At 40.1% G+C, this 101386-nt stretch overlaps 1 protein-coding gene and 1 long non-coding RNA gene across 8 annotated transcripts; one reads left to right on the top strand and one right to left on the bottom strand.

Annotated features, from left to right (window-relative positions):
• Positions 1–4890: 4890 nt before the first annotated feature.
• Gm33950 lies at positions 4891–5342 on the bottom strand. Its single transcript, XR_386613.2, has 2 exons — positions 5245–5342; positions 4891–5026 (listed from the first exon to the last, which is right to left on the bottom strand). It is a non-coding gene; the product is annotated as a predicted gene, 33950 (long non-coding RNA).
• On the top strand, positions 5328–72809 carry Smc5 (structural maintenance of chromosomes 5). 7 transcript variants are annotated; one of them, XR_001782581.2, is made up of 25 exons: positions 5328–5616; positions 10382–10523; positions 13532–13584; positions 15484–15646; positions 17783–17917; positions 19463–19603; positions 21601–21762; positions 24502–24573; positions 35140–35395; positions 36460–36614; positions 40252–40365; positions 43282–43376; positions 45155–45287; positions 47258–47431; positions 47523–47692; positions 50212–50335; positions 50954–51076; positions 60720–60845; positions 64025–64095; positions 64510–64605; positions 65080–65184; positions 65380–65499; positions 68647–68826; positions 68904–68999; positions 70282–72797. XR_001782581.2 is itself a non-coding variant. In XM_006526980.4 (25 exons), exons 1-25 carry the CDS (start codon positions 5432–5434, stop codon positions 70420–70422), a joined length of 3309 nt encoding a protein of 1102 aa, XP_006527043.1. In that variant the 5' UTR covers positions 5328–5431; the 3' UTR covers positions 70423–72799. The 7 variants fall into 7 exon arrangements, 5 of the variants coding, with proteins under 5 accessions (XP_006527043.1, XP_006527044.1, NP_001239613.1 ...); XR_003952782.1 differs by having other exon boundaries at positions 64510–64608; XM_006526980.4 differs by having other exon boundaries at positions 64051–64095; positions 64510–64608; positions 70282–72799.
• The last annotated feature ends 28577 nt before the right edge of the window (positions 72810–101386 follow it).

Genomic DNA, 101386 nt, shown 5'->3' with positions numbered 1-101386 from the left:
GCTGGACAGGTGGAGGCCTCCTTAGGAGAGAATGTACTCATATTCTGTACCTAATATTAAAATGAACATAATGTTAAACAAATCTCCAATGACTTATTATACCCAAAAAATTAGTACATCAACCCTCATACAAAGAAGCTTCCTCATACAAAGAAGATGGCAATCAACTCAGAGACTCACAACTGGCCAAGGTACAATAAATGAGAACCTATGGCATGATTTCTATATGGAACATCTATCTATATCATAAACACTCCTTCCCAAGGATCAGGGCCTTTTTTTTCCCCAACCTGAAAAAAATCATAATCAAAATTTTGTATTTATAACTCTGTGTATCCTCTCTCTCCCTCCCTCCCTCCCTCCCTCCTTCCCTCCCTCCCTCCCTCCCCCCCCCCTCTCTCTTTGGTTTTTCTAGACAGGGTTTCTCTGTGTCCTGGACAGGGTTCCTGGCTGTCCTGGAACTCACTCTACAGACCATACTGGCCTCGAACTCAGAAATCCGCCTGCCTCTGCCTCCCAAGTGCCATGACTAAAGTCACATGCCACCACTGCCTCCTTTTTTAAAAACAAAACAAAACAAAACAAAACAAAACAAAAAACAAAAAACAAAAAAACCCAAAACTTTTTTTATTAAATCTTTGTGAATTTCACTTCATGTATCTCAATCTCACTCATCTTCCTATCCCTTCATATCCACCCTCCACCCTTGCAGCCTTCCACCCAAAAGTCCTGCAGTAGAAGCTATAGTGTGTCACAGTGTGTAACATAGTATACCCTTTTGTCTATACATCTTTACTTGTAAATGTCCATTGCAATGAGTCGCTGGTCTGGTTGGAAGCCTCAGGCTTCTGTTACACTATCAATACCAGAAACTCACCAGGACTCCTCTCAGATATATTGTTGTTGCCCTGTATCATGGAGATCTCACAGCTCTGGTTCTGTAGGACTGGGCTTTTCCTGCACTCCAGCAGTTCAGAGATGGGGTAGATACTGAGTCAACTCAAAGTCCTGGATCTGGGCCTGGAAAATAGCTCAGTTGGTAAAGCCTGCCAGCGCTTTCATGCCCGCCCTCCAGGACAAGCTCTACAGCACTGCCCTAGTTAGCTCACCTGTAAGGTGCAGGGCCAGCTCATCTGACCCATGCCACCAGGGTCTGCTCTACTGTGCTGCCTAGGGGAGGTACAGGGCCAGCTCTCCTGAGAGCTGAAGCTGTCAGGGGTAGGGTGTGTGGGGTCTGGTCTCCAGTTCTCATGACCTTGGGGCCAAACTTCCAGCCTTCTCTGTCGGTAGGGAGGAGTGGGGTGAGAGCATCTCTCCCTTGTCCACACCACCTCAGAGCAGACCAAGGACAGGCCAGCTGAACCTCACTCATGCCCTTGGGTGGGCTCATCTGCTTCCATAATCCAGGGTCAGCTCTACTGTGATACCCAGGAGAGGACACGGCCAGCTCAGCAAAGTGCCTCAGGTAGCAGTTCAGACCGAGGACATCTGCATGGCCTTTGATGGTAACACAGACCCAGACATCCTCCCCCCATCCCCCGTCCCCCGAGAGCAACATGAGCTTAATGTCTTGTGGCCTCAGGTAGTAGCACAGGCCACTCAGATCAGCATGTCCCCCATCGCCATCATGACCCTCAGGCATCCATATGGTCTCTGGTGACATCCACTTAGCATTTGGTGCTAACTCAGGCGACAGACATTGACACAGACCCCAGCCGCAGCAGAACCATGGATACCGAATCCATCAGCAGTGTCTTCTTCTCTCCCATCGCGCCACTGTGTATTCCATCTTCTCCATCTCTTCATCACACATCCACCCATTATAGTGGTGCCCATGGTGGGCACTTGGGTGTCTTTCTTCTGGCTGCCCCAGGCCAGCAGGACAGGGGCAGGTGTTTCTCAAAGTAGTTCTTATCAATGGAATGAAAGACTCCTGATACAGCAAGACAAACGTGTATACTTTCGTGTGTGAGTGAAAAATTTAAAGCATATTTAAGAAGCATATGTTACTAAGTCTACCGGAGCATCTTTGGTTCACGATAATTTTCAATCACACAGAGTCTAACCGAAGATAATTATATAAATCAATAACAATAACAGTATTCAATGAAATTCTAATTACCTAAAATGATTTTATGAAAATGACATGAAAAGTAATATATCAAGTGATGATCAAATACAGTATAGATAATACAATGTCTGTGTGTATTGTATTATTTTTATCTTTGAGAAACAGAAGGAACTCACCATACATGTACAAGAAGACAGATATTAAAACTACACTAAGGCTAGAGAGATGGCTCAGCAGTTAAGTCCACTGACTGTTCTTCTAGAGGTTCTGTGTTCAATTCCCAGCAACCACACGGTAGCTCACAACCATCTGTGATGGGATCTGATGCCCTCTTCTGGTATGTCTGAAGACAGTGACAGTGTACTTACATACATAAAATAAATCTTTTTTTTTTAAACTACACTAAAATCTTAAGAATTAACTTGAATAAAGAAATTACAAGTTTTTTCCCTTTACAATTGTTTTCCTGTGTGCTCCCCAAGTTCCTATGCTTCATGGGAATTGTTTCTATGGTTGGATTTCTTTTTATTGTATGTATGGTGTTGTGTGAGTGAAAGCACACGTGTAAGAGTCAGAGGATACCTTCTAGGAATTGGTTCTCTCTTTCTACTGTGGGACCCCAGATTGCAGCAGATACATTTATGTGCTTCATCATCTTGCTGGTCCAACCTTATCCTTCTTTCAGGATGGTATCTGTTAGCTCTCAGACAGTTCCTATATATAGAAAAGCTCAACCTGGACTATAGAAGGATTCCTGGCATTTAGATAAAAAGCAGCATTCCTCTGGAACTCGTGAAATGCTTTGCTATCTCCCAAGGGAATCATTTCCCTTGCCACTGGCAGAAGGAACCTACGGCTGCACTGACCTGCACATCACAGTCCATGCTGGCCTCCAGGCTCCCCCGCCCCCCCTCACAGATGCTCATTATGCTTTCCCAACCCCCACACTAACATCTTGGCCCCTCTCACCTCCTACTCAGTCTCTTTAAAACCCTCATTCTCCCTGCCCTGCTTTCCTGGAGAGATGGTCTTGGCAGCTTGGAGTAAGCTTTTCCCTTCCAAGCACTGAGCGGCCATTTCAGTGGTTTCTTTACTGTGCTTTCTGATACAGTGGCAACCATGACGAGCCAGTTAAAACCCACAGTATGACTGTCTTTCTGCAGTCATCCAAATTTGGGGATTTGTTCCCAACTTTTAAGTTTAGAAACATAACTTTAACAGCATTCTAAAAGTCTCATCCTGGCACGAAATGGTAACGCTGGTCCCATTAACTCTTTAACTTTAATGGTGAAGCTCTTAAGTCCCACCATTGCTGGTTATATTCTTATTTGTCCATAGAATAAATTCCCTCATAACTAATTACTTGTTCAGAATCTGACTCTCCTCTCCTCCCTCCTTCTCCTTGATAGGATTTGTGATCTTCCTGGCCAGTATACTGAGTGTTGAGACTGCAGGCATACACCACCATGCCTGGCAACCTTTAAGTTCTTGAAGCCAAGAATATACCAGCTATGTGTAGAAGTACTAGCAGCATGGTATCCTAAGCACTGGGTCTTTTTATTTCTTCCTGTTACTTGAACATTTTACAAGGTATTCCTTAATTTTTACACACACACACACAGAGGCACACACACACATCAAGTACCCATAACAAGTTTATATGCTTTCTACAATGATTATGTTTTCTTTCATTTTAACTTTTACTGAGCAGATTCCATTTGTATGAGAGAAAGAAGCAGGGGCCTGCAAAAAGGAGTGTTGGTTCTAGTGGTCAAAAGAGGACTCTACTGCATGGGATTTCTAACTGGCCTCCCCAGGTCTCCTTTCAATGAGTTTTCCACACAGCAAGCAGAATGACTGAAAAGCTTTAATTAGATCACAGGCCTCTCCTACTTAAAACTATTTAATGGTTTATCTTTATTTCCCCATTACCCTAGTCTCTGGCCGGTTATTATTGGTTGGGTGAATGTTGCCTATGGGCTTCAGGGGCATAATCTTTGAAAGGGCTAATGAGATGAACATGGGCACAGGGAGGTAGAGCCATTCCTAAAGAAGCAGGGAATTTAAAGACCCTGAAAGGACCCCTATGGAAGATTTAAAGGAAGGATTGAAGAAAGCGAAGGGGATGGTAACCCCATAGGTAGACCAACAATATCAACTAACCTGAACCCCTAGGAGCTCCCAGAGAATAAGCCACCAACCAAAGAACATACATGGGCTGGTCCAAGGCCACCAGCACATATGTAGCAGAGAGCAGCCTTGTCTGGCCTTAGTGGAAGAGGATGTGCTTAGTCCTGCAGAGACTGGATGCCCCAGGGAGGGGGGATACCAAGGGAGAGGCACCCTCTCAGAGTCAAAGAGGAGGAGCGATGGGGGGGGGGGGGAAGAACTCTGGGGGGGGGAGAGAGACAACATTTGGGTTGTAAATAAGTGAAATGCTTAATTAAATAAAAGAAAGAAAGAAAAGAAAAAAGAAACCCTGAAGGGAGAGGCCATCTGGTGGCTGCACTGGAACTGGTGGCTGCACTAAGGAAGCAGAAGTAGTAAAAGTTCAAGACCAGCCTGGGCTCTCTAGTGAGTAGTAGTCCATCTAGAGCTATATAAAGAGTCTGTCTCAAATAAATAAATAAATGTATGTGCTGGGAGATAGCATGATGGCCCAGTGGTTAAGAGAACGGACTGCTATTCTAGAGGACCTGGGTTCCACTGTCTGTAACTCCGAGATCTGACACCCTCACACAGACATACATACATGCAGGCAAAACATCAATGCACATAAAATAAAAATAAATAAATTATACAATAAAAGGACTAGGAAGTGTGAGTGGGCAAGTAATTAATACACTCTTCACAATCTTGAGAGCATCAGATGGTTGTTAGTGCCATGCTTCCAACAACAGGCACAGTCAACAGGCATCTTTTCTTTGGAGTTCATTTGAGCACCAGGGAAGGAAACTGCAATGTAGAACATAAGACAGATGAAGCCTGGAGTTCTGGGAGGGACCGTTGCAAAGTAGTAACACACACACACACACACACACACACACACACACACACACACACACACACACACACACACACACGAGAAACACACAGAGACACACACAGAGACACACACAGAGACACATACACACACACACACACACACAGACACACACACACACACATCGCACCTCTGAGGCCACCGGGGAGCGTTGGTCGGGGCGTGGCCTCGGGTTTGCGGGGCGGAACCGCGCAAGCGCATCGGGGCCGCGGGGGCGGGGTCAGGCGGGGTCAGTTAGCGCGGGAGCCGGGCGCGGAGGCTCCTGGGCTGCGGCTCGCCGGGAACGGAAGCCGCTGCGGGACGCGGAGGAAGCCAGGATGGCGACTCCGAGCGGGAAGGCTGCTCCCCCCAACCCCCAGGTTTCCAAGCGGTCTCTCCCGAGAGATGCTTCCTCCGAGGTCCCGAGCAAGAGAAAGAACTCGAACCCGTTGCCGACGCTGCCGCGGCCGTCCGGGACCTTCGTCGAGGGCTCAATCGTCCGCATCGCCATGGAGAACTTCTTGTGAGTGGCGGCAGGCCGCGCTGGGCGGGAGCAAGCGGCCCGCAGGCCCGGGGCGGTGGGCTGTGCCCGGCGGTGGGGAACCTGTGCCAGGCTAACCCTGAGGCATTCCCTGCCTAGGCCACGAAGACTGGCCGTGTTGGCTGTAGTAGGCGTGTGGCCTGATGTTTTTATCCACCCAGTGGTTTTGGAAGGCGTCGGCTCTAGGCAGTAGATACGAAGGGGCCGGGTCTCTAGTTTGTTAATCTGCGAATCTCGATCTACCACGGACCTGTGCACTTCACAAAACTCGACAGTTACAGCAGAGTGGCAAATTTTAAAAAGTGTACACGATTTCCAGAATGGGCAGATGACATGGTAATGGTTGTTGATTGGAGATTAGAGTGTACCAAAGAAATTAAAAATCGTGTTCCCAGTTTTTGTACCTCCTTGCAGATTCTTGCCCCGTCCAATCCTCCTTTCTTCCTTGCCCCGACCCCAACTAGTTGAGTAGATTCTAAATGTTACCAGAAATATCATTATCTGTTTATCATCTTAGAGTTATCTTTTCGAGGTATTTTTTCTTAAATGTAGGCTTGCATAATTTATAGACCCTTAATAACAATACCATTTTTTTTTCAAGCAGTTGTGTATCAGGTGTTCGTTTGTTTTATTTACACATCGCTGCGTTTCTACCTGTCTTTGTTGATGACATAAACTCATGGCTATTGTTTTTTTGCCCCGGTCTGTATAGATTCTAATAGCAAAATTGCTAATTTGAATCCTGATCAGGAAAGGTAACTGTACTCAGCATGAGGTTATCTGCTGTAACTTATCTACCCAGGATTTCATGGGAGGCACAGACTGAAAAGGCTAAGTCCATCCCCAACCATCAGAGCTTTGTGAAGAAGATACTAAAGTAGAAAAGGAGGGAAGACGATTACCCAAAGAAGGAACTGCCTGAAAGCCAGTTTGTAATGTTTCGTGAGTGACCTTAGGTAGAATGTAAGAACATAGGTGAATAGAGGTTGGAAACGATTGTTCCGGCTTGTCTGTTACTATACTAAAGAACTCCAGCATCATCCTGCAGGCAGGCGGTCGGGAACCTGTGATTTTGAAAGGGTGCCAGATAGCAAGCAAGAATATTTAAAGTAAGAAAGCAAGAATGCAGAGCTGAAAGGGTTATTTGATAAGATCTGCCTATAGATTGTGAGGCCTGAGAGTGGAGGAGTGTGTCCTAGTTCTTCCCAAGTCTGGCTCTGGCTAACCAATCTGGTTATTCAAGAGAGAGTAGTGGGGGGGTGGAGTGGACGGAGAATAAATGATGAATGCAGTTGAGCGCCTCTGTCTTGAACTTTCCTGTGGGATAGCTAAGAGAGATGTATGCATGGAGTTTCTAAAGGCCTCGACGAGCTCAGAGAGAAAAGAATAAGTCACAGGCTTGGGAGTCCTGTGTATAGGTGGCTATTGATGTTACAGAAATCTTTGAAATTACAAAAAGGAAAATATAAATTGGAGGAATTAAAAAGTGTTTATTGAGGAACTGAAGGGGTCTGCAACCCTATAGGTGGAACAACAATATGAACTAACCAGTAACCCCCAGAGCTCGTGTCTCTAGCTGCATATGTAGCAGAAGATGGCCTAGTCAGCCATCATTGGGAAAAGAGGCCCCTTGGTATTGCAAACTTTATATGTCCCAGTATAGGGGAACACCAGGGCCAAGAAGTGGGAGTGAGTGGGTAGAGGATCAGGGCGGGGAAGGAAAGGGTATAGGGGACTTTCAGGATGGCATTTGAAATGTTAATGAAGAAAATATCTAATAAAAAATTGAAAAAAAAAGTCTTTATTGTAAGAATGAGAGAAGATGAGCGCAGAGATCTCCTGTACTGGAAGGTGAGCTGAGACTCACGGGGGACTCGTCAGAGAGGCTTAGTTAAAATAATCCTTGAAGTAACTGCTCCATTGAACTCGTAATGAGACCGAAGCCTCCTACATTGAGCAATTGGAAAAATGTTTTCCCTTTGATCAAGTAGTACAAAAGAAAACTTTTTAGACCAAGGAAGAAAAGCTTGGACCAAAACAGCAAAAAGAAAAAAAGTAGGTGAAAAATGCAGAGTTGGGTATGGTTTTGTTTATTTTAATAATATAAGATTTTAGATTTGGGGGGGTATATTCAGATTTTCTAGAGGAACAGAACTTATAGAATACATCTATATCCATATACAGAAAGGCTTCTTATTAGAATGGCTTACAGGCTTTGGTTCAGCTTGTCCAACAAAGGCTGTCTACCATTGACAGTGGCTCTAAGAAGCCAGTAGTTATTCTTACTTTGTCCATGACACTGGATGTCTCTGCTGGTCTTCAGAATCCCAGAGGTAGGCTCTTGATGCCAATGAAGAAATGGACTTGTCACTGAGAGCAAGAGGGGAAGCCAGCAGGCAAAGAGAACAAGCTTCCCTCTGTGTCCTTTATAGAGGCTTCCAGCAGAAAGTGTGGCCCGGAGTAAAGGTGGATCTTCACACCTCAGAAGATCTGGATGAAAAGTGGGTCTTCCCACTTCAAGTGGTTTAAGAAAAAAATCCCTCACAGGTCTACCCAGCTGCTTGGGTTTTAATTAATTCTAGATGTATTTAGGTTGACAACCAAGTTGTCACAGAACGAGTCTGAGAGAAGTGAGTCCCAAGCAAGTAGGGGGGCTAGCTAAGCTTAGAGAATTCAGATGGACTAGAGATAGGACAGGAGGTTGCTGTGAGCAAATTAAGTCAGATAGGTTGAGAGTAGAGGGAGAGTTATAAGCTAAAGGAAGCACAGATTAGTCAGGAAACTAGAAGAAATATATAATAGAATTTAGAGTTCTGAGTAGAGATAGAAAAAGGAGATAGGAAAAAGTTGAAACTAGGGCTGAGTTACAAAGCCTTTTTTTTTTTTTTTTTTTTTTTGGTTTTCCGAGACAGGGTTTCTCTGTATAGCCCTGGCTGTCCTGGAGCTCACTTTGTAGACCAGGCTGGCCTGGAACTCAGAAATCCGCCTGCCTCTGCCTCCCGAGTGCTGGGACTAAAGGCGTGCGCCACCACGCCCGGCTACAAAGCCTTTTAAGGTGTGTGTGTGTACAGGTGTACACACACATGCATGCACACACATATATAAAACCAGGAGTGGACATCATATGGCTTGGGGCTCCAGTTACAAGTGGTTGTTAGCTGTACTATGTTGGTTCTGGGAACCAAACTTGAAGCCTCTGGAAGAGGATAAAGCTCTCATCAGTGGACTCATCTCTCCAGCACCACCTCTTTTTTTAACAAGTGATACTAGATTTCCATGTGTATCCATGTAGTTCTTTGTCACATGCATATTTTTGTTGCCACCTGGCTTTTTAACGTTTTAAATGTTAAAGTTGGTATGCTTTGTTAAATTATTTATATATTTAGCATATTAGTAGCACTCTGGCATTTATACTTAGAGATTAGTTAGGTATACCTAAGCACTAAAAACCTAGAGAAGGGATATTTATGGATTCTAATTAAGGATTTTGAAAGGCAAGCTAGAGAAATGTCTAGGTTATAGCTTACTTCATATCTTGCCAAAGCTGCCTTGATAAGTAATGAGAATTAAATACAGATTAAAAATAAGTAATAAAGACAGACATCTTGCTCCGTTAGTCCTTGTCCTTATGAGGCAGAGGTGGGCGGATCTCTGCATCCAAGGCCAGCCTGGTCTACAGAGTAAGTTTCCAGGATAGCCAGGGCTACACAGAAACCTTGTCTCGAAAAACATAAATAAGTAAATAAAAAAACTAAAATTAATCTTAAAAAATATGTAGAATTAAAAAAATCACTTAAATTAAGAGCTCACAGAAGCAGCAGATTTAGAAGCAGATATATAAAACTTATAGGGCCTGAATATAAATTATTTAATTCCTGTAGCTATGGACTAACTGTGCAGGGAGGATGCCATGGTGTGTACAAGGGTTACAGCTCTCTCTGCTTATGCATCCTTGCCTTCTCCTAGAGAAACGGGGATTATCAGAACTAGTCTGTCGTGGATTCTTGTCAAGGCCCTTTTTGAAAAAAAATTTTAATTGATGATAAAATGAAGCTATTGATTTAATGATTATTTTGTCATTTGAATAATTGTTAGATTGCTTTAAATATTAAAATATGAGAAGTAGCTACTGTTTTAATTCAAGAAAAATAGTAAATGTAAGACATTAGGAAAGAAGCCATGACTTCTTGTACCAATTTGTTTTAAAATTGTTTTACAAAAATAGAGGTAAAAATAAGTGCAATAGCTTTGATATAGTCTCCCAAAAGAAGCTAAATGGTTTCAAACTTGGGTTGTCGCTTGACAGAATCTCTCACTATGTAGCCCTGACTGGCCCCAAACTCACAGGTTTATTTTAACCAGGTTTTTAAAGCCCTGCCTCCTGAATGCTAGAATTAAAGCCTTGTGCCACCATGCTGAGCTCCTGTGGTCTTATTTTACATCTGCATTGTTACTTTTCCATTGTAAGAGTTTTCCCTCTAGAAGTTGATTATTTCAAGTTTACAGGGTTGAGTATAGAGTTAGGTGATAAAGCACCTACCTAGCATAGGAAAGACCCTGGCATGGCTCTTCAGTCCTCGTGCTCCTAAATATATGAATAACCTTACATTCATAATGGTAGCTGGCTTTTAAATGAATTATAAAAGGGTTGTGGACACTGATAATGCAAAGTAACAAGAAGATTCATTTACAAAGAAAAGGGTTTTCTCTTACTTCTGCTTAATGATATTGCTCCTTTACAATTCAGAACATATGACATCTGTGAAGTGTCTCCTGGGCCCCATCTGAACATGATCATTGGAGCCAATGGAACAGGGAAGTCAAGCATCGTGTGTGCCATTTGCCTCGGACTCGCAGGCAAACCTGCTTTCATGGGACGTGCAGATAAGGTCAGTTAACAGAGTTTCCTCTTTGCTTTTTGGAATTTCAAGACAGGGTTTCTCTTTGAAGCGGCTCTGACTGTGACTGCCCTGGAACTACATCTGTAGACCAGGCTGGTCTCGAGCTTAGAGATCTGCCTGCCTCTGCCTCCCGAATGCTGGGATTAAAGTTATGTACCACCATGCCTGGTTTATTTAAATTACATAATTTTAAAGAAAATTCAGAACCATTTGTTTCTAGAAACAAGTTAATTTCTGTATTTTAGGTTCTTACGTATACCAAATGAGCTTTCTTTTACCTAAAACTTCTAGACGGGCACTGATAGTCTCGGGAGAAAGTTCTGGTTACTTCTAATATTGCTCTAAAACAAAGAACTGATAACAGCAATCACAGACAGAGAAAGTTTCTTCACTAAAAAAGAATTTTCAAATAATCCTGATGCCTTAATAGGGAAATCTGTCAGGGTTGTTAGATACCTGGTTAGATGAAACTTGGTTGAATGTCTGTCCATTAACAGTAAACAAAATGATGTAGTAAAAAGTACTGCCTTTTGTTGTCGTTGTTGTTGTTGTTGTTGTTTGGGGGGTGGGTTGGTTTTTTAAAGAGCTTGTGTGTCTGTGGAGACTGGAAAAGGGTGTCCTATCCATAGCTGGAGCTAGAGTTACAGTTGTGAGCCATCCATTCATTGTGGGTGCTGGGAACCAGATTTTGCTACTCTGCAGTAGTGCAAAGTATGAGGGAAAGTGAGATAGTTCAGTGGGTAAAAGTGCTTGCTAGCAAGCAGGCAACTGAGTTCCATCCCTGAAGCCCACTGGTTGGGAGGAGACAGCTGATACACACACGGGACATGACATATGTTCTGTTGCAGATAAATATAATTTTAAAAGCTTAAATAAAAAGTATTTTGGTACAGCTTAAAGTGAACTGCTGAGAGCACTGCAGAATTAGAGCTGTATATAAGCATTGTAATATAATGCTACAGAATTGAACCAGTATACCCTAAAATTAAATAAATATTTTTTAAAAGCAAGCTATACCAGAGATATTTGTGGGCTAGAAAAGATGCTTTGCTCTGTTGATAAGTTAGCCTTGTGACCTTTAACAGTCGTCCGGACATCAAACTTTGATTTAGATGATAAAGAGGTTGAAGTAGTTAATTTGCAAAGACTAGCTTGGATTTTTCTATATCCTTTGTCAAGTCATGAGTTCAGTCCCTCCTCATTGGTCTCTTGGGTTGTAGTCTCTAATTCTGTACAATTAGAATGGGTTGTGCTGTAGTAGTTTTTATCGGCCATGCAGTTTTAATTTTAAAGAAACCACATTTCCTTTTGGACTGGTAGGAATCTTACAGGAGGCCCTGGAGTGCAGTGGTTCCTAAATACAGATTGCTGGCCTTCTGTAGCTACAGTATAATATTTAAGTGAGATCTAAAGTCTCAGCAAGAATACTTTATTTCTATTTAAATGTAAGTATAAATTTTTATTACAAGTACAATCTAAATCATCTGTATGGGTACTTTATAATAAATAACTGCTCCCCACTCATTTGTATAAAATATTTTAATTGTTGCAAGACAGTACACAGTCTGCTCCTTTAGAGATGTCATCTTTCTATAAGTAAACAATGTTAAGTGTCCTTGCCAGTCAAAGCCGAATAACCTGTGCGTGTGTAACATGTCGTTGGAACCTATAGTAGAGATTAAAGGTAGTATTCTCAGGTTATAAGAATACCCCTCCCCCCATTTTTTATCTGTAATTTTATCATTTACAAAATTGGTATATAGTTCAGGGTTGGCAACTGAATTTGGACAGTTGCTAGTTTATCTTAGCAGCATATAATAAATGGTAGTTTGTTTACAGTCATTCTCACAAATCATTAACATGATTTAAAAGATTGTTGCAAGGTCTTTTTATATTGTGATTTTAAAGTGTGGGTGTGAGAGGACGAGGGAGACCATGCACGTATGGAGGCCACAGAGGCTGTGACTTTTCTTCACAGCTGGCTTTAGATGATAGTGAGCCATCCAGCATGGGCGCTGGACCCCCAGCACAGGTCCTCTGGAAAGCAGCAACTGCTCTTTCCTCTCCCGCTCTTGTTCTTCGTTTATATATTATGTCATGTTTTGCTTGTCACTACATTCTGATTTAGGTTTTTTTCAATTTATCTCTCAGTACCTTAAACTATATAAACTTTATGATGCTGAACCTACCTTATTTTGTGTTGTTGCCACTTTTCCTTGTTTTTTAAAATGTTTTTATTTATTCTTTAATAATATCATATATTTGACCATATTTGTTTTTCCTTCTCCACTTTTGTTTTGTATTTTGAGGCAGGATCTCATGTAGCACTGGCTGGCTAATACTAGTATGTTGTTGAGGGTGATCTTGAACTTCTGATGTTCCTGGCTCTTTCTACCAAGTGCTGAGGGGTTCTAGCATTTTAATGTTTGTTATTTATGAAGCTCAAACTTAAGATTCAATTTGATGTTTTTAATCCTTCACTCTGTTTTTTGTTCAAACTCATACTTCTAGTTCAGATGTCTTATTTTACTATGTAAATTATCATTCTATTTTTGAAAGGTACTTGATGGCAAGTCTGTCTTAAAAACAGAATAGGCACTATTAGAGTGCTTGTTAATGTCTAGTCTGTGTACATTAAAAAGTCTGCAGCAGTAGTGGATTTGGTATAGAGCTTTGTAGTTGTCGTATGGAACCTGTTCTGAAAGAACATAGTATGAAGGCTTGGGAGCTGGGTTACCCAAGTCCAAATCCTTTCTCTTCCATTTCAGTGCCTTGTTAGCTGCTCTGAAAAAGTCTTAACTGCCTAGCACTGAAGTGACCCATAATCTAACCACTGAGATTTCTGTAGTGCAAGAAGAGTTGAGGGACTTGGCCTGTACATTAATGTGGTTACTGAAAAAGTTTGATTTGGCGAACACTAATGACTCTTCCTAGTGCTCTGACTGTTTACCTGGAAATACCGTTGACACAGCTCACTTATTCTTCTTACACTCTAGGTTGGGTTTTTCGTGAAGAGAGGATGTTCCAAAGGTTTGGTTGAAATTGAACTGTAAGTGTTAAACACTCCTTTTTATTATAATTTTTCAGCTTGTATTTATGCTTTCTTGATGACTTTGGAAAAGAATATTAACGTAATACTGTGGCAAATAATACTTTTTAATGTGTCTCTTAAAAACAAATTTAAAAATTTAGTTTGGAAAGTTCACAAGAAATTACAGTTTAATGAAGTAATAAAAGAATATGACTGATACGCTAATATACACTAAGAAGCTGTAGTTGTGGTACACTTCGTAATTCCAGCACCTAGAAGGTAGAGGCAGGAAAGTAAGGAGTTGGTGCTATTTGGAAGAATCAGGAATTCAAGGTCATTTTCCACTGGATAACAAATTCAAGGTCATCCTGGACTACTTGTCTAAAACAAACATACACCAGAGAGAGGGAGAGAGAAATTGCATTCTTTAACATTTTTAAGTATCTGTTTCTTTTTGCCATTTTGAAATACTTAGGCTAGAGTATAGCAAAGTAGTAGAACTTACCTGATGTACTTAAGTCCTTGACCTTGATCACCTTGTGAAGAAGATGGGGGAACAAATGAGCAGTATGAAGCAAGTACTTCTGAAAGCAAAAGCTAAGTAAACACCCTCTTTCAGGTTCTGTATGTCTTAGGTAGGGTTTCCATTGCTGGGAAGAGACCATGACCAAGGCAACTCTTATAAAGGACAACATTTAATTGGGCCTGGCTTACAGGTTCAGAGATTCATTGTCAAGGCAGGAAGTGTGGCAGCATCCAGGCAGACAAGGTGCTGGAGGAGCTGTGCGTTGTAGATCTTGTTCCAAAAGCAAATAGGAGAAGATTGTTGTCTTGCAAGCAGCTAGAAGGAGGATCTTGAAGCCCACCTTCACAGTGACACGTTTCCTCCAATAATGACACACCTCAGAATAGTGTCGCTTTCTATGGGCCAAGAATATTCAAACCATCACACTGTATTACTTAATGGTTCTGTAGAGGCATATATTATAGTTCTCTCAGGATTCAGAATGACGTAGATGGTTAGCAATCCATGATTTATTCTTTTGGGTAGAGAGTGGAATTCAGTTTTCATTCAAACATTTTTCAAGTAGAGAAATTTCAGTTTTCTATTATGTTAGCCTTTAATGTACTAATGCATTTTGAATTACAGACAAAGGATGTGGTTGAAAAATAGTATAATGATTAAAGGATAAATAAACTTATGTTTTAGAATTAGAATTGGCACAATGATTTAGGTAATTTTGAATGTTAACCAAATAGTAACTGTATTAGTCAGGGTTCTCTAGAGTCACAGAACTTATGGATAGTCTCTAGATAGTAAAGGAATTTATTGATGACTTACAGTCGGCAGCCCAATTCCTTACAATTGTTCAGTCGCAGCTGTGAATGGAAGTCCAAGGATCTAGCAGTTACTCAGTCTCACACGGCAAGCAGGCGAAGGAGCAAGAGCAAGAGCTAGACTCCCTTCTTCCAATGTCCTTATATTGTCTCCAGCAGAAGGTGTAGCCCAGATTAAAGGTGTGTTCCACCACACCTTTAATCCCAGATGAAAGGCGTAGCCCAGATTAAAGGTGTGTTCCTTAAACTCGGAGATTCAATCTTCTGGAATCCATAGCCACTGTGGCTCAAGATCTTCAAACCAAGATCCAGATAAGGATCTCCAAGCCTCCAGATAAGGGTCACTGGTGAGCCTTCCAATTCCGGATTGTAGTTCATTCCAAATATTGTCAAGTTGACAACCAGGAATAGCCACTACAGTAACTGACATGGCCAATTGTGGGATAACAAACAAAAAGCCAATGTTTCCAAGGTGGGAAGGATTCAAAAATACCAGAAAGAATAAAAATTATAGTACTATTTCTTAGACTTTGGGTATAGGAAAAGTAACAGAAATGTTATTCTTTACTCTTTAATTAGGTTCAGGACTTCTGGAAATCTTATAATCACCCGCGAGATTGATGTGATAAAAAATCAGTCCTTTTGGTTCATCAACAAAAAGCCTGTAACCCAGAAGATAGTGGAAGAACAGGTTGCAGCCTTAAACATCCAAGTGGGCAATCTGTGCCAGTTCTTGCCTCAGGTCTGAGAAAAAATATAAGTGAACATGGGGAATTTATTTATTTATTTATTTATTTACTTTACATCCCAATCCTAGGTTTCTCTCCCTCTCTTCCCAGTCCCACCCTGTCACCTTCGTTACCCTCCACCTCCCCTCCGTCTCTCTTAGAGAAGGGGAGACCTCCAAACATGGGAAAATTTTGTGTGTAATGTTTTCACTTTTTGTCATAGAAAATATAAATACTACTCAAGGGATTTGTATCAAAACATCACTCTTAATATTTGTAGCCCTTTGTAAAAGGAAGCATCCAATCACTTAGGTTATTAATTTCAATTAATAGGTATATAATTATTACTCTTTGCATTCAGCACAGCACTCTAATTTTTTAAGATTTTATTTATTATTATACATGAGTACACTGTAGCTGTCTTCAGATGCACCAGAAGAGGGCATCAGATCTCGTTACAGATGGTTGTGAGCCACCATGTGGTTGTGGGATTTGAACTCAGGACCTTCGGAAGAGCAGTCAGTGCTCTTACCCACTGAGCCATCTCACCAGCCCCCAGTACTCTATTTTTATGGGCATGGTGATACATATTTGTAATAGTAGTTCTTAGTAGGCCAGTCTGGGCTACATAGTTCCAGGCCCACTGGACCTCAGTCATCCATATACCGTGTTAATGATTTTATTTAATAAGTTTAAGTACAAAATGTTTTTAAAAACGTATTTTTTCATGTTTGTCTCTATATGGTGTGCATTAGTCGTTGAGTACACGTGTGCACAGTCTTGGAGGCCAGCGGTTAGTTTGATGTCTTTCTCACTCCCTGTCAACCTGATTTACTGAACCGTTGCCTGGCTCTGGAGTTAGGCAGTTTGGCTTGAGGGTTCCCTGTCTCTGCCATACCTGGGACTGTAGGCAGGTTGCCATGCTGGCCTCGCTTTTGTATGGCTACTAGAGATCCACACTTGTCCTCACACTTGGAAGCACACTTCTCCCCAGCCTGGAAGGAAGGAGCTTTAAGTACAGAGGGATTTCAGACTCCCATTTGCATGAGTCAAAGTATTAAAGATATTTTTATTAATTCTTTGATAACATCATACAGTGTGTTTTGACCATATTTACTCTTTATTTCCTCCCCTTAACTCTTTCAAGATATATCCACTTCTACCTCTCCTGTCTTTTCTTTTCCTTGTACTAACCTGGAGGCTCAGATTTGTGCTGTCCATATACTCCTGGGTTTGGGCCATCCACTAGTTTATGTACCCGAAGCCACAGCCTAATTCTAATTCTAAAACTAATTCTCCTCTCTCAAAAGCTAGCAACTTATCTACTGTAGCTCCTCAATTAGGGGTCAGGGCTCATGAACCACTTCCAGTTAGAATGTTAAACTGACTTGATTGTTGTTCAGGTAGCTACAGCTGCCACGTATTCTTGACTGTGAGATCCTGAGAAGCCATAGTTAATGAACCACTTTTTGTAGTTGTTTTGTTTTTCAAGACAGGGTTTCTCTGTAGTTCTGACTGTCCTGGAACTCGCTCTGTAGACCAGGCTGGCTTTAAACTCTCAAGAGATCTACCTACCTCTGCTTCCCAAGTTCTGGGATTAAAGGGGTGGCCCACCATGCCTGCTTTAATTAATGAACAACTTTTAATCAGTGCATTTGTATGTTATATTGGTTAGAATAAACTTCTTTTAAATGTAGGTATACTTTCTAAAGTCTGGTGCTATTTTTATTTTTTCATAATAAAATAACCTGGTCTGAAGAGATGGCTCACTTGTTAAAAGCACTTCCAAAGGACCCAAATTTAATTCACAGCACCCACATATGGCAGTTTACAGCCACCCGAACTCCGCTGCAGAGGGTCTGATGATCTGACGCCTTCTTGACTCCTTAGGCATTGCACTCACATGCACAGCCCAACACGTACATAGGTAATATAAAAGAAAATATTCTAATAATCTACATTTAAAATTGCAGTTCAATATCTTTTATTTTAATGTTGCTTAGTGTCTACACTATGGCTTATTTTCCTCACAAATACAATGATTTGGTTCATATCTCAAAAACTTTTAAGTGAGACCATCTTGGCAAATTTAATAAATTTTAATGGTACTTATGAATGATAGTTGCTAATACTTAATTTTGATGCTGTAGGACAAAGTTGGGGAATTTGCTAAACTCAGCAAAATTGAACTCCTTGAAGCTACTGAGAAGTCAGTTGGTCCTCCAGAGATGCACAGATACCACTGTGAACTCAAAAACTTCAGGGAGAAGGAGAAGCAGCTAGAGGTACTGAGAAACGGACAAGTCATTTCTGTTTTCATTTCCTGAGTCTGTGTTTCAAAGTGTGTCAGAATAACTGGGTGGTGGGACCTTTAGTCCCAGTGCTTGGGAGGCAGAGGGGGTGGGTCTCTCTGGTCTTCAGAGTGAGTTCCAGCTCTGCCAGGGCTAAGCAGAGGAACCCTGTCTTGAGGGAAAAGAAACAAAGACATACTACAAAATGGATAGTATGTCTGTGTTGAGTAAATTCATAATTGTGGTTGATTTTTTTTTTTATCCAAGTTTGTATTTCTAACAGCAACTGGTAACAGAAAGTGAGAATGATTTTAATTATATGAAGTTTGAAAATGTAGACTATTTCAGGAAATACATATTACCAGTTGAGATTTTAAAAAACTCTCATAGGAAGTTCTTTCCTTTGGTACCCATCAAATAATTTGTTGTGTACCGTGCACTGTATAAGGTTTCGAGATTTATAGAAGGTAAGGATGTGGTATTTGAAACACTCCTGTTAATGTCATTTGGTGTATTTTTTCTTAAGTCAAGTGAAGATAGACTTTATACACAAACTATAGAATTTAGCTGAAGTGTTAATTTAAAAAAAAAAACAATTAAAACCTTTTAATCAATAGATACTTAGAAATGTTATATAGAAATGCTATATAACCTACCCAGCTTGGTACGTTTTTATAACTAAGAAAACCAAAACAGATAACCTTCTAAAGAGAAGTTAACTTATAGAAGTTTTAAGTATAACTATATTTGATAAGTATTCCATTATAATAAAACATTAATTTTGGTGTCTTAATTTAGAAGACTTTGTCTAGGAGTTTTGTGATAACTCAGTTCTGGGTCTGGTATCTCGGTCTTGATGAGAATCATCGATTTTGCATCAATGTATATTTACACCTGAAACACATTTCTAGATTACCTTCTATCTGCTGAAGGAAACAAGCATGAATTTTTTTTTTCTAGGCTGTTTAGCACACATTTGTGTTTGTTAATATGCAATAGATTGAATTTTAGCTTTCGGTCATCTCAGAATCCTTAAGTTCCGAGCACTTATGGCATATTAACCCTGATACTCCTTTGTATTTATGTGCCGTTTTTATAGATTTTATTAAGCTTTCATCTGGACAGATAGGGCAAAAATCTAAAATGCATCAAACTCCAAATCATGAGTCATATAGGTGTATACAAAGCTCTTCTGGCGTATCGCTTCACCTGGTTTTGTTGGTGTTGTTGTTGTTATTAGACAGGGTCTTCTGTAGCCCAGGCTGGCCTTTCACTGTTGTGTATAGCTAAGGATGCTCCTCAGCACTGAAGCTACAGTTGTGGTCACTAGCCTGATTATAAGCAGTGCTGAGAATCAACTCCAGAACTTCATGCCTAGCTAGACAAGCATTCTCCCTAGCGTCACTTTTACATAGTTCTAAAGAACCCTGACAGAGTTCTTGTGAAATTTTGCTTATCTTTTGTGTTTCATTGTTCAAAGATTTGACTTGCCGTGTTCTTATTTTCATTTAAACTAATTGTCAACAAATACTATTTTAGACCTCTTGCAAAGAGAAAACTGAATACCTAGAGAAAATGGTTCAGAGAAATGAAAGGTACAAACAAGATGTGGAAAGATTCTATGAACGAAAACGACATTTAGATTTAATTGAGATGCTTGAGGCCAAAAGACCATGGGTGGTAAGTGTTACTTATCTGAGGGAAAATAGGTGACGCTTCAGATGTCTTAGGTGTCTTTCTGTTGCTGTGATACACACTGACCAAAGGGAACCTGGGGAGAAAGTGTTTTTTTGGTTTTTTTGGGTTTTTTTTTTTCATTTGTAATCAGGGTCCATTTTGAAGGGATGTCAGGGGAAGAACTCTATAGACAGGAAGGAACCTGCAGGCAGGAGCTGAGTCAGAGGCTGTGGAGGGATGCTGCTTGCTGCCTTGTTCCCATTTCCTCCTCTGCCTGCTTTCCTGTATTCCCGGAACTTCCTGCCCCAAGCAAGGATAGTATCAACCACAGTGGGCTGGGCCCTGCCATAGCAACCATAATTTTAAAATCTGTGGGCCAGTCTAAAGGAGGCATTTTCTCAGTTGAGGGTCCTTTTCAGATGAAGCCAGCTTGTGTAAAGTTGACTGCCCCCCACCCACCCCCAGAAAACAAAAACAAGCAAAAAGAAATCATCAAAACAAAACTAATTATGACTGAGTACCTACAAAGTATGTCTAGGGACTCATTTTGTATTCAAGTTAGATATTTCTTTTAAAATTTTATATTACATGTATGCATGTATTTTTCTTATTCTTTATTTGATATATGCTAATTATCACATAGCAAATAATTGATTGAGTTACCAACATCAGTTCTTCAGGCTTTAGTCCTTAGCAGTTCTTTACGTTTGCCCCTTAATGTTAATGATCTAAGGTATATGTTCACATTAAAAATTAAATTTGCAAAGCAAGGGCTGTCATTCAGTGCCACTGAAAATATTTGTGTGTGTGTCACTAAGAATTTAGTTGAGGTATGCCATATATAGCTGAAGTATCTTAGCTGTCTTCTCATACTTTATTTTTCTATTTTTTGTCATTGTTGTTTAAAATATGATACATATTTATTACCTATGACCAGCTTGGGCTAAGTAGTGGAGTTCATTGAAAAATTACTCAATAGGTGGAAAGCATTACTTTTTATGTTTATTTTATGGAAATACGTCTTAGTGTGAAAATAATGTATGTCTCTATAGCATTCTTACTTCCTCCAACCAGGTTTTACAATTTCATTAGTCTTAAACTTTGTCCTTTGTATACCTTTTTATTGTATTTTTCTATGTTTATTACTAGTTTTCATTCTATCTTTTGAAGTCTTTTGACCCCTTTTTGAAGAGATTGATTTCAGTCTTTTTAACTTTTTAAATTTAAAGTTTGTAGGTCCCCTCCCCACATACATTATTCACTTTTTCAAAAGATTTTCTGTTTTTAGTTGGAGGGAAAGGCGCGCCCGTAATTGTGGTTTGAACTGCTCTGGGTGTGTGCTGAGTCTTCTGAGCAGAAAGCACTCTTTTTCTTTCTTTCTTTCTTTCTTTCTTTCTTTCTTTCTTTCTTTCTTTCTTTCTTTCTTTCTTTCTTTCTTTCTTTCTTTTTATGGCATGGTGTTTTGCCTGCAAGTGTGTTTGTGTGAGCTGCCATATAGGTGCTGGGAATTGAATCCTGGCCCTGCTCATAACCACTGAGCCATCTCTCTTAGCTCGAAGGGAATAGCCTTTTAACCCCCATTCACTCTTATCATTTCTATTTTAGAATTCCATTTTCTTGTTATTCAGCAAATACTCAGCTAATTCCTGTGGAGTGACATTTTTTTAAAAATATGCATACTGCTATGGGAGGCCGTTAACTCTTCTCATCATGTGCTTCCAAGGATGTAGCTCATGTCAAAACATCAGGTGGGATAGCAGGCGCCTTTGCCCTAAGCCATCTCTCCAGCCCGGACATTGTTTGTATCAAGCTAGCAGCTACATGATTCTTTTAATTTTTCTTTGGCCCATTTTTTACCTTTCAAAATTGAAATTCTTCTGTTTGCCTATTCCTTAATGTTGTCTATTGGTAAATTAAAACCTCTGCTTACATTTTGACTTTAGGATACATTAACTTAAATACCTAATATAGTAACTTCTGTTTCTTGAATTATTTGCAAGGAATATGAGAATGTACGTCAGGAATATGAAGGTGTGAAACTAATTCGTGACCGAGTGAAGGAAGAGGTCAGGAAACTTAAAGAAGGGCAGATTCCTATGACACGGCGGATTGAGGAGATTGACCGGCAGCGTCACACTTTGGAAGTTCGAATCAAAGAAAAGGTACTTTTGTTGTTCAGTTTGGGATTGTCTGAATTTTATTCAACGTAGAAAAATACTTCTTGTGTCTTTAAAAGTATTTTCTAGGTTTCATTTCTTTAAGAATTAATGAGGAATTTCAAAAACTTGTTATGATGGGAGACGTTACCTTAAAGAAATTCCAGGGTGATTGCTGCTGGGCATGCTGGTTCAGGTCTGTTTCTTAGCACTGGGACATTGAGGCTAGAGCATCACTGTGACTTTGAGGCTACAGAATGAGACACGGCTTCAAGAGAAAGTTTTAGCTACAAACTGATATATCATATTTCTTAGAAACACTGAGTTCTTTCTGTGAATGTAGTGTGTATCTCTTATAACTTTAAACTGCTTATGGAGGTGAATTTTAGTTTTCCAGGATACTTAGGGATGAAAGGTGTCTTGCTGAGATTTAACGGCACGACCAAAAGCAACGTGAGACAGAAAGGGCTTCACATGACAGATGGCGTGCGTTACTGAGGGAGGTCCGTGCAGAACCTGGTGGGAAGAGCTGAAGCAGAAACCCTGGAGGGTTCTCAACAGTCAGGACTGGAGGTGGCCCAGCGCCTGCCTCAGTCGGCTGGGCCTCCTCACATCAGTTAGTAATCAAGAGGATGCGCTATAGAATTTATAGAATTGTCTATAGGTAGTATGGGGAGAGGCAGTTCCTCAATTGAGATTCCTCTTCCCCAGTAACTTTACCTTGTGTCAAGTTGGACAAAAACACTAGCCAGTACAAGAGGATAAAATGTCTGCTTGTAGAATCTGGTAGTTTCTTCCTGGCTGGGGGGCACTATATTTCAGAGGATACCTAAAACTGAAGATAATACCAAAACCTAAGTAGTTTGAATATCCTTGTACAAAGTTATTTCATCCTTTAGTGTTTGAGGAATTTACACGGTTTGCAAAGATTTTACCAGATGATCATTCATAGTGTGAAAATCAAAAATGTGAACCTTTTTGACGAAAAAGTTTTGAATTTTGAAATAGGGTAGATACCACATTGTCATACTTGTGTATTGTTCAACTTGTACTTATTTCCCTCCTATGTGTACATATACGTGTACTATATGGTCACATTTTCTTCTAAAGAAAGCACATTATATTGTTTTCTTTAGCATTTTTAAATTGCCAGCATGACGGCTTTTTTTGCTTTGGGACCATTACTATCTAAATAAAGCTTATCTGAATAACAACTGCAGTCAGCCTGAGAACTGAAAACTGCTGAATGACAACCTTAGTTATGGACAGGCTACATACACCCAGTGTGATGTTAAGGACAGGACAGTGGGCAGCTTTTGAGACTTCATAAAGGTGCACAGCTAAAAAATGACACACAAAAACTACAAACAGGCTATTCCTGGGATTTAATTTCCTATTTAATATAAATAGGCTGTAATTGACTACAGATAGACTTGATAATGCAAAACCATGCACGGGGGATTACTGTAATGCGATATAAACAGATCCAGAATTTTGAATGCTGTTTTGGAGATTCAACTAAATGTAGTGAAGTCAAGTGTTGACATCTACTCAGGTACTTTTGATGTGCATTCGATGACTCATATAATTGACCACTCCAAATTTAAAAATGTTTGCATCTACAAGAGATTGTAGATTCTAGTTCTTTAACAGGTTTTCTCGCTTTATGGCTAAGGATCATTAAGTCTCCAAGCTTCATATATATAATAGTTGGCAGTCATGTTAATAGTAATTGGTTATAATCAAGTTGTGGATTTATAGTTGCTTTGTGGCACCTGAAGTTACTGCTAAATTGCTTTAAAACTTGGTTTTCTATGAAGTAGAAAATAATGTCTACAATAAATTAAAGAATTATATATAAAATACTTGTTTTGCTTCTCTGTTCCTAAAAGAAGCAGCTACTAAGGCAGTTTCAAGATAACCCCGAGCTCATGTTTCTATAGAAGTATACATGGTCTAAGATATTTTAGAATTGTTTTCCTCAAGAGGTGCCTATGGCTTCTGAAGAGATACATTGTATTAGTCTATGAGTGTATATCTTAAAATTATTAATCCTCTAAATCATGTAGCAGGAATAAATAGTTAATTATATTTACTATATTCTATTCCTCTCTCTTTCAGCAGAGACCTTTATAACCCTCTGGTTTTTCACCCCTAACATTCCAAAGAGGCCCTGTAATGTGTTATAGAGGCCATTGGCTCCAAATTAATATACATCTGTATTGCAAATGCATACCATCACTTAATAATTGCTTGATCTTATTTTCTTCATATAATAAAACAATATATCTAGTCTATCTCATTAGATTGTTTTTTTTAATTTTTTATTAGTTATTTCTTTACATTTCAAATGCTATCCCCCTTCCTGGTTTCCTCTCCACAAACCCCCTATTCCATCGCCCCCCACTTCCTGCTTCTATGGGGGTGCTCCCTCTCTCATTCTCCCCCCAAATTGTTTTCATAGTCAGACAAAATATCAGGAAAACATACATGGAAACAAGTGTGTACACATGTATTACTCTACACTAAATACACTAAAAAGTGTAATACTCTTAGTAATGATAGCAATACCTTTATAGATTTCCTATACCATGAGTAATTTTGGTGGTAATTATGAACTTGATTTGAATTAAAATGTGGAAAAGTGTTGTTTTGGTTGATTTATAAACTATTTGGATGGATGAATCGTATAATTTGCTTACATGAGTTTTTAATTAACCTTTTCTTTCTGGTTCAATTTTGCAGTCAACCGATATTAAGGAAGCATCTCAGAAATGCAAGCAAAGGCAAGACTTGATTGAACGGAAGGACAGACAGGTAAGACTCCTTCCCAAAAGCTGCTTACCTTAGTTTACGATGGCTTGTTTTCACAAGGGGACAAATGGTTATTGTCATTTTTTAGAAACTATCCCAAATCCTCCTCATTCTGTTACAAATTTTAGTTTCCCTCACATAAACAAAAAACAAAAGAGCTAAGTGTAGTAGCTGCACACAAGAGAAATCTTTCTCAGTTACTCATGTGGCTACATTTCATAGATGGTATGGCTTTTATTTTGGTTTAAAATGCTGTGATTTTTATTTGTTTGTGTGTTTGTTTTTTATCAGGACAGGATTTCTCTTGAGTATCCCTGGCTGTCCTGGAACTTGCTCTGTAGAGCAGCCTGGCCTCAAATGTACAGAGATTCCCCTGCCTCTGCCTCTCACATGCTGGGATTAAGGGTGTGTGCCAACATCCCTGGCGTAAAACGTTATAATTTTTAGTATTGTCCTTCAGTGAATACTTCTTAAAAGATCTTCCTGTGTTATTTGCATAGATAGGAGGTTCTTTAGGGACAGGTGTGGTAGGGAGTGAAGCCAGGGTCCTTGCTGTGTTCCAGGTTCTCGTGTGCAGAATTTGGGCAGTGGAACTAAGATGGTGGTTGTTTCCCACGGCATGCAGAATGCTAGTTATATGGCTGTAAGGTCACTAAGTGTAGGCTTTATGACTAGAACTGCTCTGTAGTGTTAAAAGTTGCCTTTGCTTGTTTGTTTATGTGCCACAGCACATGTGTGGAGGTCAGAGAAAACCTTAGGGACTTGGTTGTTTCCTACCATATGGGTTGTTAAGCACGGTGGCTTTCACCACGGAGCCCTTGGCAGCTCTTGAATTCTGGTTTTCAGTCCAGTTTATTAGTCTCTTGTCTTAGGACTGAGGCACTGACATCATTAGACTCAGTTTTTATTGGAGGCCTGTCCCCCATTTTGTTCTGTGTGGCTGGTGTTTCCCTGGTACTCCTTTCCTTCTCCACTGTTGTACTGGGGCACAGCATTGAGGGTGGGGCGTCTTTCTATAGTCTGAAGGAGGTCTTTAAATACTATCTCTGGAGCAGCTTAGTCGTAAATTCATTTAGCCTTATGTTGTTTTATTTGTTTTGCTGGACACTTGTCTCTTTCCTTAAAACATGACAGGTAGATTATGTTTGTGTTGTAGTGTGGGTTGACATGTGTCTTTCAGAATGAGAAATGCATTGTTCCAAGTCTCCATCTTTTTTTTTTTTTTTTTTTTTTTTGGTTTTTCGAGACAGGGTTTCTCTGTATCGCTCTGGCTGTCCTGGAACTCACTTTGTAGACCAGGCTGGCCTCGAACTCAGAAATCTGCCTGCCTCTGCCTCCCGAGTGCTGGGATTAAAGGCGTGCACCACCACGCCCGGCCCAAGTCTCTATCTTTGTGGGAAATAAATAATGCTGTTTTTCTAGTTGACCTGCCCCAATGTATAATTGGTGTTTCTTTCTTGCAACTGTCAATATAATTTCTTTGATCTACATTTTTAGTATTTTAATAATACGACCAGGTAAGGTTATCTGCTCTTACCTGTTTTGTGTTTTAAATGACTTCTATATTTACATCAGTATCTGAATCTAGATTTGGGGAATTTTCTGTTATGGTTTTGTTGAAAAGTGTCTATGCTTTTTTTTCCGAGACAGGGTTTCTTTGTGTAGCCCTGGCTGTCCTGGAACTCACTCTGTAGACCAGGTTGGCCTCGAACTCAGAAATCCGCCTGCCTCTGCCTCCCAAATGCTGGGATTAAAGGCATTTGCCACCACTGCCCGGCGTTTCTGTGCTTTTGAGATTGTTATTCTATGATCATGATTTGGTCTTAGTCATAATACTCCATAGCTCTTGAATGCTCTGTTTCTACCTTCTGTTTTTAATTTCTGATTGTTCTGACAATTCTAGTTGTCTGAATGTTCCAGTTTCTTCTACTCCATGTTTAGGTCATGATATTCTGTCCTTCCCTTGGGCAATTATGTTGGTAAGGGGTTTTGTGGAGCTTTTTATTTGACTTAATAAATTTACTACTGCTATTGTTTCACATTTATTTATTTAGTGCATATGTATATGTACATAAGTGTGTGTGTGTGTGTGAGAGAGGGGGGGGGAGAGAGAGAGAGAGAGAAAGAGAGAGAGAGAGAGAGAGAGAGAGAGAGAAGAGAGATGCCATGATGTGTATAGAGGTCAGAGAACAACTTTGCAGGAGTCAGTTCTGTCCTACCACGTGGAACTTGGGGATCAAATTCTAGTCTTCACGATGTCTGGCATGCACTTTTACTTTCTGAGCTGTCTCACCTTTGAGGAAGATCTTAATGAGACTATTGGAAATGATTAGTGTTTTTCTTGAACTTACTATGTATATAGTCCAAGATAACCGTGAACTTTAGGTTCTCCTGTCTCTGGTGCTGGGATTATAGGTATTAGCCGCCACTCTTGGTTTATGCAGTGTTTAGGATAGAACACAGGAATTCATGCATGGTAGGCAGTTATGCTGCCAGCAGAGCTACATCCCCAGTTTCTTCATGTCTTCAGTTTTCACATTTGTCTTGTTCTATGTGAGACTCACCTTGAGTCCATCTTCCTTAGAATTCATGAGTTTCTTTGTTCTGTTTAATGATTTTCTTTAAAGTTGGAAAGTTTGGGACTATTTGTTTCTTCAGTAATATTTTTACCGCCTTACCTCTGATAGATATGATTTTCTTACGTTTGCAAAATATAAATAGATATTTTAAATAAGTCTTAGTCTTTTCTAAGTCCACTTATGGTCTTACTTGGATATTTTTCTGTTGACTATTTTTTTCTTTTTTTCCTGTGTCAGTGCCAAACTTTCTTACTACTTAGAGTGAATTAACCAGTTTTGGTTTTTGGTCAAAAGTGCAATTTGAATAAGAAAATGTGGCAAATCTAAAAATGAATTCTCTTCCTTTCGTGAAAGCTTGATGTCTTACTCATTGATGATTAGCGTCTGCTCGTTTCTAGTACTAAGACTTGAACCCAAGGCCTCTTTTTATTGCAGGCAAGTGTTCTACCACTGAGCTATGTCTCCAGCCTCTTTAATTGTATTTGTGATTGTTGTCTAGTAACTTTCCTTAGGTTTGGTTTTTTGAGGTTTTGTTGGGGTTTTGTTTTGTTTGTCAAGACAGAATTTCTCTGTAGCTCTGGTTGTCCTGGAACTCACTCTGTAAGGCCTGGCTCTCCTTAAATTCAGAGATCTGATTGCCTCTGCATCCTGAGTGCTGGGATTAAAGGCGGTGTCACCACTACCTAGCTTCCTTAGTCTTTAAGGAAGATTGGCTTGCAAGTCACTGTCAGGTTAGCTTTCTCACAACTGGGCATACTTGTTTAAACGCCTGGCACTGTTACGCCTGCTAGGCTTTGGAGAGTGGGTATGTTTGGCTATCTCCGCAACACTGAGTCTGGCCAGGTTCTAACTCTTCACTGATTTCCAGACTTTTTCGTTTTTAATAAGTGTTGCCTGAGTGTTAGTAAACATCTGGACATTTCCACTGCAAATATACACATCTGTTCAGCTTTTGCTTCCTGTTTTTATAGACCTCAGGGTAAAGTAGACCTCATATGCGTTTTGTTAGATTTAAACCTTAGTCTGTCCAGTCCTTTTCTTTCTCTCCTCACCGAGATTCTGTGGGTTTTTAAAAATTCTGTGTCACCCAATCAAAGAGTATACATATGGAGGGACCCATGACTCCAGCTGCATTTGTGGCAAAGGATGGCCTTGTTGGGCGTCAATGGGAAGAGAGGCTCTTGGTCCTGTGAAGGCTTGATACCCCAGTGTAGGGTAGGGATGGATGGGTGGGGAACACCCTCATAGAAGCAGGGAGAGGGGAATGGGATAGGGGGATTCTGCAGGGGAAAGTGGAAAAGGGGATAACATTTGAAATGTACATAAAGAAAATATATAAAAAAAAGAAAAAAGAAAGCTAAAATTCTATATGTACATAGATTCTTCTATGTATGTGTAAATTTTTATATATACATGATGTCAGCAATAGACTTAGAAAACTTTATCAAAATGATTAAGTCATTTAGGTATATTTATCTCAATATAACTTTATGTTATTTAAGTTAAATGTCTATAAATACAAAAACCTAGTCACATAATACTTCTATATAAAAATAGTAACTTACAAACCAATGTGAAGAGTATATAATCATTTCATAAAAAGGTGATGCTTGAACCTTACATTTAAACCTAAGTTTTAATGCATGGTTTGTGTCTGTCAGTATGCATATATGTGTGCAGGTACCTGAAGAGATCATAAAAGAATATTGGATCCCCTAGAAATAGAAGTCAGGCAATTGTGGGCTACAGGATACAGGTGCTAGGAACTGAACTTGGGTACTCTGCAAGAACAATAAGTGCTATTCACTTCATGGCCAACTCTACAGTCCCCTTACCTAAAATCTTGTGAGAAATAATATGCAGAACATGGAATAAACATTTGTTCAATCATGACGCTGAAAAAAAAATGCTGAGTCACATGTAAATAGAATTGGCCTTGAGTTCTCTTTTCTGATTTATTTGTGTTTAGTTTCCTTTTCTTGACTTATTCCACTGGTTAGTATTTCTAGCACTGTTGAGTAAAAGTAGTGAGTACAGACTGTCTCATTTATGACCTCAGGAAGCATTGGATTTCCACCATTAAGTATTATATTGTAGGCTTTTATAAGTAGAATGAACCTTATCAGATTTAAGAAGTTTCTCTACAGATGGCTTTGTTTCTGAAACTTTATATTTTGAATGAAGCTAAATTTTTGTCTCTGTCTCTATTAGTATGTATGTGTTACTGTCTTCTTTAGATTATTGATATTTATGTTACATTTATATTAGTTTTTGAATAGCAAATCAACCTTACTTCCCTAACATGAACCCTACTTGATTGTGGTGTATAAATGTGCATTTATCTTTTTCACATGTGAACGAAATCTACTTGCTAATATTTTGTTAATGGGTTTTTCACTCTGTCTGTGAGGGATTGTGTTCTTCTGTAGTTTTCTTTTTCATTTCGTCTGATGAGGGATTTGCATAATAGCAAGCTTCTTAAAGTGAGTTGGAAAGTGATTTTGAAAGGGATTATGTATGAGACTAGTCTTAATTTTTTAAACATTTTACATAATTCTGAAGTAAAACTATTTGGTCGTAAACTTTTATTTTTTACTATTACTGTATACTTATGTGGGAGCAGGGGTGAACACTCCCATATCAAACATGTTTGTAGAAGTCAAAGGATAATTTGTGGGAGTCAGTCCTTTCTCCTCCTATATAGATTCCAGGGATCAAATGAAATCAGGTTAAGGCACCTGGTGGTGGGTACCATTCCCAGCAGAACCATCTTGCTGGCTCCCTAGGAATTTATTTTAGAATTGTGAATTTGATTTCATAAACACAGCTTTCAGGTTGTTCAAATAGTCTGTTTCATATTCTTTTAAGTTTTGGTAATTTGTGTTTAGGAAGCAAATCAGTTTGTTTTGTTCAAAATGTCAGTTTTTATGTAAGTATAATTCTTGTACCGTTCAGTACAGTATGTCTAGAGGCTGTAGTAAAATCCATGTTACTTCATGGGAATGTTGCATTGTACTTGTTCCAGTTTTTCCTCCAGTTCTTTCTTTAGTGTCCTTCCAGAAGTTTGTGAAGTTCACCCATTTCCCCCCTCACTTAGTTTTACTGCTTTCCAGTTTTATTCTTTTTTCCTTCTGCTGCTTGATGTGGTTTCATTTTGCTCCTTTGCAAGGTTCTTGAGCTGGAGCCTGCTGAGCGGGGACAGTTCGTGAACACTGCTCTTCATTCTCCTTCACCACTGAGCGAGCTCCGCCCCACACATTTCCATATGTTGTCATTTTCTTTTCATTCAGTTCAACGTATACAGTTTATTCTGTTTTCCAGTTTCCTTAGGGTTAAAATTTATTTAATCTATTTGCCATTTAATAAAATTAAAATAGTTTCTTTGAGAATGTTAACTAATCTGTAACCACTCTTGTATATCTTTGTGTTTGTGCACGTGTGGGTGCTGACATACATGTGCCACAGTGTGTATGTAGAGGTGAGAAAACATTAGGAGTCTGCCCTCACCTTTTACCTTGTTCAAGACAAGGTGTCTTTTGTGGTTGGCCATTGTATATGCTAAACTGGCTAGCCCATGAACTTGAAGGTTCTTGTGTCTCTGCCTCAGTAGGAACACTGGGATTACAGAAATGCAGGTTTTACATGGGTTCTGGGCTTCTGTCTTGGTTAGATTTCTGTTGTTGTGATAAAGGCCATGACCAAAAGCAAGTTGGGGAATAAAAGGTTTATTATCATTGGGGAGTGAAAGGCCAATACATCACTGAAGCGTCAGGGCAGGATTCAAGACAAGAACCTAAGGGCAGGAACTGAAGCAACCCCATGATGGGCCCTGCTTACTGGCCCGTTCCTCATGGTTTTCTCAGCCTGTAAGATTTCTTATAAATCCCAGAATCACCTGTGCAGGGATGGTGCTGCCCCTCACCTGTGCCCTCCCACATCAGTCGTGCATCAAGGCAAGCAGTACACACTCGTTGTTAGTCCCTGGTAACAAGAAGTCCCTTTGTGTCAAGATGACAAAAACTAATCAGCACAGGCTCTAACTCGGGTCCTCACACTTGCCTGGCAGTGCTTTACCCTCGGAGCCATCGCCCAGCCACTTGTATACTTTTTTTTTTTTTTTATATGGCTATACGCTTTTATTTCTCTTGGGGAATTTTCTAAAGGTGCATTTATCTTAGATTATATTTTCTAAGACATTTGATAATTTATTATAATAGTAATTGATAAAGCATGGCTTGGGATTCTTTCTAAAAGTCTTTCATTATAAATAATTTGAAAAACTCTTCTGGAGTAGTCTTAGGGGTTAGATTTAGTTATTTATAGGAACTGTTTTTACCTTGTGGGATAAGAAGACTACGTGTGTGGTGAGTTTAAAGTACAACAAAAGGAAGTACTCTAATTTGAAATATTTTCTTACAGAGTGTGGGGCAAGGACTTAATAGAGAAAGACAGCCAGAAGGCTTGGCTGTGGTGAAATGAGAGGATCTACATAAAAATTCAAATATGTTAGTGGTAAAAGTTTTGACTGCCATTTTTGTGATAACTGTAAATTTAAAATGAGACCAGCTTTTCAGGATGCCTTACATTATTTCTTTTCTTTTCTTTCTTTCTTTCTTTATTTTTTTTTTTTGTTTTTTTGTTTTTTTGTTTTTTGTTTTTTTGTTTTTCGAGACAGGGTTTCTCTGTGTAGCCCTGGCTGTCCTGGAACTCACTTTGTAGACCAGGCTGGCCTCAAACTCAGAAATCAGCCTGCCTCTGCCTCCCAAGTGCTGGGATTAAAGCCACCACGCCTGGCAGCCTTACATTATTTCAGTTGTTTAGATATAGCAGAAATATGGCTAGAATTAAGGTTATTTTTCAACATGTCATGAGTTAAGGATCGATGGGTCTTAGCAAGGGAGTGAATGACTGGCAGGTTATGGAACACAGTTGGCTAAAGAAATAAAGGAAAAGATGGATTGAGATGATAGAAAGTAGGTCAGTAGACTACAACATCCTGTGGATTTTTTAAGGAATGGGTTAGGAATACAAGGCTGAACATGATGGAAAGAAGGAAGTAATTACCAAGGAATAGGTTTGCAGAAATACAGTTTCAGAAGCTGTGTGATTTTTGGTGATTTACATTGTCTAGAGTAAAAGGAAAATACCTTGGAAGTTAAGAAAAGAAACACAGGAACCAAAAAGATTACTTTCTGTGTTTGGGTTGAAATCACATGACCATAGGCATAATGATGGATTAGAGAAGAGAGTGATTCTGGTGCCAGAGTCATCAGTGTGTAAGTGAGGGAGGACTTTTAGGGAACTAGTTAATTCACAACAGGATATGATGGTAGCAAAGTCTGATCACATGGTATTAAAAGAATCTGAAACAGTGCATTAAAAGAGGAAGGACTCATTGCCATGAGGGGGCCTCTGCCCTTGGCTCTAAACCTGAAATAAAGGTTTATGCCAGTCATTACTGGAGAGAGCTCAGTACAGAAGTATCTTTCAGAAATACCCACGTTTCGGCTAGAGTAACAAAGTACATTCAGAGAGATTGAGCAACACAAGAATGGGATCTAACAAAACCTGAAGAGGTGAGGTTATAAATGTGCTGAAGTTCAGCATCAGCACCAGTCATGGTGGGACTGATGTGGTTATTGATGCTATTGATAGTTTGCTGGATGAGGAACGCAGACGTTTTACAGTTGAGAAAACATACCCAGGAACTGAGGCATCATTGATGCATTTCCTTTTCTTATGGCCCAAGGTAAAGACCATCTTTTGGTAAACTTTTTTGCTAGTCTACTGGATTTTCTTTATTTTCTTTTCTTTTTCGTAATAGCACAATGTTGGAAGTACAAAATACATGTATGATCAGTTTCTGTGGACTTGGGCTTTTTCATGTGTTTGGTGGTAGCTTGTTCTTACACTATGACATGCTCACTTATTCTCCCGATGGCTTAGATTTTGTTTGTTAATGGGAACATTGATTTCTTGTCTATTTTTTTTAATTTTCTCTCTCTCTCTCTCTCTCTCTCTCTCTCTCTCTTTCTCTCTCTCTCTCTGTATACGTAAAAACTCTTGTTTTCTTTTATTTCTCTGTGTTTGATATAGAAGACAGGATTTGGCATATGTTTAATTTCTTGATAGTGCCAAATTTAAATTTTCAGAAAGAAATTTCTAACAATAAGGAATTAAAATGTGGTGCTTCCATATGACAAAATATGATACCAGTGTAAAAGTTTTATTTTGCAGAATATATGGGGAGGGTAGTAAAAATGTCAGTGAAGCTTGAGTGGTCCCACTTAATACAAATGTTTTATAAATAAGATAGAAGTAGGCATTGAAGAAGTATAAAGCTTAAAGACATTCCTTTATAAATTATTTTTATTTGTTCTAAGTATGTATTTTCCATATTCCTTAACATTAATTTATTATAACTTTTATGATGGAGAAGAGGAGGAAATAAATAAAACTCAGAAATAAAACCGGTTAGCAGCATATGAAGTGTGCTTCCTTAATTTAACTCAGTGCAGCATTGTAGTTACAAAAGCAAGTTAGATGTACTATATATTTGTATGTAGCCTTTTTGTAGACTTATTTTTTAATGTGTATGGGTTTTGTTTTGTTTTTTGCCTTTGTATGTCTGTACACCATGATTGTTCCTAATAGTCTCAGAAACTAGAAGCGTGCCCTGAATCCTCCTGAAACTGTTACAGATGCTTGTGAGCTGCCATGTGGGTGCTAGAAATCAAATCCAGGTCCTTCAGAAATGCTCTTAACCACTGAGTCATTCCTGCAGCCCCCTATTTGTGTTGTCTTAAAGAAAATAGTGTTTTTGATAAATTATGATTTTGATTAAATTCTGTTGACAACAGGTGGCCAGCCAATATATTTTATTTTAAAAATAATTTATTTGGATTAAAAGTCAAAAGTTTAAATATAAAGATTCAGTGTTAACTTGAAGTGTTGGTAGAAAATCATTTTGTTGAAAGAAATTTGTTTGGGTTTAAATTTTGGTCGTATGTGTGGTATGTACTTACTGTAAATATTTTACATCTGACTTTGCCTTACATGTTTTCATTCACCCAACATTTTAGTAAGTACTAACCATATGTTAAGTGGCTGTTAAGTGCTTTTGATATACTTGGGGACAAATCAATTACTTGTGGTTGACTGGGTAGGAGTCTGCTAATGCAGCTCTTAAAGAGAGGAGTGAGTGCTCGTGGGATGCGCGTGTGCGTGTGTGTGGGGGTGTGGGTGTGTGTGTGTGTGCGCGCGCGTGCGCACATGTAAGGTTCTGATGTGTTTGAAGATTCTTAGACCCAGCCCCAGGTTTCTTTCTTTTTTTTTTTAATTGACATTTTTATTTTATTTTATTTTCTATTAGATATTTTCTTTATTTACATTTCAAATGCTATCCCAAAAGTCCCCTATATCCTCCCCTCGCCCTGCTCCCCTACCCACCCACTCCCACTTCTTGGCCCTGGTGTTCCCCTGTACTGGGGCATATAAAGTTTGCAAGACCAAGGGGCCTCTTTTCCCAATGATGGCCGAGTAGGCCATCTTCTGCTACATATGCAGCTAGAGACATGAGCTCCGGGGTACTGGTTAGTTCATATTGTTGTTCCACCTATAGGGTTGCAGATCCCCTCAGCTCCTTGGGTAATTTCTCTAGCTCCTCCATTGGGGGCCCTGTGTTCCATCCAATAGCTGACTGTGAGCATCCACTTCTGTGTTTGCCAGGCACTGGCATAGCCTCACAAGAGACAGCTACATCAGGGCTCTTTCATCAAAATCTTGCTGGCATATGCAATAGTGTCTGCGTTTGGTGGCTGATTATGGGATGGACCCCTGGGTGGCAGTCCCAGGTTTCTGTGTGCTAGATTAGTCAGCTCTTCCAGTGAGCGCCATGCCCTTGTCCTAGGCAATATAAACAATAGTTCTGCAAAACCCAAATAGACTAGAAGGAAACCGTCTCAGATGCTAACGTACTTTTGCTTTTTAGATTAAGGAACTTCAGCAGGCATTAACAGTCAAGCAGAATGAAGAGCTGGACCGGCAGAAGAGAATAAGTAACACCCGCAAGATGATAGAGGATCTGCAGAGTGAGCTCAAGACTGCGGAAAACTGCGAGAACCTTCAGCCTCAGATCGACACCGTCACAAATGATCTGAGGCGTGTGCAGGAGGAGAAAGCCTTATGTGAAGGCGAGATCATTGATAAACAGCGAGAAAAGGAAATGCTGGAGAAGCAGAGACGGAGTAAGTTTCCGGGGGGCAAAGAATCGTTTATGAAATGGGGACTTGCTTATTTTTCCTGACTTTCACCCCCCTCATACTGATTTGCCTTTGATCCATTTTAATCTGTTTATCTGAGTTCTGGTACGTACAGTTGAAAGAAGCTCAAGAAGAGTCCCGCTCTTAACTCCTAGCAGTATTAGTAATGCCGGCATCTGCTATTTAATAGCTGTCAGTGTTGAGTAGACACACTAATACAGTATGCTGTCTCTGTTCTGTTTTCAAATCTAAGGTTTTATTGAGGACCAGGATTGTATGTGCTTCCCTAGCAATTAGACTTTTAAACTGATTTACAGCCAGGTTCTTTAGAATTGAGTTACCGCTTAGAGGTTTAAAATACCATTTGTTGTAGTGTATCTTTAAATTAAAAACAAGGTATTATTATCTATGTAGCTGGGCATACAATTAGCACTAGGCACACAGGGAGGTCAGACAATGTTTTGGAGTTGGTTTTGTCTTCTTAACCACTGAGGGATCTGAGGATGAGCCTGCGGTCAGGGCGCTGTGGAGTGAGCACTCTCATCCCACCTTCGCTTTATTTTTCTTAGATTTCTAGATAACTTGCTAAGAAGAGATTAATTTAGAAGATTAATTTCAGTGTTTTTGTGTTACTTAAGAACATTGTAAATTTAGTATCTCTCTTTATTGATTTTGTTATAGATTTAGTTCCATGTTAAAGGTAATTACTTTCTGAAGAAGAAGAAACCTGTCATGCCCCTCGCCACTGTCTTTTCGAGACAGGGTTTCTCTGTATAGCCCTGGCTGTCCTGGAACTCACTTTGTAGACCAGGCTGGCCTCGAACTCAGAAATCCACCTGCCTCTGCCTCCCAAGTGCTGGGATTAAAGGTGTGCGCCACCACGCCCGGCCTCAGGCTACTTTTTATCTTAGGTGTTAAGTCGTTTTAGAAAGACTTTGAAATAGTTGTCCTAAGTGGTATTTTTATAACCTTTTTATTTAAGATACTCTGTATTGTTTATAAGTTGCCGTACTGTCTTCAAAGAAGTGGTACTTTCTTTCCAATTATAGGTGTGAGTGATCATATTACACGGTTTGACAATCTTATGAATCAGAAGGAAGATAAGCTGAGACAGCGGTACCGGGATACGTATGATGCAGTCTTGTGGCTGAGAAATAACAGAGACAGGTTTAAACAAAGAGTCTGTGAACCCATAATGCTCACGGTAAGAAGTGTTACTCATTTTTTGTAACATCTGTTAGTTTTATTATTAAACTTATTGTAGATTTTTGTTCGTGTAAAAATTCTTCTTGCTAAGACCCTGGTTTTCTCTGTTTGTTGGCTTTGTAATCACCATGAGGCTGAATCCATGCATGAGCTTTCTAAAGGGCCCTCGAGCCATAATGGTACACACACTGGATTTTTTTTTCTAGAAAGCAGTTTAAAACTAGGGGGCCAGAGAGATGGTTCAATCTATAAAGTACTGCCATGAAAACATGAAAGCCTTAGTTTAGTTATCAAAACTTATATAAAAGGGAGGGGAAAGCAGGTGGCATGGCATGCCTGCAGTCCTGATACCGAGGAGGCAGACAGGCTCTGTGGCCAGCCAGGAGAACGAAATTTACAGCTCCAGATTCAGTGAGAGAGTCTCTCTCAAAACCAGATATATTGGAGTGAGGTTAAAGGAAGCACCTGACATCAACCTCGTGTGTGTGTGTGTGTGTGTGTGTGTGTGTGTGTGTGTGTGTGTGTGTGTGTGTGTGCGCGCGCGCACGCGCGCACACACAGGTAGACATGCCCCATAAAAAGATAGGAGGCTGGGGATTGTCTCACTAGAATCATGTATAAAAACAGTTGTTTGGCTAGGTTTTAGGTTATAGTATTAGATTACAATTATCTATTTTAAGAGAGCACTCTGAGGATTTTGTGAATGAAGCAAGTAATTGATATCATAAAATAATTGATAGCTTTGATGACGCTGTAGAAATATAATGAAGTTTGGTCATAGATTTAATGGGATAATTTCTATCAAATTCTCAGGTGATTAGTTTGGCTTTATAAAGGGATGAAAGAATAAGAAAACATATTTTTTAATAGTGATATACTAGATTCATAAGATTAGAACTCCCCAAATAACCTAAGAATTGTTTTTACTGCATATTTTTGTTTGATAATAGATTTTTGTAGAATTCATAATATAGTCTATTTTCTATATTCTTTACTTTATTAATAATAGCATAGATTTAATTATCTTAATATTAGTAAGATTAATATTTGTAATATGTTCTTTTCTTCACAGTTACATGTGCCTATAATCTCAGTTGTTGAGAAGCTGAGACAGGAGGATTGAGAGTTTGATTCTAGCCTCAGCTATATAACAAGTTACATTCTAGCCTGGGGACCATAGTAAAACTCTGTCCTCTAAAGCCAAACAGAAACAACAGCAAGGAGAATATCTTTTCAAAATTAAGAAGAGATTTATATTTAGTATATTTGTGTTGTTTTGATCTGATAAGGACTGAAAAAATCCTTGCTATAAGTTATAATGTAAATATAGTTATTTGCTCATTAAAAAAAAACACACACAACCTCAGTAATAGTTCAGAACTTAATCAGGTTTGCCATCTGATTGTCTAACTAGCCCATCACCAGGTCAGATCACTAGCTGGATTGTATTTCCATCTCGGTATCTAAGACAAGATGTGCTCTACTTCTGTGTAGTGGCTTTTCCCCTAGCTTCTCTTTCTGTCCAGGTCTATATGTACACTTGCCTAATCCTTCAGTTCTCCTTGAAAATGAACCTCCTTGACAAGTTAAGAACATGTACATTCAAAATGTCAGATAGCATTACTATTCCCATCCCATCATTTATTTCTAGCAACTCCAGTCGAGAATTGGAAATGTAGAAAAGAGTTACAGGTATTATTTTTATTACCATAGTAATATTTATAATCAGAATTATACCTTGTATTAACATACTTAATGTGTATAAAGAAGAAAATTTATAAAGATACTGGTAGGTAAGATAAATCAACTCTCATTCTCACAGTGGAATATAGTACAACCATTTAAATACTGTTGTGGAGTCTGGGGTAATAGTTTATTTGGTAAAGTACTTGCAGAGAACTGAATTTAATCCCACAGAACCCATGTGAAAAAGCAGCCATGGTGTTGTGCTTATAGTCTTAGCATTAGGAAAGTAGAGGCAATGGATCTGTGCGGTTCTCTGCTATCCAGTCTAGTTTTCTTTGGGAGTACCAAGCCAACGGGAGATCTCGTTTTAAAAAATAAGATGGATGACATCTGAGGAGCAATGATAATTGTCCTCTGACTTCCACTTCCACACATATATGTGAACCTGCACATATACATACAAAAACAATGCTATTAGGTTAGGGCTAATAATAAAGAATGAGTAAGCTGGGCAGTGGTGGCACATGCCTTTAATCCCAGCACTCAGGAGGCAGAGGCAGGTGGATTTCTGAGTTTGAGGCCAGCCAGGGGTACACAGAGAAACCCTGTCTCGAACTCCCTTGCCCTCCCCCAAAAAAGAATGAGTAATATGTGACACTTAATAAACTATAAAATAGGTTGAATAGAGTATATAGAAATTTTTCACGTAAGAAGTTGTAAAACAGAAAGTGACATTAGCCAGATGATCTGAAGATCTGCATGTCTACTGTACTTGCCAGTCTGTGTCTTACTACTTTGTGAAGGTGTAACTGTAAAATTCTTTGAAAAACGTAGACAAGTATTATTTCCACTAAACTCCAGAAAGAATAGAGCAGTAGTCTAAGAAACAGGACTAAAAGCCAGTCCATTACCTAAATTGTACTTGAGGACATGTACTGTACATGGAAACAGGTAAATTAGTCACTTAGAATGTAACAAATTGGGCAGTGACCAAAATAAATACCGGATGTTGTTCATCCGACTCTCCTATAAAATCCAAGGGCAGTACTTCTAGTGCCATTGTTAATGAGAACTGTATGATGGCTTGCTTTTCATTTTGCTTATTCATGATAATAAAAACAATATTCTTGAAACAGTTCTCCCCTTATCTATCTTCATCTCTCCCATATTACTATTGAGCCACTTGTGCAGTAATGTCTAATTAGTAAATATTTTTTAAACATGTTATTAAAAATTGTGTGTGGTGGTACTTGGCTATAACACCAGCACCTATGAGGTTGGTGTGGGAGCAGCACAAGCTACATAATGAATTGCAGGTACAGTTTCATAGCATAAAACCCAAAACCCACATACACACATTATGCTGGAACAATGCAAACCTTTGCCTTCCAAAGGCTCTGATAGCTGATTGCCATGGCAAGTTTTTTCTGAGTCTAAAGAAGGCTTTGTTAAGGTTTTGTACCTATCAGTCAAGTAAGAGGAAGTTTATGTCAAAAATCAAGAAAAAGTCTGGGGAAGGATGAGAACTGTTTGTATTTGTGGTAGCCGTCTCTTGTCTTTCAGTGACTTAACCAGGAGGGAGCGGAGCTGTTTGTAAGAAAATGCAAAGCTCATTGCAGAGGGGACGGATGGGTCCGCATGCGAATGGTGTTCTGAGTCCCAGTGAGATGCTTGGAAATTACTTAATAGTAATGTTATTCTAACTAAATAAATCCAAGATATGTGTGTCTGCACTAATACTACGTGCATTTCAGCCGGGCGTGGTGGCACACGTCTTTAATCCCAGAACTTGGGAGGCAGAGGCAGGCGGATTTCTGAGTCAAGGCCAGCCTGGTCTACAGAGTGAGTTTCTGAACAGCCAAGGATACACAGAGAAACCCTGTCTCGAAAAAAAACAAAAAAAAGTACATTTCAGGAAAACTAATTAACTAATTTCTTCTTTTTTGTAGATTAATATGAAAGATAATAAAAATGCAAAATATGTTGAAAATCATATTTCATCAAATGACTTAAGAGCCTTTGTGTTTGAAAGTCAAGAAGATATGGAGATTTTCCTCAGAGAGGCAAGTACTAACCATTAATACACTCTGATTGACAAGGCGCCCTCTGCTTTTCTCCTTCATGGGGTTGCAGTTTCTCTTGTGGGTTTTGAAATAATATCACCTTCCGTATCATCAATACACTTACTCTTTTTAATATTAAAAAACTGAGCTTTTAGAATATTAATCTGTCATTCACAAATGAAATTCCTCCATTTTACGGTCTCAGCATTGTTTTATGTTTTGCTCTCTCTCTGTGTGTGTGTGTGTGTGTGTGTGTGTGTGTGTGTGTGTGTGTAAGTATAAAAGGCAGTGGTTTGGATTTGGTTTTGTTATTATTGGTTTTTGGTAGGTTTGGGTTTTTTTTTTTTTTTCCTTTTTCTTTCTTTCTTTTGTTTTTTTTTGAGACCAAGTTCCTTACCGGGAACTCCCCAGTTCTCCACCTCCGCAGCGTTGGAATGACTAGTGTCCAGCCCTGTCCTCCTCTCCTTTTATTTGTTCTTTAGGGATCAAACTCGGTTCTTGTGCTTACTCAGCCCACACTTTACCCCAGGCACTCTCTCCCCACAGTGTGTGCCTTACATATCCTTGGTTGAATGTTTGCTCTATGGCTCGTCTCTTTAGTTTCTGCTGCAAGGACAACATTTAATTACGACTGGCATATACTTCAGAGGTTCAGTCCATTACTATTGCAGGAAGCACAGTAGCACCCAGGCAGATGAGGTAGCTGAGTATTCTAACTCTGAACCAGCAGGTAGCACCGAGAGAGGGACATTGGAACTGGCTTGACTATTTGAAACCGCAAAGCCCACCTCCAGTGACACACTTCTCCAACAAGGCCATACCCTGTAATGCCAGCCCCTAAGCATTCAAATATATGGGCCTATAGGGGCCAGTTTTCTTCAAACCACCACATGGCCTTTAGCTATTCAAAATGGATTTCTAAAATTTACTTTGAATTGTTTATATATTAAGATTCAGTGAGAAGGTATTTTTATTTAATTTGTTTTGTTTTTGAAGTAGTTCTTGATGTGAATTTAGGCAGGCCTTGAACTCCAAATATCCTCTTACTTCAGCCTTTCCCTAAGTATTGGAACCACAGCACACACATCACTGAGCCCCTCCAGCTTTTGTTCTAGTCTATCTCAAAGCTAAGTTTGTGGGTAATTTTTTTCAAATTTTTGTTCTAAAAAAATTATACAATATATTTTAGTGACGTTTTTATCATCCCCCAGTTCCTCCCAAGTCCTCTCCAGCCAACTTCCTGTTCTCTCAAACCAAACAAAGGGACAGGGCACACAGGGGTAAAGTAGAGACGAAAAACATCAATAAGACCAAAGGAATAAGATAAAATAATGCCATAGACAAACAGAACACATACTACTCACCACACACAACTGTGATTCCATTTTATGTTGGCCTGCTATTAAGCATGGGGCCTACTTTGGAGTGTACTGTATACCATATCCAGTGATGCTCTATTGGAGAAAACGGTTTTATCATTTCCTAGCAGTATCGATTGCAAATAGCTTCTTGGTTAGGGGTGGAAATTTATGTCCATTATCCCTATTGTGCGCTGACATAGTCTCTGAGTTCATATGTGCGTCAGTCCTGCTGTGTCTGGAAGACACTGTTTCCTTGGAGTCATCCATCACTTCTGGCTCTTAAAAATCTTTCCATTCCTTTGCTATGTACATCCTTGAGGCTGGGAGGGGTTTTTGATTAAAAAAAAAAAAAACAAAAACAAAACAAAACTTTGGGGTAAGTGCTTCAACATCTGTCACTCTGCTCACATTGTCCTCTTGTGAGTTTCTTTGTTAATTACCATCTCCTGCAAGAAGCAGGATCTCTGATAAGGACTGAGAGAACTCTGCTCTATTGGTTGGTGTCTTTCTCCATCCACATTAATTTTTGTAACAGAATCTCTTACTTAACATGTGGCTTACTGACTGGATAGGCTGGCTAGCTAGTAAGTTCTAGGGATTCTCCCGTGTCTATACTTACCCAGTGCTTTTGTTATAGATAGATACATGCTGCTCTACGCAGCTTTTATGTGGATGTTAGGGTTATAAACTCATGACGGCACTTTATATTGAGCCATCTCTCTAGCCTCTCCCATTCAGTGCCCCACCCCAACCCCAAGGCTTCTATTGCTTTCTCATGGCTCACTGGAATTTTTCCATGCATTTATAGTTGAATGATCAGCAAAGGTTGAAACATGGATTCTAAAGCTTCTCCCTTGACAGCATCCTGCTGAGAGCTGCCCTGCATTCACATAGCCTTCTACTCTCCCCCATCCATCCTCTGGTTGCTTTTCAAGCCTCAGACTACAGCTTTCTACCTAATTTTTTTCTTCTGTATCTCTCCTGCTAGTTAAGTCCCCTAACTCTCAGGTCACCAGTCACATTAGCTCAGCTCTTATTCATTTCCATCCCTCAAGTTTTATTGTCCAATTAATTTGAAAAGGATTGTTTAAAATTTTGCTTAGAGTTTTTAATCATTATTTGCAAATAGCTAAACCCCATACAAGATAATATAGTATTAATGAAAGCATAGCACTGCCATCTATATATTTTTAAGCCAATTTCAGACATCCTATTTCATCTGAAAATGCAGTACATATTTTGAGAGAAAAGGATCTTGGTAGGTATAGGGTCACATGCCTGTAATTCCAGCCTGTGACAGACTGAAGAAAAGATTGTGTGTTTGAGGCCAACCCGGGGTACATATCAAGTTCCTGTCTACAGACAGACTCGAATAGCAAAACCAAAGCAGAAAACCCCATAAAATAGAAAAGTTCATATTGACTTTAGGGTGGGTAAAAAAATCCATTGTTTAAATTTCTGACCACCCTAGCAATTCCAGTAGCAATATGGTGATTTTTAAAAATTATTTCAGTTAAACACATAGTAATTAATCCTGTCTTTCTCCTGTGTTCAGGTTCGTGACAACAAGAAGTTAAGAGTAAATGCTGTTATTGCCCCCAAGATCTCATATGCAGACAAAGCCCCTTCAAGATCTCTGAATGACTTAAAGTAAGTTGAAATTAGTATTGGAACTAATTTGAATACTAAATAATCTTAAGTGACTTTTAATTCTCCTTCACATGTTTGTTATAAACAGTGTTGCCTGTCCTAGGAGTTCTGCTGAAGTCTAAAACTGGAAAAGTTGAAGCTTAGGAATGTGTCATGTAGCATGTTCATGTTTCATAAAGGTGATCTTTCAAATTGTGGAACAGTATTGGGTTAGTTAAAGAGATCTTTTACAAAAGGTAAAAGGAAAAAGCTAGCCATTAGAAATAGGAAGTAATGAATTGTTTTCTACAGCCAAAATAATTTCTGTAAAGGGCTATATGTAAAGAAATGCAGTTTTAGGCTGGAGAGATGGCTCAGCAGTTAAGACCACTGACTGCTCTTCCAGAGATCTTGACCTGAGTTCGATTCCCAGCAACCACATAGTGACTCACAACCATCTATAATGAGATCTGATGCCCTCTTCTGGTGTGTCTGAAGAAAGCTACAGTGTACTCATATACATAAAATAAATAAATCTAATAAACATAATAAGAGGAACAACAAAAGATAGCTCGTACAAAAAAAACCCTTGTAATTATAAAAGACGCTTAACAGCAAGGAAGAAAATAGTATCACTGAATTTTTTTTTTAATGTAAAAATTCCTTTTCTTCTATCATTGCTAAAATGTGTGTCTTTGTTACCTTTATTTTTTCCTTGTTTGTTTTGTTTTTGGAGGGGCAGTGCTGTTGTTTTGGGACAGGTTCCTACTGTATAGCTCTGTCTGTCCTGGAACTCAATATGTGAACTTCCACCTGCCTCTGCCTCCCCAGTGCTGAGATTAAAGGCGTGTTCTCCCACCGCCAGCTTTAGTTACTTTTCTATTGCTGTGAAGAGACACCTTGACAAAGGCAACTTATAAAAGAAATATTTTATTAACTGTGACAAAAATATTTTAATTAAGGGCTTCCTTTCACTTACAAAGGGTTATAGAGTCCATGGCTATCGGGGGGTGGTGCGGAGTTTGACACCTAGCAAGGAGGCATGGACTAGAGCAGTAGCTAAAAGCTTACATCTGATTCGCTGAGCCTGGTGTGGGCTGTTGTTGTTTTTTCGAGACAGGGTTTCTCTGTATAGCCCTGGCTGTCCTGGAACTCACTTTGTAGACCAGGCTGGCCTTGAACTCAGAAATCCACTTGCCTCTGCCTTCCGAGTACTGGGACTAAAGGCGTGCACCACCACGCCCGGCTGGTGTGGGCTTTTTAATGACACTTCCTCCATCAAGGCTATTCCTCCTATTCCTTCCCAAACAGTTCAGCCAACTGGGGACCAGGTAGTCACACATGAGCCTATGGGAGCCATCCTTATTCAGATCACTGCACTCTGTATTTTGCTTGTCAACATTCAGGTTGTATGCCTGTGAGTGCACATGTGTATACATGCAGAAAACAGCCTCAGGTGCCGTTTCTCAAACCTTTCATCCTCAGACTTTTGCATGTGTGTGTTGGTGTTGTGGGGAAAAGGAAAAAGTCTCCTACTGGTCTGGAATTTCCCGAGTAGGGCAGAGTTGTGTTGCTAGAGGGCCCAGTGATCTATGTCCATCTCCCCATTGGGATTATAAGCCAGCGCCACCTTACCTGCAGTGTGGGTTGTGGGGTTTGGACTCCACTCCACTGCACCTATGTTTTTGTTGTCCTTACAGATGTCCAAGCATTTCATCTGCTGAGCCATCTCTTCAACCCAGTGTTCAGGTTTTTTAAATAATATTTTATAAGAAAAACCAAATCACTTTTCTTTTCAGACAATATGGATTTTTTTCATATCTTCGGGAGTTATTTGATGCACCTGATCCTGTGATGAGTTACCTTTGCTGCCAGTATCATATTCATGAGGTTCCTGTGGGAACTGAAAGGACCCGAGAAAGAATTGAACGGGTAAGAATGCAAACATATAGAAACTCTTTACATTTTGTCGTGATATGTCATAAAACTGTGACAAAAATATTTTATAACAGAAGTGAGACGAAGCTATCTAGAACAAGTTAATAAATCCTTTTGATTTTTAGAGGAATTGAGTAAAGCTAAAATCGTAATGCCTGGATGCTCTTAGGTGATTCTGCCTCGCTTGATAAAAGTCTTGCATCCTAGATGACCTTTCAAGTGTACTTAGAAGACTAGACTGGGGGCTGGTGAGATGGCTCAGGGGGTAAGAGCACCCGACTGCTCTTCCAAAGGTCCGAAGTTCAAATCCCAGCAACCACATGGTGGCTCACAACCACCCATAACAGAGATCTGATGCCCTCTTCTGGTGTGTCTGAAGACAGCTACAGTGTACTTACATATAATAAACAAACAAACAAACAAACAAATAAATAAATCTTTAAAAAAAAAAAAAAAAAGAAGACTAGACTGGATATAGGTCTGTTCTGGTAAGCTCCCACCTTTTAAAGCTTCCACTGAACACTATCTCTATACCCAAGTGACCACTTTTTTTTTTTTATTTTTAGGAGATACATCCTTAAGGTTTTTTTTGTAGGCAGGGACAGACCAAATCTCTCTTGCTTTGTTTTGTTTTTGTGAGACAGAGTGTCATATTTTGAACTTACTATGGAGCTGAACCTGGTCTTGAATTCCTTTCTCTTCTTACTCAGCCTCACAAATGCTGGGGTTACACTTGTGCAACACCCAGCTTGGGCTGGTTGGTTGGTTAGTTTTTGAAGCTCTTTTGGTTGGTTCTATTGTCTGTTGGCTTCCTTAACTTGAAATGTCCTTTTTGCTAGGAATGTCTTCCCTCACTATTTTGTGTCGGTTCAAATCCCAGTAAAAACTTGTTTTCATGAGAATTGTTTTTATTTCAAATTACTCAAGATTTAGGATGCCAGCTTATACCCTATTTATCCATTATGTTAAAGGGTTTTTTTTTTGTTTTTTTTTTTACCCATCAAAATGTTTATTGAAGGATGGTACATAGCTTCAGAGGGTAGACCTGGAAGGGGAGCTGGGATGGGAGGGAAACATGGATTGACTAAAGGAAAATGATGGAGACGTGTTTAGAAAGTGACCATGCCCCTGTGGCAACTGTAAGGTGTATATACACACTATCAACCCTGAAGATAATGAAGTCTTACTGAAGAGGCAATAGGTTAGACTTCAGTTGGAAGCAGGTAAAGAGTCAGTCAACATGTCTCAGGCAGGCTCCGTGTTCCTACTAAAACTGAGTACCTGTGTCAAACAGCCAATAAAAACAAAGATGTTAAAGGGTCTTATCTCTTCATTTAGACTAGGAATTTCTCTAGTAAGACAAACCTTAACAGTGTTGGTCGTGAAGCTTCCGAGACCGGGGGTAGGGTGGGAATCACAACAACCTATTATTGATAGTAGAAAAATCAGATGTAATGATATTATGGTGCTTAGAATGTTTTGATTTGTGAAACTCTTGTGTAAATGAAGAAAAATGATTAAAGAACAAAGGTCAAAATAAAAACTCTTTGAACTCTATGAAAAGTATTTTCATCTAGTATTGTCAACATGGAAAAAGGAAGTCTGAGATTATGTTCCTTTAACCAGTGCAGTGAAGGGGAGGAAAGCGTAAACCATTGGGCACTGGGCTCTTAGTGTCTCTTAGGAAAAACTACCAAACTACATGTCCTTGGGAGAGATGTCAGCAAAGCGAAATCGCAGCCTTTTCACTGTTTAGTGAGCTTTCTCATCACTCTGAAAGTATGCCTTCCCAAACATTTCCCTAGGGTGCATTAGCCACACTTAGAGGTGTTGGATAGCTTGTGTTGAGTCGGGGATATTGCTCTACTAGAATTCGCCTGGGTTTTGGTCTTAATTCTTTAGTCCTTTGAAGCATATATTATACTTTTTATTAGATATTTATGAATTCCTGCTTTACATTACAGGTAATACAAGAAACTCGATTAAAACAAATTTATACAGCAGAAGAAAAGTATGTGTTAAAAACTTCTGTGTATTCAAATAAAGTTATTTCTAGTAATACATCCCTGAAAGTAGCCCAGTTCCTCACTGTTACTGTGGATCTAGAGCAAAGAAGACACTTGGAAGAGCAGCTAAAGGTTGGTTCACTTGATTTAGTTACTAAAATGTCAACTGGAGTTTTAAGACTTTAATTTAAAAGGTTGTTAACAATTTTTTAATACTCCTTAGGAAATGAATAGACAACTGGAAGCAGTGGACTCAGGGTTGGCTGCCTTGCGTGATACGAACAGGCACCTTGAGCTCAAAGACAACGAGCTAAGGCTGAAGAAGAAGGAGCTTCTTGAAAGAAAAACCAGGAAAAGGCAGCTGGAGCAGAAAATCAGCTCCAAGCTGGCAAGGTACTGCGTGGCTTGAGATGGGAGTTCAAAACACATGGCCTGAGTGTCTGCTAGCTCAGTCGTGGAATGGCAGCAGCAGGTTATAGTAATTTCTAAAGTTTTAATATCAGCTTTCAAATTGCAGTCGTGGTGCATAGGGCAAAAGTCAGACTAAAGTGTTCTCTCCAGTCCTCTCACCCACTCAGTGCCTAAGTGTAAGTGTTTAGAATGCAGTTAGAAATTATATTCATGTAGAAAAATGACAGTTGTAGTTTCTTTCCTAAGGTCTGTGACCTCTAGACATGTGTAATTATCTAGGTTTGTAATACCAGGAATGAAATACCTGCTATTGAGCAGGCCTTAAGTCCAGTTAGACAACTTTTGGTTGCCTCTAATATAAAAGTGCTACTATTCCACTGTTGAGGATTCTTTTTTGAGCTGGTAAACATGATGGCATAGACTGGGGACATTTCACAAGGCCCTATCCGTAAATAAAGAGCTCCAAGCAGTCGGTGGCTGTTGAGAGAGGGTGAATCATTTTTCCCCGAGTTATCATTCTTCCTGATAGGTTATCTAATCCCAAGTGGTAAGCCTTTGTTGTTGTTGTTTGTTTTTTCAAGACAGGGTCTCTCTGTATAGCCCAGGCTGTCCTGGAACTCACTTTGTAGACCAGGCTGGCCTCGAACTCAGAAATCTGTCGCCTCTGCCTCCCGAGTGCTGGGATTAAACTTATGCGCCACCACTCCTGGCTCCAAGTGGTAAGCCTTAATACATACGTGTACATATGAGAAACACTAAACAGACTCACAGAGAGACAAAGGAATATAGAGATATCATGAATTTGAGGGGTGTAGGATAGAGTGGTTGGAGGCAGGAAAGGGAGGTATATGGAAATGATGTGAATACAGTATTCCTACTAAGTTTTCAAAATATAAGATTAAAAAGCTGGGAAAATCAGAAAAGATTTTTTTTTAAAAAAAGACAACAAACTATATTACAGAAATTTTCTTTGTTTTTAATCTTTTTTAAAGCAAATAGCGGGCTGGTGAGATGGCTCAATGGGTAAGAGCACCCGACTGCTCTTCCGAAGGTCAGGAGTTCAAATCCCAGCAACCACATGGTGGCTCACAACCATCCGTAATGAGATCTGACTCCCTCTTCTGGGGTGTCTGAGGACAGCTACAGTGTACTTACATATAATAAATAAATAAATAAATAAATAAATAAATAAATAAATAAATCTTTTTAAAAAAAAATAAATAAAAATAAAGCAAATAGCTTCTTTCCTGCATTTTCTTTTTCAATTTTTAACCTTGTTTATCAACTTCAACCCTTCACATTAATCCTATCTTCAATTATTGACAAACCATTTAAACTTTACTGTGTGACTTCTGTGATTCCCTTGTTGAAGCTTGTTTAAGACTTTCTTGTTAATGATTTTTGGGAGAAAATGAGTTTTTGTTTATTACCAGCCCATTACTTTTATTTCTGCCTTTATTCACTCTGTGGTGGTGCCCTGCAGCGATGGTTGGACCCTCCGTTCAGTTCATCCAGATGCTGTTTGAAAAGTTAGGGGTGGGTGGATGGGTTAGCGGTTCTTGCCAGGCTGCACCTTGCGCTTCCGAAGGCTTTCATAAGTATTACGCATCTTGCTTTCCTGTGCAGCAGCATCCGCTTCCTTGGACAGCATCCGCTGTACTTGTGGTTCTTAGTTAGGACCTACAACTTCTGCCCTCTCTGTCTCCTCGGAATCACCATGGTTTAGTGGGAAGACAGACCATGGATTAAACTTATCCTACAACTTAATATCTATAATTGTAGGTGATGACTTTGTTTCTTCATCTTTAAAATCATCTCAGTGATAATTGTCAGGGTGCAGGGTGTAGCTCATGTGGCAGGCTGGCCTCACACTTGTGTAGCTGACTTACCTCAAACTTGGGATTTTTCTGCCTCTGCCTCCCAAGTGCTGGGTTGTGTACCTCCACTCCAGATCAGTGCTGCTGTGGGGATGGAATCCAAGTCTTTGTGCTTATTAAGCAAGCACTCCACCAACTGAGCTCCATTCCTAACCCTTATGTTGATTTTTCTTCTGGTTTTTTTACGAATGGGTCAGCTCTACCTGCTTAAGGACTGTGTTTTATGAACAATGTCAGTATCAACCTGTATTAATAAATAAATAATTTCTGGGCCAGGTATTATTCTATGTTGTGTTTTTTCTTCCATCTGCAGTGTACAGATGAGGAAGCTAAAGCTCCAGCTTCGCTTCTTGATGACTGACAGTGGGGAATTCAAACTTCCCTTCTGACTCCATATTCTGCATCAGCACCATTCCTGACACTAGACTTTGCTGGTCATATAGCTCCACAGTATATTTTGATCCTGACTGATTGTATTAAAAGGTCCTTAATCTAGAAACTAGTATTTATACTTCTGATTACCATTATTATTATATAACCCAAAAACTTCGGGGACCTAAGGCTTTGGACTCGGTCCTTTGTTTAGCTCTGATCTCTCCATCATTATATGTGTCTGTCATACAGTATAAGGCTGATGGAACAGGATACTTGCAATCTGGAAGAGGAAGAACGAAAAGCAAGTACCAAAATAAAAGAAATAAATGTTCAGAAAGCAAAACTTGTTACTGAATTAACAGGCCTTGTAAAGGTAAGATGTTTTTCTTAATTTTCAATATTTTTTAAAAACACTTGCTAAATACTAAAATTTAGTAATATTTGGAGGACTTTATGAGAAATCATCACTTTAAAGTGTTTTTCTAGTTTGGTGATATAAGCAAGAGATTTTTATAGTCATTTTCGGCTTGTTTAGGTTTTAATGCTTGCAGAGAATCTTTTTTTTTTAATTTATTTATTATATGTAAGTACACTGTAGCTGTCTTCAGACACTCCAGAGATGCCAGATCTTGTTACTGATGGTTGTGAGCCACCATGTGGTTGCTGAGATTTGAACTCTGGACTCTTTGGAAGAGGAGTCGGGTGCTCTTACCCACTGAGCCATCTCACCAGCCCACTTGCAGAGAATCTTAAAAGTTAACTCATTAGGCTAAATTATTTTCTTTCAAATGACCTAAATATTTAGAAAGTAACTTTTTAAAGTAGTTTTATATTAACCATTTGATGGAGATGTCAATCACAAGAAAATGTTATTTTTTCATGATTCATAATTTTGTTTTGAAAAAAAGAACTGTGGCATTTTTCATGGTTGTAAAACTTAAGCAACTTAGACAACATAAAAACCAAAATCTTATGGATTGTTTGTTTCTAGATATGCACTTCTTTTCAAATTCAAAAAGTTGATTTGATTCTTCAAAATACTACAGTGATCTCTGAGAAGAACAAGTTAGAAGCAGATTACATGGCGTCATCTTCCCAGCTGCGCGTCACAGAAGTAAGACATTCTTCCCTTAGTTTTTATATTTTAGGGTCCGACCTTAAACTAGTCTAAAAGGATACATCGCAGGCTATTGTTTTCAGTGTCCAGTTGTTGTATACTATGTAATTTCAAACTTAGTGGCCATCAAGGTAGCTCATTGAAGAAAATCACTTGCCACGGAAATGGCAATGACCAAAGTTTAATCTCTCAAACCTGGGAAAAGGTAGAAGGAGAAAGCTGACTTAGTGTGGCCACACCTGTGCTCTTAGGCACAGGAGTAATCGTTATTAATAAAATAAAACAGTATTTTGTAAACGAGGAAGCAATACTTGAAGGCTATAAGAGTGGATAGATGAATAATCACTACAGTTTAACCTTAACTTTAATATTTCACAGTAGATGATAAAGTTGTGTGGGGAAAGAAGTATGAAATAATACACAAACTTAATCCTAAAGATGTCAAGGTGATGCTGGCAGTTAATTTTTATTTTTGTTTTTGTTGTTACTTAGTATTTTAATCTCTAAATTACTTTCTCAAGAATAGAAGAACACTTGGTATTCTAAACATCCATGGAAGACCTGTGCAGTAACAAAACTAAACTTGAGAAATCCCTATTGATGTCTTACAGTCCTGTTTTGATGGTAATCACATGCAGTTAGTATCAAACTGAACAGTTTATAAGAAATGTCCCAGTAGACGGCTCTTTCTTAACACACTGGCTTTTTTAAGTTCAAGGATCCTAGGCCATCTGTACTTGTGACCATCTTCTACAAAACCCTGGTTTCCCATGGACCCTTCATGGTTAGTAGTTTAATAAAAAAAACACGGACCTCTGAACAACACACAGAGCACTCGGAGAGAATCCTAAACAGGTTCTGTGCTCTTTTCATGAGGAAGTGTGTATGTCACTCTCCTGATGTGCTTACCAGCCAAGAAGCTCCACCACGCTGCAGGGCTTCTACTGAATGTCTAGTACATGAGCATGATTGCACCATTAGTCCTGGAGTGCACTCAGTAACCAGACCTCGTCTTAAGTTTGGGGAGGCGTGGTGATGTTCTATGATTCAAAACTTTATAACTATACAATCAGTCCTCTGCCATTGCCCACTGATGACTTCTTCACCCATTTAATTCTAACTTCTCCCCTTAAAATAAACTCAGATGTGATCCAAGGAATTCTTTTCTTTCTTTCTTTCTTCCTTTCTTTCTTCCTTCCTTCCTTTCTTTCTTTCTTTCTTTCTTTCTTTCTTTCTTTCTTTCTTTCTTTCTTTCTTTCTTTCTTTCTTTCTTTTTTTCTCGAGACAGGGTTTTTCTGTATCGCCCTGGCTGTCCTGAAACTCACTTTGTAGACCAGGCTGGCCTCAAACTCAGAAATCCGCCTGCCTTTGCCTCCCAAGTGCTGGGATTAAAGGCGTGCGCCACCACCGCCCAGCAAAGATTTATTTATTTATTATATGTAAGTACACTGTAGCTGTCTTCAGACACTCCAGAGGAGGGTGTCAGATCTCGCTACGGGTGGTTGTGAGCCACCACGTGGTTGCTGGGAATTTAACTCAGGTCCTTTGGAAGAGCAGTCAGTGCTCTTAACCGCTGAGACATCTCTCCAGCCCCCCTAAGGAATTCTTGAATAAAAAAAAATCTCTTGGTATTGATTTTCAAAGTTAATCTTCATTTCCACCTGAGAACTCGAGAATACAATTTGGCAACATAAGTCTGTAGGAATTTTAAAACAAACAGCCAGCAGGGTTTCTTCTCTGAAGAGATGCTCAGCAGTCCACTATGAAAAGAGCTGAAACGGAGAGAGACTGTGAAAGAAATCCTACCAATAATGGACTAGACAACAGTCTAGTGATGCTTTCATTGTCTACACTTAAGAATCTTAAACTCCTTTGAAAAACAAAACTTACTGAAAAGAGTAAGAACTACATCATACATGTGCTAACTGTGGCTATAAGTCTAATATATAGCTAAATTCTCTGAAAAGGAATGAAAGTTGCAAAAAAATGGCATATATTTGCTGATTGTCTTTTAGATATATTCAGTATTATTATATGAATTGATACTTTCAGACATGGAAATAAGGATTTTTTTTTTTACTATTACTTACTGTAAGGAGCCAACAGATAATCTTTCTCCCGAGAAGCTATAGGAGGTATGAATATCATGTAAGGTACTTGTAAGAAGAGAGGGGTGAAGAGCGGGGGCTACTACAACTCAGGAGTAGATGTTTGTTTACCAATACAGAACACAGAATGAAGACCAGGCAGATTTGTGACTGTAATCCCAGCACTTAGGAGGCTGAGGCTGGAAGATCATTTGAGCTTAAGAGTTTGAGACCAGCATAGGCAGCATGGACCCCATCTCAAATAAATAGCAAAATAGCAATCAGATTATTAACTTAAATGTCTATAATTTCTTGACTACATTTTTTAAAGTAAATTCTAACATCTTTGAGTTAGAAGCATTGCTTTACAGAAAAAAAAATTATTCCAAAAAAAAGATTGATTCTAAACAATTCTAAAAAATTTCAAAGAGAATCTTTGCCTGTTTTCAGTAATTAAGCTGTTATAATATCTGTGATGTTCTTTTTGTAAACGTGAGGAAATAAATGATGTCATTAGGAGTTTTAGCCTAAAAGAAAACAGCTTCAGTATAAAATAAAGATGTGGATTAATACAAACCTTGAAGAGTTTGAGTTGGAAATGACCAAAATAACTTCATGATCTATTTTCTCTAACTGGGGCTGAGAGGGCGAGCCCAGCATGGTGGCTCATGGCTTTAATGCCCACGCTGGGAGTAGGGGGGGGGGCGCAAGGGGGTCAGTTTGAGGACACCTGTCCTTAAAGAGCAGCAAGTGCTCTTAACCAAAGAGTCAGTATTTCCATCTGGGATCCCCAAATACTGGAAAGTGTGTAGCACTCTTCTTCCACAAGAGGGCCTTCCAGGAAAAGGTTGTTCTTGTTCAATATTAGTCAAGCTATTTCTGTACCACTTTTAAGACAATTCAGCGTTCCAGAGAAAGAATTTTAGATAAAAGGTGATAATTGTCTCTTTAAGATATATACTTAAGGAAATTTTTTTTCTGAACTACTAATTGAAGATGTTTTCTATATTTTGCTGTTCTTTTGTGCCAAACAGATACATTATTCTCTATACTCAGTTAACTATTTAAGACCAGAAATCCTAATAAAGCCTTTTGATTAATCTTCTATAAATATATATTCCTTTTTTCCCCTGTGTTACACTAACAAGGATCAACAAGAATTGTGGCTTAAAGTGGTCAGGGGCTCCTTTCTTACTTAACTACCATGGAACTTAGTGTCTGGCTATTTCCTCTCTCCCCGTATTTTTTGTTATTTTTGAATAAAAATTTTGAGAATTTTATGTATGAATGCACTGTATTTACATAGATTCTACTCCCTTTCCAACTTCTTTAGTATTCCCCAATTCCCTTTCAAGTTCATTGCTTCATTTTTTTATAATTATATGTTATATAAATATATACACCCACACACACATATGCATGTTTGTGTATGGTCTGTGTGTACATAACACCTACCGAGTACATTTAGTGATGTACATAAAATTAGGAATGATGGCCGGGCATGGTGGCGCACGCCTTTAATCCCAGCACTCAGGAGGCAGAGGCAGGCGGATTTCTGAGTTCTAGGCCAGCCTGGTCTACAAAGTGAGTTCCATGACAGCCAGGGCTATACAGAGAAACCCTCTCGAAAAACAAAAACAAACAAACAAAAAAAATTAGGACTGACCACTTGAGATTGGAGAACCTATAAGATGGTTCTCGCCCTTCAGCAGCCATTGCTTAGGTGCTTGCCTTCATCTGGGTGTGGAGCCTTGTTCATTTTTCCCATCCTCTTTGGCATGTAGAATCAAATATATTTTTGAGATTTTTTGTGGCTATAGCATCCTTCTCACATCTCAGTACCTCAGAGTAAGCATGCTAGTCTTCTGGTTCTAAAAGTATTCCCTCTCCATCTTCTGCAGCTGAGGTCTAAGGGTTGTGTTATAGATGTGCTGATAGTTATAGTCTGTGCATTCCTGATTCACTTACTCTACATCTTATCAAATCATCCATCTGTGTAGAAGCCTCCAGCTTGCTGCAAAAAGAACCTTTTTAAATGAAGGCTAAGAGCTGCTCTAGAATACAGTTAGAAGTTACATTGGCTTAGAAGAATGACAGTCGTACTCTCTCCTCTGGGGTCTGTAACATCTCCAGCTATAGGTAGTTGGCTAGGCTTACACTACCAGTCCATGGCTGTTGTCATCCCAAGGATACAAAGTATCATCACCACACCTCTGGGGATGTCTCGCCCATCACTGTGTGCTTCACACACTTAGCAACTAGGTAGGTCTTCTGAATACTTTTCTCCCTGGCAGCATACACAGCTCCTTCCCATAATATGAGAGCTAATCTTCAAAGAGGATACTTTAAGAATTCTTCCAAGTCCTGTGTCCAAAATTTAAAGTTCTGGGAGGCAAAGACATTGACAGTCATCCAGTGTTGTTTGAGGGTCTCCTAGACACCCCTTTTCCAACAACTCAAGGGAGATTTGCTTGCCTGACCCTGGATATTTATATTAGTTAGGTAGTCTTTTAAGGAACATTATCGCTCAGTGTGACATAATTCCACATGAAGCACACACACAGGTTATATTTGCATGAAGTTTATAAAACAATGTTTCCGTATGGTTTGTTTTTTAAAAATTATTTTGTAAGACAGGCAATGGGGCACACACTTTTAATTCCAGCAATCAGGAGGCAGAGGCAGGCGGATTTCTGAGTTTGAGGCCAGCCTGGTCTACAGAGCGAGTTTCAGGACAGCTAGAACTACACCGAGAGAAAAAAAGTACTTTATGTATGTATTTGAATGCCTGGATACATGTATGTGTACTATGTATGCCTCTCAGCCACGCTGTGGGTGGTGGGAACAACCCAGGTTACTCTACACCGAGCTCTGGGATCCCCCAGGCGCAGCACAATGTACAGCATTTGCCTTTCTAGGGTTGATCGACTTCACTTAGTATAGTTACTAGTATAGTCTGTCCATTTACCTACAGGGTTATTTTTTTTTTGGTTTTGGGGGTTTTTATGGCTGAATAGAATTTATTATCCAGAAGTTACAGAGACAAAGTTCGGAGCAGAGACTGAAGGCATGACCATTCAGAAACTGCCCCACTTGGGGATCCATTCCATAAACAACCACTACTGCAGATGCCAACAAGAGCTTGCTGACAGGAGACTGATACAGCTGTCTCCTGAAAGGCTCTGCCAGTGCCTGACTAATAAAGAAGTGGATGCTCTCAGTCATCCATCGGATGGAGCACAGGGTCCCCAATGAAGGAGCTAGAGAAAGTACCCAAGGAGCTGAAGGGGTTTGTAGCCCCATAGGAGGAACAACAATATGAACTAACCAGTACCCCCAGAGCTCCCTAGGACTAAACCACTGTATTAGTTAAGGTTTTACTGCTGTGAACAGACACCATGACAAAGGAAATTCTTATAAAAACAACATTTAATTGGTGCTGGCTTACAGGTTCAGAGGTTCAGTCCATTATCATCAAGGCGGGAGCATGACAGTATCCAGGCAGGCATGGCGCAGGCAGAGCTGAGAGTTCTACATCTTCATCCAAAGGCTGCTAGTGGAAGACTGACTTCCAGGGAACTAGGGTGAGGATCTTATGCCCACACCCACAGTGACATACCAGGTCATACCTATTCCAACAAGGCCACACCTCTAAATGTTGCACTCCCTGGTCCAAGAATATACAAACCACCACAAACACCAATCAAAACATAATGGTGGGATGTGGCTCCAGCTGCATATGTAGCAGAGGATGGCCTAGTCCATCATCAATGAGAGGAGAGGCCCTTGGTCCTGTGAAGGTTCTATGCCCCAGTATAGGGGAATGCCTGGGCCAGGAAGCGGGAGTGGGTGGGTTGGGGAGCTGGGGAAGCCGGGAGAGGATAGGGGATTTTCGGAGGAGAAACTAGGAAAGGGGATAACATTTGAAATGTAAATAAAATATCTAATTAAAAAAATTATGAGTATCTCAAAAATATTATTATGCATACACTGGTGTTATCCTAGACTGCTTCCAATTCTTAGCTATTGTGAATGATCAGTCCTGAACATACTGAGCAAGTATCTCTCTAATAGGATAAATAGCAAGTCCTTTGGACTTTTGCTCAGGAGTGGTATGGCTGGGTCATGTGTAGATCTGTTTGCAGAATTTTAGGTGTAGCTTCTCTACAACGAATTCCATAATGGCTACACCAGTTTGAGAATCAGTGAATGAGAGCTCCCTTTTCTCCACATTCTGATTGTTAGTTGTTCCCTAGATCTTAGCCTTCTAATTGGGCTAAAATAGAATCTCAGATAGTTTTCATTTATCTAAATGCTAAGGGTGTTGAACACATTTTAAATTTTTTGTTTTGAGAAATCTCTCTTCAGATCTATACCTAGTTTTTCAGTGGCTTGTTCTCTTTAATAGTTCTTTTTTTAATTTCTCTCAGGCTAGTAATTAGAAAAGGGCTTATTTTTATTTTAGTTCAATACAGTATATAACTTTTTATACTTTTATCTCATTGATTGTTGTCAAACTAAATGACCCAAACACCTTGTTAATAATAGATCTCTCCAAGTCCTTCAGAGATGTTAATCACATAGACTTGAGGTGTGACTAGGCCATCAACCCCTTACATATAAGTGTTTGGGGTTTTTTGTTTTTATTTTGTCTTTTTAGGGAAATTAGTTAGTAGTTTTCTACAGCATGAGATAAACATAGTTTCATTATTAGAAACCTCATATAGCATTGAGCAAGTTTGTTGGTGCCTCTCAGCCACATCTAAAAGATAACATAACACATTTCCTAAAACTGCGTAAGTGTGGAATAGTGCTTATGACGATACTTGGTCTAGAAGTGGAGTTAGATAGATTAAATGCCCTCCTCATCATACATAAAACTTGAAAGACTGGCCTTTGTCCACCTTAGTAAGGCTAAATTTTTATAACCTTATAGATGCCTCTCCTCCAGTCATGTTATGTTACTTACTAACAAAGTATATCTTTGAGGCTTCAGTGCCTATATATTCATAATCATCTATCTTTAAATGTTTCTTCATAACCGGTTCTTATTTTCTCCCATTAAAGCTGTGCAGCTGACACAGCTTCTTCAGTCACTCTGACCTCTGGTCTATATTCTGTTTCCTGCTTACACACTCTGTCCACACTGCTTCCACTGAAAAGCGTTTATTATAACAAATGTAACATGTGCTCTATAGGGCAAGCACAGTACCTTATGGTGGCAGCACTTGGGAGGTAGAAGCAGAAAGATGAGTCCAATACTAACTTTGGCTACATAGTAAGTTTGAAGGTGAGCCTGGACTATAGGAAACCCTTTCTCCAAGATAAGGGGCTCTCCCGCCACACCTTTGATATTTAAATCTAGTCTGTTTGTTTGAGTTTGAAAGGATGTTAGAGTTGCAACATTGGTCCCCTTCCTCCCTCTAAATCCTCCCACTTGCTCCCTCCTTCAGATTCATGGCCCCTTTCTTTCATCAGTTGTTACTGCATGTGTATATGTATTTTTACTTACACACCCACATATATAAATCTGGGGTGTGTGTGTGTGTGTGTGTGTGTGTGTGTGTGTGTGTGTGTGTTTCCAAATACAACCTCTTGAGTACATACATATGTTACTGTAAGGCCCCTGAAGCTGGGCCTTCGCTCAAGTCCTGGGGTGAGCTGGCCAGCACCCCAGTGACCAGAGAGAAAACCACACCTGATGCAAACTGCAAGAGGTTTTACTATCAGCTAGCTGAGGGGCAGGGGAGTTGACCCTGAGCAGTGACAGTAGGGGGCTTTTAACAGCTAGCTGAGGAATTGGGAGGAGTTGGGAAGAGTTGGGAGGAGTTGGAAGGAGAATTCTTCTCTTCCGGGTGTCCTTGGTGACATTTACAAGGCAGGAGTGGGGAGTGAGTTCTTTCTGAATTTTTATCTCCATGTCCTCAGCACAGGAAGGCAGGCATCTCTGGTTGTAAAGTATAGAAACAAAAAGGCTTTTTGCTGGCTATAGAGAACAAAGAGCTTCTTTCTGGCTGTATTTTTAGAGATCAGGGAAAACAAGCTTGGGGAACGTCCAGGGGCTTTACCTTCTAGAGAGAAACGCTCTAAGTCGGGGTCCCACATTACTTGTATGTATGGGGCTGACCATTTGATGCTGGAGAAGCAGTCTTTGTTCTCTTCTCTGGGGAGGGCCACCTTTTCTGCTCCCAGCTTTACTCTGTTACCTGTGGGCTTTGTGTGGGACTGAGGCTCCGTGGGCTTTAACTCACGTTTGGGCAACCAGTGTTGGTGAGACTTTACAGGTGGAGCTTCTGGTGTTACTAGGAGACACAATCTCACAGCAGAGTAGGCAGGGTTTCTTACAGGCAGGCATGAATATGTGAGTTATTATAAGCTCGAAATGTGTAAACTTGAATGGTTTTTTAATTAGTTTTTTAAAAATAATTTTATCTGGCCTAGTGGTGGTGGCGGCACACACACCTGTAATTCCTAGCACTCAGGACAGGGGAGAGGAGAGCAGATCTTTGAGTTCGTGGATAGCCTGGTCTATAGAGCTAAGTCTGGGACAGTTAAGGCTATACAAAGAAATCCTGTCTCAAAACTTAAATAAATAAGTCAATAAATGAGTGAGTGAGTGAGTGAGTGAGTGAGTGAGTGAGTGAGTGAATGAATGAATGAATGAATGAATGAATGAATAACTTTGCCTTTTTAAAATATATGTATTTAGGGGCTTGGGTATATGCACATGGAACCCAGAGGATCCCCTAGATCTGGAGTTACAGGCAGTTGTGAGCCATCTCTCCATCCCTCTCGTCAGCCTGTTACTGTGGAGTGTTGTGGGAAATAAAAGATACAAGGACTAGGCATAGGGCTGTGTGACTGTAATCCCCTTACTTGGGAAGCAGGAGGATCAGGAGTTCAGGGTCACTCTTGGGGAGATAACAAGTTTGAAGCCAGCCTGAGCTACTACATAAGACCCTGCTTCTACAGTCCTACCTCCCCAAAATGGAGTAGCGTTGGGGATCAGGGAAAGGAGAGAAAACTTAGGTGGGGAACACTCATCCAAGGGTACTCAGTAGATAATGTCTGTTTCTGTTAGGATGATGGTTCTGTGAGTCTTTCTCTATTCACCACTCAATACTTAATACAGATTGGTATCTCATAGATCTTGCTAATTAACTGCTGGGGAAATAAATAAGTCCATGAATGAATGATAAATAGATAAAACATATTTGAAAAGTTATTAGGAGTACTTTTTAAATTTATATTCAGATGCTATGTTTTCTTATGTGAAGCCTGTGTATGATAATGTTTCATTAAAATTAAACATTTACAAAAGAGTAAACTTTAGAGTTCTTACATATTAAAGAAATACTGGCTCTGATATTTTAAAGTTTAGTTTAAATTTTTACCTTCATAATAAAAGGCTAATGTATTTTTATAGTAAGAAAGTCATGGTTCAGGTGACATGATAATCATAATGAGTTCAGCAATTTATTGGATATGTGATTGTTTTATACAACAAGCCTCTAATTTAGTAGTAACATTTTGAAATATTATTTTTTTAATAGCAACAATTCATTGAATTGGATGACAACAGACAGAGATTGTTACAGAAGTGCAAGGAACTTATGAAGAAAGCTAGGCAAGTATGCAACCTGAGTGCTGACCAAGCTGTTCCACAAGAATTCCAGACAGTAAGTATAAAAATAAGTAATGCTTCAGTTGACCTAACACAGAATTTTAAGTTTAAGATGTCCTACTCTAGGCATAGACACAGGACATGAAAACACAAAGTAGCATTTAAAATACGCCTTTTCCCAGTGATCAAATGCTTAAAGTAACTCTGATTAACTTACTTTCTCTCAGATTTAGTCACCAACCTTTGCTTAGTTTTAAAGTATGAGCAATATCTTAAAATGACAACATAACATTCATTTTCACAATTAAAGTCTTTCCCTCTTAACCATCATAGAAAGGGATTGTTGGCGTGTAAAACATCCATGAAAACTAGTAAGTAATTTGTGTCTGACAAACAGTAAGCAAGGGTGATATTGAGAAAGACAAAGGTAAGAGGGTGGGGTTTTTTGGGGGGAGGGGGTTGTTTTGTTTTGCTTTAGAAGTCTGTCTTTAGGGGTTTTCAGGTGCGAATCTTCAGAGATGATACCTTCTTTCGGTTATATGCTGGTATGTCAGAGGCCAACTAAGCAATGCTCGTTCCTCTCTGTCCACACTCTGCCGTTTATTCTGTCCCTTGTGTTCCTAGGCTTTATCTGACATTGAAACCTTTTCTGCATACCTACTCAAAGGAATATCAAATTAGCTACAAATGCATTTTTAAATAGTAGTATTGTGTACTTTTAAAAATCTTAAATGTATCAACTTTCATAGATGATGAAATGTCCACTAAGCATAGAAGAGGGATAGTATAGATTGTAGTTGTCATATCCTGAAAGGTTTTATTTTATATACCAGACACAGAATACTGCAGGGCTTGAGTTTGTTTGGGTACAGAGTAAGAATTTAACAGAAATTCATAAAACTAATTGAGAGTTTGTGTCTAAAGATAATTGTAGAATGCATCTAAAATATGTTTTGCTTTAATATGATATTGGCATGATATATATATATACATATACATACACACACATACACACATACATACTATAAGTTACAGTTTTTTGTGTGCTGGCATAGTGGCAGTTGTCTCTACTGGGGAGGTGGGGGTAGGATGGTTCCAAGTTCAATGCCTACAGATAGAAGTGAACTCTGTTTCAACCCTGCCTCCCCAGAAAATACACTGTTTTTGAAAGAATGAAATCAGGAAATAGTATATTTATTAAAATACACTGATTGGCTGCTATGACCAATTATTAAGTAGTACATATGTGCTTTTCTCACTGAAACTTGAACTCTGGCTTGGAGGACAGACCAAGCAACATGAAACAGATAATCAGGTCAGGCAGCAAGAGAGAATAAAGGAAAAATAAAGGTGATGGCTAACATTGCAAGGATGGGCAGCTGCTTAGGGAATGTTTATTTGAAATGTTACTATTATAAATAAGTCCTGGGTGAAGAGAAGGATTCAGTGACGTGGGGATGGACCCAGGCAGAGAGGCAGCTCATACAGAGTTGCTGAGGTGCATATGTCTTTGCCATGTGTTAAAAGGAATCTTTGAGGGATTAAAATTACCTCCCAGCGTGGTGGTGGCAGCACATGCCTTTAGTCTCAGAACTCAGGAGGCAGGGGGAGATAGATTTCCAAGTTTGAGGCCAGTCTGATCTACATAGTTTGTTCTAGGACAGCCAAGGTCATAACAGAGAAACGGTGTTTTAAAAAAAAAAATTAAAGCCGTGGTGGCGCACGCCTTTGATCCCAGCACTCGGGAGGCAGAGGCAGGCGGATTTCTGAGTTCGAGGCCAGCCTGGTCTACAAAGAGAGCTCCAGGACAGCCAGGGCTATACAGAGAAACCCTGTCTCAGAAAACAAACAAACAAAAAATTAAATTCCAAGCAAAGAAGAAGGCATAGTTTGGATTAATATGACCTTATAGAATTGCATATGCCAGCAGGATTTTGATGAAGGGACCCTGGTATAGCTGTCTCATATGAGGCTATGCCAGTGCCTGGCAAATACAGAAGTGGGTGCTTACAGTCATCTATAAGATGGAACACAGGGCCCCCAATGGAGAAGCTAGAGAAAGCACCCAAAGAGCTGAAGGGGTCTGCAACCCTATAGGTGGAACAACAATATGAACTAACCAGTACCCCCAGAGTTCGTGTCTTTAGCTGCATATGTAGCAGAAGATGGCCTAGTCGCCCATCATTGGGAAGAGAGGCCTCTTGGTCTTGCAAACTTTATATTCCCCAGTACAGGGGAACGCCAGGGCTAAGAAGCGGGAGTGGGTTGGTAGGGGAGCAGTGCTGGGGGGAGGGTATAGCAGACTTTCGGGATAGCATTTGAAATTTGAAATGTATATAAAGAAAATATCTAATTTTTTAAAAAAAAGAATATACAAAGAGTTTGGGTCCCCACAGCCGCCTTTAATATTCAGAGATTAGGCAGGCATTCCACCACTACTCTGAAGCCCTTACCCTGGGCTCTCCTATCTTTAAAATAGAATCCATTGGAGGATCTTAAACACAAGAATACTGCTATTAAAATCACTTTGTAGATGAATACTCTTAGCTGCTCTATGGAGAATAACTAAGGGTCATTATTTTTGACCAGGGAAGAGATTAATATAGTAGCACAAAGGGATGAGGGAGGAAGAAATTTTACTTCAGTGATAGACATGACAGGGGTAAGAGAGAACTCCTAAATGTTTGCCGGAACAAACTGTCAAGCTAATTATTAATGAGAAATCGGTTTGCTTACAGTGGTGGGGAAGCTGAATGAAGTAGAAATTATGTTTCAATATAATAAACCTAGTATGCCTGTTAGAATCTGGTGAAGATGCCAAGTAAGTGTTGGAACATAAGCTCACACTTCGGCATACACGGCACGGATGTAGCACGTGTACATCTAAATACCTAGAGGCCTTGGCAGAGATTACACTGAGTTCCAAAGGGTTAAAAAAGATACAAATCAAGGTTATCCAGTTGATACATATAACTCATCAGAACCTTTTTTCAGGCTCCCAATTCATGCATACCTTTTACTATAAGGGCTCTACAGGTTATGCTAGGCACAAAAGTGTACTGCATGCCTCTCCTTGTAGGAAAGTGTCTACCCTAGTGAGTCTCTGTGGCATAAGTTCAGAAGATAGTCTTGATGGAGTTCTGTCTCAGTGATTGAGTTATAAGGATGCTTTTGTAGGTCTTCATAAGTACAGTATAAAGCTCTAACTTCTTGCTCTCTTTCAATGCCCCACATATTCTGGACCCATTCTACCAATTCAGCAAGTACCCACCATTCCAAATGGACACAGCTCCTCACCCCCCATGGTATGCAGTACTCATTCTTCTTTCCAAATTGTTATCTCCTTTTTGCGTTGCTTTTCCCTAGCCATTGCTTTCAGACCCAGAGATAAATCGTGGGCCTTTGAACTCTTTTAATTCTCATGTAGCATAAACTGACCCTTCATTATTTTGTATTCCAAAGCCGATGTGATGTGTACTGCTTATTTTAGATTCAACATCAATACATTGCCTTAAGGGACTATCCAACATGTATACATCTTTTCTTTTAAAGTGTAAGCTTTTTAAAGAGAAAATGCCCTCTTTATGATTCTTTTGTATTGCTATATGCTAGCATGCTATTAATCAGATAGTAGATATGTAGCAAATTACTTCCTTTTAACTGTTCTAATAAAACTTCACTATTCCATTTTTAATGATGTATTTTTTCTTCTTCTTTAGGCTTTTCAAGATCTCCCAAACACATTGGATGAAATCGATGCATTATTAACTGAAGAAAGGTCAAGAGCTTCGTGCTTCACAGGACTGAATCCTTCGGTAGTACGCCTCGTTCTCAGTTTCCATCCCACAGTTCTTATCCTGCTGTCTTCCTCAGTGCATACGTGCACAAGCACATGCCTGTGTGCACCCCTGTGAGCCTGCACACACACACAGTTCTTTCCAGTACTTGCCTCCCACGCTGTACTGGAGCTCTGGGTAATAATAAGCTAGGCAGCAGGAACAATGCCTTAAATGCCAGATTCTGAATCTATTAGAATTCTAAATAGAGTCTTCCTAAGGAACACAGTGTTCCTTGCCTTTTCTTTATAAAAAGAGTAGCTGCGTTAACTTGAAGTACAGCAGTGTGCATTTTTTTCAAGGATTGAAAAGTAACATTTTCAGTATTCAGTAGTATAAATCATGTACAAATAAGCAGCACAGTGGCATTTTTAGCCAGTAGTTTAATTGATGCAAATTTTTATATAATTTTATCCTTTGATAAATTTTTCTTAAAGAATTTTTTTCGACCAGGTGGTTGAGGAGTACTCAAAAAGAGAAGTAGAAATACAGCAGTTGACCGAAGAACTGCAGGGGAAGAAAGTTGAACTAGATGAATACAGGGAAAACATTTCGCAGGTAATTTTTATCCTTATTTGTTTGCCATGAATGGGATGAGCGTACAAATTATACAAAATAAATTTTATTCTCCTGAGACGAAAAGTGTTTTTCTAACCAAATTAACTCTGCTATAGACTGTGTTGTGTGTGAAGTCTTATATCAGAGTGGATAGTACTGCTTTCAGTGTCGTTTTGTTTTGCCTCTTACTTGTAGGTGAAAGAAAGGTGGCTGAACCCCTTAAAGGAGCTAGTAGAAAAAATTAATGAGAAATTCAGCAACTTTTTTAGTTCCATGCAGTGTGCTGGTGAAGTTGATCTTCATACAGAAAATGAGGTAATTGCGTTTGGGATGTAGTTTATGACCAGCAATTTTAATTATGTGCAAGGAGTACATATAAATTTGTTTCCTTTGGAATTATACATGATATTTTTGTTTACTGAAAAATTATGAAAAGGAGGAAAGAGATCACCTGTGGGTTTCTAGCATTAGATTTGCTTGGTTTGGGGCTGGGGGTGGTGTTTATAGAAGTGGCTAATGCCTTGCTATTTTTCAGCCAGTGTGAGGGAAGATTATTCAGCTGTGTTGAATGAATACAGTGCTTTATAAATCTACCATTCTCAACTTAAGAGCCATAAACAAAGTAGCAGATGGTTGAGTTTGTTTTTTGTGTTGGGTGGTGTTTTCTAAGTTTTTGAACTTGCAGTATAGGCAAAGATGACATTGAACTCCCCTGACGATCTTGCTTCTACCTACCTCACTTCCACTACCATGCTCAGTGTTCTTAGTTTCCTCTTTATCACAAATTTAGAAGAAAGTAGGTAATATGCTAATTCCTTGAACTACAGCTTTATGCATTGCTATTTTGAATAAAACAAATTTTTCATTGAGAAAAATTATATAAAGAAGGGCTGGAAATACGATGACGTGATCATGTATGCTTAGGTACATGGGTCCCTGGCTTCAGTTCCCAGCACTATAGGCGAGGCGGGTGAGTGAAGGAAGAAGAAATGCCTGGATTTCCTGAATATAATTGGGAAAGTGGAATCAGGAGGGTAGGACTGTAAGTGACAAAAGGCTAGCCATCTTTTGATCTTAATTAAAAGTTTTTGTTGGTATACTGAGGTAATTTATTCTCATTTCCATGTGTCAAAATGTTTCCAAGGTGAAATATCTTAAAAATTTTAGATTTTGGCAAATGTTCGAGTTTTCATTCTTTTACATATAAAACAGAATAGCACCATTTTGTCCTTTGAGGAGTTTTGCCTCACAAGGTCCTTCTGCTTCATGTGAAGTATACCTGTGAAATACCATTTTATTATAAGTCCTAGGTTTGAGGCTTTAGACCCTTCCGTAGCAGTTTACACACAATCCATGCCTGCCCGTAACTAAGAAATGTATGGATAATACTTCAGTTCCGAGATGCTTCCTTTCCTAAAGTTATCTTGTTTGATCTCTTCAGATCATCTTTTTGGTTTGGGGTTTGGGTTTGGTTTTTTGAAACAGGGTTTCTCTGTGTAGCCCTGACCGTTGTAGAACTCACTTTGTAGACCAAGCTGGCTTCAAACTCATGAAAATCCACCTGCCTCTGCCTCCCAAGTGCTTCCCAAGGATTAAAGGCATTCCTCACCCTCACCCCACCCCACCTCCAACCGTTTAATCTCTTATAACTGTGCTATAAAGCAGGAACTTAAATCTACCCTACTTAAAAAAACAACAAACTGAGACTTATGGTAATTTTACTGAATGTCACATTGCTGTCAAGAGGCAAAAAAATAAAATCAGACTCCTTATCTAATCCCAGACAGAGCCTAAACTCTTAGATAAGTTTGCTTACTGGGAACATCATTCCTGCTCAAACAGGATGTTTATCAGTAGCTTGAGTCAGTGTGGGGCATAAATGTGGCCAAATAGACTAGGTGAGGCCTGTGTCACAGAAATCCCATCCATTATAATTATATCCTTTGCGTGGGGCTCTTCCTTCTTCTTGTACTGTTCTTAACAGTCTGTTTTCAGTGCACTGCTATAGAAAAGCCTCTCTTCCCTTTCAGTGTGTTCTTCCAGACCTTCCCTCTTTTCAACCTTGTCCTGTGTCCCCGCTCTGTCTGGCCTCCCTGTGTCTCCTCAGTAGTGGGTCCAGAACTGGCTTCTTTAACCAGAGCCTTCAGTGAGATGGGAGAAGCTAGAGCAAAGCAGTAGAAAGGACCGACCGTCAATGGCAATGAAGAGATAGGGTTTAAAAGTAACTTAGAAATTAGAACCATTATAAATTATTACAGTAATGTAGTTTGTTTACTTGAGGGGTTTGAAAGGGAAGGCGAACAGATTAAAAGTATTTCTAAATTTTTAAGGCATTACCTGAGTCCTTTTGTATTTACGTGTGAAGCAATTTGTGGTTCAAAAAAGGAAGCTCTTGCTTTCTTATGTGTCCAGAACTGGAACACGGGGTCTCATTATAATAGCAGAGCCAGAGCAGAGTCCAATCTTGGCGGGACAAGCCTTGGGAAACTGTCCTTGCTGTTTGAGAAAGTTTTGTTGAAAATACGACAGCCAAAACTGTAACCAAAGGTGGCAGCATACTTCCAGAAACGCCTGAAGGAAGAGTATTGCCAGCAACAATAGCAGCTGTGGGATATAAATCTAAAGGAAAGGGTGGAAAGACTCAGCCTCTTAGTGTGAGAGGTGATACACAGTTCTTCCTTCAGTATATGGAGATACCACAACAGTTATAAATGGCGTCACTTGGGGTGGTACCATTCTTATACAGAATGTAGACTGGAATAACTGTTGGAGGGGCATCCCATGAGCCAGCCCCTGCCCATCCCACTGACATTCTGTTTCATCCATAAGTATTTGCCACACCTTCTTTATAACTACTTGATGATACTCAAAATAGTGAATAAATAAAACAATTTTGCAGCTCTTAGGCCTCTGCTATGAATATATGCTACATACATACAATTTCAAAGATTTAATGTGAAAAAAGAATGTTAAGTATTCATAGGTAATATTTTATATTGTGATGTTAGAATGACATTTTAAATGAACAAAATATACAATTGAAGCTAATTTTACCTGTTTTCTTTTTGTGTTTTAGAACTATAACTGTTGACTTACCTGTTTCTTGCACTGTGTCTCTCTTGATTAGACACTTACCTTAGGCCATTTAACTGGTTAACTTTAAACGAGCGTTCTGTACTTCACTCTTAAGGTCAGTCTGTATCTCAGTGACCTGGAATGGCTGAGAGAAGTCAGTACATCTCAGAGTCGACAAAAGTTATGTGACACCTAACACAATCTTTTTTTATTAAAGTTTACATTTGTGTGTGTGCACACCCATGTAGGCACTTGAGGACTACTAAATTTTTTAGGTAGTAATTGTTTACATTTGCTTTTATGATTGATATATTTGATATGTTTTCAAATATTGAGTAGAATTGCCACAGAGACAGCACTCATTTTTCAACTTTTTATGTTTTATAGGAAGATTATGATAAATATGGAATCCGGATTAGAGTAAAATTTCGCAGTAGTACTCAGCTGCATGAATTAACTCCTCATCATCAAAGTGGAGGTGAAAGAAGTGTTTCTACTATGCTATACTTGATGGCACTTCAGGAGCTTAACAGATGTCCGTTCAGAGTAGTCGATGAAATTAATCAGGTACAGTGACTCCGTTGGGGGGAGGGGACCACATCCTCTAATAGGTACAAATGTAACAGTTGTTTTTATGGCTTTAGGGTATGGACCCAATTAATGAACGGAGAGTATTTGAAATGGTTGTGAACACTGCCTGTAAAGAGAACACATCCCAGTATTTCTTCATCACACCGAAGGTGAGTAATGATACACTCACAGGAGTCACGCGCTTAGATGCCCCCTGTGTCTTAGTTTTGGAGAAGATTGGGGCTGAGATGTAAATATGAGCAGGAAAACTCCTAAAAGTGAAGCTAAGGGATTATGGTAATGTTTACATTCATAGAGGGACAAGTTGAGTGACATACATAATTGGAAACGTCATCTGTCATCTAAGGAAGCGATGGAGGAGGCACATCATACTGTTCCAGAGCTTAGACTTCGTGCTCACTTCTGACACTCACTGCCCTTCTACACTAATTCTCTTTTGCTAAGAGACTACTGGGAATGCAAGCCCCAGAACTCTCTAGCCTTCTCTGTCACGCCACATACTGCTCCTGTCCTGAATGCCCACTGCTACTACCCTGGCCCTAAATACTGACAGCTGAGCTTTTACAACAGCATAGGAATCTTCATAGAGAATTTTCCATAATCTAGAACTGTTGAAAAGGGAATGTTCCTTTTGTTAACTATAGTGCTGTGGTATGTTATCAAGTAAATAGATTTAAATTTGCTTTTATTAGTAGTCACACTTTTTCCCTTTTTCAACTAAATATTCATAACTAACTCATTGGAGATTCCACCCTAAATGAAATGTACATTTTTTTTAACTTAATCATCTTTTATCAGATCTGTGGGCTAATCAGATCTGCCCCTATTCCATTTCTTTCTTTTTGGCTTTTTGGCTTGTTTGTTTGTTTTTGTTTGTTTTTTTTGTTTTTGGGGTTTTTTGTTTGTTTGTTTTGGGTTTGTTTTTGTTTGTTTGGTTTTGGTTTTTCGAGACAGGGTTTCTCTGTGTAGCCCTGGCTGTCCTGGAACTCACTCTGTAGACCAGGTTGGCCTCGAACTCAGAAATCTGCCTGCCTCTGCCTCCCAAGTGCTGGGATTACAGGTGTGCGCCACCACTGCCCAGCCCTATTCTATTTCTTACCAAACTCCTTGGTTTAGAAACCAAACCTCCCTCACACGTTTCAAACTAGCAGTCTGTCACAGCACAGTTCTTAGCCATAGGAGTTTGAGAGGTGTTTTCAGTGCACACTCTTCCACAGTGTACCTAGGAAGTATATAGTCCTAGCTGACTTGTAAATAGAGAGGATTTCCGGGCAACTGGATATTTCAGGTCAGTAATTAGGCCAGGCTTCAGATATGCTTATTGGAGAGCTGTCAATCTGGCAAGTTGATGAATTGGAACATATGTAAGGCTGAAAATCTGTTTGTCGGTATATACTTGAATTATATGGCAATTTGTTTCAATCCATACAGCTTCTACAGAATCTTCCTTATTCTGAAAAGATGACAGTGTTGTTTGTCTACAATGGTCCTCATATGCTGGAGCCAAACCGATGGAATTTAAAGGCTTTTCAAAGGCGTCGGCGAAGGATAACCTTTACTCAACCTCAGTGAAAGGAAAGAACAGGAGGGGCCTTTGGAGGTTTTTTTCCTTTAACTGTTTATATGTGTCGCTCGCTCAAGTGAATAAAAGTTAGCAGATTTATTGAAAGAGAAAGATTGGTTATTTTTGGAAACCTGCTTTTAAAAACAAATAGGTTGATGAAGTAGAGACCACAGTGACTCTGGGACATTTTCTAGTGAAAACTGAGTCTTCACTTTTGGTGGACATTGCCTCGTTAGTTCTCTGTGAGCACGGGATTGTTGTGTGCAGCTTTGTGCTGCCCCTCAGGTGTGGTGGCCCACATCTAGCCCAGCGTTTAGGAGTAGGAGGCAGGAAGGTTATCAGTTTTTGAGTGGTTTCATGTGTCATAACAGAAAAGGCTATTTCCTGTTGCAAATCGAAGGTATGGCAGCGTGGGATTTCAGTCAGAGTGTTTACTAACTACAACAGTGCTGAGTGCAGAACATTGACTGAGAGAATAAAGGCAACCCAGGATTAGAAATCCCACTTTTCTTCCAGTATTATATCTAGTTCTTACAAACTAGTATGGGAATGGCTGCTTAATAGATAGTGATTGACAGCAGATCTGTTCATTTCTTTGTTTAAAAAAAATAAAGGTTCCCTTATTTTCATAGAAAATATGTTATAGGTAACATGTTATAGGTTACTTCAAAGAATTGGGAAAACATATGCATGAGGCTTCAAAATGACAGGAGGACTTTGAGAGGTCACAAGGTAAAGATGATACAGAATGTGGCTCAGACACTGGCAGGGTGAGATCAGGTGACAGGAGTTAGCGTATAAGTGTTGTCGTAGGGCTTTGTGTGTGTTTGTTTGTTTGTTTGTTTGTTTGTTTAATTTAAAGTTGAATGTATTTTACATCTTACATTTCTAGAAAGCATTTTTATAATTACTTTTAGTAAAATTTTTCTTAAAATTTCATATGCGAGTTTTTACAATTTGTATTTGAAATTTCTCAGTGCTATATAAAGAGCGAAGGCAAAGAATTGATTGAAAAAAGAATCAAATCATGTTTTTAGAATTTGTAGGTCCTTCCTTATACCCAGTATTTTAGAAAAATCTCATATGAATTGTTTTCTTCCACCTTGAAAATATTAATTGAAAACCATTTTTCTCTGAGAATGCTAATTAACAATGCCAAACAAATTCTGTTCTTTGAAAAAACTAAATCTTGAAAGAAAATAGAAATGTCATTGAATAGTGGAATGAACCATATCTTTGATGATACTGACAAAATTATTTTTTTGCTAGCCTGAACAAAGTTTGGGCTTTGTCTATTATCGTAATAGCCAATGAAATTTACATTCTTATTTGGTTAAAAAATAATGGAACATGAGTTTATGTCCTCTCACTTAGACATTTTCTCTTTTAGAAGTTGTATTTCTTTTTAAAACTTGTAAAAGAACCCTCCCCTCTTAGACTAAGTATCATACAGGTAGTATAAAGATATTTTAATAACATTTTTATCAACATGAACAAGTCAAAAAATTAAAAACTTGGTAGCATATTAGTGAAGGCTATTACTAAACATTTGTGTTGTTGCTTGGGTTTCTGATATAATATCTTCACTGATATGTGTTTGATGTAGTTTGGTTTTATATGAAAGAAAGACATACTTAAAACTCACATCATCAGCAATTCCATTTCCGTTTACATATACCAAAAATAATTACATATCATGCTAACAAGCTTTCAGAGAGCAAAATTAATGTTCTGTTTTATATTGAACTTTGGGCTGGGAAGGATAAATTATGTATCATTCATCATATTAAAAATAGTCAAACATAATATAATGTCATTTTCTGCAACTGTTGATTTTTTAAATTACATTCAAATTGTAAAAATTCCAGGTAAAAGCCTGATGTGATAAATAAAATATTTAAAACCTGACGGTTAAAAATATTTTTAATAACTAAATTTTTACATTGATTTGCCTAAGGTCAGTCTCTGTTAGGAAGTTTTTCATGTTCAAAAAAAGAAAAAAAAGGGGGGGTTGTTTTGGTTTTTTTGTAAGATTTATTTATTTTATGTGAATAATTGTTTTGCCTATATGTATGTCTGTATACCTGGTACTTGCTAAGGCTGGAAGAGAGCATCAGATCTCCTAGGAGTGGAGTTAAAGGTAGTTTGAACTGGTATATGGGTGCTGGGTATAGAAATTGGGTCCTGTGGAAGAGCATCCAGTAGACTTAACCACTGAGCCATCTCTCCAGTTCCAAACAGAGATTTCTTGCTGCTTTCCAATAGCCTTGGACATAAGCACGTCAGGGGCATCACTTCATTCTGGTTTGTGTAAATGTAATTGACTAAAACTATGTTGTAAATGCTACTTTGTTGGTAATAAATACGTATTTTTCCATTGGTATAGGTTATTTAAGATGAGAGTATTTTAATACTTTAAATTTCTTAAAACACATTTTTATTTTCAGGATTACAAAAAAAAAATCAATGTCTGTTCGAGTTTTTACTATTTATGATGCAGAGTTTAACAGCCTATTTGTGTTCCAAAGATAAAAACTTAGTCTTTTGTCCATTTGCAGTGGAATTAGAATCTAATAGCAGTAAACATGGGGAAAGCTTGAAAGCATCCACAGAAGCTGTGCTAGAAGGCAAGAGTAACTGTTCTTGTTGACACTGACTTTTCTGAAACCATGCACAACCGCCAAGTTATCTTACTATTTCTTACATTGACTTAGTACTCAAAGCAACCTTTTAAAATATATCTTGAGTCAGAATGCTTTACCACTTGCATACAGTTATTCAGCTGCTTGCACACTAGCAAGATGAAGACATAGCTAATTCACAGGTTTTACCTGAGAATCAGGCTGGTGAGGGAACCTAGCATCAGAGTTGGTACTTTAGTAATCTTTACTTTTTTTCTTAGTTTGCATCTTTTGAGCTGTGAAGTACTATGTCTGAATTGAAAGCAAAATTAGCATAAAGGTTTTTCTGTTACTAGTGTTATTTGTTCACAGGATGCAGGTAGTGATGGACTTTACATGATACATACAAGTATTTCATATACCATATAAGTTTCATAAAATCTGAAGATGAGCTCTAAGGGCTTGCCTCTCTCTTGCCTCCTTGCATCTCCCCATTACCTTCCCCCCCCCTCCCCCCCATGGTCATGGCCATCCTCTGCTTGTCCATTCTCTCCTTCTCTTTGTCTCTGCTACCCTCTTAATTCCCCTCCCCATGCCCTGAATAAAACTAACTTGTTTATACTAGTTTGCCTCGTGACTTCATAGTCAGCCATATATTTAGGAAGGCACATTAGTATGCTTATGTATTCTTGGGAGGTTTGACTGTTGACAATTTGAGCTTCTTTTTATTCCCAGTGAAACAATTGAAGGTGTGAATTCTTTTCATTTCTCCCTTCCTTCCTTTATTGTGGCAAATGACCATAATGTAAATTTTATCACTTTAAAGTACACAGTTCAGTGGCATGAAATGTATCTACAATATTGTGCAATCATTTATGTATTAGCCATTCACTGTAATCCCAACATGACATATTGTATCTATTCAGGCTGACTTTCCATTTCCCTCTTTACCACAGCCAGCGGTAACCTCTTCCCTTTAATTTTCAGTGTAGCATGCAGAGTAACTGGTTTCATTTTGGTATTGTCATACATGTATGTATGTCCCTCTATTCTGTTCCTGTCCATTCTCTATTTGCTGTTCTTCTTCATCCCCCACTGCCCTTCCTTCTTTCCCAGTGCCATTTTCTGCTTTCAAGTCATGTATTCTTCATTCCCATTTTCCCTGCCTCCTTTAAGGACTCATACGCCCCTTCCTAATTTCAGGACACAAACGCACATAAACATTTAAATCTGTGTTCAGCATGTGAGAGGAAACATGAAGTATTTGACTTTATTTTGCTTCATGGGTGGGCTTTAGGTTTCAAAAGCCCAGGCCAGGCCCAGTGTCTCAGTTCTGGTCTGTCTTGTCTGTCTGTCTCTTTCCTCCTCCCACACCAACCCCCTGCCTTGCTGCCTGTGGACCAGGATGTAAAGATCTCAGCCTCTATTCCAGCAGCAGTGAAAACTGCTTTGATGGACTAAGCATCTCTCAATAGCCCCTGTTATATCTTTTTTTATAGCTCCAACTGGCCTGCAACTTACTATGTAGACCAGGTTGGCCTTCAACTCAGGAATAAGCTTGCCTCTCCCAAGTGCAGGAACTAAAGGTGTTGTAAAATCCAGTGACCTTGGTCTCTTCTAATTTGGGTTTTATCAGACTGCCTATGCAAATTTGTATCGTGCTTCCCTTTTGCTTGATAGGTTGACTTTGATCATTTGATTCTCAGTCTTGGGTGTCTTTGCTGTGAGTTGTAAACAGTAGATAATTTTGTCTTGATAGTTTTGTTTTATTTTGTCTTTAATGCTTATTTCTATTTATGATCATGTACTTATGTCAGCCAGCATGCACAAGCCCAGAGGCCAGAAGGTATTGGATCCCCTGGACTGGGACTTGTGTGCTACCACGTGTGGGTCTGGCAACCAAACATGTGTCCTCCACCATAGCACTATGTGCTCTCAACCTCTAAGACATCTTTTTACCCCCTAGGTCTTTTAATTCATTATGCTAATCTGTCTTTTTATTTATGAGCTGAGGTCGTTTTCGTTGAATGTTACTTCTGAAAGGGATTTGATAATTTTTGTGGTCTTGTTGATTGTTTTCTGTTCTTTTCTTCCTCTCTCTGAAAGGAGTCTGTTAAACATGATGGATTTCTTCTCATTTCTTTTTTTGGTTGTCTTTTTCCTCTCATGAAATGTATACATGATTGTTTGTGATACTTATTAACAATTTTTGTGTGTAGCTGTGTGCATGTTTGTATGCCAGGAGTTCCTGTGTACAGGAGTTCACTTGTGTGTTTAGACAGCATGCAGAGTGTATGCATCCGAGGCCAGAATTCAGCCTCAGATATTGTGCCTTAGGACTCATCCATCTTGTTTTTTGAGATAAGGTTTTGGTTTTAGTTTTTCAAAACAAGGTTTCTCTTTGTATCCCTTGCTATCGTGGAGTTTACTCTGTAGACCAGGCTGACCTTGAACGCACAGAGATCTGCCTTCTTGTTCTGGGATTAAAGGCCCTGCAAGATAAGATTTCTTACTGGTACCTAGAACTCACTGATTAGACTAGGCCTATTGTAGGCCTGTTGGCCAGAGATAGACTTAGTAATCTGCTTGTCTCTCCCTGTCCTGAGATTATGAGCATACTTTTCCATACCTGGCTTTTTACATAGGTAAAAGAATAGAATTGAACTGGGGTCCTTATGACTGTTTGCCAAACACTTTACCTACAGAGCTATCTTCCTAAGCCCTGCTTTGCAGTTTTGACATCTTGACCTCTACGTCATGAAGACTTTCATCTCTGATCACCTGTTCAGGGTTTGTCTTTGCTATTTTTCTACTATTCTGACAAAACACTGTGACCAAGGCAACTTATAAATAGAAACGTGTAATTGGGCTTCTAGCTTCCAAGCTTAGAGTCCGGGGCGACAGGAACATCTGAAAGACCACGTCTATCTGCATACAGGAGGTAGAGAACATACCAGGAGCCTCAGAACTCACCCAAGTGACACACCTCCCCCAGAAAGATCACACCTCCCAACCCTCCCCAAACGACTCTCAGCTAGGGACCAAGTAGCTAAATATATGAGCCTGTAGGATCCCGTGTCTTTGGCCATTTCCTGTTCCTCCATAGGCTTGTGGCCATATCATAATGTAAAAGGCATCCAGCCCAACCTCAAAATTCCTCCTAATTTTTTTTTTTTACAGACTCTACAGTGTTTAAAAATCAAAGATCTCTTGAAACTCAAGGCAGTCTCTCTTATCTGTAACCCCACTGTAAAAATCAGAAAGCAAGCCATATGCTCCCAACATACAGTGATACAGAATATATTACCATTCCAAAAGGGAAGAATCAAGATGTGGAGAGGAGACAAGATGGGAAGCACATCAGGGCGAGCACATCTTATGCCTCCAAGGCTGATGTCAGGGTTACGTGCCTGCCTTCAGCCTTCCAGCTTTGCTGGCTGCTTCCACTCCCTGTGTGTCTCTCCTTGGGCAGATATCCCACACCTCTGACACTTGTAATATCCTGGAGTCTCCAAAGCAATCTAAGCGTCTCTCTGAGGGCCTATAAACAGGGACCTCCACTGCCCTCCCGCAACCCACCCACGCACACACACATTCCTGGCCTCAGCCATTCTGCTTAACCTCAGAGGAAGACTCCATAGTCCTTTGTGTCTCTTCCGTGACTCAGAAGTCAGAACCGTGTGGACAGTGCTGCCACATTCAGCAGCTTGCCTGAGATGGAGGCTGCTCCCTTTGAGGAGCAGAAAATTTCTTAGATTTTTTTTCACAAGTTTAAAGTTTAGCTGACTGTGGTCTTGCCTCCCTCTATTCCACTGCAGATCAAGCCTCTCCTCTCCTAGAGCACGAGCTTTGATGCCAACATTAAATTTCCAGCTACTCTGCCAAGAGATCCGGCTGGAATGCGGACATGCCCCCAAGCAATGATGTCTTGAAGGGCAGACAAAGTGATGAATCAGGGAAAGATTTGATTGAATGAGTCAGAGATAGGATCTGCCCAACTCTCATGAGAACAGAGGAAAGAGAGGCTCCTTAAGAGCAGTGCCGGCAGGGAGAGGTGGGATTGAGTTCAGCTGGGTTTGGTGCGGTTCTGTTCAGTTTGTGAGGTTCAGAGGCAGTTTTTCCAGCAGAGCAGTTCTGTCAGAAGCTGAGAGACGTCAATTTGAATCAGTCAGCTTGGAGGAAAAATTGGACCAGAGCACCTCAGTTGAACTAGCTAGTCAGTGTTCAAAGAGAGCTAGAAAGAGTACGTTTATTAGTGGTAATTCTTGCAAGCTGAAATGTTGTAAACCTAAGTTAGCAGATGGAGGCTGAAGCCTTCAAGGTCATAGGGAGGCTAGAGGCTTCTAGGCCTAGGGATAGTTAAGATAGAAACGCTCTGGGTTCAGCCCAAGCCTTAGATCTGCACAATTAGGTATGACTGATCTCATCCCATCATCTGAGGAGATAAAAACAACATTTACAGTTTTATTTTTCTTTTTGCTACATATGCACTTTCTCACTGTAGATTTACATAAGAATAATTACTAATAACATGCCACAGAGTCAATATTAGACGGTCTTGAAATCTCTTCTGTCAAAGAAAGTAGGCCATTACTTTCCAATTTAGCCTCGGGTAAGTTATTAGTACAAGGGCAGAAGGCAGCCATATATGTGTGGCCAAAATATCGCAATAACTCTTAAGACCCATCTTGAGCTACATAATGAGTTCTTACCCAGACATAGTTATATCGCAGCCGTAGTTACATTGCAAGAGCATGTATCAAAAGAAAACGTTCTCTCAAGACTGTTGACTTTACCGTGGGTCACTTAATTCTTGTATGTACAGTGAGTGGTGCTTTGTACTCCAGTTTGAGGAATAAAAAGTTTTGTATGCCCAAGATTCCTTTGTTACCATCTAGCAGGTACTATAAAGCCTATTGTGTGATCTCTTAACACTGTTGGAGCAGTGAGGACTAGCCCAAGGGGCTACTGGGGGTCTGCAAGCCTTCCTAGAGTTCAGAATGTAGGGATTTACAGGGAACCTTGGGAAAAGAAGAGATAGAACAGGGAGAGGGGCAGCTAGCTACATTGTGCTATAGGAAGTTGAAAGTGTTGATATGGTCAATAGTGGACATCAAACTAACCAAAGACTTCTTGACTTGGAGTATAGTACAATACTGGTCGTGACTTCATTACATTCTGCATGACCAAGTGAAATAATTCAGAGGGAAGATTCAGTCTGTCTTGTCTGTCTGTGTCTGTCTTGTAATTCTGTGAATTAAACCTTGGGCCTAGCATGGTTCTGCTATTGAGCTACTCATCACAGCCTCTTTCTTTCTTTCTTTCTTTCTTTCTTTCTTTCTTTCTTTCTTTCTTTCTTTCTTTCCTTCCTTCCTTCCTTCCTTCCTTCCTTCCTTCCTTCCTTCTTTCTTTCTTTCTTTAAATTGATTTCACAGGTGGGCCTAGCATGGTTCTGCTATTGAGCTACTCGTCACAGCCCATTCATTCATTCATTCATTCATTTATTCATTCATTTACTTATTTAAATTGATTTCACAGGTTTGTCCAGGCTGGCCTTGAGCTCACTCTATAGCCAAAACAGGCCTTTAGTCTTCAGTCTTCCTGCCGCATCCTTACAAATAACTAAGATTATAGGCCTTCTGGTACCACCAAGTGTGAGAAAATGGTATGTAAGCGGGTATGAAGCAGGAGAAATCCTTAGACCTCTGTGTCTGACCACAGAACTCTTGGGCTTCAAGCTTTGAGAACCACCCCCAATAATAGAGCATGGCCCTTGCAATTCTTAAACTTTGTTCGTGAAGAACGGGAGTAGACAGCCAATCTTTTAATACATATTTTGAATATCTCATTTCTTCATGAAAACTCATTGCTCAAATTCATCGTTTCTTGTGAGCCATTAGTTTAATTAAAAAAAAAACAAAAAACAAAAACAGTTCAACACTCTGACCTTTGTGCTAACAGTGACGATGTAGATCAGTAGATGGCAGCACTTGTGACAGTGCTATTGTCGTCTTAGTGTTGGGTTTCGAGCAGGTAGGTCTGACCATCAATAGAGCTAACTGACTACTATAATATACCCCAGCATGTACTTTCCACTTACTCTAGAGTACTTAAAGAGAACAGCAAATATAAGAGGCTAAAGGCACTAGTAAGGATGATTTAGGAAGGCAAAGTAGGTTATTGGGGCTCAGAGGTGTAGGATGTAGTGCTGGAGAGATGCTCCGGGGTTAAGAGCATTTGCTCTTCTTGCAGACCTGGGTTCAGTTCTCAGAACATACATGGAGGCATACACCCTTCTGCAGTACCAGGTCTAGAGGATCCATTGCTTCTAACCTCTACAAGCTCTTGCATGCATGTAGTGAACGCATCTCCATCCTCTCAGACACACACATGTGCACATAAGGTAAATATTTTTTAAATGTAGGATAAGGTTCAGAATTTCATTTTGTTTTGGATGTGTGGCTGTCTAGCTCATACCATCCAGGCTGACCTCAGACTTCTGTATGTAGCCAAGGTGGCCTTGAACTCCTAATTTTCCAAGTACAGGGAAATTGATTTCACAGAAGATTCAGGACCAGGAGATTTGTTGGGTGGTGAGCAGAGTATATGAGAAAGGCAGGGAAAACAGGAGAATCAATAGTAACACCAGGATGCTTACTGTATCAAGAATAGAAGTTGGGGGAAAGTATAAAGGCTATTTGTATATGAAGTAATCAATTTTGGTTTCTTATGTGCCTAATGATAGGTCTTTTAACATCTCATTTAATTTTCATCGAGGCTTTAAAGTGGGTTTTCTTTTTTCCAACAAAGAAGTAGACTTAGAAAGATTATATTGACTTACATGAAGTTGAAACTGGTATTGAGACACTGAGGCAAGTGGTGTCCTGGAAAGAGTACAGGGAATGAGGACTCAGGAAGGTGGTGTGCTCACGGGGAAAGATATATAGGTATTGTTAATAAGTGTAATATCGATGCCTGTCTATTGTGAGCAGCATGCATATCCCTGTCAACTTAGCAAAACCTCTTATAGGAATTTATATTTACTGTGTATTTTCTCTCACATGTATTTCTAGATACGTGTGAAAATGCCAAATTTCATATTATTTCAAACAGTATACATTGAGGACTAATTCAGTGTGATGCATACATCCACTTAAGAGAACATAGTTACTAAGAAAAAAAAGGATGCTCTTTATAACTTTATTTGATCAGGTGTTCACATGGCTAATGAAAGAAGGAAAGTGTAGATCTGTGTGTGTGTGTGTGTGTTTGTGTGCATGTTTTGTTTTATTTCTCACACACACACAGCAAGGTTTTCTGTCTACATAGAAAATTAGCAGTGGTTGTCTCTGGGAGAAGTAATCAGGTATATTAAAAACTGGGCGGAAAATTCAGATTATTTTATTTTTAATGTGTGTGAATGTATTGCCTGCATATGTGTATATGTACCATGTGCATGCCTGGTACCTGAAGAGGACAGAAGAGGGTATTTGATCCCCTGGAACTGGTAATGCAGGCAATTGTTGACTGCCATGTGGGTGCTGAGAAGCAAGCCAGGTCCTCTACAAAAGCCACACATTGCTCTTACCACTGAGTCGCTTCCCCAGCCGTACTTTTTTTGTAGGCAAGGACATATTGTGTTGCCTAGTCTGGGCTCTCCAACTTCAAATATTTTTTTAGAGAAAGGCTTGAGTTTTAGAGTTGATTCTGTTGTTTAACTACGTATGTGACCCTGGGCTAGGACCTTTGTCCATGTAATGAGCCCTCTGTCATTAAGCTGCATATACCACTGCTGGAGTTTGGATCTAGAAAATACCTCAGAGGCCCATAAATAAAAGGTGTTGGTAGAGAATGGAACGCCTAGGAAGTAAGGCTGGTGGGAGGAAGTTAGGTCACTTGGGGCATACCATTTATGAGTGTATTAAGACTTTTTTAAAAGATTTTATTTATTTTATATATAGGATGAATGCACTGTAGCTGTCTTCAGACACACCAGAGACGGCAATGGATCCCATTACAGATGGTTATGAGCCACCATGTGGTGGCTGGGAATTGAACTCAGGACCTCTGAAAGAGCAGTCAGTGCTCTTAAGCACTTAGCCATCTCTCCAGCCCAACCCTTGACTCTATTTCTTTATGCTTAACAACATCCTTAAGTAAACACTCTTGGGCTGGAGAGATGGGTGGAGGAGCTGTGGTGGAGAAGCATGGAACCCTCCAACCCGATTTTGATTTTAATTTCATGTGGCTACATTACAAATAGAACATGTAGAGTAGTGCATACCTGCAAACCCAGCACTATGGAGGCTGAAGTAAGAGGATTGTAGTTTGGAAGTCAGGCCAGACCGAATTACAGAGCAATACCTGGTCTCCAAAAAAGGTGGAGGGGAAAAACATCCTGTTAAAACCAACACTGTAGGACACAATTTAATTCTGCCTGGCCTTTTAAAACAGCTTTTTGGCTATAAAGCATTTTAAATTTATTATAAAATTAATAGTCCATTATAAGGTACATGTAGTTTAGTGACTTATTCATGAAGAGTAGACAGAAAGTACCTATATGTGTACATATTGTTCAGTAAGTATACTGTAATTTCGTGTTCAGCTATGGTTATCTCTATTACAAATACATTCTTCCTGGATAAAGTATCCCACTCTGAAGGGAAACAGGGAACAACACTTACTAATTTAAATGCCACAGCACTGACTTTGTGCTAAAACAAAACCAGTTACCTTACATGTACAGTTCCCTAGTACCATTTATTTATTGCTAGTTACAGTATCATGTCATCCATTGATTTCCAGTTACTGTCAGAAATGCTTAATATGGCTCATTGATTATGAGGACAAAGTTTTACCCAGAATGTACAGAAAGATATGAGCTACAGTTCATTTTCTGGCCATGTTAAGTTTATAATTGAAAATTTTATGGCATAAATGTAAAACAAAGTATTTTCTAACAGTGCCTTCACGTAAGCTTTACACCATGATCGCTTTTGTCCACAGCCCTGCCTTTTACATCCTTCTAAGAAGAGAAAGATAGGACAGAGCATCTCTGTCTTTTCTTGATAATAATAACTGAAGACCAGCCTGAAAGGTCATGATGTAGCTACCTCAGGTGGAGGCAAAACTGAGCACTCACTGAGAGAACCCATGGTGACATAAAAGTCTCAAAGGCAGTGAAGGAAGAAAGAGCCACCCTGAAGGACTCTTGGATGCAGAACTTGTGACGAGGGGCAGGAGCTGAATCATGGGTCCTAGAGCAAGGTCCCTGCTGGAGGCGGGGGCTTGGGGGGGGGGGGAGCTATCCAGATTGACCTAGAACATTCATACCTGTAGTGTTAAACAGGAGGGGGAAAGGAAAAATATTTGAACAAAACTGAGTATACTGAATATATGCAGAATTTTTTTCTTACCATTCCCTAAGTACAGTATAACAACTAAAGACATTGTATTTGTATTCTATTTGCTAATGTAGGGAATGTAAAGGAGACTTAAAGTATATGGGTGGAAGTGCAGTGGTTCCAGGCAAATGATACACTATTCTACACAAGAGACTTTTTAGCCCACTACTTTGGTATCTATGGGAAGACCTTTATAGAGATAACTGAGGGACAAAAGTATTTTACTTTAGGCTTTTTTTTTTTTTTTAATCTTCAATAGATATGGTTAACATGGCTTGTCAGTAAGACTCATCTAGAAGGCAAACTTCTCACAAGGCCCACCTGTGAGAGATTATCTGGACTGAGTTAATTGAGATGGGAAGAGTTGTGTTTTGTTTTTGAGGCAGATGTCCTCTGTATGTAGCCCTGGCTATATTGTCCTGGAACTCACTCTGTAGATCAGGCTGGCCTCAAACTCAGAGATCCTCCTGCCTCTGCCTCCTGAGTACTGGGATTAAAGGCATGCACTACCAAGCATTGCTCTTCCCAACTGAAAATATAGTGTGGCCAGCTGCCTCCTGCCCCTGCTACCATTCCTTCTTCACTGTAATAGAGCATGTGCCCATAAACTCTAAGCCACATAAACCCCTACGCTCCTCTTGTCAGAAAATATCACAGCCATGAGAAAAGCTTTGAAAGAGTACATGATGGCAGGCTTATATTTGGCTCTTGGTTTAACAGGAACGTAGTCCCATCATGATGGGAAAGGCATGGTACACCATCCATGGTAGGAGAATATTACACTGCAACATGTTACAGCTCATCACATCATGAAGCAGAGAAGGCCTGGGTTGTAAGCAAGGCTGACTATAACTCAAAACTCAATAACATCAGGCAGTCACTTTGCACACATTTTGACAGCCTCCCAAAATAGCTCTACCAGCTGGCTACCAAAGTGTTCAAACATAGGAGCTTGTGTAGGACACATCACATCCAGACTATAAAGCTCCACTCCTGCCCCTGAAGGCAAATGACACTCAGTCCAACTCTAAAACCCCCATTACTGCTCTAAAGCCCATAGTTTACCCTAAGACTCAAGATCTCTTAACTGTGAGCCCTTATAAAATAAAAAAGCAAACTTAACTACCAAAAAATAGATAATAGCACAATTTAATTCTTTGCCCTGTGGCCTGCATAATGCAGTCTACACCACTGAGAAGAATTTGTATTCCCTATCTGTTGGGTGGAAGGCTCAGTAGATAACATGTTAAAAGCCCAGTTGGTCTATGGAATAATTTAGCTCTGAGGTTTCTTTGCTGGGTTTTAATATAGACTATCTATTTAGATGGGAGAGCGGAGTGTTGGAAATCTCCTATTATTACCACATTTGGACCTATGTGGGCTTTAATGCCTTTTAGCACTTGTTTTATGAAATTAGAGGCTCCAGGATTCAGCACATACATATTTACACTGTTGTTCCCTCTTGGGGAATTTTTACTGTTATCAGTGTGTGGTGGCTTTTTAAAAACTCTCTTCTGACTTATTTAATTTGAAACTTACTCCTGCTTGGTAGTTGGTTTTCACCTGTGCCTCTCAGCTTTCCTTTCATAGGTGGAGACAGCAGACAGCAGGCTGTGTTATTCTAATCCAGTCAGCTGTCTTTTAACTAGTGAGTTACAGCCATTTGCATTCAAGGTAAAAATTGAGAAAGTTGTGCAATTTATGGTTTTGCTGCTTACTTCTCTTGGTTGGTGGGTGGGTGGGTGGATGGGTTGGTTGGTTGGTTGGTTGGTTGATTGGTTGGTTGGTAGGTTGGTTGGTAGGTTGGTTGGTTGGTTGGATGGTTGGTTGGTTGGTTGGTTGATTGGTGGGTTGGTTGGTTGATTGGTGGGTTGGTTGGTAGGTTGGTTGGTTGGTTGGTTGGTTGGTTGGTTGATTGGTGGGTTGGTTGGTAGCTTGGTAGGTTGGTAGGTTGGTTGGTTGGTGTAGGTATGTAGTTCTTTTCTCCCTCTCCTGGCAGTATTGGGTCTTTGCTGATTTGCTGCATTAGACATGGTTGATTCCTTTCCTGATCTCTGTTGACATCTGCTACTTGGTGGACTGCCTTCTGTCCTGCATTCTTGAGTGTGAAAATATCTTCTTATATGTATCGTAGTCCTCTAAGAATTGCTGTGGGGTTGGCGTGATGGCCTATCGATAAAGAACCTTTACTAAAGACCCCATATTGTGCAGTTCCCAGAAGCCACAGAGGAGTTCATAACTACCTGTACCTCCAGTTGCAGGGCATCAAAGTCTCCTGACCTTCCTTCCCCAGTTTGTGTGTGCACGTGGTGTGTGTGTGTGTGTGTGTGTGTGTGTGTGTGTATGCACACATACACAGACAGTAAAATTAACTAGAACAGCATTTTCTACAGCTCTTGCTTAGTTGTTAAAGGTTGATTTAATTTGTGTTTAGCTTGGAATATTTTTATTTTTCCCATTTTAACAGATAATGTTACTGGGTATGGCAGTTGTACTGCACACTTCAAAGCTTGAGCTGTATCATTTTGTTTGTTTGTTTGTTTGTTTGTTTTGTTTTTTGTTTTTCTGTTGGTTTCTGAGACAGGATTTCTCTGTGTAGCCCTGGCTGTCCTGGGACTCACTCTGTAGACCAGGCTGGCCTCGAACTCAGAAATCCGCCTGCTTCTGCCTCCGCCTCCCGAGTGCTGGGATTAAAGGCGTGAGCCACCACTTGGTGAGCTGTATCATTTCTTATTTTTCTGGCTTTTAGACTTGGTGACAAAAGCTCTGATGTAATTCTGCTGTTTCTGTCTCAGTGTGTTAGTTTGGGATTTCCTTTACAATGTTTATTATTGTTATTGTTGTTGTTGTTGTTGTTGCTTTGTATTTTTGATATATTGACCATACATCACAGAGAGCTTCTTTCTGGTCATGTCTCTTTGAGGATGGAAATGTTCCCTTTGTTTGAATGTTTGTTCTTTTCTTTAGGTCAGTAAATTCCTAGTTATAATTTCACTGAAAAACATGTCTAAGCCATTGGCTTTTATCTCAGGTTTCCTTCTACCGGAGTTTATCAGTGTATCCTAAACTTTCTGGAAATTTGGTCATGCTCATTGATATATATATTTTTTTTTCCTTGCAGATTTTTTCCTCCAAAGAACACTGACTTAAGTTCTTTTTCCATGTCTTGAATTAAATTCCTTACCTGTATGAGTCCTCTACATGACCTTTAAACCTTTTTAAAATAGGAGTCTACACTCTTTCCAGTGATTGAGCTAGCTCATCATCTTTGTTTGCTTGTTTCCGTTGTGGAGAGGCTGTTAGTATGTGCGTTTGTTGGGGTGATGGCTCCTGTTTCTTGTGAGGTTTTGGTGTGGTGTTCTGTTCACCTGTTGGGATGTGTTCTAATTTGCTCTCTATTGAAAAACACCATAATAAAAAAACAATTTGGCGAGGAAAGGGTTTGTTTGGTTTACAAGCTCAGACCACAGTCAGTCATTGAGGGAAGTCAGAGAGGAACTGGTGGGCTGAGCCCTTCCACATCAACCACCGACCAGGAGAATGCCACACAGACTTGCCTCCAGGCCAGTCTGATGGAAATAGAGTCTCAGCTGAGGTTTCCTCTTCCCAGATGACTAGCTTGTGTCAAGTTAACAAAAGAAAAACCAACTCGGAGTGTATGTGTCCTCTGGCTTGTAAGTTTGTATCTCCTTTAATACTGTTTTTGTTTCTGTGACCATTCCAGGTGGGCTGTCTTCACTTGAATTTATATGTTTAGTGGTAGGATTGACTGTGGTAACAATTATGATGGTTTAACAGACATCTCAGTGTCAGACACAAGGAAAGATTACTCTGCTCCTGTCTCCTGTAAGGTTTTGAAAGGGGAGTGGTAGGGTACTGGTCGGGGAAAATGCACATTTTAAATAACGGGGTAAAAGTGGATCAGGTAGGAGTACGGGGAGCATATGGATCAGGAGTATGAAAAGCAGGAGAGAGGAGGACGGGACAGCAGCTTTTTCCAGCAAATGATAACTTATAACTTAGCTTTTTGTATCTTAAAATACAAAAATGTACATTCTAAGGAAAAAATTTTAAATAACAAAATTAAATGATGTGTGTATCTTTAAAGATAAACATCTAAATGAGCAGTAAGCTGAAATTGATATATTCCATGGATGTGTTTTTAGTCAGAATTTCTTCCTGGTTTGCAGGAGAGCCGACTCCCCAAGTTTACTTCAGCTGTCTCTCTGGGCACTACAACAAGCTTAGTGATACTCCTCAGAGTTGGGTTTTACCTGTCCTGCTGCGTGGCTAGGCAGAACTCCTTGTCCTCCTTCCAGTCTCTGCATTCTAAGTATCTTGGAACCTAGAGTTTGCGTATGGATGTAATTCCCCAGTCTGCTCACAAAGCTCTCTCTCCTGCTTCGTGTGCGTGCAAGCCTCCCAACTTTGGTGTCCCTTACCCATGACAAGCGGGTTGTGAAACCTCTTCACTGAGGGCCACCACTTTAGGTCAGCTTCTGCAGTGTTGCTGGGATAGTCAGCCCTCATCTCAGGAGACCCTTGCTTTTAGTTTTAGAGTTGTGGTGATGTTTCTCTGCTCGGCTGGTGGTAGTTGGAGTACCGCTTGAACTCCAGTATGCTTTACCAACCTTGCCTGCATACTGCTTTCCATGATCAAAGACTACAGGGGAGCTGGGATGCTCTTCTGCCTGGGTTTTCATTTCCCCCACACCACACTCCTTCTCATCAGAGAACCCTAGTTAACACCTGTGTTGATTCTGTTTTCTACACGTAATATTTTGCTTTTAGGAGCTTTTATTCTTTTTTCCTATTGTATGTAAGATTCCCCTTTTTAGTACATTTGATCTTTATTAATGATGCATTGCCGTTCATGCTCTGCTTCCTGGTGGTGAGATCAGCCCAATCACAAGAGATCCCAACCCTTGGATCCTGAGAGGGGAGGCAAGGCAGGACTGTCGGGTGGGTGGGCAGCAGATTCAGTGAGACAGCTCATTTTAATAGGCCAACAAAGGCTGTTTTAAGCGTGTGCGGGTTGAGTAGAGGCTGTGGGGGGTAAGTGTACTTCATTGGCCTGGGCCAGAGTGCTGGGAATGCTCCATTTGCATAAGGAGGAATTCCGTGTGCCACCGGACATGACCTGAGGAAGAAGGAGCTTCACCTGGCTATGGGCCAGGTGTCTTCTTCAAAGACAAGGGTAGCGGTGCAGGGCTGTGTGCACCAGGCCATGCAACCAGTCCTACTCCTGCTGATCTCAGGAGTACATCTCCCTGGGATTTGGACATGGCTTGGCCCCACACTTGCTTTGGTTTTTCAAGTCCTGGTTTCCCTGTGTAGCCCTGGCCCTGGAACCACTCTGTAGACCAAGCTGGCCTAGAACTCAGATCCAACTGCCTCTGCATCCGGAGTTGCTAGGACTGGGGGCGGGCACCACCACCATCATCATCTTGTTATCTCTAATATGGTCGGTCTTCTTTTCTGTAACTTCTTTTCTTTGACTGAATCTTAGTTGCTGTTGGTTGGTCAGGCTCTTCCATTGCTACCACCTCCCTTGTTTCCATCCTATATTTTACTTCAGTTAAGTATTTTGTAACTGAAATGCTTCAGTAATTTTTCTTTCAAAATAACCTCTTTCTGCTCATACTTGATGGTTTCTTTCCTGATTAAGTTTTGGTTGGTTGGTTGGTTGGTTGGTTGGTTGGTTGGTTGGCGGAGAGTTTGTTTTTGTTTGGGGTGGGGTTTTTCTTTTTTTAATATTGACTGGCTTAAAATTTTTCCATACTATATATTTTGATCATATTATTTCCTTTCCCCCAGTTACACACGTATTCTTCCTACCCACCTAATTTTATGTTCTTCCTTTCAAAATACAAAAACAAAAATAAAACAAGTACAAACAAAATGATAAAAATACCAAAACAAAAAGCATGGAGTCCATTTAGTGTTGGCCAGCTACAGAGCATGGTGCCTGCCTTAGAGTATGAATATAGCCAGTTCTACTCCATTAAGGGAAACCCGATTAGCCCGTATTAATTCTTGGTTAAGGGTGGGAGTTTATGTCTGTTTACTCTCCCTGCTTGGATTTTGTCTGGCTTGAATTTGTGCAGGTCTTGTGTATGACATCACAGCCATTGTACATCTGTCGAGTTGTGTCAAGAAGGTACTGTTTCCTTGGAGTTTTCTACCATGTCTGGCTCGTACAGTGGTTCCAATTCTTCTTCCATATAGGACCTTGAAGGGGAAGGTTTGATAGAGACTCAGTACTCCAGGGCTGGTGAGATGGCTCAACGGTCAAGAGCACTGAATGCTCTTAGGAAGGTCCTGAGTTCAAATCCCAGCAACCACATGGTGGCTCACAACCATCTGTATAGCTACAGTGTACTCATATACATAAAATAAGTATTTTAAAAAAATAAAAAGACTCAGTACTCCAGAGTTTCTCACTCTCTACACATTCTCCAGACGTAGATCTCTGTGTTAATTCCTGTCTGCTGCAAGATGCTTCTCTGATGAGGGTTGAGGTGCGCTCTGGTCTATGGGCATAGCAGTGTGTCATGTCAGCAGGAGTCATTCTGTTTTGTTTCTGTAGCAGAGTAATAGTAGGAGTTTGTCCCCAGGCCCATGACCTCTCTGGTCTCATATTCTTGACTGGTTTAGCAGTGTTTGGCCTCATATCCCAAAGTGGAGCAAGGAGTGGGCCTGAAATCCAATTAGACAGTGGTGGACTATTCCTGTAATAATCCTGCCACTGTTGTACCAGTGTGTTTTGCAAGCAAGTTGCTGTGTAGGTCACAGAGTTGTAGCTGGGGTTGATCACCTTTCCCCTCCAGTAGTGTGCAGGGCTCCTTCTGGCACCATGAACTCTAGTCTGGAAGAATGAGTCTTAGAGCTGGGAACCGGCTTGATTTCTCCATACTTGATGACATATGTAAGTGCAGGGTGTGGTCTAGTCTCTGCTTTCTCCCTTTATAATGCTATATTCTCTTTTCCCTCCCCAGTCTCTCTTTCTGTTTTTTTTTTTTTTTTTTTTTTTTTTTTACTTTATGGTTGAGTAGTTGGGGATTTTGTATCTGAAATGCTTTGGGGGTTTTCTCTGAAAACACCCTTTTCTTCTGACACTTGATAGTTTCCTTTCTAGTTTGCTTTTTTGGGAGAGATTGATGTTTGTTTCTGTTGCAGTTGTTTGTCGTATGTTTTGTTTTGTTCTCTTTCACCCATTGTTTTGCTCCCATATATTTCCTCCTAATTGACCCTTGTTTGAGCAGAGTGCGATGGGATCTGTCTAATTCTTGCCCTCTCTACCATGTTTACCCAAGAATGCTGTCAGCAATGCCTAGGCCTTGGGTGGAATGCTGCTTGTGAAGAGGTTTGTCTGGTTCACTGACATTTACTTAGGGAGGCAGGGTGGTCAGAAAGCAGGGCCAACTAGTAGTTTCAGTCTTATGAGACAGGGTGTCTTCTAACCCAAGTTGGCTTTATACTGCTATGTAGCTGGAGATGACCTTAAACTTCCGATCCTCTTGTGTCTGCCTCCCACATTGTGGGACGACGGGTGTGCACTGCCGTGCCTGGTTTATTCAGTGTGAGGAGCTGAACCCAGAACTTCATGCATGCTAGGCCAGCCCTCTGCCAACCGAGCTGCATCCCCAGTGTCTGAGCTCTCTTTCTTAAAGGGTTTTATCTCAAAACCATGTCTCACTTTCGTTGCCCAGAATGGCCTTGAACTGCTTGATATCCCAGATAGGCCTTGAGCTCTTATTCTCCCTGCCTCGACCTCCTTTGTCATAATTCCAGGTCTGAGCCACCTGTGCTGATGATAGATATTAAACATGTTTGTAATCACCTCACACAGTTCATAACATTTCCCTTCAGTATTATATGTACAACATAGCATTCTTTCTGACCTTTGTCATTCAGATATGGATAATTACATCTACCTTGCAGAACTGTTCAGGACTATGTAAGGTTGTGCCTCTAAACTGCAACTGCCACACGGTGTTTGTTTGTTTGCTAATATCTCTTTACTTCTCACTCAGAACAGTACAGTGGCCTTCACTGGCCAACAGCAGTGGCCAAAGAGCAAGCTGGTCAAATCTGACCGTTGGCACCACCTAAACACTTTTGCAGGGTCCAGTGCAATGTAAGAACACAGAGATTCAGATGGTGGAGGCACTTGCCTCCGTCTCTTGCTCATACCCACAAATAAATGTACTTTTTAAAGCATTTGCAGTTTCAAGATAGTAACATTAGAACAACAGACCCAGCACGGGCCTATTGCTCATTCATGGCTTCTGTGTGGCGCCTGCACACCCCAAGAACACTAATCTGCCCTGATTTGCAAGGGAAGAAGCAATGTTGTTTGTTTGTTGTTTGTTTGTTTGTTTGTTTGTTTGTTTTTTGAGACAGAGTTTCTCTGAGTAGCTCTGACTATCCTGAAACTCAATCTGTAGTCCAGGCTGGCCTTGAACTCACAGAGATCTGCCTCCCACGTGTTGAGATTAAAGACATGCACCACCATCACCCAGCCAGAATGTCTTTTTTGTTGCTACTTCTGAGGATTGGCACAATTATTTCATTATAGAGTAAGGGGAAAAAAAGAACCTCTTAAAACTACCTTTACAATTCTGAGTGGCTCACTTGTCGCCCCATAGAGGGAGCAGGATAATCTCAGGGCTGACAGTCCTTCCCTGTAGGAGGGTGAAGGTTTGTCCCACGAGTCATTACCCTGTGTCTAGAAGCTATATGGTGAAGAGTCTCAAGAAAGAGCACGCTAGCAAATTGGAGACACAGAATAACAAGTTCTTACTTTCCACTGGGTGTGTATTGGCTGCTAGAAGCATCATAAGTGTGTGTATAGCCAATGAATAACGCATGAAAGTGACAGATGGTCAGCCAAAAATTGTAAAAGAGGAACGGAGTGATTCATAAGTGGTGCTATTTGTGTGGATACTCCCTGTCTCTCTATTGTGCGCTTCCCCTTAAAAAGTACCCTAGCTAGAAAACTGCCTCTTAGAGCACTGTCCACGTGCATGGAGAGCTCCTGTTTCCATAGCTGTCTTGTTGGGAAGTTATTTTGTCACATCTCTTCTTCCCAGGTTTTAATTACAAGAGCAATATTCATATTTATGTACACTTTTCCCAAGAACTTTTCCACAAACTGCGTAAGTTTCTAATACAGTGTACATAGGGTCATTATTTTTCCCCCCTCTGGTTTTGTTTACTTTAGTCTTTACAATGGGTCATTGGTCCCATTCCGTCTTCTACCTGTTTGTTTTTATGCTTCTTTGTTTCTAAGATTCATTATTCTTCCTCTCTTCTTACATATTATATCCATCAGTGAGTAACAAAAGCAAATAGGCCATAGCATAGCGTAGTTGGATATGAAGCCACAAAGACCTTTATTTGCCTGCTACCCTAGACCAGTAAGTAATACTGAATCTCTGTTTCTACTCTGTAAAATGAGTATACTAGTGACGTGTTAGAGAATTGTTGGAGAGATTAAGAAAATAATGTACATTCCAGAAAGGGAGCAGCTCTCTTTGTACCCTTTTTACCAAGTATCTTCCTTTCATCTGTTAATCCCAGCATGAGTTGAGTCGCCGGGCCACGTCCTCTGCTAGGCACATGTGTGTGTAATTGAACCATCACAACGCTGTTACTCTTGGCATCCGCACTGCTTTCCAATGGTAAAGAAGGCTCACAAACATTCTCACTCAGCGTCACTGAGTGCGGCGGTAACCGCTGAAGCCAACTGCTGTGTGCCTGGAGCCTTAGCCTGAGGACCCACTGCCTCCTCGGCTTTCTGTCTGACCTCCAGATCCTTCTCTTGGTTGCGTCACAACCTCTCCTATGTTTTATAAGATATATTGATCTTAGCACACCAAATGCTTTTCTAAGCAAAATATGTATGAATAAAAGTTAGATAATGATATTAAAAGCCTGTTGGAAACAAATCATTTCCTGTGGTTCATTCTCTCCCTCCTTGTGTCTCTCTCTCTCTCGCTGCTGCTGCTGCTGCTGTTGTTGTTGTATTACTTTTGAGCCTGTAAGCACATTGTAGCACTCTAGGGATCTTACCTGTAAATACACTGACTTCTTAGCATCTTTGAAGTTTCTGGCATTTTACTTATTTATATTTTTTTCTTTCTTTTTCTTTTTTTTTTTAAGCCATATTCACTCCCATTAGTCTCTCTTCACCCCCGTCATCCCCTTACCTCCTCGGCTTTTCTGCTTTCATGTCTGTTTGTCTTGGATTTTGGTTTTGTTTTTTCCTTTTCATTGCCCATTGATTGGGGTTACTTTCTGTAACGAGGGTAAAGGGTCGTATACAGAAGCACGGGCAGATTATCACCTAACAAATGGCGTTCCATCCCCCAGCAACCATAGCTGCCTGTAGATGCTCCGGGAAAGGTGGAGCCTTATGAGTCCCTCCGCCCTCCAGAAACGTTGATGCAGACAATCAAGGCTGCTAACACCTCTGAGTGCAGTGCCAAGTTATGCCTAGAACATGGTGCTTTATAAGCACCACACCGCTTCCCCTGGCTCCTCCCTTCTTTGAGCTCCTACCTCTGGAACTTTCCTTGAACTGTGGAGAAGTTATTTATTCTCAGCCCTTTGACTAGTTGTGACTCTGCGAGAGTTCTTGTCATTTCAAATCTATTCTTTCCTTGTGTGCCTTTTTTACACTTGTTGTGACCTTGTTTGTGATTTGTCATCCAGCAGTACATGGGCTGGAAGCTTAATGCCCAGTATCAAAAAGTGATAGGCATAGGGGCTGGAGAAATGGCTCAGTAGTTAAGAGCACTGACTGTTCTTCCAGAGTTCAATTCCCAGCAACTACGTGGTGACTCAACCATCTGTAATAGGACCTAATGCTCTCTTCTGTTGTGTCTGAAGACATTATATGAAGTCATATACATTAAGTAAATGACAATTTAAAAAGTGGTAGATATAATCATTGGGAGTCTGAGCCTCAGAAGGGATGAATGCCTGGCTCTGGGGTGTTCTAGTTCTTCTTGAACTAGGTTCATGCTTATGAGAGCTGCTTGTTGTAAGCAGACTATTCTGTCTGCTTAGATTTCCAGTAGTGAGCTTAATATCACACACACACACACAATCTTGCTTTTCCTCCCCTGCCTTCATTTCCTTTTTTTGTTTGGGGTTTTTTTTGTTTTTTGTTTTTCAAGACAGGGTTTCTCTGTATAGCCCTGGCTGTCCTGGAACTCACTTTGTAGACCAGGCTGGCCTCGAACTCAGAAATCCGCCTGCTTCTGCCTCCCGAATGCTGGGATTAAAGGCATGCGCTACCACGCCCGGCCTTCATTTCCTTTCTTTTGAATGTTGTAAAACATGTTTCACACTATAATCTGGCTTGCCCCAATTTTGTGGCAATCCTCCTGCTTCTGCCACCCAAGTGTTCTATTCGTAGGAGTAAGCCACCAGCATTCGTTGTGAATTCTTCAGTTCAGGTGTTTTGTCTCAGCACTGTAAGATGGTCTAAGACATTGCCTGTTTCTGTGAGGTCTCTCTTCTCTTTGGTGCTGTAATCTCACGGGTCCGAAAGCGAAAGGAGAAGACATTCAGATTTCCCTCCCGTCTCTGTGTTACATTGAAAGGAACCGTGGGGATGGTTTTGCACTGATGGAGCTGTGTTGGGGTTGTCTGAGTTGTCTTCTTGCTGTGATAAAGCACTGGCAAAAGCACCTTCGAGAGAAAACTCATCCTGGCTCTCAGTCCAGCAGCGAGGGCCGCAGGAAGCTGAAGGAGCCGGGCACAGTGGGACCAGAGTCAGGAAACCGCAATGAATGCCTGCATGTTCAACTCATTTCTCCACTTCATACAACCGCGGGTTCACCCGTCCACGGGGTCGTCTTGTTCCCAATTAAGATGGCCTCCCACATCAACTAATGTAATCCAGACAGTCCTCTTCAAGCTGCACAAAGGCCCATCCTCCGTGATTCCAGATCACATTGACTGTGAACACCACACTAGGCGATCTCCTTTGAGTGGCCCAGCATTCACAGCCACACTGTTTGAGGAGGGGAGGGTGTTTGGTTCCTGGTGATTTTTATCTGTACTCCCTCCTCCATTTCAGTTTGCTCCAGTGGAAGATTGAAACTGCAAGCACCTGACCACCTAAAGCAATCTCACCCTACTCCTCTACGGCCAGTAAAATCCCTGTGTTGGTCTTTTGAGCTGTTTGGAGAAACTTAGGAGGCCCAGCTCAATTCTTATCTGTTCATATCTTCTGTGTGAGTGTGTGTGTGTGTAAGAGAGAGAGAGAGAGAGAGACTTGCCCTGCCTTACTGTGTAATGCCACCTCTAAATTTCTCATAAGCTTGGTGCACTGCCAATTCTTGTTGCTTTAATATAGGCACTAACAGTTCTCACTATCCCATCTTCTATTTGTATTTCTCTAATACTATCAGTATTTTAGATTTTTTTTTAAACATCATTTGTATTTCTGTGTATGTGTGCACGTACATGCAGGTACATACACAGGCCAGAGGCATTAGGTCGCCTGGAGCTGGAGTTAAGGCAGTTGTGAGGCAGCCAGCTGGAAAGCAGCTTGGGTCCTCTGAAGACCGTTAATTACTCTTGACTGCTGAGCCTTCCCTCCAGCCCCTTAATATTTTAATAGTCTCCCTTTTTATGATTTATGCTCTTCTGGTTTCACTTGCCTCTTGCTCCAGTTTGTCTAATACACTTTTTATTCATTTCAAAGAGCTTCTAGAACACTACGGAGAAGCAGACAGATTGAGTGATAAATAGGCAATTCTGGTCATGGGCTTGCAGCTTTGCTTCTTTGGCCTTAACAAATGATGCTAACCTACTTAAAGGGGATATTATAATTACTGCGTGTAATTTTACATTTTAACAGTAATGTGTTTGCTTTATGCCAGGCATGGTAAGACATCTACCCTTAGAATCTCATCCCTCGGGGAGATTGCCATGAGCTTAAAGCCAGCCTGGCTACTGAGTACCAGGCCAGCTAGGGCTAAAAACCAAGAACCTATCTCAAGAACAAGACTTGGGCTATAACTCAGTTGGTAGTGTTTGCCTAGCATGCTCAAAGTCCCGGACCCATCCCTAGCACTCCATGACCTATGTACAATAACCCACACCTGTAATCCCCAGGCTGCAGAGGTAGAGATGGAGACGAAGGAGACCAAAGGCATCCTCAGCATCCAAGTTCTCAGGCAGAGTAGGAATGAAACACTTTCCTCCCAGGCCTGGTGCTGCTCATCCAGTCTCCCTCCTGGGCACCTGAGGCAGGACTGTTGGGAAGGCCACTTCGGCCTACACAAAACCCATCTCAACCAGAGAGTAAAATAATAAGTGGTGTCAAATGAAAACGTGGATAAAGTATCCAATCACTACACTAAAGCTACATGGGGAGTTCCTCTCTGACTTCAACCCCTCCCCTCCCCTCCCCCATACACACGTCACAGAGAAAATCACATCAAGCCTTTATTAGGTAGCCTTCCAAAAGTTTGCAAAGCAAACGAATAGATAGATAGAATAACTTAAGGCCCACAGACAGGGCTTTCTACATAGAAGCACTTGCTACCAACCTGAGTTGAATCCAAAGAACACACCCACAGGGTAGAAGAAAGACCAATGCCCAAAATTGTCTTCTGACCATCACACACACACACACGCACGCATGCTGTAGACATTCCCCAGCCACATAAATGAATGCATTAATGAGTGAATGAATAAGTGGGACAAAAATAAAGCCCATGGTCATCTTTTAAACTATGCTGTTATACATGTTATATGTTTGTATGCTTACCTGTTTAAATGTAGACTTATGTTTATCTTATGTGGTCTATACTTGTAATCAGTACTTAGGAGGCAGAAGGATCAAGAGATCAAGATACTGGTCATGGTGGCACATACCTTTTTTTTTTAAGACTTTATTTATTATTATATGTAAGTACACTGTAGCTGTCTTCAGACACACCAGAAGAGGGCGTCAGATCTCATTACAGATGGTTGATGAGCCCCCATGTGGTTGCTGGGATTTGAACTCAGGACCTCTGGAAGGGCAGCCAGTGCTCTCAACGGCTGAGCCATCTCTCCAGCCCTGGTGGCACATACCTTTAAAGGATTTTATTTATTTTATATATGTGAGTACACTGTCCTCAGCCACACCAGAAGAGGGCATCAGATCACATTGCTGTGGTCGTGAGGCACTATGTGGTTGAGGGAATTGAACTCAGGACCTCTGGAAGAGCAGTTGGTGCTCTTACCCACTGAGCCATCTCTCCATCTGGCACATAACTTTAATTCCAGCACTTGGGAGGCAGAGACAGGTGGGTCTCTGAGTTCAGGCCAGCTTTGTCTACATAGTGAGTCCAGGACAGCCAAAGATACATCAAGAGTCAGCCTCAAAAAGAAAAGCCTTGAAGGTTATATTCTGCTGTATAGCAAGGTACATTGCTTACAGAATGCACCTTGAGCCGGCGTGGTGGCGCACGAAGTGAGTTCCAGGACAGCCAGGGCTACACAGAGAAACCCTGTCTCGGAAAACCAAAAAACAAACAAACAAAGTGCACCTTGGCAGTTTGCTCCCTGTCATGCATAATTGTCTCATTCTTTTCAGGTGGTTTTCTATTGTGTTTTCCAGATCTGTCGTAACAGCCACACATGTGACCTCTCTTGGATCCATGAGACCCTGTTTAAAAAAAAAAAGCGAAAATTATGTATATACTTTTATATATATATATGTGTGTGTGTCTGTGAATATGTGTACATACTAGTAAAATGGTATCTATATACTATAATAACCAAAATGATGTATATACTGTCATATGTACATGTTATTAGTGTAGTATATACAGACTATATACAATAACCAAAAACTATGTCATATATAAGTGCACTATATGTAATAGTATATAACATGCTTTCTTAAAAGCTTCACAAATAGAAATATAATAATGTACTCATGAGATTCAGAGACCTTACCTGCCCTGATTTCTGGCATTTGTTCCCTATCATACATACTGTCTCATTCTTTTCTGCTTTTTCTTTTTTTTTTTTTTTTTTTTGGCTTTTTCCAGATCTGTCATAACAACTTCTCTGGTAAATAGTTAGGTTGTGTCTTCTCCACAGACAGTAAGTGAGAAGTCTGACAATTCCTCACATTCTAGTGCTCAATCAAAAGATTTTGGACTTTGCAGGAATGTGAAATAAAAATTGATCATCTTACTTGTAATTTGAGATTTTTCTTTTTGAATAAAACATCAAAGCTATTTGAACGTAAATATATATATATAAACTAAGAGCAAGCGTACAGTTCTTTCATCAACTTAGTAGGGGTTAAGGTGGCTACTTTTATGGGTCTTAATCGAGGCCTGGTGGTGCCTGCCTGTAGCCCAGCACTAGGGAGAGGGGGCCAGGAGGAACAGAAGTTCTGGGTTATCATCTACTATGTAGTGAGTTCAAAACCAGCCTTGGGCTACACGAGACGCTGTCTCAAAAACAACAACAAAGTTTTTCTACTTTATAAATTTCTCTAGAATGAGCAGATATCAATATGTGAAGCAGTTGCAGAAAATAATGATTTTTTTAAAGCAATTTGCTTTTAGGCGATTTACTTAAAGAGAACATTTTCAGATGATGAAACTATTGCTTAAGCAGCAGAATAAGTCTAAATAATTTAAAACTCAGATACATCCAGAGGAACCTAAAAGCCTGGTGGGGGTTGAAATCTGTGCTTCATTCAAATTACAACCTGTCTTTACCCCACATCCACTACTGAAAAAATGGTTAAAAACTGACTATTGGTCAATAAAACATCATGAAGCTGTTTGGTGTCTAATTAACTAGACACCAGCCCATAAGAGATCTGAAGGAATCATCTCAGGCCTTTGGTACTTGAACATTTTTCTCACCAACTTGTAGAAACTTAGCAGATTCGTGGGGGAATCTTTGCTTGAGAGGTAAGACAGGACAAACAAGAGTGTGGTCTGCCACACGAGAGTGAGGCGCCGAGTCTATCCCGCAGAGCCCACAGAAAAAGCCAGGCATGATGGTGCATGCCTTTAATCTCATTTCTGGAAAGTAAACACAGATGCATCACGGGACTCACTGTCCAGCTAGGTTAGACTAATCCAGGGGCCCCAAACCCCAGTGAGGAACCCTGTGTCGAAATAAAACCCAGAGAGAATGACTTGCGGGGATTGTTTGTGGTCCCACACGCACGCTTCTCACCCGCTCACAAACCAGGAAGCAAGCCCAGGGCTGAAGTGGAGATTCAGGCACAGCTGGGCAGAGACTCCACACCACATGCCCAGGCCCATCCCTGGCCCTCGGGACGGTGCCCTTCGTTTTCTCCTGCCGAGGGAGCTGCTTCTCTCAGCCGGGAAAGATAATGTTACACTCGCCTATCACTTAGCAAATGTAGAGGACAAAAGCAGCTCTTTCCCATTGAGGACGGGCCATCTGAGTGGCTGCAGGAAGACTGCTGAGACCCCAAGGAAGGGCCGGGGTGTGGGCACGCAACCCTAAGATCAGTCTAGAAACTAAGAACCTAGTGGGCATGAAGAAGGAACAGACCGATAGAATTGTGACCAAATACTTGTTTTAATTTCCTTAGTCTTATATGTTAAATTAATGTTCATGAGTGTTGCCTATGTATGTGATCTACCATATTGGTGCCGAGAACCAAGCCTGGGTCCTCTGCAAAAGCATGAAATACATTTAACCCCACAGCCTTCTCTCCAGCATCCCCAGATGCTTATTTTAAAATGGAACACTTTAGGGCTGGAAAAATGGCTCAGTGGTTAGGAGCACTGCCCCATTCACCCACGTGGCAGCTCGCAACTGTCTGTGACTCCAGTTTCAGTGGCTCTGACAGCTTGCCCAGACTTACTTGGAGGCAAATAATGCACATAAAATAAAAATAAATAAATCATTTAAAAAAAAAAAAAACAACATGAATTGCGGGGCTGGAGAGGTGGCTCAGCGGTTAAGAGCAACGGACTGCTCTTCCAAAGGTTGTGAGTTCAAATCCCAGCAACCACATGATGGCTCACAACCATCTGTAATGAGATCTTATGCCCTCTTCTTATGGTGTCTGAAGACAACTACATATTATACTTATATATAATAAATAAATAAATAAATCTTTTTTAAAAACCATGAACTGCTTTAACGTATAGTTAATAATAATGCTGTTTGATTTGGTAGCTTGTAAGCATAAGTAATCACAGCATCCAGTAGGCAAAGGTAGAAAGATTATAGTTTCAGGCCAGCCAAAACCACATAGAACACAGGCTCTCAATCTCTGGGCCTCGACTCCTATAGATAAAACAGCCCTTTTAGCCAAGCATGGTGGCACATACATGCCTTTAATCCCAGCACTCGGGAGGCAGAGGCAGGCGGATTTCTGAGTTCGAGGCCAGCCTGGTCTACAGAGTGAGATCCAGGACAGCCAGGGCTATACAGAGAAACCCTGTCTCAAAAAAAAGAAAGAAAGAAAGAAAGAAAGAAAGAAAGAAAGAAAGAAAGAAAGAAAGAAAGAAAGAAAGAAAGAAAGAAAGAAAGAAAGAAAGAAAGAAAGAAAGGAAGGAAGAAAGAAAGAAAGTGCACAAGGGGCTGGAGAGATGGCTCAGTGGTTAAGAACACCAACTGCTCTGCTGAAGGTCCTGAGTTCAAATCCCAGCAACCACATGGTGGCTCACAACCATCTGTAATGAGATCTGAAGCCCTCTTCTGGTGCATCTGAAGACAGCTATAGTGTATTTAGATATAATAATAAATAAATCTAAAAAAATAATAATAAGTTTATGTTTGGGAGTCACCACACTGAGAGAAACTGTTTTTATTAAAGATTACAGCACTAGGTTGTAAACAAGTGACAGAGCTCTAGGCCAGACTGAGCTACATAGAGAGACCCTGACCTTAGCTTTACCCACTAAGCTTCTAGCCCAGTTTTGTTATTTCGAGTCTGTTGTTTTTAGATTTGGAGTCTCACTACTTACTTAGCCCTGGCTAGTCTGGAATTTGGTAGTCTGACCTCCAACAGAAACCTGCTTGCCTCTGTCCCCACATACTAGGATTAAAGCTGAGCACCGCCCACTCAGGGGTGAGTCAGTAGACATGTTCTCATTGGGACTGCAGTAGAGTTAGGAAGAAGGTGGCTGCGCTCTAGGAAAATGGAAATTTAAATTGCAGGCAGTCTCTCTGGGAGTGCACAAACAGTGGACATTTCCTCCACAGAACACCTTAAAGTGTTTGAAGGTAGAGGCATTCCCTCAGAAGATTCTGAAGACAAACAAATGCCAATGATAAGTTTCCATAACAAAAATAAACATAGGTAAAATAATATGTGAAAGTTCATTATTTGGAGAAGTTTCACAGAGATCTATTGGCATTTCAGTGGGTGGTAATAACAGAAAATGATTTTTTTAGGATATACCTAAAAACCCTGATTACTTAGGACTAACAGAGAAACAGAAAGGGTGTCTGTTTAGGCTTTAAATTCTCTGTTACATCTGTAGAGAAGGAAACATGCTGACCCCAGAGGAGGTTTGAAACCTGAGTTCAGGTCCTTTCACATGTACTGCCCTCGACTTCTGTGAAGATGGGGAGGGCAGCTGGAGTCGTGGATAGCGGAAACATGACATGATGAACGCTAAATGCATCCAGGGGCACGAGGACTGCTGAACAAACTAAACAACCAAGCATCCCCTCTCTAGAGAGATCCTTGTCTGTTTTAGACCTGTTCTGGTTTGTCAAATGTGCATTTAATCATGCAAAATATTAGAGAATATGCCTGGCCTAAGCAAAAATATAAGACCTGCGGACACATTGAAGAAAGAATCCTGCTAAAATGAGACTCCACAACCAAAGAAACTGAGATGGGTTGGACTGGATGGGAGGGTGCTTTCCTTGTATGTGTAAGGCCCTGAGTTTGATCTCCAGAGCTGTAAATA

This window comes from Mus musculus, chromosome 19, assembly GCF_000001635.26.
Source record: "Mus musculus strain C57BL/6J chromosome 19, GRCm38.p6 C57BL/6J".
NCBI lineage: Eukaryota > Metazoa > Chordata > Mammalia > Rodentia > Muridae > Mus > Mus musculus.
Note: the sequence above shows the minus strand (reverse complement) of the source record. Positions and strands in the feature narration are given on the sequence as shown.

Bases quoted from the DNA above. Each gene is read 5' to 3' on its own strand.
- Smc5 (XM_006526980.4), top strand. From the start codon at position 5,432: ATGGCGACTCCGAGCGGGAAGGCTGCTCCCCCCAACCCCCAGGTTTCC. The intron at 24,574-35,139 runs GTAAGACTCCTT...TTTGCTTTTTAG, and splicing joins TTGAACGGAAGGACAGACAG to ATTAAGGAACTTCAGCAGGC. The intron at 65,500-68,646 runs GTAATTGCGTTT...TATGTTTTATAG, and splicing joins ATCTTCATACAGAAAATGAG to GAAGATTATGATAAATATGG.